The 139,754-nt window shown below is 45.7% G+C and overlaps 1 protein-coding gene across 2 annotated transcripts; it reads left to right on the top strand.

Annotated features, from left to right (window-relative positions):
• Positions 1-33,523: 33,523 nt before the first annotated feature.
• Positions 33,524-107,566, top strand: PFN4 (profilin family member 4). 2 transcript variants are annotated; one of them, XM_086925166.1, is made up of 5 exons: positions 33,524-33,603; positions 71,922-72,069; positions 100,333-100,467; positions 103,102-103,207; positions 107,502-107,566. In XM_086925166.1, the coding sequence occupies exons 2-5, from the start codon at positions 71,953-71,955 to the stop codon at positions 107,528-107,530; spliced, it is 387 nt and encodes a 128-aa protein (XP_086781292.1). In that variant the 5' UTR covers positions 33,524-33,603; positions 71,922-71,952; the 3' UTR covers positions 107,531-107,566. The 2 variants fall into 2 exon arrangements, with proteins under 2 accessions (XP_086781292.1, XP_086781293.1); XM_086925167.1 differs by having other exon boundaries at positions 33,583-33,619.
• Positions 107,567-139,754: the final 32,188 nt, after the last annotated feature.

The raw sequence follows: 139,754 nt of genomic DNA, 5'->3' as shown, positions 1-139,754 counted from the left end.
TTGAGACTGCTGGAATCACGCTATATAGTCGAATTGAGAACCCATACTCTTTTTTTTAATTTTTTTTATTAAACAAGACAGTAGGGAGATATTGGTACATTTGATTTTTCGGCTCTAGATAAAATTTTCATATAGTATACAAGAGACAAACCAGACCTATACATTACTTATATCGAATAAATTAAGTCAATCTTAAAGTGCTAGTGCAAAGTGGTATAAGGAAAGCAGTTAATCCAATACGTCAAATTTCCGGTTACGTTGTACACAGACAAAGCAATTTAACACACCAAGGGTATCTTTACCCTTCTTTAAAGTACAAAAGCAGAATCATAGAAAGTTAACCGATAAACTACCACTGATGAAATATTAATCAAAGTTAACAACATTTTATAATTTATCAAATACAAGAGCAGGAGAAAAGTGCAATGAGCTGCTAATTTGTAACTGCAAAAATGCTATAGCAATATTAAAGTGCTAGTGCAAGAACACGCACAATTAACAATATACAAGGAGGGCTAAGAAAAAGACCTTCGAATTTCTACTCTATTTCCTATAACCCTACTAATTAAAGTACAGAAACATCCTATATAATAAAGATATAATTCTAAAGTGACAGTGCAAAAATATACATCGGTACTGCTGAATGGTTCATCAAATATTGGTATAACAAAACCCATCAAAAAAGCAGCAAAGTTATTATTGCAATTATTAAAGTGCTGCTGCAATAAAGTGCAAAATATCCGAATAAAGTGCAAAAAGTGCGATAGCAGCTAGTGAAAAACAATGGTAAAATATCAATTTCCTTTTATAGATTCCAACCTCTCAAAATATTTCCAATTCTTTTCAAATCTTTTGATCGCACCCACCCTGCCTGCATAAGCTCTCTCAAATGTACATGTTCTTTTCATTTTATTGACCCATTTTAATTGACATGGGATTACCTCAGATTTCCAATTTTGTAAAATCATGGACCGTGCTACAATAGTAGAAATAAAAAAAAATGCTTCTTCTGAGTTATTAAACCTATTCCTATCTTTACAAATGCCAAAAAGGGCCACTTCTGCTTCAGGTAGCAGTGTTTTCCCAGTTGCCAGTTCCATGTCAGTAAAAATCCCCTTCCAAAAAGATTCTAGCTTTGGACAAGAGAAAAAAACATGGTGCCAGCCGCCCTGACCATTGGTTTTGCATCTAAAGCATTTATTCTCATAATCAGGGAATATTCTCTGCAAGGCCTCCGGGGTGTAATACGCCATCCAGCGGGAGAGAAAGGACATTCGTTTAAAATTAGCTGCCTGGAGAGTTTTATATCCTTGCTGACAAATTACTTCCCAGTCTTTTTCTGACAAAACGCACTGTGTCGTGAGGCTTATTTTGTCTAGATGTTTAAGAATTACCTGAGGAGGTCCTGGAGGGAGTAGCCTTTTGTACCAGTATCCTATACCCTTATGTTTTTCCCCATATAAGGCTGTTAACAAAGCATTGGGTAAAGTGTCAGAACCCCCTATCTCTTTTCTTATCAGATAAACCAGTTGTAAATAATCAAAAAACATAAGCCGCCTAGGATATGCTCTATCTACAACTGTTTGCCAGCTAATTACCTTATGTTGGGAAAATAAGTGTCTTATTTCACGAAAACCAGCTAATTCCCATTGTAGAAGATGATTCTGAGATATCTTGAGTCCCATTTTACCACATTCTAGTAATTTCAAAAAACTAGAACCATCTGAGCCACATTTTTTATATAAAAGTCGTAATCTTGAGGAGTACACTAGTAGTGTCTTATATCTTGTTTTCTTGGGCAGCTTTGCAGTTTTTAAAAAGAAAAAAATTTGAGAGCCTGCTTCCTCAAGCATTTTATCTAGAAAGAAATTGTCTCTTGACTGTCTGGTCCTTAATAGTCCTGCCACTATATCGAAAAGGGCTGCTTCATAGTATGTTTTAAAATGGGGGAGAGCCAGCCCACCTTGATTTACAGAAAGTTGTACCACCGAGAGCTTAACTCTTGAGGCTTTTTTATTCCAGATAAATCTACTCATCATAGAATCGAGTTCCTTGAAAAAGGCCATGTTGACTTTTATTGGAATATTAATAAAAAGAAATAAAACCAAGGGGAGTATGTTTATCTTTATCAATGCAACTCTATCAATCAAAGTCAGGGGCAAGGAATCCCATTGTTCCAGCATGTTCTTAATTTTGTTCTTCATCTTAATATAATTCAACCCAAAAAGATCTTGATAGTCTCTAGTCACATAAATTCCTAGATATCTTATTGGATCCCGTTTTTCTGCTTGAGACTGGAGATGTGGTGGAAGAAAATCTAAATTGGAATTTAAAATAAGGACTTCCGTTTTCTTCTCATTGATCTTATATCCCCCAATCTTTTCGTAATCCTTAAGCTCTTTCATAAGATGTAGAATATTTTCATTTTCCGAAGCTAAATACAGAACAATATCATCGGCAAATAATTTTAACTTTGACATTCCGCCAATAGGGGGTATTATTGCTTCATTGTTCCTTATTTTTATCACCAGTGGTTCAATGAAAAAGGTAAAAAGCAGGGGAGATAGAGGGCAACCTTGCCTAGTCCCGCGATTTATTTTAATCTTCCCTGCTTGCCTGGTGTTAACTATAACCTGAGCTGATGCCCCTTCATAAATGTTCTGTAACATACTAATAATCGGGGCCGGGCATCCAAAACAACCCAAGGAAAAAAATAACGCTGAAAAGTTAACTAAATCAAATGCTTTTTCTGCATCGATCATTAAGATACATGCAGAAGTTGAATTAATATTAAAAAAATCTAAGGCCTGTATCAAATATTCTGTGTTCGCTGCCATTGATCTACCGGCTATAAACCCTGTCTGATCTTGATGGATTACTTCCTGTGCTGCAGACACAAATCTTTGGGCCCAGATTTTCATAAAAACCTTATAGTCCGAATTCAGTAGACTGATTGGTCTATAAGAATTTACCTCCTCTGGATTCTTATCTTTTTTAACAAAGCTGATAATTGTAGATTCTTTAAACTCAGAGGGAACCTTGGCACCTCTTCTGATATAGTTAAATACATTTTTCAAGGGACCCTCCAGTTCCTTTAAAAATACCTTATAAAATTCAATCGGGAACCCGTCCACGCCTGATACTTTTGCTCCTGCTGTTGTTTTTATACTATTTTGAATTTCCAGTATGCTTATTTCGCTGCTTAATTGATTGAATCGGAGATTTTGGGAATATCTAAACTTTCGAAATATTCCTTGATCAATGTTCCCTCCACCTGAATATCTGTGGAGTATATTCTCTTGTAATGATCAAGGAATACTTCGCAATTCCCTCGCTCCGAGTCTCTATTCCACCCAGAGGATCTTGAATTTTTAGAATGATGGAAGATTCTTGTTTTTTTCTAATTGAATTAGCCAAAAGCTTTCCCATCAATTGACTATCCTCATAGAGCTTTTGCTGAAAGGCCTTCGAGCTATTTATCTCTTCCAGGGTGAAGAAATCCCTAAGCAATGATTTCGCTTCTTCCCATTTATTGGGCATTCGATTAAGTTTTAGCGCATATTCCTTCTCAGCGGCACTTTGAAGGACGGCAATTTGTTCCTTACGAACTTTTGCCTTGTTGCAGGAAAATGCTATCATTTGCCCCCGGGCTGCTGCTTTAAATGCTCCCCATATAGAGAAAGGCACCGCTGAATCTTTATTAACTAAAAAAAATTCTTTCATCCATTCTTTGAAGCCCTCCACCCACTCCGTGTTCTGTAAAAGGGTACGATCCATCTGCCACCTGGGGCGTTCCCTTTTTGTACCTTCTAACATCAGTTCCACTTCAATCCTCCCATGGTCTGAAAAGGGGTTGCAACCTATCCATGCATTACCAATTTGAAGAGACCTGGAAGTTAAAAAAACATCTATTCTAGAGGCAGTGTGAAATCTATTAGAGTGGCAAGTGTAGGACTCTGTATTGGGATTTAGGGAGCGCCATGAGTCCCGCAGTTAGTATTCTGTCATAAAAGCTTCCAATACCCCTTTTGTTTTTGGTTTTAGTTGCTTCTTGTTAGAAGTATCCCTTTTTAAATCTTGGATATAATTAAAATCGCCTCCTATCACAATTTGTCCTGGAGTGCCCCTCAAGATTTCACTAATTTCCGTCAGGGCTGAAATGTCATCGAATATTGGGCCATAGTAATTTACAAAGTTTAATACTTTCCCCAACAGTTTTACTGCTACCCAGAGCCATCTGCCTTTAGAGTCTCTTTGCACCTGCATGACTTCCCAAGGAAGATTCCTTGCGAGATAGATAGCAACTCCCCTCTGGGCAACCCCAGCTGAGGAGAAAAACCCATACGAGAAGTATCTTGGCAAAAACAACTTTGGAGAATTGGTCTTCAGGTGTGTTTCCTGTAAGAAGACCACCTGGGGATTCAGGGCCATTGCCCATTTCAAAAGCAAGCCGTACTTCTGTTTATTCAGTAGCCCGTTTGCATTAATGCACAGGATTTTACATGAATCAAATCTCATCTCTTCTTTTGTAGAAATGTATATCTAATCTGCACCAACCAGAATTAAAAGTCAAAGTAGCAACCCTACTGTACATGTCTTTTTTTACTGCTTTCCACTCCCCCCACCCTAACCACCCCCAGGGATGCGGGAGCCCCCTTCCTGTCCACGCAGCCCCCATCCCTCCCTCCACTTCTTCTTCGGGTGTCCTCTTCTTACACCCTGGAGTGACTCAGTAACCCAGAGCACCCACCTCTGATATTCTTTTTTTTAACTAATGAGGAGAAAGAATAAGATAAATGAATCATAACTATTATATCAACTTCAAGTTCTAAATCCAGATTCCTTCCATTTTATCTCCCCTGCCTTCCGAGCTAAGCCCTTGCAGATATCTCATTGAGAAGAGTTTGAGCCTCATCTAAATCGGTAAACAAAAAAAATTTCCTTTAACAAGAACCTTAAACTTTGATTGTTGCGCAATCGAAGCCTGGGCGCCGTTAGCTTTGAATAGCTGCAGGAGTTTTGCAAATTATTTTCTTCTTCTGGCCGCTGCCGCTGTCATGTCCATAAATATTCTACATTTTGCCGTCTCAGAAACATTGAACTGGCGTTGTTGATATGCCCTAGAGAGGATTCGTTCTTTTATCCTGAAGTCAGCAAAGTTCAGTAAGATAGTTCTTGGAAATGGAGAGTTCGCAAAACGCTGTGCTGGTACTCTATGGGCCCTTGTGATCGTCAAGTCTCCTTCGAACTCTGGAAGAACTACCTTTTGGATAAAGCAGTTAGCCCATTGTACTGTGTCAGAGCCTTCTGTACCTTCCGGGACCCCCACAAGTCTCAGATTCGACCTGCGAGAGTGGTTTTCCAACTCCTCGAGTTTGTTTTCCATGGAGATCCGCTTCTTAGTGGCCTCTCTAGTTGCTCCTGATACCAGTCCCATTTGATCTTCCAGAGCCGAGATCCTGGACTCCGCCTCCACTACTCTATTAGGGAGTGATACGGTTAACTCCTCGAGCTTGTCCATTCTAGCATGAAGGGCAGCTAGCTCCACTTGCTGATTGTTTTTAATTTCACGGATCTCATCGAGAATTAAATTAAGCATTTCGCGAATATCTAGCTGATATCTCTCTTCAGATCTCTTTTCAGAACCGGATAGGCTAGCGTAGAATCCTGCCGTTCCTCCAGTTCCGGGAGTTATATCTTGCGAGAATTCTCCCTCATTTACTGTGGGAAGCGTAGTTTGAGGTAACGTTTCAATCATGCCGGGATCTGTGACAGATATAGTCAGTGACGATGCCATAGAGGAAGTGGAGATTTGAGGTGGTTGTTCCGAAGGGGGGGGGGGGGTAGCGTTTTTGGAGTTGTTTTTTTTGCAAAAAGTGGAAAATCTCTCATTTCCTTCCCCCCAGCACCACCCCCCCCAACACCGCTCTTTCTCTTCTCCTCATCTGCCTGGGGCACTGCCAGGACAGGAACCAATGAGGTTTTAGGGGTTTTAGGGGCTTGAAGTTGAAGATCCGCCTCAGAATGAGGTAGAGCATCTGCGATATTGATATCATCTATATTACCCCCCTCTACTACTGTCTTTCGCTGATCATCTTGCAGAGGAACAGAGGGGGGAGTGATTCATCCTCCGATGACTCAGGTGTGAAATCTTCCAAAGCAGAGTTCTCAACCCTATTTTCATCTCTATTTCTGTCTTTGGCAGCCTTGCGCTCAGCCTTCCTAGCTAGGGCAAGGCGAGTTTTGGCTTTCTGTCGTGCAGCTGCTTCCACTCTACTGAGCTTTACTGTATCATCACCCTCCTTCTGTGGTTTACCCATTTTTCCCCCCCATTCAGAAGAGTTGTATATTTTTTTCTTTATTTATTTATCTTCTCTTTTTTTTCTTTTTTTTCTTGCCAAATTTGTGAGTCTCTGTTCTAAAAAAAAAAAAAAACAGTCCCGCTGGGTCTTATTATCTGTAAAAGGTTACTGGTGGTAAGAACAACTTGAATAGGCAGCCGTAGGCTGAGTTTCCCCGCTACCTTCTTTTCAGAGCCTCCCGGCTTTTACTATAAGCTTTCACAACAGCACTAGCGTCTTTCCCCCTTTCGACCAGCCTGCCGCCGCCAGCTTCAGAAAGACTCTTCAAATCCTCCTGTCAGCAACACACCATAACGAGCCTACCTCACAGAGACCATCCGAATTAGCAGTTCTTTCCTCGGGCACTCAAACGAAGGCAGGGCTCGGAGCGTTATTTCCGTAAGACTGCTTTCTGCCCCTAGTGCGGTTGCGGTTTGCAGAGCCTGAAACTATCATGCAGTAACCCGTCAGCGCTCCACCACCGTGCTCCTCCTCCCCACTGAGCACACGGAGCCTCACGGACCCTCACGGAGTACACGGGCAGCTGCCTGTTATCGTGCTCTTCTTCCTCACGGAGCACACGGAGCTTCACTGAGCCTCTGAAGTTATCGTGCAGCAGCCTGTTAGCGTTTCACAGACAATCACGGGCACTCAAACGAAGACTTTGCAGATCCTTCTGTCAGCAACACCCCAGAAAAGAGAAGCCATCAGCATAACGAGCCCACCCCACAGCGACCACCCGAATCAGCAGTTCTCCTCGGGCACTCAAACGAAGGCAGGGCTCGGGGGCAGGGCTTGGAGCGTTACACGGCAGCAGCCTGTTAGCATTTCCCCATCATGTTTTTCTTCCTCACGGAGTATACGGGCAGCAGCCTGCTAGCGTTTCACCATCGCCATCACATCACAGAGGCGGGGCCATAGGTCACGAGTCACAGGAGACTACGCAGAGGCGTGGAACTCTGCAGCCTCCATCCGCTAAGTTCTTCCCTTGAGAACCCATACTCCATAGGGCCTCAATAGCGAAGAGGAGCTATGGTCTCACATAGGCTAAAGGATAAATGGATAGGGCTCTGGAAGTACATCAATGGACGAAAGAATAATTGGTGGAATTGACAGTTCAGTGTAAGGTATAGAACATAAGGATGACAAATGTTATTTGCTGTAACATGTAGAACTCTTCCCATATTTGTTTATTATATATTTTTTTCAGTTTTTTTTTGTTTTCCTGAAATTGAATCCATGGGTGCGTTAATCATGTGACATTTGTTCGTAGGCAATAGCAATATATTGGATTGATAATAAGATACTTGATTGTATGAAAATATGTCCTACAAGAGAAAAATAAGAAAGTTGTCATACATGTATAGCTGCTTTGATATACTTATCCATTCAGTGCAACATGAATTTAATAAAGAGTGATTTGCAGGGTTTGGCAAATTCGATATTACAAAATTAAGGATAAGTGAATCATGTAATCCCTTCCAGGGCGCAATTTAGATATTGGATAGTTTCAGGTTAACGCTAAATAAAGAGATTATTTATGATTTTAATTGCGAACACCAAATATTAGTTCTTACTCCATGTTGATGAATGTTCATTAGAGGCAGGATAAAATGGCTGCCACGCAAATCATGGTTTGAGATCTAGCTGGATGTATAGCCCATCGTCACTTTCTAGAGACAGCTGCCCAATCAATTTTGTTTGTGTACATGTGAAAATTGCAACTGACCAAATGGGTGAATCGACATTGAAAAAGGCCAGGGGGCTGAAACGCAGTTGTAGTTTATATTTACGAGTTAAAATTAAATCAAAATATAGCTTTCAAGTGCGCAACATTTTTTGTGGAATTGCGAGTATCTAACCAGACCCTCCTCGTCAAGTTGCGGCACCCACTGCGAGGAGAGGGGTGGCTCCAGGCCGAAAAGTGAAACAAATATAATTAAATATATATACATGAAGCTGAATGGTGTCCGTCAACATTTAGTTCTATTTCTATGTCTGTACCAGTTTCTGGTTCTGAAAATCTAGTCAAACTACAAAAGTGCAGGTTGTGCTATAAATGCACCAAAATAGTATCCAGCTGAAATAAGCAGCATCCAAACAGATGAAACAAGCAGATAGCCAGTCCTTAAGTCAAGTTTGTTTCTCCATGGTTGTGAAGACAAGTCAGAGGAATGATTCTAATTGATCAACCCTGATATTTTAATTTTCTACTCGCCTGACGGGATTGCATTTAATGCTTCAAGTCCTTTATCCCAAAGCTTATTTGCTAAATCAAGGTAGAGGCACACTGAAGGGGATATTCACTTCATTCAATGGGAGCTTGGTGGTGGTACTCAGAGCTTCCAGTGCCCCAAGCCTGTTCACATGGAACTAGAGATGGGCGAGCCAAGCATCACTTGGCCACTGGATTCAAGATAGCCTGGCTGATAAGGATTATGAATCCGAAACCGGTCCCAGGATGCTTGTTTACGGTCCAAGGAAGACATGGCTTGGCAGTTCGGGCTGGACTGTTCTCATGAGGCACAGGGTCAGACTGATTTGCATATGGCCATGTCTGAACTGGGGGGGCTGAGTGAGCTAAAGAATGGTGATGGATTAAACCCAGATCAGTTGACTGGGGGTGAGTGTTTGATTTGCTCAAATGCTCTGTCCATCATCCCCTTTTGTATCGCTTTGTTCGCCCTAAATTGGCAGGGTATGCTCAGACGTGAGTCCCTTACTCACTTGGCCACTGGATTCAAGCTAGCCTGGCTGATGAGGATTATGAATCCAAAACCGGTCCCAGGATGCTTGTTTACGGTCCAAGGAAGACATGGCTTGGCAGTTCGGGCTGGACTGTTCTCATGAGGCACAGGGTCAGACTGATTTGCATATGGCCATGTCTGAACTGGGGGGGCTGAGTGAGCTAAAGAATGGTGATGGATTAAACCCAGATCAGTTGACTGGGGGTAAGTGTTTGATTTTCTCAAACGCTCCGTCCATCATCCCCTTTTGTATCGCTTTGTTCGCCCTAAGTTGGCAGGGTATGCTCAGACGTGAGTCCCTTGCTCACTTGGCCACTGGATTCAAGATAGCCTGGCTGATGAGGATTATGAATCCGAAATCGGTTCCCGGATGCTTGTTTCCGGTCCAGGGAAGACATGGCTTGGCAGTTCGGGCTGGACTGTTCCCATGAGGCACAGGGTCAGACTGATTTGCATATGGCCATGTCTGAACTGGGGTGGCTGAGTGAGCTAAGGAATGGTGATGGATTAAACCCAGATCAATTGACTGGGGGTGAGTGTTTGATTTGCTCAAACGCTCCGTCCATCATCCCCTTTTGTATCGCTTTGTTCACTCATGATTAACACATCTCATGCCTGGTGGTCTGTTCCAGATCAACCTAAACACATAATCACTACTCACTTACTAGTAGTGCATTCAATTTTGGGTACTGAAAGAAAGCAATGTCCCAAGCACCTAGTTTAGTTGAGTATAAAATATCACTAGAACGATTACCTTTTTTTAAAAACAGTCCTTTGCATTTGGAGTAGTTAATGTTCTTGTTGAAAGGGGCACTGATGCTGCGAGTCATGGAGGGCTTAGATGGGTCTCGAGCAGACAAACTCTTCCTGGGGACGGATACAATGGTGGCTTAACGAGACACTGCAGCAGCATGGACACAATCTGACCCCTCAGATTTAGCTAAATGGCATAGGGGAGTGGACTGGTGTGCCGCCCAAGAGAACCCCTTATTTGAGGCCAGGGGGTGCCTAGCCAAACATACAATGATATTGGGCAAATGGTTAAATCAGTTAGGAGACTGGGTCTTGTGTCTTTTTAAACATATTAATTGTATTGTCTATGTACTGTGGAAAAGGACCGATAGGCATGCTTGCACATAACCAATGCAGGTATTTACTAAAATGCCAATTACCAATTAATAATTGTGCTGTAATGTTTTTGTTTACTCAAAAAAACAAAAAAGTTGATTATCAAAAAGGAAAGGTGCACTGATGGAAAAAGATTGCTTTCTCAGACAATAGTCTGTGGTTTCCAGCTGTAGGAAGCTCGCCACAGCTCCAGTTCAAGTCCATACAAAAATGTTTAGTTCTAACTAGTTTTCTGAATTTCTTCAAGTCAACCATGCTGCCATCCTCAGTTCAGGTGTATTTACACTGCCATTGTCAGGGTCATCGTGCAGAAGGTAAAAACCTCAGCATATCCCATTCAGACATGAGCGAGCTTACTCAACTTTATCCAGCCCTTCAGACAGTTATCTATGAAAGCAAGCACTCTAGTTCTGCAACATGCGAACTGCTGCTGAGAGCAGCCTCCAGGTCTTCACAGGGTGAGGGGAACTTGCCCCTCCTGGTGTTCACACACAGCCAGAAGGTAGCCGTAAAGGTCAATGTTCTCTTGCTAAACACTGTAGTGGGCAGTACACTAAACCATTTAACATGTGGGTAAGCAAAACAGATAAATAAAATCTAATAATTTCCTTGCATTCCTACATTACCTATACAATGTGGCTTTGGCTTGTTTTTCCAAAAATATTTACTGAAATAGTATTGTTAGATCTGGATTGGAACAATATAATTGTCAAACAGACCTACTGCTTACAGTATACATAGGAGTAGCCTGTTTCAACTATTGGCTTTCATAGATCAGTTTATTTCAGTCATTGGCTAGAGGCTTAGTCAATCCTATCTTGACTCAGTCCAGTGGAGTATTCATCTCTCAATTAATGCTACTGGCTGTTTGGTGTATCCTTCTTCCTTCTCTCTAGAACTTGCACTGAACTAAATGCTGGACTACTTTACAACTATAGCCCTCTTTGTCGGTTGTATGTTGGAACAACAAGTTCCTCAACCCTGCATACCTAAACAACGCGGTCTGTATAATGACCATGTCTTCACCAAGCCATGCCTTTACCACGAATTTTCGAGGTGAAGGTATGCATGTTAAAGGGGTATGCGTGGCTTAGGTTACCCCCCACCCCTGAAGTGCAAATTCCCATACCCCCTCGTAGCCCCCATGCTGTGTCCTCCCCCTGCCCTAATACCTAAATCCCTGTCCTAAATACTACCACGCCCTCCCATAATCCCTAAACATTTACCCGACCTTCCCCATAGCCCTAAAAATGAACCCCACCCTGCCCCAATCTCTAAAAACTACACCCTACCCCCTTCCCACTCCCTAAGCCCTAAAAAAAACTAATATCCTGAATCCCTGTGAAATCTGCCACAAACCCTCTCCACCCCTGAAAACTACCCCAAACACCCCTCCACCACCTGAAAACTACCCCGTACCCCTCTGCACCCCTGAAAACTACCCTGAATCTCCTGCTACCCCTAAAAACTACCCTGAACCCCAAAACCCCTGAAAACTTCCCTAAACCCACCCCACCCCTGAAAACTACCCTGAACACCCACCCTGAAAAATACCCCAAACCCCCTCACCCCTGAACACTACCCCAAACCCCCACCACCCCTGAACACTACTCAATTCAATTCAATTTTGCTTTATTCGATTTTGGTTTAAAATCATAAAAGCGTACAGTTAAAAACAATCATAAAACAAAAATGCAGTAGCACAAAGTATGTACAAGTTAAAAAAAAAAAAAGACATAGGCCCAGCCTGTGGGAGTAATTTCATTATAGTTAACGTGCTTTTCACAGGATTAGCATTCACAGTTCTACCATAACATCAGATTGTCACTTACTAGAAGCAAATTAATAGAACTTTCTATGCTTATAGGTATTGTACATTGATTCGAATCGATTAGAAGCGGAAAAGCTACTACCGTTCAATAAACAGACGCTTCTACCCATCGAATAATTATACCCTGTCTTTGGTCTTGTTAGAGGGGGGTATGACACGCTGGGGTAAAAGTCATGTAAATCCCAGGTGGATATAGGGCTGTCTCCTTCTTGGGGCTGCCAGGTTTGCAGGTACGGGACAATATGTCTGTTCCTAAATTTGACTAGCACTAAATCACCTGGAATGTCTTTTGGGAGAGAACCTAACCAGCCCACCCTTCTGACACTCACTATTCTTCCATTAAGGTCGGTTGGCAGGGGTCTATTTTTTGTTAACCAATACATAACCTTGTTTAGTAGGTCTTCTTGTCTTTCGACTGTTCCATAAGTGAGTGCTGGTACTCCCGAAAGGACATACACAAACGGGGCAGCCTCCAGTGGTAAGTGAATATAAGGTGCTTTGTTAAGCTCTGCTCTAGGAGCAGTATACTGCGCTAATACAGGTTTAGAAGGGATCTTAGCAGCTTTTGGGGCTGAAGTATTTAGGGTTAGTGGCTGAATTTGGACGTTAATGCTTTGTGTAGTTTGCATAGGCACTTCGGAGGCAGCAGGGGGCTGGGAACGGTTAGGTGTTACAAAGTTTTTAGTGAGTGGCAGGTTGGCCTTAATCATTTCTTCTAGACCCGTCAGCCTGTCCCCTAGAGTATTTAATTTATCCACCAACGGCGATGTAAAAGATTTAACCAGTAGTTCAATCTGGGACAGTTAGGCCAATTGGGAGGGAAGTACTAGGTGATCTAATTCTTCTGCAGCCTCTGAGGTTAAGGGGGAATTAGTGGTGGACAATGAGGGGCTTACGCACAATTTTTGTAGCTTTGGGTGAATCCCGTTGTGTTTATCCCCGTCGTGCTTCCTTTTAACTGATGAGACCTGGGGGAGTGCTATGCTTTGGGTGTTAACTTTTTGAGGTAATAGGGGGGGTTCCAGCGGGCAGTAGTTAGGGGATAATGTTCCGATACTATTTGCAGGACAGAGTAGAGCACTATTTTGTTCAAATCTTGGTTCCACTGGAACATACCTAGTTTTACACAGAATATTAAATTCCTCTTCCAGTGAGAGGCTTTGCGCGATACCGGCTGTTAGTGAAAGAGAATCTGGGCTGAATATGCTATCTACAGACTTGCAAGAATTATTTTTATCTGTTTCACTAGAAATGGGCAGTATTATCCCATTTGGGTGGTGGGCTTGTGTCCCATGGCACGAACCCCTCTGAGGAATGGCTTTACTATTAACCCCGTTACGAGTCATAATGCGGCTTGGTTATGGGTGAGATGTATATGGGTAACACCGAGCAGCGACAAGGTCAGGAAATTTAATGTACAAAATTTAAAGTCCATTAATAGAGTCAAATATTAGGTAAACCACAAAATATGGAGTCCAAGGTTCTTTACCTTATCTTGTGGAAAAGCCAAGGGGGGTGGCCCGTCCCGTCCTCCTCGGGCCTCTGAGGGCCACAGAGGGCCAGCCCTTTGTCCGGGCTTAGCCCGGCGCAGATCCGCGCGCGGTCCAGCGGTGCGGGAGACGAGAGACGTTAAATAGTGCCGGTGTGTGTGGGGGCGGACCTCCGCTCCGGTCTTCATGCACGGACTCCTGGACAATGGAGTCCCGTGCAATGGCCAGCAAGCAAGTTCCCACGGGCTATGAACCCCTCCAGGGGCGGCAGGCAGCTCCGGTGACAAAGAGCTCTCACGAGCGATGCGGGACCCCCTCGTAGCCCCCATGCTGTGTGCTCCCCCTGCCCGAATACCTAAATCCCTGTCCTAAATACTACCACGCCCTCCCATAATCCCTAAACATTTACCCGCCCTTCCCCTGAGCCCTAAAAATGAACCCCACCCGCCCCAATCTCTAAAAACTACACCCTACCCCCTTCCCTCTCCCTAAGCCCTAAAAAAAAAACAAATATCCTGAATACCTGTGAAATCTGCCACAAAACCCTCTCCACCCCTGAAAACTACCCCAAACACCCCTCCACCCCTGAAAACTACCCCGTACCCCTCTGCACCCCTGAAAACTACCCCGAATCTCCTGCCACCCCTAAAAACTACCCTGAACCCCAAAACCCCTGAAAACTTCCCTGAACCCACCCCACCCCTGAAAACTACCCTGAACACCCACCCTGAAAAATACCCCAAACCCCCTCACCCCTGAACACTACCCCAAACCCCCACCACCCCTGAACACTACTCCAAACCCCCACCATCCCTTAAAACTACCCCGAACCCCCACCATCCCTTAAAACTACCCTTAGCCCCACCAGTCCATAAAGCTATCCCGAACCCCCACCACCCCTGAAAACTACCACAAACCACTCCCAGACCCGGCCCCAGCCCAACTTACCTGTCCGTGTCCACTTCCCAATGCTCCTCTTTCCCCGCCCATTCCGAACACAAGAGCTTGTTTTAATCACGTATGTGCGTGATTAAGGCAAAGTCGTTGTTCGGGCAAGCGTGTTTGCGCATGCGGGCTACCAGAACACGTGGCTCTGGCCTCTTAGTTCCAGATGTTTCCCCTCTCGGTCTGCTCTTGCTCGCTCCTTCCTGCAAGTTGTGCTCTAATTTGCTAGTGCTGATTGCATACGTCCATTAAACCTTGCCTAATGGCTTTGCCAATTCTTGTGTTTAAATCCAGGTTGTTGATTTTAAAAGCAGCTCTGCAGCCTCTTCCATAAAACATAGGCTGTTTAAATCACGTTATCACTTCAGATGCAAATAGTAAAAGATTTTCCTTTATTACAGCACCTCTAATTAAATTTGATGCAACTGCACACACATTTGCACACAAATATAGTTGACTTACCAAAGGGTCATCTGTGACAACATTTTCCTTTACTAAGGGAAGCACATATACCTGGCCAGCAGGATTATTGTCAGGGGGGGGGGGGGGGGAAGGTCTGACTCCATGCAAAGTGTAGACGTTAAGCTATCACTACAGAAGGAATCAGTCATGTATGTGGTGATAAGAAACAAACTGGCACCACACCTTAGGACGTGGCTTGTTGATCCACCAAATAATAAACCCCAATCAATTAATGTGCATGAGAAACACTTGCAAAGAATGAATTTCAGTCAAGATCATATACTTATTCTATGGTCCTTCTGATAACCTGACTAAATTTTACTTTTCAGCGCATCAACAGCTCAGCCATAACCAGGACTAGCAGTAGTGATGTAGCTGTCAATACAGTGCAACAGGTCAACCTAGAAGTTCAGATATAGGCAATGGTCTGTACACAGAGCGGTAGTGATCAGTCCGTAAGAGGTGGTAGGAAAAAAGCTGTCAGTCAAGTGTTGGGAGTGAGATTGCCGCGTATATGGTACAAAAAGCACTGTCAGTGGCATAAGGACAGGGAGGTTTGTAATATGTTAGGAACCCAGCCCCCAATATTCATAAAAATGCACACCTGCCAAAAGGAGACAAACGTAAATTAATTATTCAAGGCATGCGGATCTCTCCCAGAACCACAATGCTGTGTTTTCCCATAATGCCAGTGTCATCTCAGCTTACCTAGTCTTCCTGTGACTTTCTTCTCTCGCCTCCATTTTTCTAGAGAACTCTCACTTTATCTTCACACTTTTCTGTTCCTGGACCTTGGTGTTAAGGAGCACGGCCCTGTGACCAGGAAATAGTTGACAAATTTGTAATTTATTTAAGGGGTCCCTGTAGAGAGACATAAACCAGGGGATAAAACATGAAACAGCAAGCAAGGTATTTCAAAGGCAATTCAGAAAATGTTTGGGCAGCACATTACATGCATCAATTAAATGATCAGATACATCGCTGCTGCAAGAGCTTCCTTTTATGTAGTTATTCATTATAAACATAATGGGTCACATTTTCAAATATTTTACACATGTTCATCTTCGACTTTGTTCGGATGCCTCCAACCAACGAGTCATCCATGTCTTATTATATATACTTTGATTAGGGGTGGGACCCACTTCCTGGCCCATGGCATGGCTGAAAATAAAGAAAGGTCCACCACCAGTCACAGCATCCAAAGGTCTCTGGGCATCATCTGCACACTCCAAAGGGGAGAGTGAGAACACTGATGTGGTCTCGAGAGGACATCTAAGAAGGAAACCACACTTCTGTTCAACAGCTCCTGACCTTACGACTCTCCTTTCAAACCCTGCAGTGTTCACACTTGTGGGAAACCTTTTAGGAGTTCCAGGGAATTCATGGGTTACTGGGCTCAAACTGTAACAAAAGAAAAGAGTTTTGCCATGATGTCCTTGGGCTTACTCTACTGTTGGACCTAAACAGTGAGGTCGCGAGGTACAAGCCTTACTCCAATATGACAGTGTGGGATCAACACTCAGAACATATAATAAATACAACGTAATCAGTCAGTGCTATTACTTAACAAGAAAAAGTGCTTCAATACATTTTAAAAAGTAACTGAATGAAGACGTAATAAATACAACACATGGAAACGAAGAGAACAATAGGCACATCATTATTTCTGAGGAATAATCCAGCAAGCTCGGAATTTAGGCTGCTCCCAACTGCTTACAGATAGTGGCACAAGATCAATGTGAAATAACATTAAACTGCTGCAGGGCTTACAAGGTACCGCCTCGGTCGCGCTCCCAAACCTGAAGTTAGCCTGTCTTATGTTATGTAGTTGCTCCGGAACCTGTTACAGTTAGCCTTGAACCACGTTTCTCTCGTTTGCTGATGCCCGCACGTTCCAGAACCACTATTGCTTGTGTGTGCACTTTTCATCCGCTTCCAAATGGAAACACCACTGATGCTGCCCCAACCTTGCTGACTCAAATGTGTCCCACCCCTCACAGGATACCCTATTTTCACAGGTAAGTGCCGATGGGAAGTGGATAAATCAGAAGTCTTGTGACAGGTCCTAATGGACGAATGGAAAAGGATAAAACGTTTGCCTATACTGAAATCCAAGTAGAAGTCTTGCGGCAGAAACAAAAGGAGAAAAGTGTATCTTCACAAACATGTCATTTGTATCATTTTGTAGATAGGATATGGAAAAAAAGAAAATGAAAAAACCGAGGACCAGGTGTCCACAAATACTCTGGCACTTAAAATGCAGCATTCACAAGTGCAAAAACAGGCAATGGACTAAAGGACGCTGAAACCTGCAAAAGGTTCTGCCAATTACAATGTCCACGATAAGACTCCTTGCGAATCGCAAGGCAGAGGTAATGTAAATGTAAATGTATAGGCATTTATATAGCGCACTACTTACCCGGAGGGTCCCAAGGCGCTTCGACCGCTGCGAAACCCTTCTGGCTTCCCTGAGAGATGGTCCCTTAATGGGTATCTCCAGGGTGAGACCAGGCATCCCCGGCGGTCTGGTGGGGCCGTTAGTGAAGATGAGGCAAGCTAATGCCCAGAGTTGCCGAGTGTGATCGCTGATCAGAGTGGGCACCGAGGCGAGAGAATTATCGAGTCCGCTGACCCTGGTCCAGAAACCTGCCGCGCCGGGAATCGAACCCTGGTCCCGGGCCGTCCTCTGCTCTCGGGTCTGCCGCCTCTAAGGTGACGTGAAAGGATTACCCATCCTTCCTTTCGAATTGCAAAAATATGCATTGATGGTCGCGACTCAATATTTAGTTTAAAGCTGCATGTGAGGGGTAGCTTCACATTCAGAACATGGGCTGCTGGCAAAGCAGCGGAGCCAACAGCGAACCATGACCACCACATCATGACAATATTTTGGTTGGAGTCACAGGGGCTGCAATCAAGGCATACTATGTTTGCAGTGACAGAGGTCTGCTATCCCTTGCGGGCCGACATTATTGCAGTGGCAACCATTCCATAGGATTATTTGTGGGAATCCTGCCTTAATATTGTGCATGAGGCAAGATTTTTGTGAATCCTACTGTTAGACCCGACGGACTTGGTGTGGTGTTCCCCCAAATTTTTTGCCTTCTCCCACCTCCTGTTTGCTAGAATTCATTTTTGTTCATTTTAGGACTGTGCACTTTATCGCTGCCAACCAGTGCTAAATGAAAATTCAATTAAAAGGGGGGTTTTAAATCACTTGAATGCCCGGGGGCGAATTGGTGCTGCAAGTGACTGAAAGGCAAATAGGCATAAATATTTTAGTAAAAGACCAGGCATTTAATGATTTCCTGTAAGAAGGATGGTTAGGGTGTAGATTCAACTCAAGGGGAAGGGAGTTCCACAGGTTGGTCATGCCAACTATGAAACTTCTACCGCTCCAAAAGGCTCTTCTGAACTTAGGAACAGTGATGTATCTGGCTGAAGAAGAACGAAGCACCCTAGAAAGAGGATACAAAACAAATTTTTTCCTGAAATATTCAGGACCTGAATGATGAAGAGCCTTAAAGGTGTTACAGAGGGCCTTAAATTCTATCCACCTTCTTATGGGCAGCCAGTGAAGCTTAACCAGCACCTGAGAGACAGACTGATACTTGAGAATCCCCAATAAAAGACATGCTGCAGCGTTCTGCATAATCTGCAGTTTGTGGAGGAATCTGTGCTGACCGTTATAAAAAAATAGCATTACAGCAATTCAATTTTGATAGGCGAGGACAATCACTATCATTTTCGGAGAGCCAATGGGCCAAAAGGACAGATTTTCCTAATCATCTTCAAAGTGAAGACTCAGGAGATTACTGCATTGACCTGATCTCCAAATAACAATTTATTGTCAAATAGGGTCCCAAGATTCCTAACCTTCATCCCTGGGGTGGGGAGCAAGCCTAGGTCTTGCGGTCATCAAATAGGCATCCAGAAAGTAACATTGTTGCATAGGAGAAGAACCTCAGTTTTCCCGCAGTTTAATTTAAGGCAATTGGTTTTCATCCAATATTTATTTTGCCTCATACAGTTGTTAAATCTGATAGCATTATCTTCCGGATTACTAGATACTGAGACCACAATTTGTGTATCGTCTGCTGAAATTACTGAGAATCAGGAAAATATGATGAGATAAGCCAGAGAGGTGCAGCTGAGAGATCCAATAATATAAGAACGGTCTTGCTGTGGTGCTGTGTCCATCTCTGAATCCGTATTGTGTGGAGTCTAGTAAGTTAGTGGTTTCAATAAAGGTGGCCAATTCAGAATTAGCTGTTTGTAAGTCTCTCTCTCAGAGAGGTCGTAGTTTTTTCTCCACTTACATTCCTGCCTCCTGCACAGCTATTTATGGGCTCTAAGTTCATTCGAGAACCAGGATTCCCTCTGTGTACTTCTCCGCTTAATATTTGTTTTTTTTAGGGACGAGTGAGTCTACTGCTGAATCTACCCAGGTAGAATAGGTAGCTATCCAAGTCTTTGACAGCAGTGGGCTTGGAGTTAGATAGCATCTCATTAAATGACAGCGAGTCAATTTTGTGTCAAGCTCTGCCATAGGGGCAGTAGTACCGCTTAGCTGTGGGTGGGTTATGTTAATGTCAAAAATAACTGCGCTGTGGTCCCACCAGAATAGCAGTAAAGAGACTGTGACATTAAGAAGGGGATTGTACGTAAAAATTCTGTCCAGAGTATTGCCTGCGACATAAGTGGGTGAAACCACTTGCTGGAGCAGCCCAAAACTGTACATGTCATTGTACTGACTAGAAACACTGTTTCTTTATCTGCATTGTTCTCTAGGTCCCCCACAGCTGTAAAATTTGCCAAATTCATACTTGACCGAAGTAAGGGATTTAGGGCCAGATGTACGTAATCCCAGATTACCGATTCTTAAATACCGACTCATACGGATTCGGTATTTAAGAATAGGCAAATGGGATGTAGGTAATTTTTCCTAAAAAATTACCGAATTGGTAAGTTTCAGTAATTACCTAATCGGTATTTACCGATTCGGTAATTGCCATTCATTCCTATGGGCCTGGAGGAATGAATGTCAATTACCGAATCGGAAACATTGAAGGGTGGCAGGTTGTCACTTTGGCACCCTGTTGCACCCCTCAATTGTGCATGGGTGCACATGTTGCAGACATACATGCCCTAAGGGCATGTATGTCTGCAACATGGCACTGTTGGAAAAGCAAAAAAAAAATGCTTTTTCAAAGGTTTTCATTATTTACCACCAACTTCTAGTTGGTGGTAAATAACGACTCCTTAACTGAGGAATGCATGAACTTGAGTGCTTCCTACATCCTGGATTCGGTAATTTACCGAATTGGTATGTTAAGAATTCGGTATTTTACCGAATCCTTAAATTACCAATTCGGTAAAATACTGAATCCTTATGAAATGCCACCTACATCTCAAAACCCCAATACCGGTCAGTAACGGCCGAAATTCGGTAATTTCGGCCGTTACCGACCGGTATTGGGCGACCTTCATCTGGCCCTAAAAGTCTGTGGCAGAGACTTACAAATTACAACTCAATTACCTTGGTGTCTGGTTCACGGAAGGGAAGGGGACAAACTGGCGGCCCACTGAGGCACCTCAAACACCAGCGTCACCCACAGCTTGAAAGGCCCAAGCAACCTCTTACAAAGCCGAACTGCTGATTCACTGCTGAAAGTCTTGAGAGTAAAACTGATCCCGGATCTTAACTATGGCCACTTAGCCTTTCCCAGTGCCTTCAAAATACTGCTTAAGAACTTTCAGATTCCCATGTATAAGAAAAGGTTAAGACTGGAGCTGGGTCTCGGGAGCCTAGACCTTGAGTGTCACAGGGGCTTAATAAAATACTGCATAAGGTTCGTGGGGGCTCCAGAGCTCTCCCTCAAATGTCATCTTAAATAGATGTTTGAAGGAGAGGGCACCCCATAGCAAAACCAGTTAGAAAAGGCAATTGCAATCTGAACATTGTGGCTGCTAACTTGCACACCCAAGAAATACCATATTCAGCCTTGAAAAAAGCTGTGAACAGGCAGGTAACGCAAACCTCTTTCGGATCATTGAAAGGCTACAGTCCAGCTCCACTGCCGAGTCATTAGATGCATCCTACACAAAAGCCAAGCCCTACTTTCAACAACCACTCTCAGCCCAGGCACGCAGGAAAATAAGTTTCCATGAGGCTCATCGCCTTGAGAAGCCCTGGGGGGAGATTGTGGAAAGGGCCTGTAAAAGTTCTAAGCATGCACGTTTTCAACTGATCCACTTCTTTGTCCTTCACAGAGTGTACCATACCCCACAAAAGATCACTGAATATTTTGGGGCCCAGTCCACTTGCCCAAGATGTAACCTGGAAGGTGCATGGTTTTTACACGTTTTGGGACTGCCCGCTCCAGAGAGCGTTCTGGAGAGAGGTGACGACCAGGTTGGCGGACACAACGGAGCGTGATATAGCGCTGACACCAGGGTGTTCTCTCCTACACTGGTTCTCCCACACTGCCCGGAATTTGGTCACTAGCAAGTTTATAGACCTGGAGTTGGTGTTGGCCAAAAGGGGACTCACAAGCCAATGGAAAGTGAAACATGCCCCCAACGTACTGAGATGGGAGAGGGAACTTGTAAAATGGGCAGACTGTGAAGGGATCTTTAGACTACAAATGGCCCGAGAAACAGGGAGCGAAACGGCATTGGAGACAGAGAGGGCATGGGTGGCATTAGTGGACATACTGCGACAGCCAAGCGATGACACTGATGTACGAACCCCCTGACGGTAAGGGCCCTGGGATAGATGATTGAGGGCGTAAGTTGCTGGGCGACCCAGACTGTCACTCGGGTGCGCTGACTGCCAAAATGAGCTCCCGAGCAGCGAGACCCCACTGTGGAACTACAGCACTGAGAATGATCTGCCCGGTGCACTGTTGCACTACCCAGCATTACCATGCAGGAAATCCGTTGAATGAGCGACATGCCTAGGGGGTGGGGGGGGGGGGGTATTTTGAGGGAGGGGGGCTTCCTCCTTTTGCTTTGTTAGCGAATATACGAAGAGCGGAATTTTGTGCTGAAGAATACCTATGAAGAGCAGTAACGAGCCATAGACTTGAAGATTTCAGGCCACAACAGGGGCGCCATCTTTTCACCACATTGGTATGAGAATAATACCCCCTGCGAACTAGTATCCTGAGAATAATATGTATAATATGCTAAATTGTAATTGGGCTCAGATTATAACTGCAATCCTATCTTTACGATGCTATTGCTTGTAATATCATAGATCAATAAAAATTTGTTTAAAAAAAAATGAGGCTCATCGCCTTGCCAATTTCTGTCTTTAACCCTGCCTGGCGCAGAGGCAACCACATGCAGGTTATGCAACTGCCACATAGAATCTTGGCTTAATGGCTCCATTTGCTGTGCTGCTGCATTAAACTGCTGATGATCATCGCCGACTGCTTCTTCCTCTGTTCCGGGCCCACGACATCAGACGGTGCAGAGGCCTCGGATCTGTGCTTTACTGACAACACGTAGCTAGACTAGGAAAATTCACAGACTCTATCTGACTCACACTCAACGCCCCCACTGGATGACACTGGCTTTGCTGTAGTGCGTTATAAGCGGACTACTGCAAGGGCCACATGTAAAGTCCCTAGTACCCGTGGTCTTGCGCACGCCGCACCACAAGATGACCATTTCGTACCATCAATCTCCCTGCAGTATCTTTGTGGGCTTTACCCAGTGGGGCCGGGACATTAAACCAGCCCAGAGTAACACCCTGATGCTACCCCCATTTGTTAAGCACCTTCAGTTTCAAAACCGCACTTGGGCCAATTAGCCTGCACTTTTTTTCCCTTTTCCCTGTACCTTGGAAGCTACCTCCACAGCACAAAAGTGTCAAAACACTTTGAACTAATTTTTACCATTTTATTTCTAAACAATTTTAAACACTGCTTACATTGCATTGTGCTTTTCTTAGAAATATTATTGATTGTATTTTATATCCTTTTATAAGCTTTCATCAATAATTGCTGGTTACTGTATTTATGTGTAATTGTACTGCATGGTTCCATACATTTAAAAAAATATTTTTTATTTGGAATTTATGGTTACATATTTATATATACTTACAAGAGTAGTGATTGCATAATTAGATAGTGGCACAGTGACTTGCCAGTGTTACAGTTATTAACTTCAGAACCATACATGGCATGTGGTTTAGAGAGGTACATTACAATACACTCTGTGACCAACTGTTATCATCCATTTGATTTACTCCTTATCTATGTGTGTTCTAGGGAATCACGACTATCTTCCCATCATACTAACATATTAAACAAAAACATATTGCAACCATTTGTCCCAAACTCTGGGAAATTGTTTAACAGTGCGTCGTCCAGGGGTTTCGCTACTCTATGTCATTTTTAGGAGGTAATCACTTAGTAGGAAGTAGGTCTGTGTATGTCTTCGAATGAGAACCTCTGAGGGGGAGCAGAGGCGGGGGAACACCACTCAGTTGATCACATCTTTCCTACCTCGGCAGAGCCACAACGCACACTCCCCTCATTCTCCACTTCATCATCACTCCCTACGAAATATGTGTCGTTCCTGGAATCCCATGCTCTCAGGACCTCTGTCACACATAATGAGCGGCGGCGGAACCCCTGCGCGTCCTGCCTCTGTAATGCCCTATCTTCCGCTCTAGCCCACATTCCTTTCCCAGACCATAACCGAAGGACCTGTCGCCGCCATCCACGTCAATGCTATCGGTCTTCACGCTAGGACCAGGGCCAGGTCTGCAAATCTAGAGCCCACCTTTTTCACATTTGTTCGGGGCAACAGTACTAGGAGGCAGACCTCTGCCGAACAAGGAAGTGCGTGTGCCAATGTCTTGTCGATGTAATACAGCACAGACCCCCAGAACCCCCACAGTTGTACACACTCCCACGTCATCTGAGCAAACCTAGAGTCCCGCATTTTGCATCTAGGGCAGCAGTGAACCTCCCCCTCATACATAATGTTCAGTCTGTGAGGTGTCAGATAAACCATGTGGATATAGTTAAACTAGACAAGCTTAAACTTGGTATTCCTAGACACTCGTTTCGAGCTCCTCAGGGCTCAATCCCATTCCTTGTCCAGTAAGTCTCTCCCGATTATTACTCCCCACCTATCGCACATTCGGTTCAAGGGCATCTTAACTATCTCCAACAGTGCTCCATAAAGCCATTTCACTAGGTGCCTAGCTGCCCCTAATGTTACCAATACCCGAAGAACCCCATGAGTTTGGGGTTCTTGCCAGCCATTCCGCCATAAGTCCCCAAATGATTGCACCACTGAGTGATAAGTCAGGAACTGTTCGAAAGGTAGGTCATACTGGGATAAAAAGTTGTCCAAAGGGATCAGAACCCTCTGCTGGAAGAAGTCTCCTACTGTGAGGATCCCTGCTGACGTCCACTCTGACAGTTGATCTCCTGAAGAAGGGTTGAGCGGAAGCCTATCAGGTGTGTAGAGAGGTGTCCTGACGGTGCGTTGGAGGCCCCTCCTCCAACATCTCAAAGCTGTCAGTAGTAACACCCTAAGATCTAGAATAGGCACCGATGGGTAAATCAGCTTGGCTAACAACTGTCCCTGATTGTCTAGCAGGCCTATTGGGCTTAGCAACTCAAGGTTCCTGCCGTCCAGCCATTGGGCTAGCCATTGGAGCTGGGATGCCAGATAGTACAGTTCAAAGCCTGGGCGCCCAATCCTCCCTCCTTTGGTGCCCTCCGCAGCACTGCCAACGAGACCCTGTTCCGTCCTCTATCCCAAATCAGTTCCCAGAATAAACCATCTAAGTCTGAGTACCATGCGGGCCAGATCACCACAGGCATATTCACAAAGTAATTTAAAAGCCTAGGAAGCATGATCATTTGATATGCGGGCATTTAGGAGCCGTTTCAGCAAGCGCCAAAATTGGACACATGTGTTAAGGGATGTCATGACCGGGTTCAGGATGCCATCACTCAGGTCTTCCACAGTGTGGAATACTTGTATGCCTAGGAATTTGAAGGAGCGGGGTGACCAGGTCAGGTCCCTAGGCAGGCCCTCAGGGCACGGATAGTCTCTCACTAGGGGGAAGACGTGGGTGGAGGTTTTGTTTAGCTTAAGCCCCACCAAGACAGAATACCCCTCAAGGAGGGCCAATGCCCGCTCCACTTCCTGATTTCCATCTCCCAAATACAGCAGCAAGTAGTCAGAATAAAGGGATATGATATGGTTTTTTGCTCCAATGTGCATGCAGTGCTGTCTCTCCCATCGTCGAAAGAGCTCTGCTAGTTGCTCAATGGCCAGAGAAAACAAGAGGGGGGATAGCAGGCACCCCTGTCTGGTACCTCTGCGGATGTCACACTAGTGTGATATCACTCCACCTGTTCTGACTCGAGCGACTGGGTGGGAGTATAACAGCCTCACCCACTTGACACATCCACTCCCCAAACCCATCCGTTCCATTGTGGCGTTCAAAAAGTCCCACCTCACAGAATCAAATACTTTTTCCAGATCGACCGACATAAATGGGCCTCCAGGTAGAGGTCACGGTCAGGGTGATGCATGACATTAAAGAGCCTGCGAAGGTTGCCCGAAGTGGACCTAGTTGGTCTGAAATCATTTTGGTCCTCATATATCAGATGCGACATATGAGGTAAAAGTCACATGGCCAAGATTTTGCTCAGAACCCTAAAGTCTACATTCAACAGGGAGAGGGGCGGAACTCTGATGTGTGCACTTCAGTGGCTTTTTTTCCATGAGGGGGACTACCAATGCGTCCCTGGTGGAAGCCAGCAGCACGCCCTTGACCAGCGCCTTCGTGCCTCTAGTTTAGGGGCCAAGTTCTGTGTGTAGGCAGAATAGAACTCCACGGCAAGCTGTCCAGTCCAGGGGTCTTCTGATTGCCCATCTCTTTAAAAGCCTCACGTACTTCCTGAGCTGTAACTGGTCCCACTAGTCCCTCCCTCAATGTGGTGTCTAGCGATCTCAATTCCAGGGGTGCTAGCAATTCAGTCATAGTTTCCCATGGCTGTGGTTGCGGTGGCCTGTACAATGTCGCATAGTAAACATGAAGTGCAGCACTGTCCCTTCTGCAGACATGATCTGAGAAATAGGTGAGCCCCTAGTTTCAGGACGCGCCAACCATTCCAGCAATCTACCCGCCGTGCCCACCCCCTTACGCATTCGTGCCTAGTATTCACGCAAATCCAAGAATGTCAGCCATTCCAGGCCTTGTTGTATGCCCCACTCGTATCTTCCAGTGACTTCTGGGTTTCAGTGTCGTTAGGAAGTCTGTTGCCCCGGCAATGCAGGTCAGTTTCTAGCTTGGTAAGCTCCCCCATCAGTTCTTTTCTGAACCCCGTCTGTCCCAAACAGCGCCCCCTCACCACCACTTTAAAGGCTTCCCACTCTACCATCCTAGAGGTGGTTTTACTCTAATTAAGCTGGAAGTACTTGGAAACCACTGTAGAAATCCTCAAAAGCACTCATCTTCAAAAAAATGCAGGGTTAAGGCGCCACATGGAGTCACTGTGGGTTCTGCCAGAGGGCGAGAGCACAGTTGTAATGGGTTGTGGTTAGATAGTGTGCGCCCCAAATATTCAATATGCGGCATGGTGGGACCTACGTGGGCCAAACATAGAAACATATCTAATCTGGTGTTTAGGCTCTATAGATGAGAGTAGTAAGAGTATTCTTGCAGTAGCCCATGAGTTCCCATTGTTCCAGTCATTCCCTGAACCCCCTTGTTATCCTGGAGACCAGCGTGCCATAAGGGGGTCATTCATACCTATAGATGAGAGGGGGATAGACAGATTTCTAAGATACTTCAGCTGATCCTGGTTCAGGAGAGCACTCTACCCAGTAACCTGCCCCACACCAGTGCATATTGACCTTCAGGATCTATCAGGGAATGCTCCACCTCGAAATGCTTGCCAGACCTGATCCACAATAGGGCACCCCTCGAAAATGCAGAATAGGAGGTAGCGCACAGTTGACCTTACCTCCAATGTCTCAACCCGGCCCCCTCTTTTGACGTGAGATGGGTCTCCTGCAACATCACTATGTGTGCCCCCTACGAGTAATTTAGCTATTGAATTTATGGTGCTTTGCCGCCAACCCATCCCTCTCACATTCCAGGATAACATTTTCACCTCAGAATGCAATTGTCTTACACTCGACATGGTTGTGGGCTTGTACCCCTTCAACCCTCCAAACCTACCCCAACCCAACCCCCTCCGCCTTCTAAGAGAACAGTAAAGGTCCCCTGGATGATTGCCAAACACCCCAAACAAGTAACTCCCCATCCCCAGGGCAGCCTCGCAACACTGACCACCCAAACCTGTGAAACAAAAGCATTAATCCATGCACCCCAAACACCCCAAAGAGCCCTCCACTCAGCCGAGCTCTCCCTTGTGACGGTGCCTCGCATCAAGAAGACCAGAACAGGAGGCCGTTCCTACTCCCTCCTCATGGCCAGGGCTTGGAACACCCTCCCTTTCCACCTCCGGCAGACACCAACACTCTCCAAGTTCCCGAAGGACCTCAAGACCAGGCTCTTCAACACATCACTGTGATCGTCCTGGAGCTGTGCGACTGCCCTCAGCCCCCCCCCCCCACCCCCCACGTCAGACAGCACCTTGTGACCCTTGTGGGTGAGTAGTTGCACTTAACAAACCTGTGATTGATTACTTGATTAATAGTAGATGGCCTTCCCTAGTATCCCAGGTGGGGCAATCTGATCGGTGGTAGGCTATGTAACAATGTACCTGTGCCTTCCCTTCCAGCCCACTACCCAAATTCAATAGTGGCCAGAGTCCAGCCTGAGGCTCCATACCAGGAGGATGTCAACTCCCTATAGCATAAGTCCAGTGATCTCCGTACCAACAACCACGAAGCTGCCCCCACCCAAGCATCTCTCCCACACCCACAGGGGCAGGAAAAAAGGGATCTCCTGTTTCCAATCTTACCACCCGGTGGATCCAAGTAACTTGAGAAGGAGTTAACCGTTCTTCCACCAACCTCGTGGTCACCACAGGGAGCACTGCCTTACTTTGGACTGAGTCCCCTGTGTCCGACTGTCCTCTTTTATGGTCAGAAGACCCGTCATTGCCTCCGTCAGCAGGCTGGGTTGACATAACCTCTGCAACTGCCCGTAGTGCTGCTTGTCTTTCCTCTGCCATCTGAGACGGGTTGGGATTTCTGCAATGTCGCCCTCCTGGAAGATCGCTGTAATCTCCTCTGATTCAGTCAAGTCGCCGCTGCAGGGCTACTCCATGGCTTTGGTGGTGGAGTGCCTGTCTTCTACGCCTCCAACCAAGACCATACTGCTTCCGGGGAGTTACAGAAGCGTGGTGTACCATGCAGGTTTATGAGAAGCTTGGCTGGGAACATTAGGTAGTACTACATGCCTCCCTCTCATTGGCTTTCTTCGTTTCCAGGAACGTGGTCCCCTGAGCCTGTACCCTTGCTGTAAAATAGGGAATATCGATACCTTGCTATTATCGATCACCTATGGACCATTGGTGCGAGCAATGTGGATTATAATATCCCGGTCTCTATAGGGCAGGAGCCTTACCACCAAACGGTGGGGGGGGACCACGCCGGTGCCAGCGGGAATGACGCCACGCCACATGGTGTGCTCTCCCCCGGGCAAAGAGCTGTGTGAGTAATCCCGGGGCCACCATGGTCCGAAGCTAGCTCTCAAGAAAGATCATCATGTCTGTGCCCTCCACTCCCTCCAGAACAACCACTACTCTTAGGTTATTCTGACGATTCCTGCCTTCTGTGTCTCCAGCTCAGCTTTCAAGTATCGACACCCTGGTGGTGAAATCGTCAAGCCTGCGGGACGTGGCTGATTGTTCTGGCTGCAGCACCTCTACCGTCAGTTCTACTTCCTTCATTCTATCCACCAGCTTGTGGTGTTCCTCCTGCAGGAGGCCCAGCCCAACAGATACTGTTCAAATGTCCTGTGGCAGAGTGGCTTTTGTGTCCGCAATGGTAGTCGGCACCTTATCCAGGTGCATATGGAATGATTGGTCTGCAACACTAGGCCCTTCTGTCTCAGGTCTCATGGCGGCCTGGGAGGGCTCTTGCCCCTCCAGGGGCATGGCCCCTGTTCAGTTCGCATTTGTCCTTTATGACCTTCTTCACCACTCACGTTCCCAGTGTGGGGGACGCCGAGCCAGGTCCACTGTTTCACAGCCAACTGAGTTCACGGGACTGCTTCTGTCTTGCAGTCTTGCAGTAGTAGGCACAGCGTGGGTTGCCCCACTCGGACCAGCACAGTGTACCTCTGTTGTCACATTCAGTGCCCTCTGTGGTGGTTGCATCTCAACAGTTCTCTAACACTGGTCTTGGGGTCTCACTGTTGTGGTACTCTCACCCGTAGGTGACCTGGCACCACCGCTCCACCCACGAGGGCACACTCTCAACAGTCGCTCAGCTCTTGAGAATGTGAACCACCTGGGCTTGATGCGGGCCCCAGGCTAAAGTCCAGTCACAGCCCTAGTCACCCAGCGGCTGGTCCAGCTTCTCCCTGGTTGCAAACCGGGGTCTAGATACGTTTCCAACGTTCCCAGAGCGTCAGTGCTATTGTCTCTCCTTTGACTTGGGCTCCCGCCATGTGACCAAGGGGGTCATGACCTCCACATGTTCTCCCCCGCAGGCTCCCAAGGTGATTCTGCCTACCTTAACCTCTGCGGTCTTCCACCGGGATGCATGGAGCTCTCTCTGTACAACGTTCGCTAGAGGACTATGGCAGCCTTGTAGTCTTCTCCCTCTGCTGTCGTCTTCTCACAATCTACGCAGCAGAGTTACACTGGGGCCTCCTAAGCTGCATAATCGCTGTTGCAATTTAACAGCACCTCACCAGGACTCATCATACCTGGGCCAGGGGGTCAGTTTCACCCGTCCCCTCTATTGAGTCTCAAAGGGGGCCCCACTCGGGTTCACTCCCGCAGCAGCCGCTGCCTAGGGGCCCCATCCAGAACTCACCAGAACTGCCCTCTCCTGGCTCCTGCAGCAGCAGCCCTCGCGTTTTGGAGCAGGGGCCTCCAGATCACTGTTGTTTCCCCGTAGGGATGTTGTCTCATCTCCTTCTTCGGGTGGGGTGGTGGGAGTGCAGAGGGAGCACTCCCCAAAGCTCAACCTCCGAGTTGGGTCTCGCCACTAGGAGGCCCAGGCTCATCTGCGGCCTGTCTCAGCCTTTTCATTTGTCATCCATGCAGGTGTCCCTGGGGGTTCTGATTAGCTCCACGGTGCAGCACCGAGGTGCCCGGCTAGCAGATGTATGGTCCGGGACCACTGCCACCCCTCCAGCGGACCAAGGCCTCAGGATTATTGATGGGCTGGAGCCGAGCCGAGCGCTTCCACATTCACCATCTTCCATGTCTTGGCCAGGCCCCTGCATGAATCCATAAATGTAATGATTTTAATTAATCGAACATGAATAAAATAAACTGAAACTGGACAGAGCTTAACTTTCAAGGTGACCATTTCTGTCATATTGTGTGCAATCTAGGCATCAAGTGTAGCCTTCCTTAGCGTAATATATAACTCATAACCAATGTATTATGCTGCCCCGAACACTTATTGTCTACCCATAGTTTCTGATGTACACGTGCAGAAGGCTGACATCCCTCAAATTTACCACTAGCATAAACCAAGTAACCATAGCCTAAGATCGTGATTCATGAACTTTGAGGCAGATTTTGTCCATGTGAAGCAGTAGGGCAAAGGAGTAGTTTTTCGGAGTTGTAGTCTAGGTTTGCTTCCCTTAAACCTATGGGACTAACAATGGATAATGATGTTTAAGGTAAAAGCCTACGACTGGAAATCTGGTGTCTCGACAACATGTATCTAGATGACAACACCAATGTGGATAATGACACAAAGGGCACAGGTTGGTGTTACTGATCACCTAGGGTGGTACATGTAGATGTGAATAATCCACAGTGGCGAGAATCAAGAGGGAGAGAGAGGACCAGAAAGCTAGTCCAGATCCCCGGTTTATATGTATTGGTATCAATAGGAGACTAGCTCTAGAATGGATTAATCTGACACGGTTATGGTAGATTAATATTAGTTATGTAGCGACTCAGTATTTTGCCGGGTGGCAATGGCACCTCGTGGGTGTCTTTTGAAAGCCCTCACCCACCAACCTAGTTGGTGGCATGCTTCATCATCGGGCCCACCCAGTGACACCTAGCGTGTCCCGGGTGTGCTTCGACGCCTGATTACAGCGGAGCAGGTATGTCACTGTGTGTGCGGTGTGAGGTGCTAAGGTAAGTGAAGTTAAAACGGCTTGGCAGATGGTCCCTGGGGTAAGGATACTTTATTAAAAGGGCCTCTGCCAGCGGTTAAAAATAAGGCTGTGGGACGTTAGAGGCGGGTTACGACCTCCTACGTCCTTGAGTAGTCAACATGTTTCAGCCAGTGCCTTATATTAATCTGGCTTTCATCAGGACAATAAATATGTGTGGGTTAAAATTAGGGGTTGTGTAGTGTGGTCTATGTGTCTACACGCCCTAAAGTGTATCTTCGCACCGGTTCTGCGAAGGAGGCACAACAGGTCCCACGCTGTGCTGGCCACGCTGTGCTGGCCAGAAATCCTGGCTTCACCCTGCCACTTCAATAACCTTGGAGCTATCAACAAGCATTGAAAGCGTGATCTTGAGAAGGGAATCCCCCCTCTCACAGCTAGATACACTTTAGGGCGTGTAGACACATAGACCACACTACACAACCCCTAATTTTAACCCACACATATTTATTGTCCTGATGAAAGCCAGATTAATATAAGGCACTGGCTGAAACATGTTGACTACTCAAGGACGTAGGAGGTCGTAACCCGCCTCTAACGTCCCACAGCCTTATTTTTAACCGCTGGCAGAGGCCCTTTTAATAAAGTATCCTTACCCCAGGGACCATCTGCCAAGCCGTTTTAACTTCACTTACCTTAGCACCTCACACCGCACACACAGTGACATACCTGCTCCGCTGTAATCAGGCGTCGAAGCACACCCGGGACACGCTAGGTGTCACTGGGTGGGCCCGATGATGAAGCATGCCACCAACTAGGTTGGTGGGTGAGGGCTTTCAAAAGACACCCACGAGGTGCCATTGCCACCCGGCAAAATACTGAGTCGCTACATAACTAATATTAATCTACCATAACCGTGTCAGATTAATCCATTCTAGAGCTAGTCTCCTAATAATCCACAGTGGACATGGGTTATTATCAATAATAACATGAAGAGCAAAGGTAGGAGAAAATGACACGAGGTTGCAGGGAAGTGTAATTAATGAAAGAGCCAGAGTAAATAATGCATAACTGCCGCGTAGTCCTATACCATTTGTGACATCTATCCGTCTCAGCCGACTGAGTCTTAATTGGGGTGAAATCAAGTGCTTGTGGTAGCTGAAATCTGAACTGAAGTTAATGGAAGCTAACATTTTTGGCAGAGAGGAAGATGTCAAACGGGTAACTTATTTTTAATCTATGGGAAACGTGTAGTATTTTTTTAGCAGGTGATGATATTGACAGGTAGGTGGCAGCCTCCAAAGGAAGACGAGTTAAAAGGAAAGATGCATTTGATATATACATAGAATTAATAAATATCAAACCTGGCTTCTGACTCTTCCACGAATAATAATGGAAAATTCCAATTTTATCAACCAAAAAAATTGCGTTATTATTCTCCTACTTAAACCCTCCTCCACTTCAATGCAAGTTATGGATTAATTTTAGTAACCTATTTTTTGCCCCAAAACTTCCCTTTCTTTTCCCAAATGTTGGTATGTACGCCGACACCTTAGTATTTTTTTTTCTTTTTCAGATAATATCATTTTTCAGGCAGGGCCTTTTAATCACCCTGCTTACGTTTATAAACCAGAAACGTCAGGTCCAAATCCGCGTTGGATGTTATTAAAATGACACAAATGACCCATGGCAGTTGAATTGAGGATGAAAGGGGCAACAGCTGAGTGTGAATATAAGGGCAAACCAAGTTGTTTTAAACAACATATGTACTCGTAAGTAGACATAGGGCACGGGCTGTGGTGAATAACTAAAGTGGGGGGGGGGGGAGAGATGGAGGCACAGCTGAAGGAGGGTAGACAGGTCGGGGAGGAGTGATAATGTTGACGCCAAGCCTGGGTCTGCTCGAGCTCGGTATATACACCACGTCCCGGATTGCGGTGAATTGAATGTGGTAGGTATTTTTCAGAAACTTCTCGCCTCCACAGATGCACAAAACAGGTTTATCAAACATGTCAGACACAACGCCACAAAGCCACAGATATGACACCTTTCTGTACTCACCCGCTGACCCGTGCCAGGCCTGGTACTGCTCTCGCGGGCCGGGAAGGGCCTCCCCCTGAATCCTGTCAGCGGGACTCACCAGGCGTCATTTGGTTGTTTGGTGACCATAGCAATGGTTCTTGCTCCCTACCCCTTTCCGGACTAAGCTATTGAGAAGCAGGGCTGCCACCCAATTGGCTGATTCAGATGCCAGCGCAGGGCGGGATTTTTATTACGTTTACAGCCTATCATAGAGTGAGGAATGATCTGAAGGCGTCCATTGGCTGGGCGTGTGTCGACGGGGCTAGTTGTAGGTCGAGGTCACAGGGGATTCAGAAGTTAACCTGGGCAGGTGAGAGACTTTTGGGGTAGGTGCACACAGTGATCGAAGTGCATTTTAAAAAGTATGAGAACTGTGAGGCCCGGCGCTAGGGAGAGTGGGAGGGGTGAGTGGGCGTAGGGGCGTGGGTAGAGGCGTGCTTTAAAGAAACCAAAATATTCTGTCACTTTTTACGATCTTTCACCTTAACTAGATATAATAACACCCAGCTTAAATGAAAATTAAATCGAAGTTATGTTCGTCACTGGGAAAACGCACTATTGGACATCTGTTAATGCACTTCACCAGAGAGCCACATAGCGTAATCCTAGCTGGTGAAGAGGAGAATAGTAATTTGTGTATGTTCAGTGCTACAAGGTACCAGTCAGCGACTGAAAGCACTGTGAACATGTAAGTCTTATTTTACACTTGATTTTCACACAATATAAGATAGGCTGCTACAAAATGTGCAAAAAGGGTTAAGCGATAAAGTGTTTCCAAAATATAGATTTTAGCATTACCTAGACTATACATTTTGCATTAAAAAATTGTCTTTTAAAAGCAGACACTTCACATCTTAGCTGGTAGCTCTCTTACAATACCTCTCCAAAAGGTAAACGTGCTTCATCAGAAAGCTTCCAGTGATTCCTTCAAATAAAGCAAATATCAGCTCCAAGGACCTTTACATTTGCAGATTAACCAGTTGCGCACATTCACATTTCCATCAGGCAGCGGGCACCAGGCGCGCAAAACCCATTGGGCTCACCGGGCTTCATCCCCCCCCCCCCGTCGTCTTCTTCAGCCCGGGCTAATTTGACACGCACTGAAATGACTGCCATCGGAGCTGAGAATGTCATTTTATGATGCTTTCTGAGAGGCCCAGCAGCCCGAGCCAGCCAGCCTCTGAACAGTTTCAGTGAACCCCCTGCCCCCACCTCTTGTTTTCCTTTACTGGTGCCAAGGTGATATCCTTGCCTGAAGGCAGGGATTTCACCTAAGCACTTGATGTGTTCAGCATGGGGTGGGAGTGGGAAGATACACAGCAGGGGGAAAGCACGGCCAGTGCAGGTGACGCTTTTCCTTTGTAAAGGAATTTCTGCTGGCGTCATAGCCCAGGGTGTGCTTTCTGTGCACTTGAATGGATGTGTATTCCATACAAGTGCACAGACAGCAAACCCTGGGCTATGACACCAGCAGGAATTAATTTACAACCCTTTCCCCCTGCTGTCTGTGCACTTGCAGGGAATTCACATCCAGGGCGCTGCTCACCAGATAAATGGTGAACAGGGCCATTTCTCTTTTTGCATCCAAGGGCACCAACGACGCAGAAGCTGAGGAGGCCCAGGCAAGGAGAAACTAGGAAACATTTGACCCACACTGTAAGATTTTCGGGAGGGGCTAGATGGCAGGACACAGTGCTGCTGATCAGCCCAACTCAATTGAATAGTATCAGAAGAGCAGACAGCCGTTTTTTATGTAAGTTTTAGTAACTTTAATGCATTCTTCAGCACAGCATTACCTACTGCCTGCATATCTAGGTTACTCTAAGTCAGAGGTCTTCAAACTTTTGGATGCCGAGACCCCCCTGTCAACATTTTCAGGCATAAGGACCCCCTCCTGACAAAAATTTCTAAACCCTGTGTGGGTGACAAGAGTACCCAAATGACTGCACGGTGAGCGATGCAACAGTGCGAGAGTAGGGTAAAAGGAGTGACTGCAGGGTGAGTGAGGTGGCCATATGAATTTGGGTTCGGTTGTAAGTGCAGAGTGGGACGAATTAGTGCATGGTTAGTGATGGCCTTGTATGAGTGAGCTACAGATTCAGCAGTGGGGGGGGGGCAGGTGAGTGAAGTGTCACATGAGTGCAGGGTGAGTAGTGTGCTCATATGACTGCAGGGTGAGGTACAGGGTGAACAACGCAAGCGCATTGTTAGTGCAGAGTGATCACTGTGAGTGTAGGGTGAGCGGGTGAATGTTGAGAGTGCATGGTGATCAGTGTGAGTGCATTGTGATCACTGTGAGTGCAGGGTGAGCTGGTGAATGGTGTGAGTGCTTTGTGATCAGTGTGAGTACATTGTGATCAGTGTGAGTGCATTGTGATCAGTGTGAGTACATTGTGATCACTGTTAGTGCAGGGTGAGCGGGTGAATGGTGTGAGTGCATGGTGATCAGTGTGAGTGCATTGTGATCACTGTTAGTGCAGGGTGAGCGGGTGAATGGTGTGAGTGCATGGTGATCAGTGTGAGTGCTTCGCTGTGAGTGCATTGTGATCACTGTGAGTGCATTGTGATCACTGTGAGTGCATTGTGATCACTATTAGTGCATGGTGATCAGTGTGAGTGCAGGGCGAGCGTGAAAGTGAAGGCGAGAATGAGGAGTGAATTGTCTGAATGCAGGGTGCATTCCCAGAAACTTGAAGCCTAGGGTTTCAGATATAAGTTAAACTATTGCTATAATGGCATTAATCAGGGATCGAGGGTGGAGGAAATAAATAATGTGCCGATACAGCTCATTATTTTGATGGCCCGGAAATAAGCAGTCACCTAAAGCTGTATGTTTAGCACTTATCTGTGAATACTTAGAACAACAAATATAAATAGAAAGCACTTTTAATTGTGTTCTAGGGCTGCATAAATGATTCATGACTGATAATTAAAGAGAACAAAGACAGAAAAGTCACATAGCTAATTAATACACACGTTTTTTTATTTATAACTCTATTTAGTGTGAAGAGCAGGTCTCTGCTGGCTCTTTAAACACACGGCAGGCATTTTTCTTTTGGCTACCCAACTTTATATTTATTTTCATTAAATGCATTCTAACACTACAGCAGTAAGTGTAAAAATACAAAGGTAAGGAATAGGCAGAGTAGGACCCAGGGGGTACTGGAACCATTAAAAAAATTAAGCCTAGGTAACCAGTTAACAAAGGTATGTAAATATGCAAATGGTCTTTAAAGACCTGTGAAAAGCTCAGGTGTCCGGAGACAAGGCTCCAGACACGTCCCAGCCGAGCCCCCAGCAGCGCGAGCTGCACTGAAGCAGCCAGGGCTGAGAGACACTACGGGGAAGGAGGGGGGCTGAAGCTGTGGGCCTGGGCAGAAGTGTGAAGGGAATGCGCGACCCCCTTCTTATCACTCCACGGCCCCCCTGGGGGTCGCGCCCCACAGTTTGAAGACCCCTGCTCTAAGTGAATGTTGTTTTTGACTTACATGGAAACGTCAAAGAGGAGAGTTCCCTCCGAATATGCAAATGTAGTGTAAGTTTGTAGTGTTCATTTTTTGGGGTGCTAGTGGGTAACTTTAGGGTTCAGGGTGGGTGTTGGTTTTAGGGTGCCTGGGAGTAATTTTAGGGTTCAGGGTGGGTTACGGATTGTGGTGCCAGGGGGTAATTTTAGGGTTCTGAGTGGGTATGGGTTTTAGGGTGCCAGGGGTAATTTTAGGGTTCAGGGTAGTAATGGGTTTTGGTGTGCCAGGGGGTAATTTTAGGGTTCAGGACGGTATGGGTTTTGGGGGCCAGGAGGCTAATTTAGGGGTTCAGGGTGGGTGTGGGTTTTGGGGTGCCAGGGGTAATTTTACGCTTCAGGGTGGGTATGGGTTTTGGGGAACCAGGGGTAATTTTAGGGTTCAGGGTAGGTATGGGTTTTGGGGTGCCAGGGCGTAATTTTAGGGTTCAGCGTGGGTATGGGTGTTGGTGTGCCAGGGGTAATTTTAGGGTTTAGGGTGGGTATGGGTTTTGGGGTGCCAGGGGGTAATTTTAGGGTTCAACGTGGGTATGGGTGTTGGTGTGCCAGGGGTAATTTTAGGGTTTAGGGCGGTTAAGGGTTTTGGGGTGCTATGGAGTTAATTGTAGGGTTCAGGGTGGGTATGGGTTTTAGGATGTGAGTGGGGAATTTTAGGGTTCAGGGTGGGTGTGGGTTTTCGGATGTCAGGGGGGCAATTTTAGGGTACAAGGTGGGTGTGGGGTTTCGGATGTCAGGGGGCAATTTTAGGGTTCAGGGTGGGTGTGGGTTTTCGGATGTCAGGGGGCAATTTTAGGGTTCAGGGTGGGTAGGGGTTTCGGGGTGCCACGGGGTAATTTTAGGCTTTAGGGTGGTAATGGGTTTTGGGGTGCCATGGGGTTCATTTTAGGGTTCAGTGCGGGTATGGGTTTTAGGGTGGGAGGGGGGACATATTAGGTTTCAGGGTGGGTGTGGGTTTTCGGGTGTCAGGGGGGCAATTTTAGGGTTCAGGGTGGGTATGGGTTTTGGGGTGCCAGGGGAGATTTTAATGTTCAGCATGGGTATGGGTTTTGGGGTGCCAGGGGTAATTTTAAGGTTCAGGGTGGGTATGGGTTTTGGGGGGGCAAGGGTGTAATTTTAAGGATCAGCATAGGTATGAGGTTTGGGGCTCCAGGGTTTGATTTTAGGGTTCAGAGTGGTAATGGGTTTTGGGGTGCCAGGGGGTAATTTTAGGGTTCAGGGTGGGTATGGGTTGTGGGGTGCTAGGAGGGTAATTTTGGGGTTCAGGGTGGTAATGGATTTGAGGGGGCAAGGGTGTAATTTTAGGGATCAGTGCGGGTATGGGTTTTGGGGTGCCAGAGGTAATTTTAGGGTTCAGGGTGGGTAATGGTTTTGGGGGGTAAGGGTGTAATTTTAGGGATCAGCGCGGGTATGGGGTTTGGGGTTCTAGGGGGATGATTTCAGGGTTCAGGGTGGTAATGGGTTTTGGGGTGCGAGGGGGTAATTTTAGGGTTGCATGTTTTCTCCGCTTGACCTGAGCATTAATCAATCCTGATTATCTGCCATTTTAGCCCCGCCCCATTGATTAACATTAGCCACACCCCTTCATTTGCTATGTTAGCTCCCCCTCCCCCCCCCACCCCCCCCCCCCCGGAAATTTAAGACCTAGCTGCTCCCCTGGCGGGCATCTTGGAAAGAAGGCTTTTGTCTGCCCATTTCTTGGTTTCACAGCACAGGAGACTCCCTGCCTTACACTTAAGTTGAAGCATTTCAGTTACCAGAGTTAACCATACCGGGATGGCTGCCTTTTCATAAAAAAAAGTAGGAGAACTGTTTTTCTTAAATTAGAAAAGTATGGACAATTTGTGCCCCTCAGATCCTGCCACATCGACCACTGGGTGTATATCTTGCCAAGTTAACCCAACGACGAATAGGGGTTGTAGAGCTTCTTCCCTATTCGTTCCGTGCTCTGTATGGGGTTTGTCTGCCTTCTTTCTATGCATAACTCCACTTTACAACTCCCTATTATTTAAATTGGCTCTCATTTCCCTGCCAATGAAATTGAGAAGTAACAATTGCTAAAATATTCTGCCGTCTCCTTTACCACCATATGCCCAGTTTTTGATGCACGTTCTCTTTGTATCTATACGGTCAGAATTTCATTTTGTTGAGGTTCTTCCTGGTTTGACATTTCACTCACAACTTAGCATATGTATGATGTAAGTTCACAGTAAGATGTCTTCCTCTTGGTTAAGCTTTGTACCCCATTCTGTTTGTTTTAGTGAAAAATTGCCATGTGAAGTACGGGTTAAAAACGTATGTAGCATACTTTGGCAGGAGGCCTTAGGTGCACCACACTTGTAACAAGCATCAGCAATGCTAATAGGTCTTGCTTTAATGTGCTGCACCCTGCATGCACTCACAAAGGCATTTACCCTGCACTCACAGAGACACATTTCTCATTCTGCACTCACAGAGTCTCTCGTCTCACCCTGCACTGTGCAGAGACACACTGCTCACACTTTATGTATTCATATATTAGGTTTGTGATGTTCTGTAGCACGTTCTTGGCCCAGGGGCAGTAGAGCACTTTGTAAGAGAGCACAATGTGCCCTCTAGAAAACAAACATCATAAAACCAGTGGCGGCTGGTGACATTTGAAAGTGGTGTGGCATAAAACTTTTTGATAAGTGCCCTGTGGCAAGCGAGCATACTTAACCAACATTTTGAGGGTCTGGGGGGATTCTCCCTTTGGGAAAATTTTGAAAAAAGAGTGGGTAAATGGTGCATTTTCAGGCAAATTTGAGTAAGCAAGAAGGTTAATAAAGCAGTTGTGAAAGTGTAGTTATGAAATCAATAAAACTATTTCATCTGGTCTCAGGAGCAGACTAGTGTGCATTAAAGACAAGGCTGGCTCCGTCTGCCATTTCCCCCCCAAATCCTATTTATACTGCAGCACACTGAAGCTTGAGGCCCTATGGCCATGCCACCTGAACTGCTACCAGACCCTGTGTTACTGTTTATGCCCTGACAAATGGTCTATATCTATTGCTTGCATTTGGAAGGGGCTGAAGAGCCTTTTTTGATAAGGCTGCAGTCCATTTGTCAGGCAATAAGCATTAGGCTAAGGAGGAGGCTTAGGTTGTAAACTACTTTGGTGACAGAAATCCTAGGCGCCTGGCCTTTGAGGCTCAGCAGTGGAGTCCATTGTGAAAGTTATATTTATTTATTCACATGTGCAAGCAGCAAACCACAAAAATCAAATCAACCGCAGTATATAAATAATACAATGTATATATTGTATGAAGATCTTTCCAGAAAGAAAGTTGGAAAACATTTAGAATTTAAAGTAGGTAAATATGGGAAAAGGACACAGATGCAGTCAGTACTTTCAGGAGAAGTTCACTTTATTGCAGATCAGAATGTTTAAAACAAGCATTGGAAATGCAATAGGTCTCGCAGCATTAGAGTTAGTGCTTTTAGAATTGTTTATGGGTTTTTTGTAAATCTTTAGCATTTTTGTTTCCTGTAGCCAATGCTAAAGAATTAAAAAAAAAAGCCATAAACATTTCTAAAAGCTCTAACTCAAATGCTCCGAGACCTATTGCACTGTGTGAGGGTGAGGGGTTGAGGGTGAGTGAGGGTGAGTGAAGGTGAGGGTGGGTGAGGGTGAGTGAGGGTGAGTGAGGGGTTGAGGGTGAGTGAGGGTGAGGGGTTGAGGGTGAGTGAGAGTGAGGGTGAGTGAGGGTGAGTGAGGGTGAGAGTGAGGGTGAGTGAGGGTGAGGGTGAGGGAGGGTGAGGGTGAGTGAGGGTGAGGGAGGGTGAGGGTGAGTGAGGGTGAGGGTGGGTGAGGGTGAGTGAGGGTGAGGGTGAGTGAGGGTGAGGTATTGAGGGTGAGTGAGGGTAGAGGGTGAGAGAGGGTGAGGGTGAGTGAGTGTGAGGTGTTGAGGGTGAGTGAGGGTGAGGCGTTGAGGGTGAGTGTGGGTGAGGGTGAGTGAGGGTGAGGTGTTGAGGGTGAGTGTGGGTGAGGGTGAGGGAGGGTGAGGGGTTTAAAATGTTACTCAACAAGTGATTAAATTGCATCCTAAAGTACGTAACAGCTTTTTACTAACAGAGCCCCTTCTATCACTCAGAGTAAAATATTTATTGAAAAGTTGCTTACCATACTAGAAAGGCTAGTAGCCCATCACAATATTGTTGATTGCTCTCGCCACAATAGGACAATAAAAGGGCACTGCCCACTCCCCGCCCCCACAGGCCGTCCACATGAACCCCATCTGCATGCAACGAATGTGGGATGCCAAGAGATGGGCGAAGGGCCTCGAAACGCAACCCCTTACTGCGAACCAGTACAAGGCAGAGAGAGCCCACTACACTCACCATTCACACGGCTAACGACTGATGGAGGCCGATGCCCCATCCAAGAACACAGTAACATAAAGATATAGGTAGCTTGAGCGTATGCGTGTTCCTGTCATCAGCATGGCCTCGCATAAGTGCTAAGAGCCTGTGTCATGTAGCGTCTGTTGCCACGCTCTTGCACCTTCATTGAGCTATAAATAACTTACTCTATTGTTCCCTTTTCGTTCAGGGCAGAACGGGTTGTCCGCAGCCTCCAAACAGATTTCCGCAGCCAAACAAACTCAGCAGAGCTATCTCACCGGATGTTTGAAGTGGAACTTTGGTTCCACCTCTTGGCTGGGACTGTCTTAAAACCACCAACTTAGCGCAGCAAGCGTGAACGGAAGTCGTGCAAACCTACAGTGTCGCGAAATCACAAAACACGACAATAAAAACGGCGCTTTAAAAAAAAAAGTTAAAAGAAACAGCAGCTTAGCTTTGGGTAACAAAACCGCAAATACAGTACGCAAGAATGCGGTAGGTTCGCTCCAAGATTATAAAAATAAAAACTTTGGCAAGCATCGTAAAAAAGAATCGGGGGCAAAACTAAGCCGGAAACATTAAACTCAGTGAAGTGAAGCACAGTTCAGAAAGCCCCGCTCTGTAGTGCCTGCCTCTGCGGGGTAATTAAGCGTGCATTACATTACCCTGCAGTTTGACCAACCAGGGTGATTCCAAATAGAGCATTAACATGGCACCTGGAAAAATTGAGGGAAGAGAATATGGAGGCTCGTACTGAGCGGTTCAATGGCCAAATAGCGCAAGAATGGAACCCCGGCCGTGGCTTCTATTTACTGGCGGCAGCAGCGCCTGCCTTTCCTGCACGGGGAGGAGGAGGGTGGTTATCGCCTGCCAGGCCTGAAAAGAGAGACGCCAGCCGCCTGGCAGGAGAAAGCGATCGGGGGTTCTGGGAGGGAGTCTGAAACGAGACGGAGGGAAGAGAGGGGAGGGGGGAGGAGAAATGCGACACGGCGGGAAGGGGAGGGGGCGGAGCGGGTTAAATTAAACAAACGAGACGGAGGGAAGAGAGGGGAGGGGGGAGGAGAAATGCGACACGGCGGGAAGGGGAGGGGGCGGAGCGGGTTAAATTAAACAAACAAGACGGACGGAGGAGAGGGGAGGGGGGAGGAGAAATGCGACACAGCGGGAAGGGGAGGGGCGGAGCGGGTAAAACAAGACGGACGTGCAGGCGCTTTTAAGCTCAATGCGCATGCGCATTGAGCTTAAAAGTCACGGGCACTGCAAGGAATCGCCACGATTCCTTGCAGTGGATAAAGAGTGGATAAGCCCCCATAGTCTCGCTTGCTCGATGCGCATGCGCATCGACAGGCGAGACCTAAAAATACACTGTGCAGAAGTACAAAGAATACATTTGTCACCTACACGTGAGACAGGAGATTGTAATCACTGCTCTAAGTAGAGGTCTCTTATTCAAAGGTTTTCCACCAATGTCTATACAAATTGTGACAGCTCTGGTCCCGCATGAAGCCATAAACCTGATGCAACCATACTTCTGGGACTGCAAACCTCTAAGGCCAGTGGCATCTGACTTCCAGCTGACCCTAAAACTCCATTTATTCTCTTCCGGGCATTAGTGTTGATGAAATAAACGAACTGCACACGATAAAAAGCATGAAATTAACATTCTAGATAACAAACTCTAAATATTCTTATCACAAATGTCCACAAATTCCCTAAAACTGTGGATTCCAGCCCTAGAAGACCTTGCAGGTACACACACACATATGGACACGTGTGTGCACATAAATGTCCACATGCACACGCACATGTAGGCACACACAAGCGTGCACACAATGCACACAATGCATCTGACATACAATGCACACAGATGAGCGCATACACACGTTCGCACATACATGCCAGCACATCACACATACCACAACAGTCACACACTTGCGTAATTAAGCAAGCACGTAACTTTATAGGGAAGTATATCTATAACTGCGTTGAAAGCAGTAGTAAATATTTTTGATCTTTAAGGATGTCTATAGCACCTACTTTATGGCGGCTTCGTGGTATATTTTTAAGACATACGTCATTTGGTAGTGATTGTATCAAACTCAGGAAAAGTGAAACGAATAATGTAATGCTCTTTTATTTAAGTCTCCGTTGTTTATGGTGATGAAGTTATGCGAGCCATACTCTGGTGTAAGGCGGAGCCGAGCCCCCACCCTCTCTGTAAGAACAAGCATTTGCAATGCAATAGGTCTCGCATTATTTAAGTTTGAGCTATTAGCATTGTAAATGGCAATTGTTTTTTGCTTTGTGCTATAGTTATTTTTTTACATAAAAAGCTACATATAAAATATGTTTTGTTAAAGTTATTTATGCAGTATCTAAATTTTGTTTGCATAAAAGAGTACAATAATATCTTAGTAAAAAAGTCAAATATTTTAATGGTAATTCACCAAATGTTCATTTATGTGTTGGTTTTGAAAATAGCTAAATTAATAGCTTTGTCATTTACAATGCCAATAGTTATAACTTTCGCAAATGTGACACCTATAGCATTTGTAATGCAACATTTGTATTTACGTGACTTAGATGTATTGATATTACAAATAACAATGGCTTTTAATTTTTTTTAATACTTAATAAAAGTGATTGTAATTTATAATGGCAATAGCTTAAACGTTTGTAAATAACTTTTGTGAAGATTATGTTCAGTGTATTTTATTGTAACGAAATCCAAGAACAGAAGTGAAATATTAACATCTTTTTGTGACATTTGTAATAAAGCTTGAAACATTGAGAGAACATATTTGTGCTGTGGTGGTGCTGAGTGATGCTGTGTTGGTGCTGAATGGGGCTGTGGTGATGCTGAGTGATGCTGTGGTGGTGCTGAGTGGTGCTATGGTGGTGCTGTGGTGGTGCTGAGTGGTGCTGTGGTGGTTCTGAGTGATGCTGTGGTGGTGCTGAGTGACTGTACTCACTGTCACTCTGCACTCACTGTCACTCTGCACTCACTGTCACTCTGCACTCACTGTTACTCTGCACGCACTCTGCACTCACTGTCACTCTGCACGCACTCTGCACTCACTGTCACTTTGCACGCACTCTGCACTCACTGTCACTCTGCACTCACTGTCACTCTGCACTCACTGTCACTCTGCACTCACTGTCACTCTGCACTGTCACTCTGCACTCACTGTCACTCTGCACTCACTGTCACTCTGCACTCACTGTCACTATGCACTCACTGTCACTCTGCACGCACTCTGCACTCACTGTCACTCTGCACTCACTGTCACTCTGCATGCACTCTACACTCACTGTCACTCTGCACTCACTGTCACTCTGCACTCACTGTCACTCTGCACTCACTGTCACTGCACTCACTCTGCACTCACTGTCACTCTGCACTCACTGTCACTCTGCACTCACCCTGCACTCACTGTCACTCTGCACGCACTCTGCACTCACTGTTTCTGCACGCACTCTGCACTCACTGTCACTCTGCACTCACTGTCACTCAATCAATCAATCAATCAGTGACACTTATAAAGCGCGCTACATACCCGTGGGGTCTCAAGGCGCTGGGGGGGGGGGGAGCCGCTACTGCTCGAACAGCCAGGTCTTCAGCTTCTTCCTGAAGGAGAGGTGGTCTTGGGTCAGGCGCAGGTCGGTCGGGAGGGAGTTCCAGGTCTTGGCGGCCAGGTGGGAGAAGGACCTTCCTCCTGTAGTCGCTCTTCGGATGCGGGGGACGGCGGCGAGGGCGTGGTTGGCTGATCGGAGGTGGCGTTTGGGAGCGTAGAAGTTGACTCGGCTGTTGAGGTAGCTCGGGCCTTGGTCGTGTAGGGCTTTGTGTGCGTGGGTGAGGAGGCGGAAGGTGATTCTTTTGTTGACGGGGAGCCAGTGAAGGTCTCGCAGATGTCCGGAGATGTGGCTGGTTCGTGGGATGTCGAGGATGAGTCTGGCTGAGGCGTTCTGGATCCGCTGGAGTCTCTTCTGGAGCTTGGCGGTGGTCCCGGCGTAGAGGGCGTTGCCGTAGTCCAGTCGGCTGGTGACGAGGGCCTGGGTGACGGTCTTCCTGGTCTCGGTGGGGATCCACCAGAAGATCTTCCGTAGCATGCGTAGGATGTTGAAGCATGCCGAGGAGACGTTGTTGACTTGCCTGGTCATGGAGAGGGAGGAGTCCAGGATGAAGCCCAGGTTGCGTGCATGGTCTGTCGGTTTGGGTGCGGTGCCCAGGGCGGGAGGCCACCAGGAGTCGTCCCAGGCGGAGGGAGAGGAGCCCAGGATGAGGACCTCCGTCTTGTCCGAGTTCAGTTTCAGGCGGCTGGTCGTCATCCACTCGGCTACCTCTTTCATCCCTTCGTGCAGGTTGGCTCTGGCGGCGGCGGGGTCGTTGGTCAGGGCGAGGATCAGCTGGGTGTCGTCGGCGTAGGAGATTATGCTGAGGTTGTGTTTGCGTACGATGGCCGCGAGGGGGCTCATGTAGACGTTGAAGAGGGTGGGGCTCAGAGATGATCCTTGGGGGACGCCGCAGATGACTTCGGTGGCCTCTGACTTGTACGGTGGTAGGCGGACTCTCTGTGTTCTCCCGTCGAGGAAGGAGGTGATCCACTCCAGCGCCTTGTCCTGGATTCCGACGTTGCTGAGGCGCCGTACTAGGGTGCGGTGGCAGACCGTGTCGAATGCCGCGGAGAGGTCTAGGAGGATGAGGGCCGCTGTTTCTCCATTGTCCATCAGGGCTCGGATGTCGTCGGTGGCGGCGATGAGGGCGGTCTCGGTGCTGTGGTTGGCTCGGAAGCCGGACTGTGAGGGGTCGAGGGATCCGTTCGTCTCGAGGAAAGCGGCCATCTGCTTGTTGACGGTCTTCTCGATGACTTTGGCTGGAAACGGGAGGAGCGAGATGGGGCGGTAATTCTTGAGGTCGGTGGGGTCCGCTGTTGGTTTCTTGAGTAGGGCGCTGAGTTCGGCGTGTTTCCAGCTCTCGGGGAAGATGGTGGTGTCGAGGGATGTGTTGATGATGTCTCGCAGGTGGGGTGCGATGACAGCGTCGGCTTTGTTGAAGACGTGGTGAGGGCAGGGGTCGGTCGGTGATCCGGAGTGGATGGAGTTCATCGTGCGGATGGTGTCTTCGGTGCTGATCGGGGTCCAGGCGCGGAGGGTGGTGGTGGGGGGTGGTTGTTCGGTCATGGTGTGCGTTGGTTGGTTGTTGAAGCTGTTGGGTATGTCCGCGATCTTGTTGTGGAAGTATGAAGCCAGGGAGTTGCAGAGGTCTTGCGATGGGGTGATGTCGTTGTTTCCTGCGCTGGGGTTGGAAAGCTCTTTGACGATGTTGAAGAGTTCCTTGCAGTTGTGTGCGTTGTTGTCCAACCGGTCCTTGAATGCTGTTTTCTTGGCGGCGCGGATCAGCTGGTGGTGTTTCCGGGTGGCAAGTTTGAAGGAGGTCCTGTTGTCCGGTGTCGGTTCCCTTCTCCAGACTTTCTCGAGGGCTCGGCAGTTCTTCTTGGAGCTCTTGAGTTCGTCGGTGAACCATGGGGCTTTCTTGCTGCCGGGTCTGCTGGGCGGGGTCCTCAGTGGGGCGAGTTCGTCCGCGCAGTTGCTGATCCACTTCGTGAGGTTGTCGGCGGCCTGGCTGGGGTTCGCTGAGCTGGCAGGAGGGTGCTGGCTCAGGGAGGTGGCGAGCTGGTCTGCTGTGATCTTGTTCCAGCTTCTGCGGGCGGTCTGTTGCTGGTGGTGGTGGGTCGTTGTTTTCTTGAAGGTGAAGTGGACGCAGCTGTGGTCCGTCCATTGAAGCTCTGTGGTGTGGCTGAAGTTGATGTCCTTGCTGGATGAGAAGACAGCGTCGAGTGTGTGTCCGGCGAGGTGGGTGGGGGTGGACACCAGTTGCTTGAGTCCCAGGTTGGTGAGGTTGTCGAGCAGGGTGCTGGTGTTGCGGTCGTTGTTGTTCTCCAGATGGAAGTTGAGGTCTCCCAGGAGGATGTAGTCAGCGGAGGGGAGGGCATGTGGGCTGACGAAGTCGGCGATGTCCTCGCTGAATTGTGTGCGTGGTCCAGGGGGTCGGTAGATCAGGGTGCCTCTGAGGGTGGTGTTCGGGTTGGTGTGGATCTGGAAATGCAGGTGTTCGGCGGTGGTCAGGGAGTTGTCGGTGCTGGTCGTGAGACGGATGGTGCTCCTGTGGATGATGGCGATGCCTCCTCCCATCTGGTTGGCGTTTCGGTCCCTCCGGACGATCTTGTAGCCCTCTGGGATGGCGATGGCGATGTCGGGAGCTGAAGAGGCGTTCATCCAGGTCTCCGTGAGGAAGGCAACGTCTGGAGCTGTGGTGTCGAGGAGGTTCCAGAGTTCGATGGCATGTCTGTGGATGGAGCGGGTGTTGAGCAGGATGCACTTGAGGTGGGTACTGCTGGTGTTCGGCTTGGTGGGTGCTGGTGCGAGGCAGGTCCGGATGCAGGTGAACTTGCAGGCGTGGCAGCTGAAGGGTCCGTGGGTACGTCGTGGAGAGGCTTGATGGCATTCTGGGAGTCGGCCGGTGTTGAGAGCGGTGAGGGTGGCGGCGGAGTACGTCAGGCGGGTCGGTCGGGGTCTTCGTGGGCCAGGGGTCCTGGCGCTGGTCGCGATCCGGTCGCGGACGGGCGTAGACGGGCTTACCTTTGGCGCGCCTTCGGCGCACAATCGGCGCGCCCGCTGCGCGTGACCGCTGCGCGTCCGCACGGTCGCCATTTAAGGCGAAGTGCGCGGGTGGGCGGAGCAGCTGGGAGGCGGGAGCGGGGAGGGAACAGAAGAGAAAAAGGGGCGGGGCCAATGTCGGTGGCGGGAAGCGAGAGCGGAGGGCGGCGAGGTAGGCGGCCAATCAGGAAGGAAACTGGACACGGCACAGGGGATACAAAGAAATTAACAGGCACAAATTTAGGGCAAAACAAATAAAAACGGCAAAATACGCGAGCAGACGGCAGAAACAGACAAGCACAAATTACGGGCAAAACGAGGAAAAACAGCAAAATACGCGAGCAGACGGCAGAAACAGACAAGCACAAATTACGGGCAAAACGAGGAAAAACAGCAAAATACGCGAGCAGACGGCAGAAACAGACAAGCACAAATTACGGGCAAAACGAGGAAAAACAGCAAAATACGCGAGCAGACGGCAGAAACAGACAAGCACAAATTTAGGGCAAAACGAGGAAAAACGGCAAAATACGCGAGCAGACGGCAGAAACAGACAAGCACAAATTACGGGCAAAACAACTGGGAAACCAGAGGGGAGCGACCACGGCGTCAGCGAGGCAGAAGGCAGGCAGAGGGGAACACACGCAGCAGCTGGTGGCCGTGCGGCGCGGGGGTGTCCCACAAGTGACTCTGCACTCACTGTCACTCTGCACTCACTCTGCACTCACTGTCACTCTGCACTCTGCACTCACTGTCACTCCGCACTCACTGTCACTCTGCACTCACTGTCACTCTGCACTCACTGTCACTCCGCACTCACTGTCACTCCGCACTCACTGTCACTCTGCACTCACTCTGCACTCACTCTGCACTCACTGTCACTCTGCACGCACTCTGCACTCACTGTCACTCTGCACTCACTGTCACTCTGCACACACTCTCACTTTGCACTCACTGTCACTCTGCACTCACTGTCACTCTGCACTTACTCTGCACTCACTGTCACTCTGCACTCACTGTCACTCTGCACGCACTGTCACTCTGCACGCACTCTGCACTCACTGTCACTCTGCACGCACTCTGCACTCACTGTTTCTGCACGCACTCTGCACTCACTGTCACTCTGCACTCACTGTCACTCTGCACTCACATTTCTATTATGATATAATGCGATTTTAAGTGATATAGTGCCGGCTCATACTATCGATTCAGTATATTATAAAGCGATGAATACAACACTTTAGAATATTTCCGTTCCCCACGTGGCATGTCAAAAGCCTGGCATTTCTTGTCCACATCGATGCCGTGGCTGTCACAGCCTTCTGGGAAGCCGAACCTTTTGTTTCCCCGCCACAGAATGAGATCTGCATATTCAGTGGAATGCAGTCACATCACAGTTGCTGTTTTGGGGTGAGACGTGTTGCCAAACAGCTGCTGCTTTGTCTTGCTGTCCCAGAGGTCCCACGGGAGCGGGCCATTTTTCGGGTTGAGTTTTTTGGACATGCATGGGATACGCTGTGTAAAGGACGGATCTGAGGAGCGGCACGTACACACGCAAAAATAAACAACATGGAGTGTAGGGGGTTTGGGAGTAGAGTGGGGGGTCGGTGTAAGTGGTGCTGGGTAATTAACATTGAGGGGGGTGCTAATAATGCAGGCTTTTAAGGGGACAAACGCAAACCAACAATCGCAAAAGTAGAAACTCTTCAGCAACACAAACCTCCCCAATACCCTCCTCAGGAAATAGAACGCTACTTAACATTTTGATGACCTGATCATTCTTACAGAGTGCAAGTATACTTTTCTCTCACAATTACACTGTGATTACTATTCAACTGAATGATACTACTTTTATCAACCTCACAAGGGGGAATGGTTGAATCGGCTATGCTGAGATTCATACCAGTGGCCTACGTGCAACCCTATTATTTCGGAATCCAGTGTTTAATCCGGAAAATTATTTTACTGTGAAATTCTGCTACAAATATGATATCAATTCGTGGCACTACCGATATGAACTGCAATTCAACAGATGTTCTCTATTTTAAATGCACTCTGCCTTCTGAGGCATGCTTTAGGGACTAAATAAATGGAAGAAGATTCATACATGCGATTTTGGCCTCATTACTGAAAATATTGGGGGATGCAAAAAGACTAGCAGCACACACGGCTATATAGCATAGGTGGTTACCATTTCCGGATGTTTACATTTTAGAGAGCGGTGTTGGCAACAATTAGAATTAACAATTGAAACCAATAATTAACAAGCAGAACATGTGCCAGTTTACAAATAATACAATGTTCACAACTTCACTTAAAAAGTGATTCTGTATACCTTCAGTTCTCATTCCCAAAAGAGCATCTAAAACTAAAGGTAGCAAATTTACTATCAGCTGTCCAGTCACCAGTGTACACAACGACTTCATACGCTGGCCAATACACTTGGATGTCCGCTATCCCGAAGTCCCGTACCTGAAACTGCTCGATGGTCTTGAGCGGCTCTGTGCAATTGGTTAGGGTGTCTTTAAGATCGTCTCCGTTAGCTACACCCAGGTCCTGCAGCCCGGAAGCCCGGAAAACATTCTACGCGTCCGAAGGGCTCCAGCACCCGTCCCGGTCAATCCGCTTCCGAGACGTGAACGAATCACGTAAATCTAAAGAACAACTTAATCTAATTACATTTTTTCCCCACTTCAGTGCCTGAATAAAGTAATTGAGAACTGAAAAGTGTTGCATTACCTTTGCGTTATAACACCCAGTTCAGCAGTAGAATTCTCCTGCGACCAGGAAGTCAGGCAGGCCGGGGGCGGTACTGCGGGACACCTCTGTGACGTCATTCCCGGGCCGCGCTCTGATTGGCTGCTGGCCCTGGACCTGACGTGCAACCAGGAAGAGGAGCCGGCAGCAGGAAGTGGCGTGAGCATTGCGGCCCCGGGGCTCCCGTGACCAGGAAGGAGCCCTGGATACTGTTTCCCTTAAAGTCCCGGTCCCGAGATGGGGGACCGGGTGAAGACCCGCGGGGCGAAGCGGGCGCACTGAGGAGGCGGGGCTCCCATGTGGAGAGAGAGCCCCGCCGAGCGCTACCACCGCCCGGCCACAGAGAAGCCTTCTGTCCAGAAGCGGGCCCCCGTGATGTGGGGAGAGCCTGCAGCTGCGGAGGAAGGGAAGGAGCCTGGAGACCCGGGGAGCGCCCGCCAGACACCGGTGAGTGGAGCCGGGAGGAGAGGGGCTGGTGTGTGTGGAGGGGTCTCTGTGTATGCATGTAGGTGCGGCGGCGGCGACGGGGGGTGTGCCTGTGTATGCGTGTGTATGTGCGCATGCGTGAGTGCTGTGTATGCGTGTGGCTGTGATGTGCGCATGCGTGAATGTGGGTGCGCGTGCAAGCAGCTGAATCCAGCCGGGGAGAAGCGCGTGACAGTTTCTTGTCCGTCATTCCCCCGTGTCAGCTCGCTATAGTTCTCCACCTGGACCGCATCCTTCGGATGCGTGTTCCCAGGCTCGACCTAAAAAGGACGAATTACAATTAGCCAGACTCGTTAACTTTCCCCTTACATTACTAAGAATTATTTCTGTGATTATGGATGGGCAGTATCAGTTATTGTCATGTCCACATGAATATGAAATATATGCACTGATTATCGGTCACAAAATGATTTCAGCCTGGTACAGTGCATTCATTTATTGCGTTTATAATTTGTAAAGAAAGGTCTTTCTTTCAGAAGAGTGGTACAAATCCACTTGTTTTGACCTCACACTCTGGTCTTTTGCTTTCGAGCATTGTGACACAGGTGGACCTGACGTCTAGGGTGACCAACTGGCATAGGTGCAAATTCAGGACGGAGAGTGTAAAAATTCAGGACAATGGGACAAAATTCAGGACAAAAATTCAGGACAAAGGGTCAAAATTCAGGACAAATCTTCGGGACAAAAGTTAAGTTTTACAGACACGTCAGAGGTGGTCGCGCAATAGTGTATAAGTAAGTAAATAGACAACCACCTAAGTAAAAGTCAAAATAAGTTTATATTAGGTTGAGACAACCGTGCACGTCCCGGTTTTTCAGTATGGCCGCAGCTTGCTACCGTAGACGATTAAAAATACATTTGCATCTCGCTCCAGCAAGTACATTAGTCACCAGACAATGGTGAACCACACCTGAATATAAGTGAGGCCGCTTTTATTGTTGATTGAAAACTACTGGTTATACAAGGAGGTTTGCAGTGCCAGCCCCCAGTAACAAAACCGCTCTCTCCCCCTTTCCAGCCTCCCAGGGAAACACCCAATGCCCGGTCCGTCCAGTCCGGCCTTGCTACCACCCTTCAATGGTGCCCCTCATCTTCACTTAGACCGTCTCTCGTGCATTTAATTTCTTTTTTTTAGTGTTACTCATCCCAAGTATGTAGGGCAGGGTGTCGGAGTACGTTACATCACACACACATTATGTAGAGACAATGACTCATATTAACGTGAAAGTCATTGTATAGGAAATGTTACTTGAGATAATGGGTGCTACAAGGTGTATATCATAACAACTCGTAAGAGAGGGTCCGAGGGAGGTGTTTAACGACCAAACAGGCAAATACCCCCTGTGTAACTACTTCAATAACAACAAAGCCTGTAGGTCAAGTGGTGCTGAGATACAAAAATTAACACTGGTGTGGTTGCACAAAAAGTACTATAGTGAATAGGCTATCAACTATTGCTGATTAAGCCCTATCGTTCTTATACAGGAAAGACCTATTGCATCAACAGAGCAATACTAAGAAGATGTGGTAGGATGGTCTTGAATAATCACTCTTATTTTTATTTTCTAGTTTTCATTATTCTAGCACATACGATAGTGCCTTTGCAGTAGCAGATAAGAGCTTGGCCCTGACGAATGCCAGTGACTTTTCACAGTAAGGTAGAAACATGTTGGCCCTATATAGATCTTTTTGGATTTCTACCAAGCAAGTTAGACAGTGATTTTTTCACACTGTCATTTCACTATTTTTAATCTGACGTCCAGGCAAACACTATTAAAGGTCTTTGTTTGCTTTGATAGCCATTTTAAGACACTTCACCTTATTTAATTTCCGCACTGCACATATCAGCCTCACCTTCTGTACGAACGATTGCGGTTACCGTACCTTGGTCCAGTGATGCGTCGCTAAAATACAACTGGGCGATCGCACACAGACCTAAGTTCGGAAGTCCTACATGATGAGGCTCCGCCATCAGGTGGGCTGATAGGACTTAATCAGCAATAGTTGATAGCCTATTCACTATAGTACTTTTTGTGCAACCACACCAGTGTTAATTTTTGTATCTCAGCACCACTTGACCTACAGGCTTTGTTGTTATGCTACAAGGTGTAATCATTCTTTCATCAATCATTCAGTCTTTCACCATTCATTCTGTCCTTCCATCTGTGTGCCCATCTATATCCAAACATATTCAACCATTTGCAAACCTATCCACCATATATCATTCCATCCATCATTTCACTCATCCATCCCTTCATCCACCCTTTCACTCATCCATCCATTATTCATCTACCCACCCTTTCACCCCATCCATCCGTACACTCATCCATCCACTCTTCCACCCATCCATCTATTCACTCACCAATCCAGCCATTTACCCTTTCACCCATCCAGCCATCCATTCACTTTCTCATCCATACATCCATTCACTTGCCCATCATCTACCCTTCCACCCATACATCGATCTTTTTACCTTTTCTCTCCATACTTCCACTCATTCACTCATCCATCCTTTCTTTCATTATCTATCCATTCACCCTTTCATTCATCCATTCATCCTTTCAGTAAACCATCCAGCCATTTACACATTCCTTTACTTATTTACTTTCCTTTTCACATTATGAGGTGAGCCTTTGTCTGCACAGTCACAGACAGAAGAGGCCCATCAAGAACTTCACCTCGCTCTAGTTCCTAATACAAGGGGTGGGGGAGAGTTCACTATACCCCTGCACATAAGCAGTCTGAAAACGTAGAAGTCATGAGTCATGCATGATGCACAGTGCCAGGATGTGAGGTGACTGTGACATGGTGTTGTTTCCACGCCTTTAAGTGGAGTAAAAAAACGTGGGGGTCTCTTCAAAGTGTGTGTTTGATGTAATTAAGGGCGTGGTTTAAAACACCTAGGTAAAAAATCTGCGCTTAGCATGGTCTTCCGCCCGACGGGTATTATGTTGTTTCTGTCATTGCATCCAGATGTATAATACAGCAAGTATCATTACACCTTCAAGAAGCCAGGACTATTGGCTTTGTCAATGGGTGTTAGTGGCTTAAAATAAAAAAAAGCAGTAACAAGGGCTTTTTTTTAATATAATATTGAAAATACCTCACTCTAAAATGATGGGACAGTAAAAGAACGATAACCCCTTCTTTTTAACTTGTTCTTCAGACTTCTTTAAATAAACAGTTTTTTCACGTTGCAGCATGGGCGTTTTAGCTTATTTCTAATAGATTGCCCTGCTGTGTACTAAGGCAGGAGGAGGCCTCCACATGCTTTAACAACCCCAAACTGCCACATTGTCATTCTGTATGTGGCAATCAGCCGGCATACAGAATGACAATGGGCGGGTGGGGCTGCTCTTGTGCTCCAGGAGGAGCGCAAGGCGCCCCATCAAGGGGGAGGGGTGGTGAGGCCTCTCACAGGGAGCAGTGCTACTCCCTGCAAGGCCAAAATTACAGACAAAAGGCGTCCGTAAAAGGGATCCTCACGGACAACGGACGTGAGGTCCTAATTATGGACGGTCCGTGAAATTTACGGACGGTTGGTCACCCTACTGACGTCAACAGCATTAAGTGATGACAAACACGCATTTAAATAGTTTAAAAGGTCGCGTGAACCAACTTAAAACTACACCAACAAAAACAATTCTCAACCGAAAAAAGCATCAATAATTGATGTGTAGTCATGTAGTTAGCTGTAGAAACAATGCAGTTGTACCATTATGGCTTAACACTAAGGCAGTTGACCTAAAATGGTTTTGTTAAAAGGAAAGTGCAATGTGCTCACAGTTTAATAGCCATGTCGAACCTACTCAAAGCTGTGTAGCAATATGTCTAGGGTAGATCGTTTTAAATTAAAGTGCCAGCCCTGAAATAATAAAAATAAATAAAATTTGCGATGGAGCATGAGTCAGATACAGAGACCAGGTTAGTCCTGCTGAAAAGTTACTTTCTCAAGTCCAGTGCACAGTTAAGTTCTTGCGTAAGGATGCCATGAGGAGGAGGAGGCTTTTGGTGCAAAGAGCAGGTCGAGCATCCTGGATCGTCATTGCTGTAGCATGAAGATACAGTCATCTCGGGAGCTTCATGTTGGTGGTTGTCATAAGCAAAAGAGTTTCAGTGCAGGTTTTCTTTTTCTTACCTAGTGGTTCAAGGTAGAAATTAGAAAGAATTAGGGGAAGGATCAAGCCCTGTGGAGCCCCTTGCTTTAGGATGTTTTTTCTTGAGACCTAACTCCATATTTTCACTGTTTGTGAATGGTTAGATTAAAAGAGTTCAAACCACTTAAGCACTGTTCCTTTGATTCTCATCCATTCCTTCAGGATGTTAATCAAAGCAGGTTGGTTTACTGTATCAAAGGCAGCTGATAGGCCTAGAAGCACCATTAGGCAGGATTCACCAGTGTCAAATAAACAGTGGGATCATCCACAGTTGTTGAAGGGTCGTTCTGTGCTGCAACCTAAATCTGGATTGGGAAACATCAAGGAGAATGTTTGCCTGGATATGGAGAGATAGTTGAGAGGCTACACAGCTTTTTAACACCTTTCCTAGGAAGGGAAGTGTTGACATCAGAAGAAAGTTGGCCAGCTCATTAGCCTGCCTCGGGCTTTTTCTGTATGAGAGGCCTGGCAGATTTTAAACTGTCTGGGAAAGCACCTTGTATCAGTGAGGAGTTACCAGGGAGGTCCAGTATGGTCGCAGCAGTTGGACCATTTTGTTTCTGAAGGAACCAGGCATTGCATGAGAAAAGTGATTGGAAAGGGCTTATGACCTCCTATTGCTCGGTGGCTTGGAGACTGCAGTTTAATTCCTTAGTCTACGAGCTTTACAGGATATCTGCAGAGTAATTGTCTGATTTGTAATGTGCCTACATTAGTTTAGTTTGTGTATTTATAAAGCAGAACATTCATCGTAAGGTCTATTGGCATTAAAATATAAGGTGAGACACGATACAGCTTTAAAAAGCACTATTCAGAGAAGAGCAGGGGACGTAAGTTTCTTTCTAAAAAGATGTTGAGAGAAGATGAGTTATCATTCCAATGGCAATGAATATGCTACTTACCAGTATGCATCTGTTCTTGGCATGTAGGGCTGCTGACATTCATATCTGTGCATAGATCGCCGCCTAGTATTGGGTCCGGATGATCGCACATTGTTGTCCTGGAAGAGTCTTCGAAGTATCACGAGATAGGTGGCTCCTCCCCTGGACTACAGTGCGCATGGGCCTCGACTCCATCCTCAGATTGTTTTTAGCCATTGTGGCCAAGATGGAGTGAAACTAAGTGAATGATGACCATGCTAGAAGTATGTGTGAATGCTGCAGCCGCTACAGGCGCCGGGGAGGAGGGCGGGCGATATGAATGTCAGCAGCCCTACATGCCAAGACCCGATGCATACTGGTAAGTAGCATATTCGGTTCCAGGCATGTGGGCTGCTGAATTCATATCTGTGCATAGAATACATAGCAGTCCCTCCATTAACGGCGGCCGCCCGCGCCAGCTGCAGCGGTTTGGAAAAGCGTTTTTAGAACAGCCTGCCCTACAGCTGCCTGCTGTTTGGAGTGCACATCAACACAGTAATGTTTTGTAAATGTGTGTGTGGTAGACCATGTGGCTGCTCTACATATGTCTTCCAAAGGAATATTTCCAAGGAAAGCCATGGAGGCCCCCAACTTTCGGGTGGAGTGGGCCCGTGGTGAAATGGTGAGAGTGCGCTTGGCTTTCTGATAGCAGATCTGAATACATTTAACGATCCACCTGGCTATACCAGCCTTGGAAATGGGGTTACCTTTGTGTTGTGGCGCAAAGGCAACAAAGAGTTGTTTAGTCTTCCTAAAATCTTTGGTCCTATCAATGTAATACATTAGGGCCATTTTGACGTCAATTTTGTGGAGCATTCTCTCCGCCAGTGACTCTGGATTTTGGAAGAACACAGGTAGTTCTATAGTCTGGTTGATATGGAACTGAGACACTACCTTAGGAAGGAATTTAGGGTTAGTGTGAAGCACCACCCTGTTAAAATGAATTTGAATAAATGGCTCTTGGATAGTTAGTGCCTGGAGTTCACTAACTCGTCGTAGCGATGTAATCGCTATAAGGAAAGCCACTTTCCATGTCAAGAATTGAATCTCGCAGGGATGCAGTGTGAAAGTGGAAGAAATTGATGTACATAGACAGCATTCATTCCCCTTCTTCTCCCACTCCTCTCCCTGTGAGCACCATGAATACCGTAAACTATTGACCGTATCACTCTGCCAGTAAGAGCCCATACCCCTATGCATATGTACAGCCAGTTTAGGCACCATGGCCTTTTACCCATTGGAATCCCCGGCTTCCCACCTGCGCGTACCTTACACCCTCTCCCTCTGCGCGACCCTGCTGTGAAAGGCAACTCTCCTGCTTGACCCGCACAAAACCCCCTCCATTCCCTCTTGAAGAGGCATCCTTCGCCTTAGCTGACATAGCCCTCCCCAGCTGCACCTGGCTGCCCCCGCTCTCTCATGTACGGGTCATAAGATCTCTCTCTCTCTCTCTGTGTGACTCTGTCCCTGTGTCCACCCTGGTTACCCCTCCCTTCTCCTCACATGGGCAAGTCATAAACCCTCTTCTTCTGCAAGACCCTGTCCTTGAGAGTCACGGCCGCGCCTGACTAACACCTCCTTCCCTTCCATGAATGCCCCTCTGTTGACAAGCCTTCCCTCCGCGCTCGATTGTCCACGCGGCATGAATACCACTCCTTGATGACCCCTTCCCCCGAGTCCGGCTGACCACACATGTCCGAGGCCATCGCCTAAGCCAGGAGATACCATTTACTGCCCTTATTGTATGAAGTCACTCCTCCTCAAGAGACCCACTATTGATCCTAGCCACCCCACCCCCTGGGCTATGATCAGGCGTACACATCCTACGAAACACTCAGCTGCGTGATTGCCCTCCCCTCTTATCAGCAGGTCAAGGGTCCCCATTGTGAACACATGTGGGGTAGGATTGACACGAGGATTATAGGGATGTCTTTCTTTTGCGTCATACTGTCCTGATTGTGTTATCAAGTGTTCTGTAAGGTATAAAAGCAAGAGTCTCAGCTCACTTGTTAGAGCACCTCCCGAAAGACACTGTGTTTCGTGTCCGAAATGACTGGCTCTCCTCATGAGAATTAAACTCTGTTCTTGATTCCTGCTTCCAGCGCCCGTCTCTTTATTTGGTAATTATTCAACATGGGAACTAAGAGGCGGTTTGCGCCAGCGGCCTGGGCATCGATAGGATTATGGGCTCATTTTCCACAATTGGCGTCCCAACGCGGGGTCCATCAGTGACATAGGGTCCGATAAGAGAGATCCAGACGAAGAAGTGAACATCTAAATGATCGGGGTATGCCTGCCTTGAGAGGGCCCTCGCCCGGCTGCCGATCGACAGAACTTCACCAATTCTGAACTGACCTCTCTTGAGTGACCTATTGTCCTGACTGGAATCCCACAGGAATGCTACATGGAGTAAGAGAACGATCGGGCGCTGGAGGAGGAAGTCAAAGAACTGTCCGTATGGTCCGGTCCGGGTAAGATTAAGTAGGGCGTTCTTACGCCTGATTGGTAGGGTGGTTCTATCCACCTGATTGATTGATTGATTGTATTGAAAATCGGTATTTGTATACTGATATTGTTGGTATTGGTTCATTTAGCTTTGAAGGCTACTTGACATATTGGTTCTCTTCTGAGAACGAGACATTCTCTGTTTGCAAACAGCGGCGAATAGGAACGTCGTCCCTCTTTGCAGATAGAGAAGGGTAGGTAATGCAGACTTTTTGTCCCCGTTGTAATTCGTCATGCCTACTTTTCTCCCCACTGGATTGTTTGAAGTCGATTAATAATCGATTGTTGTTCTTTGAGATCTTCCCTGTCTACAAACTGAGACGAGTAGAAATATTCTGTCTTCCTTTTTGGATAGCGAAGGGCAGGTAATGCAGACATTTGTCCCCGTTGTAATCCGTCATGCCTGTTTTTCTCCCCACTGATTGGTTGGTTGCCTGGACATGTTGTTCCAGGAATTGTTTCGTTTGAGGTATTTTCTGCCTGCAAACAACGTGGAATAGAAATATTCTATCTAGTCTTTGCAAGTAGTAAAGGGTAGGTTATGCCCCTTTGTGAATTCGTCAGTCCTACCCACTCCCCACTGTTTGGTTATTTGGGGGGTAGCTCGCATGGTCCGCCCAGGAGACTACCCTTATGGAGGACATATGCTCCCCGCTCATGGGCCATTTAGTGGAAGTAGACCATCTGGTCCGTCCAGGAGGCTACCCTAGTAAATGGAAGTACATCGCTCGGTCTGTCCAGGATGATACCCTAATGAAGGAATATATGTTCCCCTTTTTGATCGATAATCTCGTTCCACCCCGGACCATTTATTGGAGGGAACTCGTCTGGTCCGTCCAGAAGTACCCCCTAGTGAAAAGGACACATAAAAAATATGAAGTGATCACCGTTCCCTACTAACAGAAAGCTTTAGCTCGAAACACGCTAAGGAAGAGAAAGAAAAATAGAAAAGGAAATCAGGCTAAGTCAGTAACCCCCTGATGAGCTTTTGACTTCACTAAAAATAAGAAACATTAGAAATAGTTCATAATAAGAAATATAAAATGGCGAAAAGTTTGGCAGCAAAAATAGCCACGAGGTAGCTAGACTTCACTGCCTGTTCCTGCTCCCAACATGTCTGCCTCATTGCCCGCCACGCCCAAATAACGGTCACATGAAATAGAAACAATTCAATAGGTACCTACCCCCATTCCGGAAGCTCCCGAAGTGCAACAGGTCCGCGGTTACGCCCATCCGGAAGGCGAGGCCTCGAGGCACGAGGGGCTCGCCTGGCCACGGTCAGGAGGAGATGATGTTGGGCAGGCGGTCCAAAGAATGACAGAGACCTCTCCTTCTCTCCTCTTCTGCTGCCCTGCAGGCCACGGGGGGGGGGGCTGTCTTGCCTCAGCCACCGACCACCCCCCCCCTTCTGTCTCTCGCCTGGTCCGACCCACGAAGAAGGCCGAAGCCAAAAGCGAGAATGGTGGCGCTTGCAAGTAGTCCCGCCACATGTCAAATTCCTGGACAGTTCCAGGTAGTGCCGCCACATGTCGACGCCTGGACAGTTCCAGGTAGTCCCGCCACATGTCAAGAGAAAAGGGGGGGCTGTCTTGCCTCAGCCGCCGACCACCCCCCCCCATCTTCAATAGCCAGCACGGCCAATATCGAAGCGACGGAGCCGAGGAACGGCGCGGGGTCGCTGGAAGGGGGAGGTGACGCGAACGAGCCTCCCCCACCTCCCTCCAGGTGGAGGCTTCCAGCGACACCCCAATGCTCTTACTTAAAGAGGGTCAACATCAAAAAGCGGTCTTCTGCCCAGGACGGGCACACGCTCCATGCCTTCTCTCCTCGACCTTGAAGATTCTATGAGAGCCCGGGGGGCACCCCGATCCCTCCTCATGGGCGCCCCCGCCCCCTCACTGGGAACCACGACATCGGTGCAACTCCTGCCGGCACCAGCCTCGGATTGGAAATGGCTAAAATGCAGCCACGGCACAGACTTGTTCAGTTCCGGTGGAACACCAGGATGACCCGGTAGGAAAATTGTTGCCGCCCTTCCCACTCTTTGACTCATGGTCCATATTGTTAGACTGTTAACCACATAGCACAAAACTTTTTGAACTGCCAACGGAAGGTTCTGGGCCAACCATGCGAGACTAGAGACATTCTGACTATGCTGGAACTCGCCTGACCCCCTCCCAAAATGGCGCCGACACAAAATGAGACGTTTTTGAATAAACTTTGTTGCACCCTGATTGCGCAGCTTGTTGTCCCGAGATCTATATGCAGTTTTTGGATAATGAAAGTAGATATGAAGGATGTTGAGTATGTGCTTGGATAATGAACTGACTTAGGGTGGGTACTGATTATGATTTGGAAAATGAATTGGTGTAATTTAGATAAAGAATGAGTATTGGATAATGAATTATGAATTAATAAAAACTGAATTCTTGACATGCATCATGCTTGCTCTGTAAGAAAATTTTAATACGATTTTATTGCACTGCTGCACTTTATGCAATGAACTGCCACCAATTTCGTTTATTAAAAGTATTTTGAAAAAGAAAGCATGGTTGTAGCAGTTGCATTAATGAGTTTTGGATGCCCTACTACTGTGAGCGAAGAATAAGTATGATGAAGGATGTAGATCAAAAGGGATCAGATATTTAGCAGCTACATTATGTATCGCAGGCAGCCAGGAAAAGTGTTTTAGACACCCTTAAAACGACACCACAGAAATGCCACCTGGCCGTCACCCTTGCACCCGACAGAGAGGGTTACGACCGAGTAACTCATGTAGATATGTAGATCGTCAATGATCATCTATCTGACATTACTGGTCCCTCTAGGTTTAAACGCCGAGATGGTAAAGAAATGCAGTACGCGGAGATAGGTCGAGTAGGTGGTAGGTAAAAACATTTTTGGACTACTACATGCTGATGTACTTTGAATGCTGCCCCCCCCCCACCCCTTCTTTTCCCTCCCTTCTGCAGGTCACGTCAGAACGTCGGCTGAAGCGTGGAAGAGCGACGGTCGGACCACCGACGAAAAAGGGAAAGAGGGAATATGTGTGTAGTCGTTATAACGATAAGTTTTTAAAAGACGTAGGCTTAACATGACTGTTCCTCCTTAGGACATAGCGACTGAGAGGATGGACTGACATAGAAAATGGACAGGTACTGAATGACGAAAAATTGACTAGAAATGACGTGTTAAATAATGTAACTGGACGTTTGACTAGGTAGGGAAAGGACAAAGAAAAATTATACGGGTAAGGGTTGCCACGGCACCACCCGTCTAGGAAGTTAGAAATGTTGCTGATGTTCAAAATGCACTACCCCCTTTCTCACACTCTTATAGATATAGCCAAGCTGTCCGACTGTTCTCCCGATCAATACTTGCCGTTGCCTCAGCCTGGAGAACTTCCCACCAAAGGAGGGAACAGAAAAATGGTTTAAGATCCAACCATGGGTAACTAGCACGACCAGGTTAATTACTGATCGACCAACCGAGGTGTGAGTATTGGTAATTGGGAACGCTCGCAGGCGTGACAAGCGAGAATGGAAAGGGGGGAAGGGTAGAAAGAGCTAAGCACGTAGATAAATAGGATAGTAAAGATATGTAGGATATATATATAGAAACAGATCTTGTAGGCTAACAATTGTTTCCTGTCTTGTCGTGAATGTCTTGTATATGTGTAATACATGTGCCGTCTTCCCTGTCTGAGTTTGTGTGTATGTAATGTACGAATTTATGTCTTCCCTCTGTCTGTATCTGCGTGTTACCTGACCTTTGCTGTTCCGTGTTGTGAGCGCACTAAATGACCTATTTTCGTACACGTCTCTCTCTCTGTCTCTCTCTCTATCTCTCTCTCCACCCCCTTATCTCTCTCTCTACATGTCATACGTGTACCGAATGGCTCGTTTAGATTGCGGACGACTCTCACTCTCTATGAGAGTCTCCCTATTTTCTCTCCCTCTTTTTGGTAAAACCGTACCCCACCGGTACCAGTCTGATTTGATACATATTGAACGCGAAGGTGTTCAGCGAAATTGACCAAAAACTAAAATGACTGTATCTCGCCATATTACTGCCTCTCCTTTCTGCAAAATGAATGAACTTGAATTGGCTGAGAAGGAAAGGACAGGTAAGACGACTAAAGTCCCCCAAATCTGGCCATTTACAGGGGAACTGTATGTCAATGGCACCTTATGTCTGTTCTTCAGAGACGAACGCCAACGTCTAGATTGACCCCCAATGCCCAGATTGCCCCACCCCCCTTTTTGCACCGAAGCGTAAGCGCCCGAAGCATCCCCGCCCCATTTTGATAGAACCCAGTTGCTGTCCCGGATATAAACATGATGACCATGAGTAGCTGTTGGCCCTCGAGAAAATCTTGTTTTACCTGACTGTCGATGATGGCACCCCCGCCCTGTCTGAAAATGTTAGCCAGTCCTGAAGGGAAATGCTCCGTAATGTTGAATATGATGTAACGCACAGTTGATGGGAATCTCATTTATCCTCACTTGAGTTATAAACAGGATAATGAATAAACCTGCCATAAACTCAGTAGGAACGCTGACACATGCACTGCTTGGTAATAGGACCTCTGACTGTGACCAATGAGCGTATCTTCCAAATGCGTAGAATTGAGGGAGGAATTCACATGCGTAGATATCTTCTTCTGCCATTTCTCTAAAACCTTGTCTTGTACCTATTCAAAGATTCACGATCACCGAAGGAGATGGGTCAGATGTGACGTACAGCCTGACTGCGGATCTTGGGACTCGTGTGACCTCGACCAAAGGTGGAGCCGCAGAGCAACAGGATACGGGACGAGACCGCAATTTCAACGTGGAAAATGAAAAACGATGGGCCGCCTCGAAGCCCCCCGCCTGCTAACCCACGTGTGCCTGGAGTCTCCGTCCCCCTTCTTTGGGCCCGATGGATGGGCCTGCCTGCTTGTTATCCTTTGCTCCTTTGGTCCCTTTTGTGTGTCCCAGGAACTCTGACCCAACTCCGCCCTCTCACCTATCGACTATTTGAACCACACTCACCCTCTTTTCCACGTGACTTTTTGCCAAGGGAAAGAACCGCATTCCACTGGGAATAGGGTGCTGCCATAGAACTATGGGTGCCGAGCATAAGGCGCCACCAACCGGATTGTTTAGGGAACAGGACTGTGGTCTAACAGCAGAGGACTGACCGCACCCTGCAACGCGTAAGGATAGAACCGAGCTGGACCTATAGCTCCACCGCCGGTGCTCAACAGCGCCAACGAAAGTACACGGACTAGAGCCTACCAGTGATGGCTCACTGACAAAAAGACACTGTGACGAAGAAATATTGTGTATTGAACTGAATTCCGCTCTCAACTACCTGGTCAAAACTGTTCATTGGTCACATTTTTTAAGTCAGAAAGATTTTTTTTGCTATGTAGTGCGTTTAATTGTTAGGAACTCAACGAAAAGCAATTTTCTATGTACTGCATTCTGCCCATCACCTTAACTGTCTATGATTGTACGCCAAATGTTAGTATCGACGAAATGCTAATTCATCAACGATGCCTGTCTACCTGTAAACCTATCAATTGCAAAAATGACTGCTGTTATGTAAAAAGGGGCGACTGTGAAAGTGGAAGAAATTGATGTACATAGACAGCATTCATTCCCCTTCTTCTCCCACTCCTCTCCCTGTGAGCACCATGAATACCGTAAACTATTGACCGTATCACTCTGCCAGTAAGAGCCCATACCCCTATGCATATGTACAGCCAGTTTAGGCACCATGGCCTTTTACCCATTGGAATCCCCGGCTTCCCACCTGCGCGTACCTTACACCCTCTCCCTCTGCGCGACCCTGCTGTGAAAGGCAACTCTCCTGCTTGACCCGCACAAAACCCCCTCCATTCCCTCTTGAAGAGGCATCCTTCGCCTTAGCTGACATAGCCCTCCCCAGCTGCACCTGGCTGCCCCCGCTCTCTCATGTACGGGTCATAAGATCTCTCTCTCTCTCTCTGTGTGACTCTGTCCCTGTGTCCACCCTGGTTACCCCTCCCTTCTCCTCACATGGGCAAGTCATAAACCCTCTTCTTCTGCAAGACCCTGTCCTTGAGAGTCACGGCCGCGCCTGACTAACACCTCCTTCCCTTCCATGAATGCCCCTCTGTTGACAAGCCTTCCCTCCGCGCTCGATTGTCCACGCGGCATGAATACCACTCCTTGATGACCCCTTCCCCCGAGTCCGGCTGACCACACATGTCCGAGGCCATCGCCTAAGCCAGGAGATACCATTTACTGCCCTTATTGTATGAAGTCACTCCTCCTCAAGAGACCCACTATTGATCCTAGCCACCCCACCCCCTGGGCTATGATCAGGCGTACACATCCTACGAAACACTCAGCTGCGTGATTGCCCTCCCCTCTTATCAGCAGGTCAAGGGTCCCCATTGTGAACACATGTGGGGTAGGATTGACACGAGGATTATAGGGATGTCTTTCTTTTGCGTCATACTGTCCTGATTGTGTTATCAAGTGTTCTGTAAGGTATAAAAGCAAGAGTCTCAGCTCACTTGTTAGAGCACCTCCCGAAAGACACTGTGTTTCGTGTCCGAAATGACTGGCTCTCCTCATGAGAATTAAACTCTGTTCTTGATTCCTGCTTCCAGCGCCCGTCTCTTTATTTGGTAATTATTCAACATGGGAACTAAGAGGCGGTTTGCGCCAGCGGCCTGGGCATCGATAGGATTATGGGCTCATTTTCCACAGCAGTGGTTCAAAAGGGGGACCCATCAGCCTGGTGAGGACCACATTGAGGTTCTACTCCGGAGCTGGTGGCGTCCGCGGAGGAATGCCTCGTTTGAGTCCTTCCAGAAAGGCTTTAATGGCAGGCACCCTGAAAAGTGAGAGGTGCTGTCTGTTTTGGAGATAAGCAGCCATTGCGGATAAATGTATATGAATGGAAGCATAGGACAGATTACATTTATACAGATGTAAGAGATAACAAATGATGTTTTGAACAGATGCATCCAGCGGGTTAATGTTGTGGTTTGCACAATAAATGACAAACCGCTTCCACTTCGCCGCATAGCATGCTCTGGTGGTGGGCTTCCTTGCCTCCCGGATGATGTCCATACAGTCAGGAGGTAAGTTGAGGTAGCCAAACTCTAAGACCTCAGGAGCCAGATCGCCAGGTTGAGCTGTTGTGGATCTGGATGCTGAATGTCGCCATGGCTCTGCGTCAAAAGCCTGGGTGTGAGGCGCAGCCTTTGATGCGGTACCACGGACAGTTCCAGAACCGTGGTGTACCATGGTTGGCGAGCCCACGTTGGAGCAACCAGGATGAGAGTCATCGAGTGCTGCTTCAGCTTGCATGCCACCAGCGGTATTAGAGGTGCTGGGGGAAAGCGTACGCAAATTTGCCTGACCAGTTCATCCATATCACATTGCCTTGCGACTGTGGGTGTGGAAACCTGGCGGCAAAGCTTCGGCATTTTGCGTTCTCCTTTGTGGCGAACAGGTCTATCTCTGGATGACCCCACCTTTGGAAGTACGGGTGAAGTACTGATGGATGTATCTCCCACTCGTGCATTTGGTGGCTGTACCTGCTGAGCAGGTCCGCCATCTGATTGTCTTTGCCTGGGAGGTGTTCTGCCATGAGGAAGATGTTTCTCTGAATGGCCCACTTCCACATGCTCTGAGCCAGATGAGACAACTGTGGAGAGTGTGTTCCTCCCTGCTTCTGAATGTAGTACATGGCCGTCATGTTGTCCGTCCGGATCAACACGACCTTGTTGCACAGATGTACTTTGAAGGCTTTTAGTGCCATGAAGATCGCCATCAGTTCCAAAACATTGATGTGCATCTTCCTTTGCTGTGGTGTCTATAGTCCCTGCACAGTGTAATGGAGTACATGAGCTCCCCATCCCTGGAGAGAAGCGTCCGTCGTCAGGATGATCTGTGGCACAGGCTCTTGGAACGGTCGTCCCTTGCAAAGGTTTTGTGGGTTCCACCAATGCAGAGAGTTGTATGCCTGACCACTCACCAACACTAGGTCTTTCAACTGTCCGTGAGCCTGAGTCCACTGACGTGCTAAGCACTCCTGAAGCGGACGCATATGTAGTCTCGCGTGCTGGACTATGGAGATGCAGGAGGCCATCATGCCTATCAACTGCATGAACACTCGCGCTGGAAGCGAGTGTTGAGGTCTGAATTTTTGTATCAGCGATTGAATGCTGTTGACCCTCACTGAATTCGGCTGTGCTGTGGCTGCCAGAGTGTTTATCGTCGCACCCAGATACTGCTGTATGTGGGCGGGTCGCAGGTGGGACTTTGGGTAATTCAGTGAGAATCCCAGATTGTGAAGAAGGTGAATGGTGTGGGACATGTGGGCGGCACACTGCTGGGTTGACTCTGCCTGGAAGAGCCAGTCGTCTAGATAAGGGTAGACATGAATGTTTTGTCTCCTTAGGTGCGCCGCCACCGTCGCCAGGCACTTTGTAAACACCCTGGGTGCCGTGGTGACCCCGAAAGGCAAAACCTTGAACTGGCAATGTTGGTTTTGGATGGTGAACCGGACATATTTTTTGTGTGACGGGTGCAGCGGAATGTGAAAATACGCATCCTTTAGATCTAAAGTTGCGAGAAAACTGAGTAACGGTAAGACTTGCTGCAGGGTCAGCATGTGAAAGTGCTCCGATAGAATGTACTGATTGAGGGGTCTGAGGTCCAGTATGGGTCTGAGGGACCCGTCCTTTTTTGGTATCAAGAAGTACAGTGAGTAAACTCCTGTGCCTCTTTCTTCCACAGGCACGAGCTCGATAGCCCCTTTTTGCAGCATGACGAGGACCTCCTGCTGCAATAAAGTGCAAATGCTCGGCTGACATAGGACGGTGTCTTGGGGGTATGTTGGGTGGAGTGGATGTTAACTCCAGACAATAACCGTACTATATAAGCTGTGTGACCCACCTGTCTGTGGTGATGGATTTCCAGACTGGCAGGAACTGATGAAGTCTCCCCCCGACCGGTGTTGCGTGGTCGGGGGGCAGTGACAAGGCGTCACTGTTTGTTAGTGGCAGAGGATCTGGAGTTGTTATTTCCACGACCCCTGCCTTTGGCGCTGTTTCCACGATATCCACCTCGACTTTGTTTGGTGTATGTGGTCTGCGTGTTGCCTTTATAGTACTGTGTGGTTTGGGAGAGCTGGCCTCTGGAAACACCTCTAGTGCTTGAGCGACGAAAAGAACCACCCCTGAATTGCTGGGACTGCAGGGCCCCCATGGACTTAGCAGTTTCAGTGTCCTTTTTGATCTCCTCCAAGGTGGTGCCCACCTCTGGGACAAACAGATGATCAGGGTTTACTGTCTGATTAAGAATGGTGGTCTGTATCTCTGGCTTAAGTCCCGAGATTCTGCGCCAGGCATGTCGTCTCAGCATGACACTAGAGTTGATAGCTCTGGCCACGGTGTCAGCCGCGTCCAGTGCACATTTAATAGAAGCATTGGATATTAGCTTCCCCTCTTGGATGAGCATCTCAGCTGCCTCTTTGTATTCGTCTGGCAGGTGCTGCAACAGGATCTCCAGTGTGTCATAGTGTGCCCTGTCATACCTTGCTAGAAGTGCTTGTGTATTTGAAATGCGCCAGATATTGGCCGCTTGAGCTGCCACCCTTTTCCCTGATGCCTCAAACACCTTAGATTCCTTATCTGGGGGAGGAGCATCACCCGTTGTTTGTGAATTAGCCCTCTTCCGGGCATTTGAAACAACAAGAGAGTCCAAAGGCAACTGTCCCTTGATGTAAGTAGGGTCAGTAGGTGCTGGTTTATACTTCTTCTCAATTCTAGGGTTTATCACCCTGGCTCTGGTAGGCTCCTTAAAGATCTCCCCAGCATGTTTCAAGACACCCTTCAACATAGGCAGAGTCTTGACAGTTCTCTCCGAGATGGAAAAGGTGTCAAAAAGAAAGTCCACTTCAATGGGGTCAGCATGGAGCTGGACGTCATGATTTGTAGCCGCCCTTTCAATGAGGGCATTAAACGCCGCTGAATCCTCTGTAGGCGACGTTTTTACAGCATAGAGTTGAGTGTCTGGGGTAGAGTGAGGATCACCTGGGTCAGCACCAGCTGCCCAGGGTTCATTGGTATCATCTGGGTCAGTGTAGACAGGATAGCTATACTCATCATCATCATCACCTTCCCTAGCGTCCACGTCAGAGTAAGTAGGTGAGACATCATGGCCATGTGGAGAAAGTGGTTCCACAAGAACAGGAGTTGAAGGGAATCCTTCTTTTTCTTCAAAGGAATTTTATAGGACTCCATTGGCTGTTCTGGGGCAATTTTCCGTTTAGGAAGGGAAAGTCTGCCCATTTCGGCATCAATAAAATGTTCTTGTGCTGTTCTTCCAACGAAGATTGTCGATGCTTTAAGGCCGGGACCACTGTCGTCGACTTCAGCACCGAGGGCACCTTCTCGGGCACGCTGGCGACCATCCTAGGGGTGAAAGCCTTCGGCGCCACTTTCGGCGGCAACGTGAAGAGAATGGGCGTCGACGCTTTTTGAGGTTTATCGACAGGCTTCGAAGATGGAGTATCTTTTGGTCCGACAGTCGAGGCCTTCTCCTTGATGCGCTTTAGGGAGTCCGCCACCTGCTTGGAGAAAGCGGCGGACGGCCGCGCCGAGTCGACGGAATCCTTCGAGGCACCACTAGACGTGGACTCGTGGGTTGTGCCGCTCTTGGCCTTGTCTTGTTGACGCAGAGTCTCGAGAACCTTCGGATCACCGAGTCCTTTGTTGGTGCCGACCATCTTCGGCGCCGATTTACTCGGCTCGACTGCCTTGACCTTTGTCTTCGGCGTGGCAGACTTCGTCTTAACGCCCTTGACCTGTGTCTTCGGATCGACAACACCCTTTTGCTTCGTCGGTGCCGACAGGTCCGAGGCCTTCGATCCGACCACAGTAATGCACACTTTCGGTTTCGAGGGGTGCACCAGTGCTTTCACTTGCGTCGAGACTGTTGTTTTTACTTTCGGGTTTTGATTTTGCAGGGTGCGGCTCAATAGCAATGTCCGTAGCCGAGCCCGAAGGCGGGGCCGTAGAACCCATTGGAAGATCTTGGGTAAGGCCTAGTGGCGATCTCTCGACCTGAGCCTTTTGAAGCGTTTCGGCCCCAATGTCAGTTTGAGTTAGCTATTCGCTCTTCGCTATCTTCCATGGCCCCAAAAGCCCCATCGTCGTCTCCTACCTCGTCGACGACTTCTTCCGCTTCGAGCATTTCAGCGTCCGCTTTGTAGTTGTAGTCGACCTCCGACGCGGGATTCAACAGGTTCTCACTAACTTCCCGGTCAGCTCCCTCATCATCCCCTGCATCAAAAATGTCCACAGGCGCCGGGGCAGTCTGCTGGGCCTCCTGGCGCGCAGCGCGTCGATGCTTAAGCGTCTTCTTGGATCGAAAACGGGAACAAGCCATGCAACTGGCTTCATCATGATCCGGCGACAGACACTTGTTGCACACCGGGTGGACGTCGATGTGGGGATACTTGGAGTTGCACACGGGACATCTCTTGAACGGGCTACGTTCCATGATGATCAGTCGATAGGGTCTGTGGCGTCGACTGGGCCCTCCGCGTCGAAAGCATGCGGTTCTCTGGAATCCGGCTTGGAACCGAGCTGGAAGAATCAGGCTCCGAACGCAAGACTATACCGACGAAAAAACTAAAGGCCTTTTGGCCTTAAGAAAGTTTATATCGATTCCGACTAGAGTGAACCAATATACATCCGATCCCAATGGCGGAAAAAAACAATCTGAGGATGGAGTCGATGCCCATGCGCACTGTAGTCCAGGGGAGGAGCCAGCTATCTCGTGATACTTCGAAGACTCTTCCAGGACAACAATGTGCGATCATCCGGACCCAACACTAGGCGACAATCTATGCACAGATATGAATTCAGCAGCCCACATGCCTCGAACACATAGTTGTGGGGCTAGTACCCAGAAGGATTTTCCTCCAAAACACATTTTGTGAAAGCGTGGTCAGAACAGCGCATTGAGTGAGGGTGAAGGAAGCACACAACAAGGCGGCTATCTGGTTATTTTATCAACATGAAAGGAGGGGTCTTTACCAGCCAGACTAAACGGAGTGTATTGAAACGAACCCTACTATGAATGGGAAGCCAAAATAGCTATGATTGAAGTCTCATTAGCAGTGATGTGTTTACACCAAGTTATGACGCATTACAATAATCTAATCTAGTGCCTATGGTGGCAGCTGTAGCTGATCTTCTGCCTTCGATGGAGGAAATAGGGGAAAGCGATCTAAGCATGCACATATAGAAGTGCAGGAGGAGTGAACTGCAGAGACCAGGTTGTCCATCTTTAGTTTAGTCTACTCTAATTCCCAGCCTCTTGACATTGGGTTTAGGTTGAGGAGGGATTAGAAAGGACAAAACCAACACTTATTACTTAGAAGTTTGAAGACCCAGCTCACACGTAGGAGTGGCGAGAAGTAAGGGGGTCGGGATGAAGGAAGGAGCATCCATTGAGGCATAAAATCCCAGTTTTCTAGGACTGGACAGTAATCATCACACCATATTAGAGGGATGGGGGAGCTGACCAGTTGTCAGCTGCCGGGTCTTCCAGCAATAAGAATAATTGAAACACTATTATGGCTGATGCGGGTGTCCCTCGTTTGGCATATTGGTTTTTCTTTCACACATTTACCACATAGATTCACATATCTGCCCCCAACTCCCTGATATGAATCATCTGATCTCCAACCTCAGGCTAAGGCAGTGGTTATTTTACATAAGATCAAATTTGCACTGATATGAAGCATTGCTCTGAATGCATAGCAGGCATTAAGGAACACTCAGGCCACTGTTTGACCTTCTGAACACATGTACTAGATACATAGTTATGTTAAGAGTGCACTGTTGCCTCACACACAACCAGATTGTGTTTGCGCTAGGTCCAAATACTTCCTGAGCAAGAAGAATTTATGCCCTTCTGTGTGATGGAAAAGACTTCTGTTTTTGTGAGCAAGTTGGAAGATGACCATGTATTGTTCTGTAACATCTAGATTCTTCATGCTTCAATATATATTGGGTATTCTCACATGTATAGTGCAGATAAGGTTGATTCACAAGTACATTTTAGTCCACAGTTCTTCCTCGGTTTGTGTGTACTTCCATTATGGAGCAATCTAATAATGGCTGGTGATATTATGCAATCTCCTATAGTGTCAGCAGCATGTTTTACATCTTGGCTTATGTCTTTTGTGCTGTTATTTCTTTCAGGAGCAGGGTGAAAACACCCATTGTGAATAAAATGACCCAGTTGCAAACTCTGCTGAACGAGACTCTCATTCAAACCAAGCATGTGGAAAATGCAGCCATTCTTAACATAAAAGACGCGAAAGTGGCTGCATCTACGGCAGGATTTAATGTAAGGAAACTCATGCATTATTCAAAAACATTGATAGAACAAACATATACTCCCACACTTATGCAGCCTCATTAAGGAGTAAATTGTGATGTGTGTCAGCAAATTCTCCTCAAACCATTTTTATGCCATTTCAGTCAATGTCTAGCAAACGTACAGTAGTTGTGATTGTAAGTACCACACCTCAGCTGCAGTGTGTGGTAGAACATTTTTTAAGGATTGGATGAGCAGCATTGTTTTTTTAGCATAGATAAAGTACGATATTGAAGAGAAATCATCTGCATATGTGCAGTTGGCCACTATAAACCGTTAAAGATGGGTCCTGCGTTCATTGTTAGCACTAACCTTCCACCGACAGGAAAAAGGGACGGTTGTTGCTCCAGTCGCATTACTTTATCCTCTTGAATCAGTATTTTGTAGAACATTTTGATTGTGTCTGAAAACAGAACATTGCATTTCAAAGAATGCCTACAAGGTATGGACCTCTAGCAGTAACAAATCTCAAGCTTACGCAAAGAGGCAATGGCACTTTAAAGCCATTTACCTTTACATTTGATGTTTCACAATGTTTCATAACACAGTATGGTGTCCCTCTCTAACATCTGAAGTATAGAAAAAATGATGATTTAAATCCTTGAATTAATCTCAGCCACTGGTAATTACCCTGGGGCTGCATCCCATCGTTATTTTGCCCACCATGCCACCTCAGTTTGGACCCAGCCATATGCAAATCAGTCTTGACCCTGCTCCAGTAGGAACAGTCCAACCCAAACTGCCAGGCCAGGACAGGTCCTCGACTGAATTGGAACACAAGCAACCCAGGCTGGTTTTCACCCTTATTGCGGCTCGTCAGCCAGGATTAGCTTTTTTCCAGTGGCCCAGTGTGGATGGGACTAATTTCTAGGCATACCTGTGCCACTTATGGCGCCACACTGAAGTATACAAAAAAGGGATGAACGGAATGCTTGAATTAATATCAGGCATTGAAAATTACTCGGTCCGCATCCCACCCCATCGTTATTATGCCACCAAGCCACGTCAGTTTGGACCCAGCCGTATGCAAATCAGTCTTGACACTATGCAATAGGAACAGTATGGCGCAAATTGCCAGGCCAGGTCCTCCATGAACCAGAACCCAAGGAACACAAGATCCTTCTTCTGATTAGGGCTCGTCAGTCCGTTGCGGCTTGGTTCCAGTTGCACACTAACAACAGTGTGGGTATCACCTGTAGATGTTCCACATTATCTTCATGTTCAATTAATTTAATTAAACTGTTCGGGTGAGCGTCACCATGCTAGGCATAGTTTGACGCTGCAGGAGAGCGTTGGCAGGCAGAAGCAATCGGCGTAGCTGCCGAAGGCAGCATGCGCGCCTCACTCCCTGATCCTCGTTCAGCCTCGCCCAGCCCCATTGTTCGTTTGTCTGCAGCCCCTGTTCACAGTGATCCCCCAACTGCGACATGGCTAGCTAGGCAGCCAGTTAGGCACTGTCTTCACTGGTCTTCATGCAGCACTGGCTGTACTGCATTGTAGTGTGTTGTGGTTCCAAGACCTGTATCGCTGTAAAGCAGACCCGCATTAAGCAAGAACAATGAGGAAACGTGCCCTCCTACAGTTATATTCTATGCCTTCAGTGTCTGTCTATATGCTCTCTTGCTGCTCATCAGCAGTAAGCTTTTTGTGTGGGTCTAATTTTGTAGTGGTTTTGGACCAATTGATCAGTGACCAGTTTGCGGGGGGGGGGGCAGTTTTTTATGTGGAGACCGTTGTATGTGTCAGTGCCAGCACAGCATACATTTCTGGGGGGTGTATTAAGGTTGAGATCAAGACTTACCTACCTGATGCCAGACTGCTGTTAAGGGTCCCTTTCACAGTGTAGTGGTTGTAAAGGAGGTCGCTCAGGTTAGAAGGCGAGCAGAGCTTGACTAGTATACTGAGCCTCTCCCCACTGCCCCTGTGTTTTTCCTGCATTGTAATAGGGAGGGGACTGGCCCTGGATGACATTGGGCCGCCGGAGATTCCAGGGGCCCACATATCTCTGGCCGGGGAAGGGCAAACTTGCATGATAGGAGGGAGAAAAGCCTAACACTCAATTCGCAAGAAAGCGCTGCCGCACTTACCACTATGCATGGGCAACATTGGGGCTGCCAGAGACTCCAAAGCCCACATTTCTTCGTGCAAGTGAGCCTTAACGTGCCTGAGAGGAGGGGTAGGAGTCCCGGCCAAGGGAAGGCCCAACTTGTGCCAGTCCACGCCAGGAAGGAGGCAGGGCAGAGCTTTACACGTGGGAAAAGATTGTTGCTACCAGGAAGGCATAACATCATGAAGGCTGTGAGTACCTGAGGTGGTGCAGCGATTGGTCTCTAATATAGGAAAAAAGAAAGCAGTAAATGTTATTTTGGGCCTTGGGACTGAGCCAAAATCAGCAAAACAACATGCAACCAAAAACTGTATTCTAGTTGATATCAATAACTTAACTGAGGAGGTAGAAGAAATATTAAGCAAAGGGATAAACAGGTGAAGTCCCTAGGTTCTAAACCAAAAATCAACCATTTTTTCAAAGGGAAGGATAATAAAGATACCCTTAGCTGTAAAACCCATCAATCAGCCGCCGTTCTGCTACCTATAGTTCTTGTCAGCAAAAAGACACATTTTTCTACTAATTCTCCTATCAATCTAATCTAATTCTCCTATCAATCAGTCAATAACTGCTCATAATCAACCCTCCATGACAGAGGAATCGAACGTCTGTTCACCCATTACGACTAGTATAAAATGTTCCAATCGATATGCTCCCTTTGTCAGTCTGATGAATGCAAACCCTCCACCAATTATTTCTGTTGCTGTAGTTTCTTCACACCCGCAGGTCATCAGTTTACTAACTGCTAACATGAGGAGGATCGGTAAGAAAAAAGAAAAAAAGCAAAAGCATTTAAAAAAAAATCTGTTTATTCACATTTGGTGGTATCATCATGACGTCAGTTTACATTATGAAACATCCTACTATCATTCATTACAGAGCTCATCGTGCTATTACATAAGTATCTTATCCATTATATTTGGTACCTACATCTATACAATGACATATTAAATATCTAGTTGGCATCAGCTTGTTTCTGTTTCGCTGTTCAGTGTTGGCAGCGCACATATTCACCCCCCCGGTAGGTATTTCCACCGCCCCATAATCTCATCCATTTTTTAGGACAACCTCTGCGCACATATACCGCTTTTTCCGCCATCATGGCCATGGCCATATCTTTACACCATTCCAGCTTCGTGGGGGTGGTGACTGCTACCCAGTGTTTAGCACTGTTCATTTTGGCTAACATCATTCCTAATATTGCCCAAGTCTGCGCTGTTGAATTAAGGTCTATCGCCTCCCAAATATTCAAGAGGCAGCATTTGGGCGCTGGCGGAACTGGGCTCTCGTGATAATGGACATGACTGATTTCCAGTATGACCCTATTGCAGGGCACTCCCAGAGTGTATGATAAAAGGTACCGGGCACTCCACACTGTCGCAGGCAGAGTTGGTTGTCAGTTTTCCCTATCTTGTATAAAGTGGTTCTAGTGTACTAGATTCTGTGAAGGATCTTAAGTTGTACAAGGCGTAGTTTAGATGGAATCGCTACTTCTCTGAGTGATGCTAGTGGTTCCTGCCACTCTGTATCATCTAGGTCCCCACCTCCTGCCACTTTTCTCGTTGCATTTGCCTGGGGTCGGGCCTGGTATTAATGATCATTCGGTATGTCATAGATATTGCTTTTGTGGCCATTTGGGGCCATATGTAGGTGGCCAAATACCGATCGGTAACACCGAAAATGGCTCATTTTCGGTGTTACCGACAAATAATTTGTAATTCCAGATGTAGGGGGCCTGAAAATTACCGATTCTGTATATTTACCGAATCGGTAATTTTACCGAATCGGTAAATTACCGAATCGGTAAATGTACAGAATCGGTAATTTGGGATGTAGGTGGCACTGGAAACAGTGCCACAGGCCCTTAGAAATTCGTTATTTACCATGAAATACAATGGCATGGTAAATAACGAATTTCTGTGTACATGCACATCTGTGCATGTACACCTGTGCCATGTGGCACACATACATGCCCTAAGGGCATGTATGTGTGTCACATTGCACACAAGCCAGAATCAGGGGTGCAACAGGGTGTCAAAGTGACACCCTGTCCCCCTTAACAAATCGGTAAAATTACCGAGGGCCATATGTAGGTGGCCAAATACCGATCGGTAACACCGAAAATGGCTCATTTTCGGTGTTACCGACAAATAATTTGTAATTCCAGATGTAGGGGGCCTGAAAATTACCGATTCTGTATATTTACCGAATCGGTAATTTTACCGAATCGGTAAATTACCGAATCGGTAAATGTACAGAATCGGTAATTTGGGATGTAGGTGGCACTGGAAACAGTGCCACAGGCCCTTAGAAATTCGTTATTTACCATGAAATACAATGGCATGGTAAATAACGAATTTCTGTGTACATGCACATCTGTGCATGTACACCTGTGCCATGTGGCACACATACATGCCCTAAGGGCATGTATGTGTGTCACATTGCACACAAGCCAGAATCAGGGGTGCAACAGGGTGTCAAAGTGACACCCTGTCCCCCTTAACAAATCGGTAAAATTACCGAATCGGTATTTACCGATTCGGTAATTGCCATTGATTCCTATGGGCCTCAAGGCCCATAGGAATCAATGGCAATTACCGAATCGGTAAATACCGATTCGGTAATTACCGAATATTACCGATTCGGTAATATTTAAATAATAATTACCTACATGGCATTTACCGAATTGTAAATACCGAATCGGTAAAATTCGGTATTTACGATTCGGTAAATGCCATTTACCTACATATGGCCCGAATCGGTATTTACCGATTCGGTAATTGCCATTGATTCCTATGGGCCTCAAGGCCCATAGGAATCAATGGCAATTACCGAATCGGTAAATACCGATTCGGTAATTACCGAATATTACCGATTCGGTAATATTTAAATAATAATTACCTACATGGCATTTACCGAATTGTAAATACCGAATCGGTAAAAATCGGTATTTACGATTCGGTAAATGCCATTTACCTACATATGGCCCTTGATCTGTTAATAACCTATCCTCTAATGATGAGGCCTCATGAGACTAGTGTCTGGGGCGGTTGCTGCCTCTAGAGCGTGTTTGATTTGAAGGTAACGGAATTGCTCCGTGGGTGCCATTTCATATTTGTCTTAGAGTTGCTCAAACAGAATCATCTTCTCCTGTGCCCAATGATCTCCCACTTTTGATATCCCTATATTGTCCTGATGACTGAAGCCTTTACTTTTGCCCAGTCTGCCCAGTCTGTCCGTGTTCCAGAGAGGTGTTGCTTGTATGATTTTGTTGTTCCACCCTAATCTTTTCTTTACTAAGTTCCATACCTGAAGTGTGTGATTCGTTGGGCCCATCAGGGCCCGGGATTTATTGTAGAGTGCCCGATATATCCCTTCCTCCCCCAACCCTAATCTATCAAGGCTGAAGACCGGATCTGTGTGGGGAACATGCAGCCAGTGGTTAATTACTATCAATTGGGATGCCCAGTGGTATATTGGTATATTTGGTAGTGCGATTCCACCATCGTACCAGGTTCGAAGCAGTTTTGTTATTGCTACACGAGTTGGTTTGGTGACTTCGGTAAAAGTGTTGTTTTTGAAAGTGAACGGAGAAAAAGGAAGGAAAGGGGTGGCCAAGATTACATTTCTTCAATTTAGTTTGCCAAAAAGGAACTCACTGTATCGTACTGTAATATCAGAAAGAGCCCGCCCCTTTGCGCTCAGGCTCCATGCTCCTGTGTCACTTCATAACTTTATCACACAAATTATATTGCGTGACAACAAAAAAGCAAACTGATGTGGGAGCTTTTTTTTCTTCTTAGTTACCAATCTGAGTCGGATCACTAAGTAAAAAGAAAACAGGTGAGTGGGGGGCATGAGGGGACGGTGGCAGAAACACAGAAAAGTGAGGGGTGGATGTTGAAAGAAGCAACATAGTTAATACATTAAAAACAAGGAGGACAGCCCCGGGGAAAGCAGGCTTTGCCGCCGGTAGCTCGCTTCAAGCATGGAAAAAAAGAAATTACGAAAGTCGCAGCCAAACACACTGACGCCTATGCCCAGCAGGAGAGAGGCTATTGCCTAACCTCCAGAGCTGCCGAGTTTGGAACTGGGGAACCAGGTTCAAGTCTCTGCGTGAGTAAAACTGTGCTATAAAAAAATAGAATGTAAATACATGACGATCATCAGTAAAACAATGGCGAAAGGAAACAAAATTAGGAATGCGGATAAGTAAGTTAAACACAGCATTTACACGTTAGGAAAGCCGTTGGTTCAGCATGTAAACTGTGTGTTTAAAAATAAAAAATGCCACTGCAAATAACAAGCGGATTAAGCGAACTCTACAATCCTTAACTGAGCACGAGCCCATGCAAGCAAAAATAAAAAAAAGAGTGCTCACAAAGTGTAATAAATAACATGAAGAGTAAGTGCACATGTAACAGTGGTAGCCCTCATGGAAGGTTACAAAAGGAGGGACTACTAAACATATTAACAAAAGCAGGCATGAATGAAGGACAATAAAAGGAACCAATTAAAAAGATGGGCGGTGCATGAAGCCCATATTGTACATACAGCATGTCTCAAAGACACAGCGTGCATGCGCTGCCTAGAAGAGACCTAAAAAGATGGTGGTCTTAGATTCAGGTAGAGCAAGGTGGTGCTAGTGCACTGTGCCCTCTCAATAGAGAATATGTTTGACAAACCTTGTAGATGCAGCGTCTCAAAGATCCACTTTTTCACAAACAGTTCTTTTGTAGGGCCCTCTCATCACCCTGAAAAGTCCAAAATCAAAGATTAATAGGCAGGATCTTCCTTCCCCATTTTCCACCCTTACCATTAACATTCAGGTAGTGGTTTGGAGACTGATTATAGTGTTGCACATTTCATTAACATTTAATGTAACTGCTGCTATTGCTACTTTGTACATGTACATCCTGACAGATTGTTTTGAAGGTCAGATTAGACTAATCTTGATTGGAACAGCATCTATTTTATGTCCAGTGCAAATCAATCATCTCTGATGGCATTTATCAAATCTGAGGGAGTTAGATCAACTGGTGTAGCTTGTTGCTGCATATGGATCGCCTAAAAGTCTGTTTTTCCCCAAGATTTGCTCTATGTTGTACAATCTTATTAGTTTAGGAAGGCGTGTGTGATGTATTTTTCACTAAGATGTCACTAAAAAGGATCACTACAAAGGAAACAAGAATTGACTAAGCCAATAGGTATTTATTCTAAAAGGCTGAGCTATTGGATTTGCCAATGCTTTTTGTCAACTCATGTGTTTGCAGGCATAAAGACGCATGTGCATGCGGGCCAGCAATCTTGAAATGGGTTTTCTGTTAAAGGAACCCATTAAAAAATTACCACTGAGACATGCAACCGTCATAAAGCATGCACCCGTGTGCTGCTATGTGATGCATGGTGCCCAATTTTAATTTACCGTTCTGGAAGCATGATGAAAGAAAGCAAATGACCTGTCAGCACATTTAATCACCTACATAAAAAAAATATATAAAACACTGGGAGCATTTGGAGGCGGGGATAGGAAGCCAAAAAAGAAGTGCACAGCAAACAACCTGCCAGCTTTCTGCAGTCGGGTTAAAAATAATGTAAGGTAAAAGAATATAACACTGGAAGTTAGTTGGTAAGCATCAGGAAATGGAAAGCGAAAACCAAGCACAAGGTGGAGGATAAAGTAAAAGCAAAAGTAAAATCGGACAGCAGGCAAACACATGCACTTTCATGGGGTGCTCGAGAGTAAATAAACCGAGGGCCAGATGTACGACGGATTTTTGCATGTGCAAATGGGTTTTAGACCCGTTTACGCATGCAAAAAGCCCATGTACAAAACCTATTTTGTGAGTCGCAAAAATAAGTTTTGTGACTCGCTATTAGGAAGGGGTGTTCCAAGGGCGTCCCTTCCTAATAGCGACTCGCGAACTGGGTCGCAAAACAGTCGCAGTTTACCACCCTTCTAAGAAGGGTGGTAAACCACTTGCAAGCGACCCCTTCCTCTTTGTGAATGCATGCGAAAATATTTTTTAGGGCAGGCCCAGGGACCACTGCCTGCCCTTAAAAAATGAAACTAAAATGTTGCATTTTTAATTTTTTTTATATGCATCCCGTTTTCTTTTAAGGAAAACGGGCTTCATTTTAAAAAAAAGTGCTTTATTTAAAAGCAGTCCCAGACATGGAGGTCTACTGAGCCCAGCAGGCCAACATCCCTGGGAAGTCCAGCCATTCCCAATGGGGTCGCAAGTTGCGACCGCCTTATTAATATGCATGAGGCATGCAATTTGCGACCACATTGGGAATTGCAAACAGTGTCCCAGACACTGTTGTGCATCCCAATTAGCGAGTCGCAAATTACATGAGGCATGCAATTTGCGACCCCTTTGGGAATCGCAAACAGTGTCTCAGACTCTGTTGTGCATCCCAATTAGCGAGTTGCAAATTGTGAGTTGCAAATGCAATGCAATTTGCGACTCGCTAATTGGCGGGTTGTATATCTGGCCCTGAGTGTTTAAACCTAGTGACATTTTAACTCTTTTTTTTATTCCTTATTGTAACCGCACCCGATAAACATAACTTTGAAATGCCGGAAAGAGCCCAGCCATTACATAAGGGTTTGCTGTTTTGGTATCACACCTTAGGGATTTACCATTTAGCTTTGGACTAATTCTACAAAATAGTTGAGGAGTTGCTACCAGAGACTTCTTTAATCCCTCCTTAAACGGAAAAATAAATAACCTTATGCAACTTGTATACATAAATAGATTTGGACTTCTATGTTGTATTATTATGGTCAACATTTATCTTACCTGTACTAAGAACAGTAAACTAAAAAAATAGTTTAGATTAAGACTCACCAGTCCTGTTGACGATTTAGAAACATCACACCTATAAACAGGACAGAATGCCCTTTATTTCATAGACACATACCTTTAAAAAGTGGATACATCCAAAAATGTTTATAAATATTTTATAATTTGAATAACTGAAATGTATGTGTAATTCTGTTTATTGGACAACACAGTATATTTTTTCAATGTTTGAAAATATAAATCATTTTTAAATATAACTTATGGATTACAATATCTAAGTCATAATAACAGGACTGTCGAGTACTATACATACAATATCGACTCTGACTGATATAGGAAAGAAATTGTCACGTAAACTTCTTTTTTTAAATTGCAAAGATATAACTTGTGTTTCAGACATTGTATGGTTTGGTCAAATCAACGATATAGTTCTTTTTAAACGTATTTTAATTGGCTTTTGACAATAATACTTAAATGTGTGTTGGAGCAGTCCTGTTCATAATACAGTTAGATGCATTAATTCTCCATTCATTAGACAGCTGTTGATGCAAGAAAAAAACACTATGATTAGTAAAGTATTATATAACATCTTTGACAGCACAAATCATAATATAGAATCAACATGTAGTAAGTAGTACATTGTTGGTGGTATCCAGACTCAGGTAGCCCATATTTAACCTATGTTCATGTACATCAGCTTGATTAGTTAGCATCTTTGTCTGCTCTCCTGTCCTGCAATACCCCACAGTGGGCTCCCACCTCTGGGGGATTGAGGTCATATGGTCTAGTATACCGGGGGGGAGGGGGAACAAAATAACTCATTCACTAGCACGTTTGATTCCACCTTGAGGTTCTTCATCAGGGAAGGGCCTACCAGTAAGGGGAACAATTAGTGCTTTCCACTCTGGGTCTCTGTGCCCCAAGCGGAAGGGGTGTTCACCAATGTCGTCGCCCTCTAATCAAAAGTATCTACAATTCCCCAAAACATTCTTGAGGGCTGCCGTCAGCTCCACCACTCTGTGCAGTCTGGCACCTATCGTCTTTCCCAGGTTCATCTCCTTTGTTGCCCCAGGCTTCAAAACTCCTATCCAAAGACCCGCCAGTGGGCATCATCTGATCCCTCATTCATCGTCTCTGATCAGGGCCCATTCCTACGCCCTGGCCCACATGGTGAAATCCATCTTCCACGCCGCATTCGTTGGGCCCTCCCCAGAGAACTATCACATTGTTATCTGGCTTCTGGCCGACACCAGAGCCAGATCCACAAATCTGGTGCCGACTCTATGTGCCTTTGGTCTGGGGAACATCCCTGAGAGGCACACCTCTGCTGTGCAGAAAATTGTACAGTATAATACCCAATTAAGTGTTTATTTATTTGTTTATTAAATTTATAGAGCGCGACAGCTACCCGAAAGGGTTTCCCGGCGCTAAAAAAGACTATGAACAGACTGCAAAGGGATACCGACAGGCTGAGGGATTATTGGTTGAAGAGCCAGGTCTTAATGGCTCTACGGAAACAGACATAGCTTGTCTCTGAGCGGATGTTAAGAGGGTGGGAATTCCAAAGTCTAGGGCCTAAGAAGGAGAAAGACCTACCACCCATTCTTGCAAGTCTGTATTTGGGCACACAGAAAAAGCCTTGCGATGAGGAACGGAGACAGCGCGCCGGTATGTAGGTCTTGACAAGAGATTGTAAATAACTAGGTGCACTACCTGTCTTTATTTTATACATGTAACTCAAGGCTTTAAATTTGACTCGATTTTCCACTCTCAGCCAATGAAGGTCGCAGAGACGTCCCGTGATGTGATCAGTTCTATGACTGCTGCATAGCAAGCGCGCAGCAGCATTTTGAACTAGTTGGAGACGTCTTAATCCTGCCTTGGTTGCCCCTAGATAAAGTACATTTCCATAATCCAACCGAGAAGTTATCAAGGCATTAATTACGGATTTCTGGCTGTCAGGTGGCAGCATCCAGAGGATTTTCTTCAACCAGCGCAAAATGGTGAAGCAGATGGCTGCCACTTTGTTTACTTGGCATTGCATTGTTAGGCCGTTATCCACGATCACTCCCAGGTTGCGCACAAGTTCAGATGGTAACGGAAAGGCACCCAACTCTGATGGCCAATGTTTGGGGCTCCAGAGGTCTTGTTTTTGACCTAGGACCAGGACTTCAGTCTTCCCTCCATTCAATTTAAGTAGGTTATGGTTCATCCAATTGGATATTTCCCTAAGACCTGACTGGAGGAGAGAAGTAGAAGCTTGGTCAGAATGTGAGAGAGAGAAAACAATCTGGGAGTCGTCGGCGTAAGTAAACTGGGTAAGACCTGCCTTTTCTGCAATAAGGGCCAGAGGTAAGACATATAGATTAAAAAGAAGAGGGCTGAGGATCGAGCCCTGGGGAACTCCGTAATGGGATACATGGATTTTAGAGGTAGCCGTATTCGAAAAAATTTGAAAGGTCCGATCAGTCAGAAAGGATGTTAACCAGTTTAAAGCCTGGCCACCTATGCCCATAGAGGCGAGGGATCTGAGGAGTATGTTGTGAGAAATGGTGTCAAAAGCAGCGCTGAGATCGAGAAGGATCAGCACAGCTGTGTCTCCGCGATCTAAAAGATGTCGAAGATTTTCTGTGACACCGAGGAGAGTGGTTTCTGTGGAAAACCCAGGGCGAAAGCCAAATTGAGATGAATGAAGTATATCATTGGATGCAATGAAGTGGGCTAGATGGAGATGGATATGTCTTTTCAAGATTTTGGAAAAGGCCGGCAGCAAAGAAATGGGACGAAAATTTGAAAGAACTTTGGGGTCCGCAGTGGACTTTTTTAACAGAGGAGTCACCATGGCATGTTTCCAGCAGGCCGGGACTATGGCATTTTTTAGTGAGAGATTAAGAGTTTTGCAAATAATGGAGAGCATGAGGGGTGTCCAATAATCTAAGTATGGAGATTAGAAGAGGGTCTGTAGGTGAGCCAGATTTTACTTTACTTAAAATCTCAAGGAGTGTTTCCGAATTGAGGTCGGGCCATGAAAGTAAAGGATCATAAATAGGGATTGGAAGATGACTAATATTACTCAGGTCGATGATAAACGATGGTGGAGCGCTATTACGGCTCTGATCCGATATATCTAAATAGATATTTTCAATTTTCTTCGTGAAATACTGAGCAATTTCTTCGTATTGATCATTGTTCAGGGGAGGGGGTTTGGCTAAGGTCTGAGAGCTCGCAAGATCTTTCACTAGACCAAACAGTACTTTAGATTTGTTTGAAGCTTCTGCAATGGTCCTGGCGACGTAGCTGGCCCTAGTCTGGGCACAAGCCTTATGATAGAGCTTCAGTTCTTTTTTTATAGACAGTGCCTGCTGTGGGAGAATAATCCTTTCTCCAAATACGTTCAAGTTTTTTGCATCTGGACTTATCAACTTTTAAAGATTCATTAAACCAAAGTGCAGGTAATTTATGGGATTTCAGTTTTTTATGGGATAGTAGAAGGCAGGTGTTAATAGCCTCTTTGAGCCAGATATTAGTTTTAGTAGATGCAACTTCCACATCGTTTAACATATTCAGGTCTGTAGGATAATGTGTATCTAGAGCATTTTTAAGAGAGACAATATCTAACTTTTTCCAGTCTCTTTTACTGGTAGTTAATGGTATGCTGGGATGGGATAAGGCAATAGTAACAGTGAGATTAAATTTGATAAGAAAATGGTCAGACCAGTGAAGGGGAAGTGCAGGGAAGCAGTGTAAGTGAGGAAAGTTAGAAAATATAGGGTCAAGAAGGTGACCACCCTTGTGCGTGGGGCAATCATTATGTAGTGAAATGTTCATGGCCGCAAAATCGGCGATGAGATTTTTACCTGCAGTGTTTGTAGAATATTCCAAATGTATATTAAGATCCCCAACAATCAAAAAATTGCTGGAGTTCGCAAATGTTGAGGCCATATAGTCCAAGTATTAGCAGGGCCGGGAGGGCGATAGACCAGTAAGCCTGTGAGGGTGAATTTTGGGTGAAGGGCAAGTTTGAAGAGCGCTCCCTCGCAGTTGCTCAAAGTGATGGGTTCAAGTGTACATTGAAAGTTATTTTTGAAAATTATAGCAATGCCCCCCCCCCAGTTTTCTTGGGTCTATCGAGCCTAACAATTGCGAAGTTGGAGGGCAGAGCTTCAACGACATCTGGGCCGGAGCTGTCGTGAAGCCATGTCTCCGTAATGAACAAAGCGTCCGGAAGTTCATTATCAAGAAGATCAAAGATCTCTCTTTTATGTTTTGGTAGTGAACGGCAGTAGAGGCTGAGAAACGTGAAGATGGAATAAGGGGGGAGATATAGTACGAGGTGCAAAGAGTTGACACAATTGGGGGGCATCCAGGGTGAAAGTACATTGGGTGCAAGACCTAGGGATTTGTGCATTCATATCGAGAATTCTGCAGACCTGCTTCTCCCTAGGTCTAAGAGCATAAAGTTGCAAGGAGGAATAAGTATAGCACATTATAGATTTATGAACAGGGGGTATGGCCCCTAGGCCCGGTCGGGCGTGGACGGGCGCAGACTGGCGCGCCATTGGCGTGCCCGCTGCCCGGCCGGGTAATGATGGTCATATATACTAATAAAGGCGGTAGGGGCCAAGCGACTGTACCGCAACCCGGAGACTACCCTCAAGATGGCGGCTTACCCCCGAAGTATCTCGCGTCAGCCCAAAATCGGCTGCGAGGGATCAAGGGTGGTAATGCGGTAGGTAAGAGCAGAGAATAGTGCAAGTTTCAATTTAAAAACAGATAAAATATTGCCTGGCTTTCCCGGCTTCCGCCTCAGGAAAGTGCTCAAGATCTAATCTGCGCGCGAGGATCTGGCGCAACTTAAATGCAAATGAGGGCGGGAGGGGCCAAGCGACTGTACCGCAACCCGGAGAATACTCTCAAGATGGCGGCTTACGCCCGAAGTATCTTGCGTCAGCCCAAAATCGGCTGCGAGGGATCAAGGGTGGTAATGCAGTAGGTAAGAGCAGAGAATAGTGCAAGTTTCAGTTTAAAAACAGAGATAAAATATTGCCTAGCTTTCCCGGCTTCCGCCTCAGGAAAGTGCTCTCGATCTAATCTGCGCACGAGGATCTGGCCCGACTTGAATGCAAATGAGGGTGGGAGGGGCCAAGCGACTGTACCGCAACCCGGAGACCACCCGAAGTATCTCGCGTCAGCTCAAAATTGGCTGCGAGGATCAAGTTTGGTGCGTATAGCGTCCCAGAATGGGCATAAACCTGGGCAACTCCATGTCATATGTCCAAAATCCGCATGCAGTGTCCTGCATGTGGGGCTAGCTTTTGGCTCTCCCACATACATAAAATGTAATCTATGAGGGGTTAGGTATGTCATGTGTATATAATTAAAATGGACGTATTTTAGCCTTGTTTTTCTGGAAATACCAAAACCGCACTCCACTCAGAGTACCAGAGCTCTCTCCTCAGCAGTGCCTCCCATCTCCCTCTTACTCTTGTCAAAGGCGCGATGGCGATTTTCAACTACGCCCGGTAGAACCACTTCACCAGGTGGCATGCCGTGCCTAGTGTCATCAGGACCTGAAGAACAACATTGGTCTCTGGCTCCAGTCAGCTATCAGACCACAGGTCCCCAAAAGTCAATACTAAAGCATGGTATACCAGGAATTGGCCTGAGGGGTAACTCACACTGTGTCATCAATAAGCATGGGCGAATTTTGCGAATCTCGCGTTCGCGAATTTTGCGGATTTGCGAACTCGCAATCCGCAAAATCCGCGAATTCTCGCGAATTTGCGGATTTTTTTTTGTGTGTTTGCGCGGGTTTCTGCCAGTTCGCGAGGGTTTTGTACAATTTCGCAAATTGCGAACTTACCTGTCGGGTCGCAAGTTTCGCGAACTTGTTGTTTCTACGTGTCCAGCCTGTTTGGGACACTCTTCTTCATCACTGCCACTCTCTGTCACCACTGCCACTCTCTGACTACTCATGCCACCCTCTGGCCCACCCATGCCACCCTCTGTTTCATCACAGCACCCTCTGGTTGTCCAGTCAGTGTACATTATTGTGGCAACGCAAGCACACCTTCCCTGCCTCAAGTGACCTGAATTAATTTGGGGCTGATTAATGTGTCACAGAATATTTTTTTAGCTGGCACCTGCTTCCTTAGTGCTTCCTGATTAGTGATCTTTTGCACTTGCTAAGTGCTTTCATTGTTGCAAAATTAGTTACAACACCTGCCCTGCCCCAACTGACAATAATGAATTAGGGGCTGATTAATGGATTTGAACTTCCAGCCTGGCTCCTGCTTGTCTCCCTTAGCTGTAATTCAGGACCTTTGTGGCATATGTGTAACTATTCTGAGGTTCAGAGCAGGGTCACATAATAGTTGCAACTGGCAACTGAACTCTGGAGGGGCCCCTCAGGAAGCACTACAGGAAATGGCTACTAATGATGAGCCTGAACTTTTGAACCTGGTAAGTAGTTTCAGTTTTGCTAAGATCGTATTTCTGCAATTTTGCACTTATTCGCGGGGCGCGAAGTTGTACTGGGAAGCCGCGAACTCACGCGAACAGTGCGAGCAGTGCGAGCAAAATCCGCTGCTCGCGGATTTGCGGATTTTGCGGGAGATTCGCGAATCTCGCGGATTGCAAATTTACCGAAAATCCGCAAAATCCGCGAGCGAAACGGATTTTCCGCCCATGCTTAGTCATCAAGTCCTCTAATGGGATTAGTGCTCCCAATTAGTACCATTCACCCACCGTGATCAGGCCCTCTGTCGACAAGTCAGATAACTGGTGTCTCGTAAAGCAGGAACGGGGTTTCCCATGTGGCAGCCCCACCAACGGTAGGGCTGGAGCTTATAAAGGAAGATACAGACGATAGCCAGCGTGTGGGACCCGGGTGTGAAAGAGAGACTGAAACATCCCAAGAAAGCGCTAGAATAATTACGCATAAGAACAAGGCGTCTCCTTAATCCACCCGACCCAAGGATCAACATACCTCATTACTAGATTACAAAATAAAGAGGAGTATCGATATGAAGGATCTCGTGCTCTAGTGCCGTGGAGAAGATTATTAACCACGGAGCAACCGCCCTTTAGAACAAGAGGATAAACATCTTCTCAATGTTAAATTGCCAACATCTGAATAAAGGCCATCAAATACCAAGATACAAAAGGACCATCAGACCTAATTAAATACGAGGATGCGACTATGCAAAAACCGAAATAAACCCAAAGCTCTATAAATTGAAAATGCAATAAGGATTTCTCTGTATGAGGCAACCATCCAGTGCCAGAATAGGAGAGACACATATGTTTAAGTCTTGATAAAGATGGCATATCTCTGAAAGAGTCCATCGAAACGCGTCGACGCCCACTATTGCACAATCGAACAATTTAACTCACCCTAAGAACAACAAAATAAGACGGGTCTAGGATTGAGTCTAAATGAGGGTTCTGATGTGCAAATCTCTATGACAAATCGTTGATGTCTTTGTTTGTCTCTCTCTCCCCCCCTTTCTTTTCAACCTCATACCCTGTTTTACTTTAGGCGACTTTTTATAATTTGAATGATTATAGTATGAGAATTTGTTGGTGTCTATATGAACTGTAACTGGATTCTTCTTAACTGAAAAATCTTTTCATGAAATAAGAATGTCTTTTAATATGTTTTAAAGGTTTGTTTTAATAAAATCTATATATATTATATATAAAATTGGTTTTGTTTATGTTTATGCTTAATTGAGCTTTTTGTCCAAGACCAGTATTTGGGCTTATTTTCTCAGTTGCTCGACCAAGGGAAACTGCTTAACTTCACTGTTTATAAGTACCCTATTCCCGTGGTGCGTTAAGGGGTCTCTCTCAATCCTTGTACACACTTATAAAGGAGACCCAGCTGTCTTCCCAAGACCTCTCCACCAGCAGTAGAGTGTAACTTGCAATAACACTCCAGATCGTGGGATCACCATTTTCGAGTCAAGGAGCTTTTGCTAATAGAGTCCCCTGGTTCCCAGCAATCCGTATGGGTCTCAGTTCTTCGAGATGTTCTCCATCTAACCACTGGGTTATCCACTGAAGCGGGGCCTCCAAGTAGTATAATTCAAAATCAGGGGCACCTTGGCTCCCTACACCTGGGGGTCTGCGGAGCACTGCCATGGAAACCCTATTGCACCCACTCAATATCAACTACATAGTTATTGCTAATTAGTGCATGTTTAGAGTACGGTCTTCATTAGTGAACCATTACATAGGTACTTTCGAAAACCTGGAATATATTAGATTACCCATCTGGAAGATGAACACATTGCTCATACATCTTTGTAGAGTAAAATACCTTGCTAAGTACAGTCCATTGACTAATCATTTTAATTTAATGTTTGCTATTGGCTCATCCTGTGTTCTTGTTCCGGGTGGAATGGGTGACCTTATCATTTAGCTATGCTATGGTCATATCAACATGAAATTTGGCTTTCTAAGTGACAGACCTTTACCACGTTGGGCGGTAATGTTTCAATGTATTGACTGGATATAAACAAATCAAAACAATATTATCTTTGTGCACACCTATTGTAACCAAATGCTTAAAACAGTTTGTGTTGGCGCAATCCTTGTCGCACAGTGTCTGCAGTGCCTTGAAACAATTTAGTGCCAAATGTGGTTAACAAACCACGAAGAATGCGCTCCTTTTTAAATGAAACTGCTGAGTTTCTTCACTCACTTATTCATATATTTTATCAATTTTCATTACGTTCCATTGAGTTATGACATTACAAATGAAAAGTTCATCAATTTCACGATTTGGCTAGAACCTCATCATCAAATCTCTCAATTAAGATTCACGATACTTGAGATACTCCCACAACGCTGCGACATGGATCCAGTAAAACAACGACTACAGGCTGAATTCTTTTGGATCAAAAAACTACAGTCTCTTCAGCCGATCGGAATGAACGACAGAATTCATTTAAAAAGGAGCGCATTCTTCGTGATTTGTTAACCACATTTGGCACTCAATGTATTGACTGCTCAGACAGAAAACCGCGGGTAGGAAACACCCCACATCTCAAACACTCTGCTGTAGATACCGCACTCAGCTCTGCTTAAAAGTGGTAGTTTGGAAAGTATAAATGTACTGAGTAGGTGAAACTCGGCAAATCTCTCAAATGCTTCGCTCTTCTCAGCACTTCAGGAAACACATTCTGCTGGGATCGGTGCCTCCTGCACTTTTTGCGGCACAGCCCAGGCATTATACATCTTTCTCTTTACTTGTTGTAGAACTGGTAACTTTATCAGTAGGTGTATCGATTCTGAACACCTACATACTCACACTACTTTTAACGATGATCACATCACCGGCTTCATCTGTCATTTGTATTGCAGATAACATTCACACGATCACGCCTTTCCATCAATATTGCATTCTGAAGGCCAGACTTAGATTATTTGTGTTGACAGGGTTTGCAAGTAAAAGTCGACACCTCAACAAACTGCAGGCAAGGCACTAAGAATATTGTTTTCAACTGGTGAAGCTCATATTGTAAGTCCCGTATGACTCCTTGAAACTATTGACTTAGCTCGATAAAGGTAAGGGTTAAGACTTAGTGAGGACCATGATCAGGTTTGTCTTAAAACCATAGAGCCTTTAAAGGTGCAGTCTTTTTTTCACATCAGTATACATAGCAGTTCACTACACAAAAACCACTGTCCATACCATTGCTTGGGTGTACAGCCTTCTTTGTAGTTCAGAATCTCACAACTAAGTATAGAACTTCAATATGGTGGCAAAGATTCATCAATGCTCCCTCTCTCCATGACAACATTTAACAGGGGAAGCCTTGGAACACTACCAATGCATCTGAGACTCACCTACAGAGGGTGGATGAGTGATGGCAGGAGGGTAAGCGCGCTGAGGTGAAAATGACTCCCCCTCCCTCATTGCTGAGTGAGGAGTAATTAGGATGACTCCTCAGGCTTAAAAAGTCAGAGACCTATGACGATTGGTGAATGTGGCACAACTCTTTGAAACTGGAGACAAACCAGGGGTACCGCCTCGAGGGCATGGGTGAGGGTTGTACAGTAGGGAATGCGCACACATGTCATGACATTCCATGTTGTAAGTGTAATGTGAGTTCTTTTCTAACTGGAGGTTGCGTTGTATCACTTTCCACCAGAGGGCCTTTTGTATACTAGAAATACATTTCTGGACATTACTTCATATTCCGTTAATTACAGACTCCTTTCCACTTCCCGTGGTGTCCCCCCCCACTGGTGTTACTTTCCGCCTACATGCCAGGTTTTGCATACACTGTTATGACACTGAAATAATCTGTGGCAGTCTCTCCAATTTAACAAATCCTTAAGACACAAAAGGCTATCTAAATTTGAAGCTATATTCTTGTGCTAGTTACATAAAGAAGATGACCCTTTCTTCACAGAACTGTGACTCCCTCTTCCTATTAAAGCATTTGTAAAAATGAGTTCTCACCACCACACTGTTTCTACATGCCAATGGACACTCACACTGGGTGTTCTCCTTGTACAAGCTCTTCTAACCCCTATATGACATATTCAATGAGGTGAGGAATAAACAAAAGTCACCTTAATGAATATGCCCCATTTGAAGGCTGGGTTGAACCATTAAGGATATATGAATAAACTCAGATCTGTAGAGCTAAAGAAAAGTACTTGTATAAAGATAATAGAATACAAGAAAAACAGCATAACAGTGTATGAAAGAAAGCTGAGCTACTAATGACTGAAATATAGACCTATCCAATGAATTTGTCTGATTAGAAATATATAGAATTACAGATGAGTAATAACTAAGGTGTTTTTCACTGAGGGATTTCAACTGACATCAAAGGGGACGAGAGCGAAGCTCGAATTGTTAATGATGACACTCAGAACTCCGAGGCGTAAAACATCCTTCTTATTCACATTGACTGAACTACAGATATATACTCTACAATAGAACCCACCTCAACCTCCTCAACTGACTACAGACTATACAGAATGCTGCAGCCAGACTCTTCTTCGACCTCCCCAAGCTAACCAGCATTACCCCCAAACTCAGAAGCCTCGCCTGGTTCCCCATTCAGAAGAGATGCCAGTTGAAGCCACTGACTCACACCTACAAGACCCTCCACACCGCCTGACCTTCCACCAGCTGATCAGACAACATCAACCCGCCTCTATCGCCCTCACACACATCCCCCGCATCCAGCCGATCAGTTGTGGAGGTCGCTCTTTCTCCTACCCCATCGCCAAATCCTTGAGCGCCCTCCCACTCCACCTCGGAACCTTCCCTTCATTTGCCGACTTCAGAAGGGAACTCAAGACATGGCTCTTCAACTAATGCCCTTCGTGCCTCAATACCTCCTGGGGTGTTAAGCTGTCTAAATAGTGATTGATGGGCATTTTACATATCTGTAATTTTATGTTCTATATTTCCCCCTGCCCCAAAATAATTTGCCTCTGATCCAGCATTTTAAAAAGCATTGGCTTCTGCCACCCATCCATGCCACCCTTGAGATACCCTTACCCTCCCCCTCATCAACATTAAAATATTTACCTGGCCCCCTGCCACCTACCCCCCACCACCCTCTGAAAAGCCCTTTACTTCCCAAATCCATTTCTAGAATGCTCATTCCGCTCTGTTGGTGGTCTCTCAGCATGATTGAGAAGGAGCAGATGTTGATCATAGCCCCAATGAATAGTAATCAATTTATCAACCACAGAACAACCAATATGCAATTTGACTTGCCTGTATTTAAACGTGTGACCACGTGGTCAAACATGAATCCATATGGCAAATGCGTTAGTCCGCTGAACCACCTGACCTTATCCTTCACCTATACCCCCTACAGAAATTGTGAGGGTGATAAATGTTTTCACATACTTACTGCAACACTTAAACATAGTTAGGTTTGAGTTTGAAAATGCAAATAAGTTAAGGTAATGAATTGCAAAAGTGCGTGAATACTCAAATATTGACTGGCTTCTCTCAAAGCGGTTATATGTGCAGCTACCGAAATGGTAGACAATGCAAAAAAGGCCTGAACACATTACACGGCCTTCACATCCTTTAGATCGCTCCCAGTGATCTCTGCTGTATTTGCAATGTCCTGCAACATTTACAGATAGATTAATCTATCTGAACAATCCTTATTTCCTCTCCCAGAAACTCCAGCTCTCGCATCATGGGAGCAAATCTCAACAAAGGCACCTCTGTAGATGCCGTCACATTCTCTGATATTCTCATCGTGGGAGCCTTTTTTTGCCAGGACTTGGATCACTGAAAAATTTCAACATCTACTTGTATGTTTCTGATATAGTATGGTGATACTATGGTTTTGACATCTGTATTGAGATGTGTAGCCAACTTATGTTATCTAAATATGTTTGTGAAAAGATTGTGGATCCCAAGCTTAGCGGTCGGTATCTTGCCTTAGGACATATATATCCAAAGGAATCTCTGTGTTCAGTGTTGGGGGAGAAAGGTGAGCCACACAGGAGAATAAATGCAGTTAGAAAATGTTATTTTTGGCAGAAAACACAATGACGTGTTTCCACCCGCCCAGGTCTTGATCACACCTTATGTAGTCTGTGGCTGCTCCTACCAGTCTGACGTGCTATGTTGTTTCGCCCTGCTCTACGAGCCCTTGCTCCGTCCTACTCCTATGTGGGGCACAGCTCTGAACTGATGAACCCAGGCCTTGAGCGGCAGCCTTTGCTTCTGCGGTTCCAGCGCCCTGTCAGGGTGAGGTACCAATACGAGGGCGTGGGGCAGGGAATGGATCCTTTGATGATTACAGGTGGTGGTGGCACGCAGTGATGGTAATAGGCTATGGGCACTTTGTGCGGCATGGAGGTAGCTGGTTTTAGGCCAGTGCAGTTTGTGCTCGCTCTGGTGCCCACACGCCAGCCACCTCCCAAGTACAACTCCCTAAGCTCAGGAATATGAACACCTTCTCCTGACCCCCCCTTCGCCCCCTGCCGCCCTTTGCCTTTCTCACTACTTTCGGCCCCCTGCGCCTTGAAAGCGCTCTGCTGCGCCCACACTGCCTTTCTCCAGCTGGCTATCCCAGCCCAGATAATTAAACACAGCTTTACCCTCAGACAAGTGTGCTCAGCAGGAGTGTAATAAACACCCCGGTAAGAGGTAAGCCAGGAGGGTGAAAGCAAGCACACATATCCATACAAGCATTTATATGAGCCCCACCGACAGCACTTTACTGGAAATCACACTTTAGCCTAGATCGCCCAACTGACTGCCCCTTCAGTAGTTTGTAGTAATTACAGGGCATAGCACAAAGAACCAAGCATTGTAGATAGAAGCAAGTGCCGTGGCAACAAATGATGGACAGAATGCTGAATGAATCAAACAACCCCAGTCTGGGTTAAATCCATTGTTCTTTTGCTCACTACGCCACCCCAGTTTGGACCCAGCCATATGCAAATCAGTCTTGACCCTGTTCCTTGTAGGAACAGTCCTGCCCGAACTGCCAAGCCGGGTCCTTCCTAGACCGGAAACAAGCATCCTGGGACCAGTTTCGGGGGTAACAACCCTCATCAGCCAGGCTGGCTTGAATTCAGTGACACTGCGAGCAAGAGACCCATGTCTGGGCATACCCATCCCAGTTAGGGCCAAAAGTGCTGCAGCAACAAATGATGGATGGAATGCTGAATGAATCAAACATTCACCCCTAGTTCAATGGGTTAAATCCATCATTCTTTTGCTCACTACACCACCCCAGTTTGGACCCAACCATATGCAAATCAGTCTTGACCCTGCTCAGCCCTCAGTCCATCATTTATTCCTTTTGCTTTTATTGCCCTAAGTGGGAAGGGTATGCCCAGAAGAGGGTCCCGTGCTCACTGCGCCACTGGATGCAAGCTAGCCTGGCGGATGAGGGCGATGCCTAATTCCTCTAGGGAATTACAGATTTGATTAGAATTTGGCTCCATAGACCAAATATTGTGACAGCAGGCTAATCTTTTGAAACTGTGGTTCAAACTAAAACAAGCAGATGCCGGCACTTTGAAATTCCATCTAGGTTAGGAAATATTCAAATTAGCTTCATCACCTAGGTATGAGGCGCTTCGGATGACTCTGACCAAACTACAAATGACCTTCCCTTGGGCTTTGAACCTCTCATATGACTCATTCAAAAGCCTTCTACATAAAACCATAAAAAAACAATCAGTAAAAAATGACTTTTCCTCATTAAAATCCAAGTCTCACGACTGATTTGTAGTAGTCACCTATGGTGAGTGGAGTGCACAACTTTATTTTCAGATCCTTTTGTCAAAATCCTATAAATCTAGGTTTTAAGATTGAGAATGGGTCTATTTGATGTGGTGGAAATGGCCCAAAGAGGGAAATTTACATGGGTTGGAGAATCCTGGCGCTTCTGCCCTTACTCAAGGAATCACTGGCCCTCGTACTGTGCTCCAGCTCCGGATTTGCGTTGTTATGTGAAATTTATGGACACGGTGACACGCTGAAGCGCTTTACTGGTGAACTCAGTGATCTGTGGCTTCTGATAAAACATACCTGTTCATATTCTTTGGCTAATTTGTTTAGAACAAGTTTCAAACACCCGACATATGCTTGGCGTATATGAATTGTCCGTTTTAGATGCATTACCTCTGTGTTTTAAAGATTTGAATGGTTTTAATTAACTATCAAATAAAAGTATTTATTACTATATTAGTCTCCCAAACACTTCTTTCTCAATTGCTCAGCAGCAATATGTCATTGTAACTACTGTATGCCCTGCTTTTACTTGCTTTTATCTGGTGAATACACTGACTTGAAAGCCGACAACTCTACCTCCTTTGGAAACATGCTGTAGAGCTCAATTACATGGGTTAAATGCCCTACAGTAAGAAAAAAAATAAGTAAACTAATAACAATGCAGTTATGACTTGGAGTGGTGGGTTCACTCATCTGCGCTGCACTAAGTGGGTGTGCCTTCGATACATGTGCCTGGCAACACTGATACAATGTAAATGATCAACCTGAGGTACAAGACAACGGTTGAACAGGAGAGGGGGAAGGGTTGAGCCGTGCGGCACTATCCATGGGACTGACCTAGCAACAGATGTAATAACCCCTCTGAGAAGAGCGTGGGTTATTTCAGAAAATAAGGAAGATAGTCGTGACTGTTATCAAATTACGGCCATGAAGGAATAGTAGTGGGCTTTATTGTGCCTAACTGCACTTGTAATTCAAAAGAAGGGCTAACGCGGCAAAGTCTGTGTCTAAATGGTGACTGAGGTGATAATGCAGCCCTTCAGCAGTATCCAAGCCACCCAGTACAATGAGAGTTCATATCCCAGTGTGAATAGGATGATTAGATCCTGATTTACAATCTCATAAAAGAACAAATACCTGCTGAAATTTGTTAAAGGGGGGAAAACACAGAGGGCCCGATGCGCAAAGAGCCTCCGCACTTGTGGCGGAACCTCCGCATTGCAGTTTCTCGTAGTGGAGATCCCGCCACGAGTGCGCCCCTCGCTACGACTGCAGGCCTCCGATATAAGTGTGGGCCCCAACTATGACTGCAGGCCTCCGTTATGAGTGGTGGCCCCAGCTACGATTGCAGGCCTCCGCTATGAGTGCGGGCCCCAGCTCCGACTGCAGGCCTCCGTTATGAGTGGTGGCCCCAGCTACGATTGCAGGCCTCCGCTATGTGTGCGGGCCCCAGCTACGACTGCAGGCCTCCGCTATGAGTGCGGGCCCCAGCTATGACTGCAGGCCTCCGCTATGAGTGCGGGCCCCAGCTACGACTGCAGGCCTCCGTTATGAGTGGTGGCCCCAGCTACGATTGCAGGCCTCCGCTATGTGTGCGGGCCCCAGCTACGACTGCAGGCCTCCGCTATGAGTGCGGGCCCCAGCTATGACTGCAGGCCTCCGCTATGAGTGCGGGCCCCAGCTACGACTGCAGGCCTCCGCTATGAGTGCGGGCCCCAGCTACGACTGTAGGCCTCCGCTATGAGTGTGGGCCCCAGCTACAACTGCAGGCGTCCGCTATGAGTGCGGGCCCCAGCTACAACTGCAGGCGTCCGCCATGAGTGCGGGCCCCAGCCACAACTGCGGGCCTCCACCACGAGTTCGCCCCTGCCCCCTCCACGACTGCAGGCCGCCACCACCACAGGTGCGGAGGCCCTTGGTAAATCAGGCCTTTTGTGTGAATTTGCATAAATTCTGTAATCCGGATTCTGGCGCAAGCTCTGAAATGTAGACAATCGGAGCACTCAGAATGAGGCCTAAAGCCTTCCAACAAATACCACCCGGATGCTTAAAAACTGTCATTGTTTTTTGTTTAAATTGTCTCTGAATGTACCTCATACTCAAGAAGTGTGTTGGCGCACATGGTCTTGTGTTTCTTCTGTCTCCACATTGCTATCCAGGCACTTCACCATAACAACTGTTTTAAATAATATGTGGCTTCCGCCCCTCATTAGGTTCACCATAGTAAGCAGTTTAAATACAATGTTCCGTTTAGGCTTAGGACACCTAGTGCCCTGAACTCAAATGCCTCCCATACTTTACTACCTTAGTAGTGAAGATGAGTGCCTCTGAAATAAAGTTAACTCATAGTTGAGCTCCAAATCGAACCTCAGAATGTGAAGAGTGTGTGCAGACTTAGTGGCTGTGGGCAAGTAACCTTTATTTTGTAAGGCAAGGCTTTGTGGGATTTCAAAGAGCTCCAGGAGGATTAAGGACAGGTTTGCCCTGCAGTTCTTTAGGATCTATATCATCACATTACTTTGGCCTTTACTGAGATTCATCATATGGGTATTCTACAATATAATATGGCTATCAGCCCAAATTGACATTGCACAGGCTGGTATGGTTTATCATTCTAACTACATTCCCATGAATTTGGCAACTAGAGCCATGTTGACATCAATGTGTAAGTAATGGTCAGCCGAAGAATTGGGTGCACAACATTCTTTACACATTGCATATATAGGTCTGTTGCTATTTGTAGAGGGCGAACGTTGTTCGAGGGCAGTGGAGCACTGAACAGGGGGCATGGGTCCTGGGAAAATGCAATTATTGGGGGAAGGTCAAAGGGTAGTGCTCCATGAAGAGGTGGGAACTTCTGGGAGGTGACCTGGAAGCACTCTGCTCCGGTCTTTTGGGAGACAGTAATGTCTCTGTGCAGACACTGTGAAGGTTGGAGTAAGGGATCTTCCCAGGCAGATTGGCACCTGAAGCTCACACACACAATCACTTCCCGTGCCAAAGAGAGTCTCCTAAGACTGACTATAAAGGATGCGCCCGTTTAAAAAAGTTTTGAAGGGTTATTGAAAACTGTGTAGTCCTGAATCCAGAGTAGACTCAAAATACTTTCTATTTATTCATGTTTAGCATACATTTCTATAACTGATTACAACCACATTTGTATGCGACACCTATTACAGATGTCATTTCCCTAATATATATGTTTATCTTCTGAGAGGGTCTTTTCTTCAGGAGCCCCTCAGCACAGATGATATAAGGAAAGACATTTTTGTAACCAAACACTTCAACCGGTCTCCGTTTAAGAACAGTATCACATTGACACTGGGTATGTGTGAAGTTGCAAAGCTTTTTTTCCTTCAACCTTAACACATTTCTCGCAAACACTACGAAATAATAAGTAAAGGCTGTGAAGTTCTACGCAAGTTGTGTTTTGAGTGTAGAAAGTGAAACTTTTTGCTGAGATTTAACATTGTACAGTCTGCATTGAGTGATTTGATGTATCTATCCCTAATGAACACGGACTTTGTCATGAAAAAGGGTAAGCATGGTATGTACCTGGAAACAGAAAGCCCGCAATTTAACAGTGTGACTCTAGTTCACAGGCTCTAGTGAAAAATGTGCCTCTATCGTCATCCCCAAATGGCTCTTACAACGCTATTTGTATCAGTGTTATGGCACAAATTACTGATCCCTAAATTACCAAGATTCTGGCACAGATAGGGGTAAGTCCAAGAGGAGATGTAAGACCTACCTTATTGGAAGAGAAAGCCTCACTCGTATAATGTGACATGCTCCATCATAGGCAATCTCTCCCCCATTGGAGGACAATGCCACCAGGGCAGACTGGACCTCTTAGTAAACCAGATGGAGGAAGTTCTCAAATAAGAATTTCCTGGGCAAAACAGGGGGATCTATATAAAGTTAAAAGTACTTAGAAGTAACCAGGTTTTCACCTTTATTAGTGGTGACCTCTGGTGCATCTAAAACCAACTACTTGATGGAATGAGAGCACAATGCTGCAGACCGTCGTCTTATCGACAACATGTTTCTGACCTATTCTACGTCGCCTATATTGGTCGGGGACCATTCGTCAAGGCTAAGGATCCCTAAAGACCTAGAAAAATGAATAGTCCATAGTAAAAAGTTACAACCATGTAGTAGAAGGACCAGCGCAAATCCTACCTATTCTTTGTGCTAGTAAACTCTCACTAAGTGGTTAACCGCCCTCCAATCTGAGGAGGGGCGATGTCCTCTGTAGTCATCAAGAGGTACACCGTGCAGGAGCACCTATCATCCGTCCTCACCCATCCTTAGGTACTCCATCTTGAACACCACAAACACTTGCAGGATAAAAAAATCTGTTTGGGTGTAGCTAAAGAAAAACCAAGAAACTTTGAAGTGCATGTAGGCAAATATTCTAGAACTGCACAAAACTTCACTATTGTAATAAAACCTTTGTGCAACCATAATTAATGCCAGTTACACACTTCTCTACTTACTTCACCTTGTCCTCAAATGAGAAAATGTGACAAACATTGGAATAGCTGTTTCTATACACAGTTACACCTATTGAGGCTTTCAGAAGAGATCGCCACCTCTGTCTGTGATATCTCTGTCACAGAGCCCTGGCTAAGATAAGCAGAGAGGGATCCATGTTTATCCTAATATCCTATAGAGTAAAGCAAGCTTTTGGCACCTCTAATGACCTCAATGCCTGAGACCACACCCGTTATGCTTTAAGACCTCTGGACAGCACCTCTGGCCCTCTCCTTTCGAGGCTGGGCAGCACTGTGCCTCTCCCAAACAAGCACCGTGGCAGTGAAGTGGTGCACTTAGCACCACGATACACGTATACAGCAAGAAATGACCCCGCTGCACATCAATCACATATTTTAGCAGATGATTAAATATATACAACCCATAATCATTGTCACTAAAGTATAGAACATTATTACTTAGTATGTGCAACATTTATCCATCGCACAATTGTAAGTATGTGTTTAGTGATGCGTCATTTGCAGCCAGTTATCTTCATTTTTGATATGTACTTGCCTCCTATATTCCTGCAGGTGTCACCACAGCTAAGCCATATCTTGATTGATGCTTTCAAGAACCCGTCATTGACAAGAAAAGAAGGCCTGTACTTCCAGGATGTAGGATATAAATGCGTTCGGGCGGATGAATATTCGATCTATGCCAAAAACGTAAGTTGCACCTGTTTCTACAAGGTCCTTGAATGTCCAACATGATTATATACATTGCCTTGACATTCTCTTTCATATGGCTGATGTCGAAGATGTGATCTTGAATAATGGCACTAGATTGGAACAAAGGGTTGTGAGTTCACGTCCTTGGCTACAACAAAAGACTTCATATAATCGCAAGTTATATATTTTCAGAGAAATTCACATAGAGGATTTAGAAATAATTAATAGGCAAGATAGTTATCTATCCATGAATAAATACTGCCTGAAAAAGTGAGTGATGATCCTCTTGAACGCTTGGAATTAAATGATTTTGTTAGCTTAGCCAACGTATTAATTTATTGATTTATTCACATGAATCATATACTGAGGCCACCTTTCCTGTCCCTCAGAGAAGCCTTTCGGGTTTAGGGGTTTAAGATGCAGGAGGACCCCCTCAGTCCTCAATCCTTAACCAGGCACTTAGTAATTCTTTCAAGCAGTTCATTGTCTTTCATCTCAGTCTCAAGTAGCTGTCGGCCTAAATGCCAATGAAGCTAGCCGGGTTTTTGTGACAGTAAGCTGACAATGCATTCCACTTTTACAAAAAAGTAGAACTGCGCTTGTAATTCCCTCTGTCTCTCCTTGACTCCACTAGTAGCAAAGCAGAATTCCACTTCTTCTAGACATCTGCTGTCATCCCCTTGGGAAAGGTGGCTCCTGCAGTTCTGCAAGACGTGAAGGAGCCATTTTAAGGAAGTTAAGTGTCATTGGCTCACCTTGAGATAGAGCTATCAAACCAGAAGGAAAGTGAAAGGCAAACCGCTTTTGTTTAGGCAAGGTCCTGATCAGTGGAAATGGTGCACCTCTTTTGGGAGAAGGTAAGGTAGGAATGAAACCAGTTATCTTTTGTGTGACAGGGGACTGGATGTAGGACATTGATTAAAGTGTCCTGCACAAACTGGTTACTTACAAAATAAAAAATGTGAGACCTTATGAAATCCATCTTTACGGTATCTGACCTAACAATCAATGCCGACTAATGTTTTGTATTTTCCTGAATTAGGGTTATGTCACAAGAACAACCTCCCTGTTTGTATCCTAACTAGAGCTACCAAGAAATAGGCTTAACTAACTGTGCAAGTCTAAACGCTCACCTGTTCCTGCTTTTCCTGAATTACGAAGGTCTTTCTTTTTTGGTCCGCCTGTTCGGTTCCTAGTTTGGCAGTGATAATGTATGATTCTGTTGTTCATATCCCCTTATACTCTTACTGCTAGGGTTATATTTACCACTTTTGAATACATAAACAAAAGTGTACAGCCTGATCATATGATTTATTTTATCATAGCTCTTAAACTAATGTCTCCTTTTTAAATTTAAGTTTGTGCACCAATTGCATATTAGATTTAAGCATTATGCAGCTGCTAACTGCCGGAGAGGTAAGTGATAGGTTAAATAGGCTACAGTGAATGCTGTCAAGCAGCAGACATAGGTATTCCATTCACAAACGTTAACGCCAGCACAATCGTCCAGAAGTAACCCTAGAAAGGGAATATGTCACCTACCCAGGATACAAAAAGCGGAAGAATCTCACTAAACACGGAAACTGAATTTCAAAATGAATCTGAAGAATTTGTATTTTTATATCGCACAATTCTTGTTTTCATTTGATTAAAGTTTATTGATCAAGATACAAAATATTTTATATATATAAATACATAACATATATATATTTTGATTAGATCAAAACAAAGATATGTATATACATACATTAAAAAGCAACAATACATGTGTTTAAGTCTCTCTTCACCACCCCTCACATCATTCACAAATCCAATCACACCAATTCAACTCTTTCCCACTACACAATCATTCACATCCCACTTGTGTACTCCAATATCATATTAATCAAACTAAAGAACGTAGACAGGAAAACCAAACCTAGCAGTGAGACGTTTCTAGTGCTAGATAGGTCTGTCCATGGGACACTTCTTATAACTTATTCTAATAGAACTCGGCAATGGATAATAGCTTTGATCAAAAATTGCAAATAGCCCATTAATTGCGGAAAGACTTTGTTATTCCGGTTCTTTAAAGAATAAATATAATATTCATGTCACGTGATGTACCGACGCGCGTTTCGGTTGAAGGCCAAGATGGGCTGAACCTCCATAGCAGGTGCAGCTTCCGGACTGGCATCCATGGCAGGTGTAGCGTCTAGACTGATTGTCCATGGCAGGTTGCGATTGGTCCTTTGTGGTTGTGCTGCACAGTGGCTGCGGCACCAACAGTCCTCTGGCTGCAGAAGGGACGGTTGGTACAGGGCTATGCATGCATCTTCTTCACAGACTTGTGCTAGGGGAGACCTGGTGACTTCTTGAGGCACAGATTGACCCAGCGATGCTCCCGCAGATAGTCAGCTTTTTTTGGGGTCTCACACACTCCGAGGGGCACAGCCAAGTTTTTCCTTCTAGAGCAATTCTCCTCCTGCAGGGCCAGGCACCCTCCTTCTCTCTCTGATCAGTCATGAAGACTTCTAGGCTGTGTATTACCCTCCACATTATCCACTGCCTGCACTGGCAGAACATAGTAGTACCAGACATTTATTTTAACCTGTTGTTGATTTTTCTTTTGATATTTATTTCACTTCCAAGGGGGACCAAGGACTGATTGTAGTGAAAACAAATACCTATATCCTGGTGGCGACGTATCGTGAAGGAATGTTTCCAAGTTTGTGCGTTGAAACTGTAGAGAAATTGGGTAAGATAGTAAAACAGTAGCAACCAATGTAGAATATATTGAATGTGCTTCTTTTTACCAGTCTCAAAATGCTTGTGATTTATTTCTATTTTGTTTATTAATACCATAGGGATAAAGCCTATTGCAAGCTAGCAAAACAGTAATTTGATGTTATCATTAATTACAAACACTGAGCCCTTTTTTAAGACATTCAATTACAGGTCTTGGCTTCAAACAACAGCATTTCCAATATAAACCTATAAAATTAACCATGCACTTTAGATTTGTAGTACAATTCTTTAATTTGTGGTAGCCTACATTGTAATGAACAGCAGTCTTTAAAACATATGACTGCACACGGTCATCCTTAGATGGCTCTTTATTTTTCTTTTTTATTGGCTTTGTTATTGATTTTACCATAAGGACATTTAAAGGTATATTGCAATGATCCAAACCATGATTACAGTACAAAATATATATAGGTCAATATTCCTCATTGTTTGGAAGATAGTTGAATGATTACATTTGTCAATGATGACACTTTTAGGTAGTTGCATTGAATTAAGAGGAATTTGAGAATGGTCCCACTGCTTCTTGGTGTACTCTTATGGACTCCCATGAATTTACAAATCGACTCCTCTGTTGTAGCACAAAAGTAGATCCCTTTCAACCATTTCTTCATTGGGGGAGGACGAGAAGGAGAGGGGCAGATTACAATCACCAGCTTCTCACAATTCTTCTCTTAACTACAACCCTCCCCAGAGCTACAAGTATTCTGTCACTGCATGGGCCGCCCTTATTCATCTATAATCTCCAATATCACCAATTTAGGATCCATAGTGCTATCCCTACCCACAATGTCACCCAAAACCTGTGTGATCACTTTCCAGTATTGGAAGATAATCAGGTATTCCAATCTGACTTTATAGTAGGTATCACATCTAATACAGCTAGGCAATGGACTTCTGCCCATCTTCCGTATATGCTCTGGGTTGTAATGAAATCTATGGAGGTATTTGAACTGTATCAGGCGAAAGCAGGGTGAAATTGCCACAGTTCGGACTGCCATTTTTTTTCTGGCTGGTCTTTCAACTTACTACAGTAATGTTTCTGTAGATTCGGAAAGAACTGAGATTTATACAGTTAGAGTTTGTCAGCTGACTCTGAATATGGTTTCATGTGGTTATGGGACCTGACATTCCCTATTTGAGATATACCAATCATATCCCAGGCACAGAACCTCACCAGTCAAGTGGTATGGACTAGCCATGATCCCTTCCATATTGGAGTGGTTTATGTTAAAATGCAGTGCCACCTAATTTATTTTAATGCTTCATGCCAGCAAGTAATGGGTGGTATAGAGGTACTATATAGTAAGGTCAACGGGTCAAGTTCAGTCTAAAAGCTGAGCAATGTCTGTCCCCATGTAACCAATTGTTAATTGGGATGAGCTGTGCAGCCTGATGACATAATTTAATATTGGCCCTGCCGAGGACCCAATCATTCATACCCAGCGTGCATTTGGCACAGGATATCCTGGCGTTTTGTTATCCCACAAAAAGGCTGTCAACAGAGATTGGATAATCCCAAAGAAGGGGAGTGGCAGTGTAAAAGGGTAGTTCTGCAAAATATACAAAAAGCGAGGAGGGGGAAATCATTTTGAATAACACACCTTCTACCCTATCATTGATAACAGCATCAATGCCCACGTTTTATATTTCTTATCTTAGTCTCTTAAGTAGGGAGACTATGTTGAGGTCCCAAATCCTCCAAGTATTGGAAATGATCCTGGACATTCTTCCTGCTCACATCTGCAAGACATCTAGGGTGATTCCCCAAAAGATGCACATTAGTGTACTTTTCTTAATTTACCTTGAGTCCAGAAGCATTGTTATAGACATTTAGAATCTCCATAATACGCAGAATTGAAGTATACTAGTGCTGCACAAAAAGGAGCATGTCACCGGCGTATAGCGATACTCCATCCTCTTCATTGTTGGACCAGTAAAAAAACTGTATCTGCGCATCCACTCGTATCCATTCGGCCAGGGGCTACTCACCAAAACAAACAAGGGGGATGACAGTGATCTGCCTTAGCTGGTGCCTCTATGAATCTGAAATGAGTCAGACAATACTCAATTTACCTGGGCCCAAGGAGGCGTGTACAAAATCTCAACATAATGCAGGAACGTAGTGGCCAACATTCATGATTCATTCATTTTCATCCCTTTCAGGACTGTACAATCCTCCTTCACATTTATTTTTGTTAACCCCACATACGCAGTACACCGTAGCAAAAGGCTTTATTCTCTAGGGAAATGTAAGAGGATTTATGTAGCAAACTTTGTTTGGTATTTAATACAGTTAGGCTTTAACTAACATCTCAAGTCTACTTCAGAGGGACAATAAATATTGTGTTCAGTTGCATAATTTTCTTCGCTGATAAAGAGACCAGCACCCAGCCTGATTGGTTGCAATTAATATAAGCTGGCGACAGGCCTAAGCACCGGTTCTGACATCTCCATCATGAATTTGATAACCACTCTGCCTGACTTTCTAACCAGCACAGTATTGATTGGGTAAACATATGGTATTTAGCGAGCCCACCATCAGTAGGGTGAGCACCTCACTCCAAGTCGTTGCAGACACCATCTTCAGTCCTGGACTTTTCACCTACCTATGTTTGATTTCAGGTGCATTAGTCTAATTAGTTTAATGGAAGTGAAACAAGACTACAATACCCAGAATGTATTAGACTATCACACAAAAGTCTAGGACTGGAAACAGTGTACGTAATGACTTAAAGGGAGCTGGCCACCTTAAACTTCAGCGGTGTAGGGAGCAGTAGGGAAATCTGTTTTTCATTTTTAACCAATGGCAGGAACAGGAACTTGAGGGAGTGTGAAGGAGGACGGAGAGTGTATATTTAAGATTATTTGCAAATTCCCATGATATTTTTTTTGCATGTGTGCTGTTACAGGAGTTGATTTGGGATGACATATATGAGACAAGGTGGTAGACAGGGCTGTAGGTACCCCGGGCAGACGAGCCTGCTTCACAGAAGCCTGTTGCTTACAGCAAGTATAATGTAGAGCTGGAAGTGTGAGAGATACATGCGTACCCCTTCATTTTGTTTTCCGATGCAAAGCTGGACAAGCATACATTGAATGAAATAAAATATTTAGCTTTTGTTTTAGTTTATTGTAACATAAAAGCTGGTTGTTCACATACTTATTTATTTGAATGGGCTTGTAAGTCTTTCTCCTTCATCACCACATATTTGGGGGGTCTTTACCTAGGACTTTCCGGATGTTTTGCCCTAGTTTCCTGACACTGACTGCTTTCAACAGAGCTTCTGTTTCATGTCCCCAGAAGTAAATTGGAACTTGTAGGCTTTTAGGGACATCATGACTAAAGTAAAGTTCCTCTTTGACCTTCCTGAGATCCATTAAACTTCAAAGAAAAGCTTCATTTTCCCACTAGATAACTCATCAACAGATTCACATCACATTCCAGACCTGTGCATCAATCTACACCACAGCATACTCAGGCCACATGATCAGGCTGAATAAATCTTGCATCTTGAGAGGTCACTGCAGTACATGAAGCCCAGTATTCCCCATGCTGGAATCTGAGTTATAGAAAGCATGGATGGTTTGCAGGCCCCCAGCGGTGGTATCTTCTATCCCTGACTTTCCCTTTGGTACCCCTTGCACTGTGCCATTGCCCTTACACTTCAACAGCAGATAGAAGCCACTGTTTGAAGGGTTCAACCCTGTGGTATTATCAATGGTCAAAGGGTGGTATATGGTCCATCCGCTAACTGTTGTATTGTTACGAATCTGTGTCCATTGTAGAAAGGACAATGCCTTTTCTTTTTTGAAACACATCTTTGATATGGAATGCATCCATTCGTAGATCTGATTCTCCACTTCGCTCACTCACTTCAGAAAAGAGCGTCTTTACAAATTACACTGCGTGTGACTACATCTCGAGTGACACCCACGGCTAACATATGAAGAAAGCCTTTCCCCTCCTCATAGATAGACACACTTGTGGAAGATGGCACTGCACAATATCCATTTGCTCTTGGATTCCTCTTTGGGTTCTTTGTCAAAACTACTTGTGCCACTACAGCTTGTTTCTCTGAAGATTAACTTCACTGTATTAAATGCCCGTCCCAAAAGCTGTGACAACTGTTCCTTGATTGTTAGTATTCAATTAAACATGGCGGGGGAAGTGAGGGCTCAACTCTTTATAGCTGCCAATGGTAGAAAGAAATTTCTAATTTAACATTTTTTATTTTCTGTTACAGGTGACTATTTCAAAACAAAGGGGAAGTAAGATGAGAAAGTAGTAAAACATTTTGAATATTTTAAATATATATATATATATATATTCAAAATATAAAATTAAGAACAACTTGGAGGAGAAAACTGGTACATTCAGGTGCTGACAATTACTCCCTTCAAAGCGGTGAACTGAAATTTAACACAAGGCAGCATTGCCTGAGCACCTGAAGATCGCTTCTGAAGATCCAAAGCAGAAAATGAGTACCTGCATGCCCAGAGCATGCACACTGTCATGCTTGGCATGATGCAACTGGCGACAACAGCTTCAACTCGTTAAACAGTACATATTTTGCACAGGACATTAATCTGGATTCCCTGGACTACTGTGATTTCTAAAGTGATGGGGAATGTTCTGCCTTTCATAAAAGAGGGACTCTCAAGCCGTGGCTTTTTTTCAGTTGCATAAAGAGACCCATTTCCTTGATTTCAAGTGCCAAGATGTTTTCTTGCAAATATACAGATTACAAATCCATACGTTGTCTGCTAATCCTTAAAATATTTTAAATGTTCTTATTAATGTGCAAATGAACATCCAGTAACATAGATGAATTGTTCGATAAGCAAATGGAAGGCAGGGTATCAAAATTCTAATTAGAAGTTTAACATCAGTTGGACCCTCCACCCCCTCTTCCGGCTCTCACCATAATATAATAATAAGGGTAGCTTATAAAGCGCTCGGTTACGCCAAAGCGTGTCCCCGCGCTGCAACTGAAGAACTCTGTGCGAGGTGGAGACCAGTGATCCGTTATCTGGAGAACAGGTGTGTTTTTAGGTTCTTGCGGAAGCTGGATTCGGATGGATCCAGACGGAGATGGAGAGGGAGGGAATTCCAGCTTTTCGCTGCCAGATAACGGAAGGAGCGTCCGCCCATACGGGCTCTTTTGACCCTAGGAACCTGAAGTAGGCCCTCATATGAGGAGCGCAGCTCGCGTGCAGGTGTATACCTTGTCACTAAGTTCTGGAGTGGAATAGGAGATTTCTTAGCCAGGATGCGGTGGCATGTACACAGGGCTTTGAATTCCACTCTGCTTTTTACTGGCAACCAGTGGAGGGTTTTGAGAGCGGCTTTGGTGTCTGATCGTTTAGGGATTTTTAGGATGAGACGGGCTGCCGCGTTCTGTATTACCTGAAGGCGATTCATGGCTTTGCAGGTGGTACCCAGGTAAAGTAGGTTGCCGTAGTCTAGGCGTGATGTCACAAGGGCGTGTACCAGTGTTTTCCGTGCTGACATAGGAAGGAGGTCAAGGACCTTCCTTATGGTTTTTAGGACACCAAAACAGACGCCTGCAACTCGTCTATTTGGGGCCCAAAAGATAGGTCAGCGTCGAGCCATACGCCAAGGTTTTTTACCCCCCGGCGGGGTATAGGAGCTTCATCCAGACATGGAGGCCACCACGCCGATGACCAAACAGATGGGTTCCCCCCCACAATGAGCACCTCGGTCTTGTTGCCGTTTAACTTAAGGCAGTTGGTGGACATCCAGGCTGCAAGTTCTTGCATGCAGTTCCTGAAACTGTCCATCGCAAGACCGGGTGCACGCGATAGGGAGATAGCACATACCACATTGCACATAGGCTGAGCATGGCGGAGGGTTGACCTTCGTAAGGCACCTGCACCACTGGGACTGTATTTCAGGCCAACCCTGATTCAAGGCAGAATACCTGTTCGCTCCATCATAATAAATGTATGTTTACTGGAATCTGTTAGTTTCAATGGCTTGTCTGGCCGTGTTTGGAAAAACAGCTAAAATCTATAGGTAAGATCCGATACACAGCATATGGTAAAAATAAATATATTTAAACATGTAATTAATAATCCGTTTTGTTTTGTAAATTAGCTTGTTTGAAAATGTTCAGTCTGGGACTTTTTTCATGATAACATTCATTAAGAACCTTTGTACCACATTGTCATGTTTAGTTTCAGTCAATCAGTGCATCTTTATTTTTCAGCAAGTTGCCATAAAAAGCATATAACACATAACAAGAATAAAAAACAATATAAAAGACAGTAAGGGTAATTAAAACAAATAAAATATTACATTTAATGATATCTCTAAAATTCAGAAAAGAGTATAATTCTCTCTTAAAACAAGGCCTCAGGTAAAATTTACAAGCTCATAGCGGTTTCTAATCTGGATCGTACTCCTAATAAAATTTAGCCCCGCGTGGCACATGTATATCATGATTAGTTTTTGCAAAAAATCTATTGCTGACCGGTTTTGCCTAATCTCGAACTGGTGCAATGAAGGAATCGGATAGGTACTTCTTAAGACGCGAATACAGTGTCCAAAATAAGATAAAGTGACATGTGCGTTGTTTGGTGGCATTATCGTAATGACATGGGGGGAATTCCCGCTGCCAAGTGCATTGTAACGAAAAAGCAACTTCAAGGTGAACTAAATTAAGTCTGGAGCATGTTAAAAGAAGCCAATGAATTACGTTCTCAGTCAATCCCAGATATGGTTCAATTAATTAACCTATAGAAATTTGCAAGTAATAGTCAACTGTTTGAATTTCTAAAGTGCCTTGTGACCATTCCTCCAAACAGTCATTGACATACTTGGATTTCACGATCATCTTAGCGTTCCGAGCAAGATGATTAGGGAATTGGACCATATCTATTAGGTCCATTTTGTGAAGATCTGATTTTACATACATCAACCAAGGTATTTTATTCACATTATATAAGGCTAGACAGTCTACCATGCAAGCTCTAACAAAATCTGCCTCTGGGTTTTACCAACACTTAATCCACATGAGGAGGGGTTCAATTTTTAAGCTGGTCATTTATATAGGGATGGCTCAACTCCTCATGACGTATACAATTTGCAGTATTTTTTGGAACTACAAGCAGGTTGTATGTAGTAACCCATTTTCAATATATTGAAGTTTGTCCGTTTTGTGATACCCCCATACCCCTGATCCATATATGGTGGCGGCGATGCATTTGGATTTATACAGGGCTATCATCGCTACCGAAGGTTTATGTTTTAATGACCTTGCAAAGCGGAAAATAGCCTCCACATTCCTTCCCATTTGTTGTGCTTTCATAAGAAGGTGTGATTTCAAACCCAAGAATTAGCTAAAAACAATACCGAAGTAGCTAAAATCATTTGTTCATTTTAGGAAAGTGCCTCTTATTTTAGAGTGCTTGAATTTCATGCGTAGATGCCCGCATGTCATGGTATACGATTTTAGATAATTTACTGTCAGGTCCAGGCCTTCCATATAATCAGTCAAAAGATCTAACAACTTCTACAGTGCATTCAAGGCGCGAGCAGTGAGAACCGAATCATCTGCATATAAAAGTATGGCCACAGATTGATTCTCCTCTTTTTGAAACGTCCACACCCGCTCATGAGAAATGTTCTGTAATGCCATTGATATAGACCAAAAACTAAAATAATGTAATGCCTCTGAGAAACTTTATTTGAGTCGATAATTTCCCTTGTGGGCCATATCGAAGCAAATCTTTAAGGTCATGGTGAGGAGATACGCTTCCACCCCCATTTTCTGCATATCCTCCCTTAATGTGTCCCTGTTGACTAAATCAAAAGCGCTTGACAAGTCGATGACTCCCATGTGAATGGCACCCTCTTTTGCCCTCACGTATTTGATGATAGTCAGAATTTAATGTAATGTTTGTTCAACAGTCACTCTATTGGGCCTGCACGCATACTGGACAGGTGTTAAAACCTTGTTCTCTTCTGCCCATGTCTCAAGCCGGGCTAAGATCACCCGTTCCAGGAGTTTTGCTGTGGCGTCAGTTAAGGAAATTGGCCTATAACAGGCTGGGCATAGTTTGTCTCCCTTTTTGAAAATGGGGAAAAGGGTGGCCGATCTCCATGACTGCGATTTCCCCCACCACGGCGATTCTTAAGACATTTGTTAGAACTAGCCCCCATAAATCAGTATTTGATTTAAATATGTCAACTGGAACCCCATCCGGGCCTGGTGCTTTTCCAGGGGCAGATTTGTCTAACACGGAAAGTACCACTGTAATCTCAAAAGGGATTTCAAAGGGTGCTGATGCTGGGTCTGACTGAAGGAAGCAATTTAAAACCCAATTTTGAAGCAGTTCACTTTTAGTTCCAAATCCCTTCTACGGCTCTTGGCTTGGATGACTCGACTCCAAAACTGACAGAGATCATGGTTTATCATGTGCTCTTTAGGCACAACATGCAAATCTGTTGGGTGAAGTTACAATAACTGTGCTGAAAGATGATTTGTTCTTTACAAATCTGAAAATGTGGACAATTAATAGTACCCATCTTGGCAGCCTTGACTCAAATGCCAGCCTACTTACCAGTTCCAAATTGTGACATTTGTGAGCAGGGTGCGTGCACTAAAACTACTATACAGCTTATCAGTTCTGAGAACCATGCAGTCTGTACACTCATCATTCTTCCAATTCTCTGCCCCTTAACACTGACTATCAGTCCTTCTTGTGTGTTCTAAGTCTGCCCACAATGTATACCTAACAGAATATGGTAAACCAGGCCTAAAGTGGAATTCTTGCTTGTTTGCACCAGGTGATTGTTTTGGGGGGGTTTGGGCCACAAATGTTTTTCCCCCCAACTTGTGTGCAGTGATCAGTCCATTATGAAGGTGTTAGGCTAGCTTTAAGGGTATCATTTTTGAGAGGCTGTATCCTGTTAACCGGCTGTATAAGATACTGCATGCTGTGTGCAGGTAAAAATAGATGTCCCCTTCACAAGGCTGCTTCCATAGCACTGGGCGCAGACTCTTCAAAGGAGGAAATTCTGTCGGTCCTGTTTCCTGAATCAGTGAGAGCCCATCAGGCAGAGCTGGTCAGAGAGTCGCATGCAGCAATGTGAAAACGATAAACACTCACAGGGCTTGTTTAGGAAATGATATCATCTGATTTTACATTTATTTCTGGAGGTCCCAGGTCCAACTCTCACGTGCTGCTGGACAGCTCTGCTTCCTCCCTGTTTTCTTGAGTGCTTTTTTTAGGTTTTGACTGGCGATGCGCACGTAGTGCGCATGCGCCAAAAAACCTTATGAGTTGTGTGTGGGGTCGGGTATACGCCCCCTCCATTCCCCTCCTCCCATTGGCTAGCTCCATAAATGGAGGCTAGCCATTGGGAGAGGGCTCTGTCCGTCAATCTCGGACCAGATTCGGGGGCGTTCCCGAGAATTTTTGGCTTTTGGCTACGTCAGCCGAAAGCCTGTTCTCGGGAACGCCCCCGAATCTGGTCCGGCATTGCCGGCACCCGCCTTCCTGCTCAGGGTTGTGGGCAGATGTGTACATTTGGCCTCCGTGCATGGTGTGAGGTCGGGCACGGCCCCCGCCTCCTGTAACGCGATCCACCTGGAATGAAACGCTGAGATCTGGCCGAGAACACGCTGCGAACATGCTGGAAAGCGTGAGCAAACCCGACCAGTCTGAGTGAGCAAGGCTCGTTTAAAGTGAGCGAGGGTCCCGATGGGCAGCTTCGGCTCTGCCCCTCTCTGCCGGCACTTAACTACCAGTCTTATGCTTTTTATTATAATGTATGCGGTTGTGGGCAGATGTGTACATTTGGCCTCCGTGCATGGTGTGAGGTCGGGCACGGCCCCCGCCTCCTGTAACGCGATCCACCTGGAATGAAACGCTGAGATCTGGCCGAGAACACGCTGCGTACATGCTGGAAAGCGTGAGCAAACCCGACCAGTCTGAGTGAGCACGGCTCGTTTAAAGTGAGCGAGGGTCCCGATGGGCAGCTTCGGCTCTGCCCCTCTCTGCCGGCACTTAACTAACAGTCTTATGCTTTTTATTATAATGTATGCCATTGGCAATTTTGGCACTGTTCTGGAAAACAAAAAAAGAAACTCTATCAGTGTAACACCAATGCCTCTACAAGTAAAGGCTAAAAAAAGGCGAAGTTGAAACTTTGAGGGTGGGGTTAAAAAGTTGTTTCTCTGTAGATAAGGCTCGGGAATATTCTACAGAGGTCACTGGTTATTACTGGCCGGATCATTCATAAATCTATAGAACTATTGATGCTTAATCCTTAGCTAACCTGTATGTGGTCTGAATTTAAATGATGTCAGTATTATCTGGTCGGTATGTGGGAAATATACTCAACCCAGCCTACCTGATGGTGCTGGAGCGCACTTCAGCCTGTTCCTTTTCTCAGCTGTATTCGTTTTGGTAGGCCTAATTGAGCCATGGCCCTCACAGATTTGGGCTGGGTCTTATGTTGCAAGTCAAGTGGTGTGGATCTAGTGTCCTTGCGCTGAGCGCAAAGCTATCCATTCTTTTTGCTTAGTCTATAGAAACCAGATTCTGCCATCATCAGAGCTCCATCTGGTATACATTCTGATGGGCGTTTTTGCTCCCATGAAGTGAGCCCAAGGAGCGCGGGATATTGGGAGAATCAGTAGTGTGAAATATAAAAAAATTTAAATCTATATTTGTAAAGGGCGAACTACTCACCCTTATGAGTCTCAAGGCGCTGGGGGCCGTTGTGGAAATTAAGTGAGCTATTGCCCAGAGTCACATGGTGCTGAGCAGCCGCCGGAGCCGGGGATCGATCTGTGAGCCCTGTGCTCCGAAGCCAGCTGCCCTGGCCGCTGCACCACACCTATCGTTTTTTTACCCACGATGCCAGTAACCCACATTTGTCACTTAAACTCTCCACCACCAGTGTCATGGACCCTCTCATTGGACTCAGTGTGGGTGTCTGGCTCAGGAAGTAGTTTATCTCCCCTCACTGCTGGCAGGTTGGGTGTCAGCCTAGCAGATGTTTTATGAGGACTTTCTCAATGCCCCTCTTAACACGAGGCTGGTCAAAAGAGCGACATGGGTGATAGGAGCTGCCATTTTGGAAAATGATATCATAGTAACAAGTACACTCCTTGAATCTTTTTCTCTTCTTTCCAGTAGACACTGGTACAAATATAACAATGTGCATGCCACTTTAAGCTCATAAAGAACTTCTATGCAACAGTTTGCAAGGTGCAGAGTATCACAGGACTAATGCCTCTAACAGGCATGTATTGCTAATTCAGTACACGCTTTACCACAGACACAAGGGGAATTGATTGCCCGAAGATACCTTTCTGCATCCTTTTGCCTGCTGAACTGTACCTGTGTCAAGCGCTAGAGGACTGACATAGCGCTCTGTGTTCCTGACGAAGCGCACTTGAAAGCGCTACTTTTCGCCGGACCCGCTCCGCGGGTTCCGCTTCACTGGAGCAGCTCCTTGCTGAAATAGTTATCTCTGCATCAAGGGCTTGAGGCACTCAGGGCTGCGAGCGAGCAGACTGCTGGACTCCAACTCCCAAGAGTCCCAGCAGCTGCCTCACCGATCCCACCTGGTGACGCTCTCCCTCAAGGCCACGCCCCCTTCTTTCCTGCAAAAGGCGCCGGATTTCCAACAACAGTGGATACCTTTCTGCATCCTTTTGCCTGCTGAACTGTACCTGTGTCAAGCGCTAGAGGACTGACATAGCGCTCTGTGTTCCTGACGAAGCGCACTTGAAAGCGCTACTTTTCGCCGGACCCGCTCCGCGGGTCCCGCTTCACTGGAGCAGCTCCTTGCTGAAATAGTTATCTCTGCATCAAGGGCTTGAGGCACTCAGGGCTGCGAGCGAGCAGACTGCTGGACTCCAACTCCCAAGAGTCCCAGCAGCTGCCTCACCGATCCCACCTGGTGACGCTCTCCCTCAAGGCCACGCCCCCTTCTTTCCTGCAAAAGGCGCCGGATTTCCAACAACAGTGGATACCTTTCTGCATCCTTTTGCCTGCTGAACTGTACCTGTGTCAAGCGCTAGAGGACTGACATAGCGCTCTGTGTTCCTGACGAAGCGCACTTGAAAGCGCTACTTTTCGCCGGACCCGCTCCGCGGGTCCCGCTTCACTGGAGCAGCTCCTTGCTGAAATAGTTATCTCTGCATCAAGGGCTTGAGGCACTCAGGGCTGCGAGCGAGCAGACTGCTGGACTCCAACTCCCAAGAGTCCCAGCAGCTGCCTCACCGATCCCACCTGGTGACGCTCTCCCTCAAGGCCACGCCCCCTTCTTTCCTGCAAAAGGCGCCGGATTTCCAACAACAGTGGATACCTTTCTGCATCCTTTTGCCTGCTGAACTGTACCTGTGTCAAGCGCTAGAGGACTGACATAGCGCTCTGTGTTCCTGACGAAGCGCACTTGAAAGCGCTACTTTTCGCCGGACCCGCTCCGCGGGTCCCGCTTCACTGGAGCAGCTCCTTGCTGAAATAGTTATCTCTGCATCAAGGGCTTGAGGCACTCAGGGCTGCGAGCGAGCAGACTGCTGTACTCCAATCTCCCAAGAGTCCCAGCAGCTGCCTCACCGATCCCACCTGGTGACGCTCTCCCTCAAGGCCACGCCCCCTTCTTTCCTGCAAAAGGCGCCGGATTTCCAACAACAGTGGATACCTTTCTGCATCCTTTTGCCTGCTGAACTGTACCTGTGTCAAGCGCTAGAGGACTGACATAGCGCTCTGTGTTCCTGACGAAGCGCACTTGAAAGCGCTACTTTTCGCCGGACCCGCTCCGCGGGTCCCGCTTCACTGGAGCAGCTCCTTGCTGAAATAGTTATCTCTGCATCAAGGGCTTGAGGCACTCAGGGCTGCGAGCGAGCAGACTGCTGTACTCCAATCTCCCAAGAGTCCCAGCAGCAGCCTCACCGATCCCACCTGGTGACGCTCTCCCTCAAGGCCACGCCCCCTCCTAAGGTCAGTCAATAAATAGAGTCTTTGTACCCCGCAGCGCGGGAGCGCGCGGGTAGCGCCCGGGAGAAGCCCGGGACAAGGGCGGGCCCTCTGAGGCCCTCAGAGGCACGAGAAGGCCAGGCAAGGCCCACCCCCTTATGCCCGGTAAACCATACTCCACTCTTGCCTTAAACTACCTGTGAGACTGTAGCTTCAGCTAGTGTGTAGCCGGGTAGGTATTTAAGCTCCCGTCCCCAGAAATATTCTCTTGTAGTGAAATCACAGAGTCCATTATCCACTTTGGCCACGTTACTTTACTGTGCAACCACGACAGTGTCCCCCTGTCACGATGACAAAGAAATTAAGATCTGGTAAAATAATAGTAGGAAGATCCAGCACCAAAACAAAATCAAATCCCCTTAGAAACAAACATAGCCAATCTACCAACATGAAAAGCACGTGTCAGCTTTTCAACTTCTGGGAAAAGGGTAAAAACAAAGCCTCAGGGGTAGACAATAAAGCAACGGACCCAAAAGACCCCAGAGTTCTCCACTTAGATTCAGCCCCAAATGACGTTCGAGAGAGCCCTGAAATTAAAAAAGTAATGGCAGTCTCAAGTCCAGGTAGGACGCTACAATCTCCCCCCAAGAGCGAGTTCTCACCCCCCTTGTTTTCCACTTTGAAAAATAATATTGACCTAGCACCAGAGGTAATCATAAAAACAAAAAAAGACATAGAGCAAGATAATTTAAATATCATGGCAATTCCCCTCGATGAAGCTACTCAGCCAGCAAACAGTTCACTAATCAAAACGTCATTTTACAACGGCTTGTCCCCAATGATTCTGGATGAAGTCTTATGTCAACGGTATTTAGAATCTGATCCCACAAAAGCTGAGTTACCCCAGAACACCCCGCTATTGTCAAACCCTGCCGGCCTACAACTTTACAGCAGTACCCCCTCCAAAACCTCACACTCTCACTTTTCCTCTAGCCCTAATTTAAATTTGACCGGAATAAATTCCTTCCAATGTAAGGGGCTCGACAAACCGCTTTCTGACTCCCTCCACATCTTAGAACATTTATTGGCTTCTATCTTACATCTATTGGAAAAATTTGTGGGGGGATCTGATTGCGTGCTTGATACAGTGACCCAAATTCTAAAAGTCCTACTGAGGACCCAAAAAGAGAAGGAAGTGGACGGGAAGGGGCCCCCCTCCCCTCCCACGGCCTTAGATCAGATAGGTATAAATGGTCATCCCCCAGTAGCTATAATTACTTCAAAAATAGCACAAGAGAAAACAGGTGCTCCCCAGCCATTATCCAATTTAAATGGCTCAACAAATCACGATTTTGTAATAAAACCTGATGGGGAAACCCCGCTAAAAACTGGAAATGATTTATTCCCAATTTTTAAGAAACAGAAGGGGGACGGGGACACAGAGGAGGAAGCTATTCAGGGGGAAACTGAAAATAGAGGGAAAATTGTGTCAATAAAAAAGAACGGAAAGCACAAGAGGAAACTGTTAAGACGGATAGATAAAAATAGGCGGAGGAAAATTTTATTCAAGAAAACTTAAACTCTCCCCTACTGGAAGCGACACCCCAAGTAAAGATGGCAGTGGGAAATAACAAAAACCCTGTCAATATGTCAGCCAAAGAAAACATTCCCTTAACATCCAAGACAATATCATCCTTTTTACCTACCCATACATCCCCCTTGTCTGCAATTACTAACATATTCACCTTTGGCCAACAAAACAATAATACTAGGGATATAAAAATGGAACACAAATCGACCTCCCCAGGCCAGGTTCAAAAGCCACTTACCCAAGTAACAACGGTACTTAATCCCTTCGCATCGGTCTTCCAGGGAGTAACAGCTCAGGGTGCTCCTCCCCAAGGCTCTATGAACCAAGAAGCAGATAAACCAACTTCATTAGGGCAAGAGCATAATCATCCCGCCCAAAAAATCTCTTCATTTAATCCCTTTGTAATTGCACCCATGGAAGCTCCCGCAAAGGCTACCACGGGTAAAGAATACATGGAAAATAATATTGATACTGTATGGGTAGATTTCTTTCCCCTTTTTGAAGCTGACTGTATTTTGAACAGATCCCTCTTGTTGAAATACTTTCAGGAATCTGCCAATCTGAAACTAATCCAATCAGCCGACCTAGACATAGTTCTGCAACAAAAGTCTGAAGTGGGGACGGTTACGAGGGTGAAGTTTCACTCTAAACTAGTAGCTAACCTCATCCTACAACGGGCTGAAGACCTCCAGAGTAGGGGAATAGATGTAATTCCTGTATTAATGCCCTCCAGTCGGAATAATGCTGTTAAAACGCTAAACCAACAGAATCCACCCTCTTCCCTGCTGCTAGCCGCAACAGGCAATATAAATAATTTGGGTGAAATCAAAGAATTAAAAATAAGCAAGTCTAATAACTCTTGTGTGGTATCCTATGCTCAATCTCCTATTTTAACTTACCAAACTTCCCCCAGAGAGGAAAAGGATCATTGGAATTGGCTTCCCAAAGTATTAGCCGACAAATCTTCGGGAAAACCGTTTTCTAATCAGTTCCTTTAGCACGGATTTATCCATATTATCGTGGAATTCAGCAGGCCTAAAAAACAATACGGAGAAAATACAACTTCTCTTGTCCCTAGAGGCAAATATCATATGCCTCCAGGAGACATGGTGCAATGGAAATATCCAAATAGGGAAGGACTATATTGTACTAGAAGGCAGCGCCACTGCGAATAAAAAAGGCCACGCCAGTGGGGGTATAGCCTGCCTACTATCTAACCGTATAAACTGGGACTACGACCACTTCCTGGACCCGAGTAAACTCTTCCAGGTAGTAACCTTGTTTGGGTCAGGCAGCCTATTAGCTGGAACCCGTCTGGCCTTGATAAATGCTTACATCCCTCCTGAAACGGGTTTTAATATAATTTTAAATAAAATCTTCCTCCATATACAGAGCATTAAGGAGAAAGAACCCGGAACGGCTATCATCCTAACCGGGGACTTGAACTGTAAAATCTCCAACTTTAGCTTAAATCTATTTTCTGACAAAATAAGAGAAGAAACACTCCATATTCCTCGGGCAGTGTTCCCTGAAAGTATATTAACAAATAAACGGGGTAAACTATTATTAAATGAGTTGGCAGAAATCGATGGGATAATTGCAAACGGGCGTCTCCCCTCGGACTCTCCAGCAAACTTTACCCACAGATCGTATCAAGGGGAATCGATTCTTGACTATGTTATAATAGGGTCTCATTCATTTGAGTTACTAAAGGATATCGCTGTAAATGATACCATATTCAGCGATCATAAAATCATTTCCATCTCAATGAACGTACATCCCCCTAAATGTGACCAATGGTCCTTGAACAGTAACCAAATAAATTTTGGTAACAGTTCTGGAAGATGTTATTGGAATGCAAGGGCTCATCGTTACCTGGAAGATATGCTAGATATAGCAATCTCTGAGCTCCCCTCTTGGTATGGCCGCGAAAACGAGCTTTTTTCCCTATTTTTGAATTCGATAATATCAGGGGCTCAAAAACAGAACAAGAAAAAACCCACCAAAATAATCCATTGTCCCCTGAAATCGCTTAACGTAGACCTGAATAAACTTATAAGGGCCCAATATATAAATAGAACTGAGGATAAATCCCGACAAATAACAACACTAAAAAGGAGAAGGAGGCGACTCTTATACGCTCTTCGAAAAGAAAAAGAGGATACCATCTGGGTAAAAATAAGGGAAGCAGCAACTAACGGAGAATTGAGACAATCTTGGTCCCTTATAGGTGAAGGGTGCGGAACGAGAACCAGTCCGCTCCCCATCCCTATCGAGGAACATATATGGAGGGATTTTGTCTCAAACCTCTATGCCAATAACCACTCAGTTTTACCCCAGGTACGGTTTACAGACACAAGCCCGCCGATTGAGTCTTTTTCAGAAAAAGACATAGAACTCGCCATTGGGGAAATGAGACGCTCAGGGGCTATGGGCCCCGATGAAGTCCCAATTAATGTGTTAAAGCAGAACAGGGTCAAATGGAGCAAGCTCTTATGCCCTATCTTTAATTCCTGCATATTAAGCGGAAAGGTCCTACCTTCCTGGAAGGGTAGCATCCTGGCCCCATTGTACAAAAAGGGTGATCGTCTCCTCCCCCAGAACTATCGCCAGATTGCATTGTTGGATGCAATCGGCAAAGTTTTTACTAGATGCCTGCTCAAACGGATAAATGCATGGGTTGATTCTGCAAATATCCTCCCACTTGAACAGACAGGCTTTAGAAAAAACCACGGGACCTTGGATAATCTAACCGCCCTCCAGGTAATAGTTGATAAGTACATAAGAGCAAGGAAGGGGAGAGTCTATGTGGCTTTCATAGATTTCTCCACGGCCTTTGATAAGGTTGACCGTCAGGTATTGTGGAGAAGACTACACATCTTAGGAATGCCACATAGCCTCTTACGCCTGGTCCAGGATCTGCATGATGATACATGGTGTAACGTTCTGTTGGGAGGAGAAAGAGGTCTCTCCCGGCTCATTCCATCTGCAAATGGCCTCAAACAGGGCTGCCTACTAGCTCCCCTCCTATTTTCCCTTTATGTTAGTGATCTTCCCCTCACCTTATCAACATGTGTAGGAATTGCCCCACGCTTAGGCGAAAGACATATCCCCTGCCTAATGTATGCGGACGACATTTTAATATTAGACCTCTCCCCTAAGGGTCTTAATAACCGTCTACATGCACTACACACTTTCTCTGAAGAGCACTTTTTGAAAATAAACATTTCTAAAAGTAAGATAATGTGCTTGGAGGGACGAAACAAACTAAAACTGGACCACATTAGTTGGGAATTGGGAGGTCAGAAATTAGAAAGAGTAAAATCGTATGTCTTTCTAGGTATGGTAGTCTCTAGTAATTTAGGTAACAAATTACACATTGAAAGCAGTTCTCGAAAAGCAAAGTCACAGGGTAAAGGCCTAAGAACACTGTATAAATCAACAGGCCAGAGACACTTTGTTCATTTGTTGGAGGCCTTTCGGGCAAAAGTTCCCCCGACTTTGCTTTACGGGGTAGAATTAATTGACCTAGCGGAATGGGGCTTTTTAGATACAGTGGAGGGCTCCCTACTGAGAAATTTAACCTCGGTTAATAATAGTTGTAGTGCTGCAACCCTGCGTTTAGAACTCGGTCTTAGGAGTAGCTGGGCTCAGGGACTTGCAGGAGTGATTCGCTGGGTCATCAATCTGATTAAAGGAAAGCCATCTACCCTCAGATCCCTTATTACAAAAGAGTTGATGGGCCCCCTAAATGTATACTCTATCCTAATAAAGAACTATAGGAGAGCTATCACTCTCTTGGAGTTAGAGGAAGCATCCATCTTAGAGCTTTCCATGTACCAATTGAAATTACAACTAAAACAAGCTACATGGAAGCTAAGTTACGAGAGGGATCGGAATTTAATATTACAAAAAAAAGGGGCCATACAAGTTGTTGATTCCTATTCAATCAGACAAATACAACCCTACCTGTCATGGAACATCCCGCACGGCTTACGCCGTTTTTGGCTACTTCTCAGGCAGGACTTGCTCCCCCTGAACAAGTTGTTAGCCAAATGGTACGGAATATCCAATGTATGTAATTACTGTAATCTTGCAATTCAAGACTCCAAACATGCCCTGCTAGTTTGCCCTGCATTATTGACTTACCGGCGCCTTTGGATAACCGGCTTGTATTCAGTTCGGTATCTCTTCTGCAACAGCTTTGTTGGATGCTATTCTTAGTCCCCCAAATGGAATTTTTTGCAACAAAATTTTTAATTTTTTTAAATGTTTCTTAGAACTCTATTAGTAGAATGGTAAATTGCTTTTGTATAATTTACTGTCAGTATGAGTTGTTTTATATGGTCAAAATTTTATACTGTGTTTTTGTAATTGTATAATATGTGGATCTCCACGGAGTTCCAAAACATATTTAATAAAATTGAAATTGAATTGATTGCCCGAAGAAAGACAAGCTAACGGAACTGACTGTCAATAGACTAGTTGATTTGCAAGAGGCTAGGACATTCTCAAAAGTTTACTAGAAGTGCCTGTGCTTAATTTTTTAACTAACATCTACTCTATTATCAAATAATTCAATTCAGAAACCCACCAGTAACAATTGATCAGGCTGTAGGAAGTTAAATCTTGGTAAAGATGGCAACCAGGTGGGATAGCCAACACAATGTAGGTTTGACGTAGTCATTCTGCCATTGACCTATTTGTTCATAGTATCAACCTGCACACATAAGTATTATAGAAGTACAGACCTTTTGGTGCTTTCAACTGGTTTGTTTGCTTTACGCCTTTCCACATATGATTAACATTCCACTTTTTGCGTGGAAGCATTGTCAGATGTTTATACAGAGGCAGACCCTTAACTCAGTCATTCACAGAAAAGTAAAGAAATGACACGAGCCACTAATGCTGCTATCTTTGAGCACTAAGAGCTCATGTGTGTTTCACAAAAAATATTGAATTAATATGCTAAATCCTGGATTCTTCTACCCACTTCCTTCTCACCTCCTGGACACCTGTCGACAAATCTCATTGCCATCATCTGCTGTGTGGGAGTGGGTCCTGTTCTTTAGACTGAGGCACCTAAAAGACGTAGTGGCCTTGGGAGAGGTCTGTGCAGTTATGCTAATTATGTTGCTGTTAGCAGTGCAGCAGTATGCTGGCACTGGCACATAGTTCCTATTGTAGGTTTGCCAGTGGGAATAGTGCTGACAGGTGAGGCATGATAGAGTTAGCAACTCATTTTTAGGTCTGATATTAGCTAAGACCTTTTGTTTTACTAAAATTATATGTGTAATACACTATAGGGGCTGTCAGCCATTGGTCTATTGCTGTCATTGACCATTTGCTTCTGGCCACTCCAGCGTACAGAATGGGGCAATGGGTCTGCTGACTTCAGCCCCTGGTTAACTTCACCTTGAGTGACTGCATGTTGCTCCTTCAGAATTAGCACATCTGTACACAAGGTAGTTTCCTTCAGTGCCACTGTTGTTGTTGGTTATACTTTATAATTATATTACTGTTGAATTTATATTTAGGGCCTGAGGTGAAAGCAGGACCTTACTACCAGAAGGGAACATTGGTAGGTCACATTCCAAATTTTATCAGTTCCTGTTTCGTGCTAGTGCTCTTGTAAATTCCTTCTGAAGTGTCAATTTTTTATCTGACTACTGGAGTCAAGCTAGCCGGGCTGATGAGAGGTGTTACCTCGAAACCGGTCCGGTCCTCGGATGCTTGATTCCGGTCTGGGAAAGATATGGCTGTTGTAGTTCGGACTGGACTGTTCCCATGGGGCACAGGGTCAGAGCTGATTTGCATAAAGCCATTATCTGACCCAGGGTGGTGTGGAGTGCAAAAAACGATGGATTTAGGCCCAGATCCTTGTACTGGGGTGAATGTAAGACATTGATCTACATTCTGTCCATCAAATTGTTTTTTGTAATTTTCTCCCTGAGTGTACTGGGGTAGCTCAGACGTGGGTCCCAGAGCCACCACACCACTGGAGTCAAGCTAGCCGGGCTGTTGAGAGGTGTTACCTCGAAACCGGTCCGCTCCTCGGATGCTTGATTCCGGTCTGGGAAAGATATGGCTGTTGTAGTTCGGACTGGACTGTTCCCATGGGGCACAGGGTCAGAGCTGATTTGCATAAAGCCATTATCTGACCCAGGGTGGTGTGGAGTGCAAAAAACGATGGATTTAGGCCCAGATCCTTGTACTGGGGTGAATGTAAGACATTGATCTACATTCTGTCCATCAAATTGTTTTTTGTAATTTTTTCCCTACTGGTATTTCACAGCATAACAAATTGCATCAATTTTAAACTGTTCAATATTAAGCTATTCTTTCATTACTACGCATGTGATATGCAAACCAAAAGCTTCAATTTGATACATGTAAATTCAAAAGCAGGCAATTTCTTATTCAGGAGTCAATTTCACCAATGCTTCTTTAGTGAATTGGAAGAAAATCAGTCTTTATCATGTTTAAATTGCAGGCCTTGTAAAACGGTGTTTATTTATTTACTTCTTCATTCTTTCTTTTTCTCTCTTTTTTCTTTCTTGCTTTCTTTCTCTCTTGCCTCTTTTTGTTTCCTTCTCTCCTTTCCCTCTTTCTTTCCTTCTTTTTTCTCTTTCTCTTCCTTTCCATTTTTCTTCTTTCTTATCTACTTTCGTCCTTTCTTTTTATCTTTATTTCTTTCCTTCCTTTGTTCTCTCCTACCTTCCTTCTTTCTTTCCATCTTTCTGCCTTCTTTCTTTCCGTCTTGCTTTTCTTTCTTTCTTTTTCTTTCCTTCTTGCTTCCTTTCAAATTTTTCTTTCTTTCCTTTCTTTCTTCTTACTTTCCATCTTCGTGCCTTGTTGTCATTGACCATTTGCTTCTGGCCACTCCAACGTACAGAATGGGGCAATGGGTCTGCTGACTTCAGCCCCTGGTTAACTTCACCTTGAGTGACTGCATGTTGCTCCTTCAGAATTAGCACATCTGTACACAAGGTAGTTTCCTTCAGTGCCACTGTTGTTGTTGTTTATACTTTATAATTATATTACTGTTGAATTTATATTTAGGGCCTGAGGTGAAAGCAGGGCGTTACTACCAGAAGGGAACATTGGTAGGTCACATTCCAAATTTTATCAGTTCCTGTTTCGTGCTAGTGCTCTTGTAAATTCCTTCTGAAGTGTCAATTTTTTATCTGACTACTGGTATTTCACAGCATAACAAATTGCATCAATTTTAAACTGTTCAATATTAAGCTATTCTTTCATTACTATGCATGTGATATGCAAACCAAAAGCTTCAATTTGATACATGTAAATTCAAAAGCAGGCAATTTCTTATTCAGGAGTCAATTTCACCAATGCTTCTTTAGTGAATTGGAAGAAAATCAGTCTTTATCATGTTTAAATTGCAGGCCTTGTAAAACGGTGTTTATTTATTTACTTCTTCATTCTTTCTTTTACTTTCTTTTTCTCTCTTTTTTCTTTCTTGCTTTCTTTCTCTCTTGCCTCTTTTTGTTTCCTTCTCTCCTTTCCCTCTTTCTTTCCTTCTTTTTTCTCTTTCTCTTCCTTTCCATTTTTCTTCTTTCTTATCTACTTTTGTCCTTTCTTTTTAACTTTATTTATTTCCTTCCTTTGTTCTCTCCTACCTCCCTTCTTTCTTTCCATCTTTCTGCCTTCTTTCTTTCCGTCTTGCTTTTCTTTCTTTCTTTTTCTTTCCTTCTTGCTTCCTTTCAAATTTTTCTTTCTTTCCTTTCTTTCTTCTTACTTTCCATCTTCGTGCCTTCTTTCTTGTACTTCTTGTCTTTCTTTCCTTTCTTCTCTTTTTTCTATCTTTCCTTTTTCTTTTTTTCTTCTTGCTTCCCTTTGTTTTTTTCCTTTCTTCCATCTTTCTTGCCTTTCTTTCTTTTTTCCTTCCTTTCTTTTCTTTTTTCTTTGCATCTTTCCTTTCCTTTTTATTTGTTTCCTTCTTATTTGCATCTTTCTTTTTTCTTCCTTCTTTTCTTTCTTTCCTTTGTTTTCTTTCACTTTCCATCTTTATTACCTTCTTTCTTGCCTTCCTTTCTTCTCCCCTTGCAGCTTTCTTCCCTTTCTTTCTTTCCTTCTTTCTGTGCATCTTTCCTTTCCTTTTTTCTTTCTTTGCATCTTTCCTTACTTTTCTTTCTTTTAATTTATTTATTTCTTTCCTTCTTTCTTTGCACCTATTTTTCCTTTTTCCTTTCCTTTCTCTTTTGCATCTGTCTTTCCTTCTTTCTTTTTTTCTTAAAGGCAGTGGCTGGCAGCTAACGGCAGAGCGATTGGCTTTTTTAGGTCTGTGGTAAACAATACCTTTTGTTTTTACTACAATTATGTTTATGATATAGTTACTGATAGGGGTTTTCAGCCACCCTTCATCCATTTGTTGTTCGTTGTCATTCACATTTTTCCCCAATCCACTCAAGCATGCATCAAGGGTCAATGCGTAAACCCACTTCAGCCATTGGCTTTCTTCACTATGATTTACGGCATGCTACCTTGCTCTGATTGCAGAGTGATTTGCATATTGCTAGGTCCAAACTGAGGTCGCATGGTTGCAAAGTATCAATGGACTGGAGTGTGACCCAGAGTAATTACCAGGGGCTGGGAATAATTTAAGTGTTCCAGCCTTCACTTTTTTGTATACTTTAGTATGTCACCCTCATTGGGATGGGCATGCCTCTGTCACTTGGAACATGCCAAACCTGGCTGATGAGCCCTACCTAGGGCGAAACCCTGTCCTTGGTTGCTTGTGCGCCGGTTCAGGGAGGATCTAGCCTGGCAGTTCGGGCTGGACTGTTCATATTGGTACAGGGTCAAAACTGATTTGCATGTGGCTGGGTCCAATCTGAGGTGGCATAATGTGCAAAATACCGATGCACTGTGATGCGGCCCGACTGATCACCAATGGCCAAAATTAATTTAAGCATTCCATCCAGCACTTTTTGGTTCATTTTTTTTTATCCATTAGTGTGATGTCCTTTTCACACACAAATTAGTCCACTTCAGTTGCAGGGAATACTATGGTAATGTGTGCTTTTTTTAACCCAAAAACATTTTTGCCTTTAGTTTTTTTAGACTAATGAAAACTTAACAGCTTCCTGAACAATAAAGTTTTGCAAAAAGCAGGACAAAACAAATCAAAAATCGCCAAAAAGCTGGCGTACAATGCCAGACTTATTAGCCTTGCCAATGCTTGTTTGAACATTTGTCTTGATATTTAGCAGGCAAATCTATTGGAATTTACCTTTTATTCCATAATACTTGAGCGTGACTTGCATTGCAGCAAGTTTATGAAGTCTTTAAAACCCAATATCCAGGCCTTGCATCAGTCCTGAGTGGCAAGGAACCCGCAAAATTTGTCTGGATTGGAAGATGATTGCCAAAGAATATCTGACTTTCCATTGTTGATCTATTTTCAGTTCCTCTCATGGGCACCTTCCTGTGTTTGTGGCTGTCTAGAGGGAAAGCGCAAAGTGTAGCTGTCACCCACCACAGACGTGTATTGGAGACAGGCTTCAGGCACACAGAGCAGTAAGAGCACAGAAATGGCCACTTTCTAAACGTGATATTTCTAAAAAAGTTATGTTAAATCCAACTTTAGCAGTAAAGAGGGTTTATCATTACCATTCCAGAGATATAAAACATGATGCAGCTACTCCTTTCTAATCAGAAATTACAGCTTGAAGGTGTTTTAAGAAATTCCCAATGTTAACCTGTGAAAGGCGTAGGCCTCCCAGTAGTGAAAAACGAATTAGGGTGTTTGTCACTACCAGGACATGTAAAACAGAAAAGTACATGTCCTACCTTTTACTTACACAGTACCCTGCCCTATTGGTGACTTAGGGCCTACATTAGGAGTGACTTGTGTGTAATAAAAGGGAAGTTTAAGGCTTTACAAGTAGTTTTTAAATGCCAAGTTGAAGTGGCAGTAAATTGCACACACAGGACCTGCAATGGTTGGCCTGAGACAGGTTTGAGAGGCTACTTGTGTTGGTGACACAATCAGTGCTGCAAGTCTACTAGTAGCATTTAAGTTACAGACCTTGGGTACATGGTATACCACTTTACAAGGGACTTACAAGTAAACTACATATGCCAATTGTATCTACACCAATGTTACCATGTTTAGGTTAGAAGCACAAGCACTTTAGCACTGGTCAGCAGTGGTAAAGTGCTCAGAGTCCTAAGACCATCAGAAGAAATCAGAAAACAGAGGAGTTAAGCAGGCAAACAATTTGGGGAAAAGACCATCCTAAGGATGACAGGTCTAACAGAGACATAAATATGAGACCACTGTCTACTCATGACTTTAGTTTAAAGCACTTGAAAATAGACTATGACAAGTTAGATGCCAAAGAATATTTGGATACAAAGGTGTTCAGTTCACTCTCTCTGAGTTGGGCAATGGCAGGTATTGCCCTGTGGGCTTAGTGCTGATGTCTGTAACCTCTGACCCTCTCCTGTTTGGCTATTTGTTGATCCACCAAGAAATAAACAATGCTAATGCTATTTAATTTGAAGATTTTTGGTTAACGCTTTGTGTGAGGTGGGAAACAAAGATGAAAAAATGTTCAGCTCAGTTCACAATAGGGCGGTGTCCACTAAGGCTTGTCCATTGAGTGAAGGTTAATTCAACAGATATACATTTCACATTAGAGCAGGTCTTTGCTAAGAGAGCTGCTCTTGCTTGAACAGGCAGTTTTGTAGTGTGAACATTAAGGCTTCTGTTATGTTCTTATTTGTACATACTGTTAGAAGATAAAAGGAGTAATGTGAATGCATATGGTATGTTAGGAAACCGCTAGATATGTCCAGCTGCCATCCATATGTCTTTGTTGACAAAAGATTGGGTTTTGATGAATGTCAGCTTTTTGGTTCCTTCCAATCGGGCAGGAGTCTGGGAAGGTAGGAACTCATTCATTGTCCACGCAGATCAATAAGGCAAGGAGGGATATTGCAGCGGGTCCTCGGTGATCATGTTAAGGCATGATCAAGTCTTGGCCAAGTCATAGGTAATCCTTAGTCACCATGGGGTTATATTGGAAGGTCTGTGAGGTTATTCCTGAGGTAACAGAGTGATCAAGATAGGGGCCTGAGAATAACAAGAAACCACTATTTGATCCTTCAGATTAGAATTGGTCTGAACTAATGTTGGTCTGGCTTGGGATCGTTTGGTATTAAACGGGGCAAGATTTTCAGATAGAAATTGAAGACTGCTAACAAATCTTTTTAAATGAGCATCATACGTACTAATAACCGCTAAGGGTGCGTGCCAGCTACTTATGGTACAACTTGCTGTTGACTACTCAGATTGTCCATCAGGAAGACACCCTGTGATCTCATTAAAACTGGGACAAATATGTGTAGAAACTGAGCATGACAGTGGAACCCTGTAGGAGAGTAGGGTCTGCTATCCTATGGTCACCCCAATTTTTGCTTTTTTGCTTCACTGGTTTTCGACTTACTGAGGCTGTGGGCCTGCTAATCATACCCCCAGCCTGCTGTTCTCTCTCTAAATTTGTAAGACATGTGCTATAGGTACATACCACAATTGGAAATGGACTCCTTGTCAGCCCCTGTACCATGCACTATAGGTGCTCAGGGCATAGGTGCCACCAAGGCCTACCAGGGGCTGCAGCATATCTTTTGCCACCCCTGGCTGGTTCTTAAATTGACACAACTGGCTGATCACTCAGCTGGGGCAAGTGGGTGTAATCACCCCTTGCTTAGATATAGTATACCTATATCTAAACCTATATCTGGACACATATTTATTTATTTATTTATGTGCTTCTATAGCGCCTGAATAAACCCCCGGAGGGGTATCTCCGCGCTCATGCTGGATGGAGGGATTTGACCTGTGCCTGATCATTTGCAGAGGAGATAAATCCTAAACTGAATTAGTTAGTGGTGAAAAGGTGGGTCTTGAGTGATTTGCGAAAGGATAAGTGATTGGTGATGAGTTTGAGTTTGGGGGGAAGGGAGTTCCAGAGAGCGGGACCTGTATGTTCCAAAGCACGACCTCCTTGGCGAGATTGTTTTATTTTGGGGACCTGAAGTAAATGAAGGTTACTCGATCGAAGTGATCGGCCTGGTACATAGGGTTGAAAAGTTTTGGTCAAGTATTTTGGGCCCTTTCCTGTCAGGCATCTGTGAATGGTACAGAGAATTTTAAACTTCGTGCGTTGCCGTACTGGCAACCAATGGAGTTTGGCTAGTAGAGGACGGGAGGGAGTTCTAGATGGAACATTGAGAACTAACCTTGCCGCCGTATTTTGGACTACTTGTAGTTTGTTTAGTTGGCCTTCATTTGTTGACAATAGAAGGCCATTACAGTAGTCCAGTCTACTGATTACTAGTGCCTGGACTAGGGTTTTCCTGTGACTATCAGGTATATAGGGGAACACCCTTTTTAATAGTCCAATGGCCCTAAAGCAAGTGCCAGCGACTTGGTTGACATGATGTTTAAAAGTCAGGGCCTGATCGAATAACACCCCCAAGTTTTTGACAGTCTGCTTTGGGACGGGGACTGGTCCTAGTTCTGTGGGCCACCACTCCCCAGGCCATAATGTTGCCGCCTCCCCAAACAATAAAACTTCCGTTTTGCCCACATTGCATTGAAGGCAATTTTCGGCCATCCAATTTGCGACGGCTCTCATGCCTTCAGCAAAAGATTTTTGTAGGGTAGGGGTGAAAGTTTTAAAGGGGAACATCAGCTGGGTGTCATCAGCGTAGGATATCGGGGTAAACCCATATGGCCTCACAAGGTCGGCCAGGGGGGCCACATACACATTAAATAATGTGGGGCTAAGACATGAGCCCTGTGGCACACCCCTGGTGAGCTCCCTAGAGGTGGATTTATGGGAGCCCAGCCTGACTTCTTGAGAGCGGCAGGAAAGAAAACTTTCCACCCAGGACAGGGCTGCACCTCCCACCCCTACATCCTTCAGACGGTCGAGAAGCACTTTGTGAGACACTGTATCGAAAGCAGCAGACAAATCCAACAGCACCAGAATCATAGACCCCCCACTATCCAGTGTCAGCCTGATGTTATTAGTCACTTCTAGTAGGGCTGATTCGGTGCTGTGGTTTGGCCTGAACCCAGATTGTGAAGGGTCCAGGCCTTCTGCTGCTTCCAGGTGATTCGATAGGTGGGTGTTTACGTGCTTCTCTGTCATTTTACCGATGTAGGGTAGGAGGGAGATGGGCCGAAGGTTGGAAAGATCTGTCCAGGGGGAGGTCGCTTTCTTCCTTATAGGGTTTACCACCGCTATCTTCCATTCCCTCGGGACTTGTCCTTTCGCCAGAGAAGTGTTCATAACTGACTGAATGGAAGGTCCAAGAATGGAGATCAGAGGGGCCACCATTTTAGCAGGAAGGTGATCATTTGGGGAGCCAGTTTTCATGTGGTTAATGAGAAGAGGAAGGTCTAAATCACTGACAGGTGGAATGGTAAGAAAGGTGCTTTTAATAGGTGCAGGAGATACACATGAAGGGGGGGATCTGGTCCCTGTGCCTTGAGAAGCAATGATTTTATTATAAATTAGATTTATTTTGTCCTCAAAGAAGATGGAGATCTCATCACACAGTGTCTGTGAGGCATCGTCAGGGCTCTCAGTAGCTGATGGTTTTACAAAGCTTAGCAGGATTTTAAATAATTCTCTCGGACAATTTCCCGCCTCTTCTAATTGTAGGGAAAGATTATTTTTCCTTGCAAGTTTTATATTCTTGTAATAATTTGACTGAGCTTCTAAAAACATTTCCTTTTCCTGCTCATTTTTTGATTTCCTCCACGCTTTTTCAAGCCTCCTACATTTCTGTTTTTCTTTCCTGAGGTCAGGGGTATACCACTTTTCTTGTTTAGTAGGGGGATACTGCTTATGAAGTTTAAGCGGGGCAAGAGTATCAATGGCTTGTTTAAGAAATTTATTGTACTTTTCCAATGCCACTTCTGCTGAGTCTGCTTCGGAGAACTGAGGTTGTTGCCAGTGTTCACGCAGATTTTCAACTGATATTTTATGCCATTGGCGGCGATAAATAGGAGGAGGAGGTGTTCTCGGTTGTTGTTTGGTAGGTCCTGCCAGATAGAACTCAACCAAAAAATGGTCAGTCCAGTGGATTTCAGTGGCAGGAAGGCACCTAATTTTAGTACAATTGGAAAATATAGAGTCAAGAGTGTGACCCGCTATATGAGTGGCCCCACTATTTTTTATCTCAAGTCCAAGATTGGACAAATCCGCTGTTAGTTGTAGTGAATCAGGGTCTTCAGAGTTATCCATATGTACATTAAAGTCACCGAGGAGAAAGAAATCCTCCTTGGCTCTAACATGGGGGGCCAGTTATTCCAGTAGAGAAAGAGAAAAATCGGAATTATGTCCCGGTGGGCGATATATTAATGCGCCTTTCCATGAGATGTTGCTTGCTAGGTTGATTTTGAATACCATGATTTCCAGATAAGGGGTAAAACTTTGTTCTAGCATTGCTATCTTAAAGGAATCTTTAAATATGATAGCTAAACCTGTGAGCCACTCCTATGGAAGACCTTATCAATCCTGGAGGCTGAGTGCGCGGTTTAATGTGAGATGGAGCTCTGGCATGAGCTGAGCCTGTCTGCAGCTGTCGGGAACAACTCCCTAAGCTGATCCGGGATAATGCCATACCATATACTATTAAGTGCCTTATAATCCTCGTGGTTATATAGCAACTTTGGTTTGGCTTTATCAAAACATGTCGTGTAAGGTGTCATACGAATTGGAATACTACCCCCTCGCCAGTTCTGGTGACAGGGGTAGCATTCCACCCTTCTAGAGGGAGAAGACATGTTACTTTACTGAAACGCGGTTGATTTTAAAAGAGCCTCAGATCCACAAAATGGATGCCTCTGCCACAGACACGGGTCTGGCCTCCTGCTGCTGACTGAAACTCAGCAGGTGGTGGCCTGGACAAAGGGTTTCCTGTCGCAGGGCGGTGTTACACCACCCCAGACAGGAGATAGTGGATTGTAGCAGGGAGGTTTCAAAGAAACCAGACACTGCCTGGGGAGCACAAGGCTGCCCCTTGCATAATCCGGCCAAACCGGTTCTGGGGCACACCAGCCCCAGTCCCAGCGCGGCCTGGATCAAAGGAAAGGGGTGTATCCACCCCTTTCCTGGGTCCCACCCATAGGAGGGGACCTAGCAGGTAATCCAGCCCACCAGATTCGAATAAGAGTGGGAGCAGTGGGAATGCAACTCATATTATCCTGAAGAAACATAAGAAACTAAACTCTGGACCCTTTGACATCCTACTCAACGTAGAAGACTGAAGAATCTCCCTTGTGGTCAAGGAGTGACCACCCTATGCAAACAGGCACCATCCAGCACCTCGACCCTTGCTTTGTTACAGTTCCCGCCGGAACTCGAGCAACAGAGATCGACGAGATCAAGCTTGCCTGCCTTCCTCCAGCCCGATCCACAGTCCCTGCAGAGCTGAGACCCGTGAAGGCGACCGGAAGCGTGGGGCACGCCATCTTGAGAAGGCCACGAGACGCTGACCGTGCAGCCCACGAGTGACCCTCGAAGCTGTACACCGAGGTTTGAGAAGCCCCAACCCTGAGCTGCTCTTGCACCGAAGCTACCCCCTCCACACTTGACGAGTGCTGCGTGGGGCTCTTCTGCTTGTGTTAGCTCGACACGTTGGCCCGGTCACTTGCCCGCTGGCTTGTGGCCCCTGTGCCGACGAAAACCTTAAACCGACTTGCTTTTCTGGTTGCTCCAGATTTGCACCAGCTCCTGTGAAAAGGAGCCCCCGCTCTGACCCTCCTGGTTTGAGTGAGAAGCAATCTCCCGGTTCCGCGTGGATTGCTTTTGCCAAGTGCTGTTTGCTCCAATCTTGAAGCCGACGGCGCTGACGGCGAGAGCCTGCGTGGGACAGATCGTGACCTGCTCCTGGATGTCGCAGATGCCCCAGAGCCCACGTGACAGTGGAGAGAAGCTCCTCAACAACCATCTGATTGCGCCCGACATTGCCTGGTTCCGTCCTGGTTCCACCCTGGTCACTGCTGAGTGACCCAGACTCTGTCCCGTCTGCTTTCAGATACTTCTCGACTTCGATCCACCCTTGGATCACACCGGACACTTCTGCTTCCCATCGCCTGCAGCATCTTCAGCTCCAAGCACCAAGAGCCTGCGTGTCAAAACCTGACGCCACTTCGACCCTGTGCACCCGCTTCCTGTGGGTGAGGTAACATTGCAACGTGGGTGTTCCCACACTGGTACACACCTCTAGGGTCTGTGTCTTAAGTTTTGTTCCTCTAGGTTCAGCGGAAGTATCCTTAAACTCTCTTTGTGTAACTTTTACGCACCATTGACATTGCATTGGTGCAAGCCGCACTTTACGTGCTGCACCCGAATCCCGCGGGCTTTTCCCGACCTTAGCATTACTAGTCCTGACTGCTCCCAGCGATTCCCTAGGCCCTAGGCCTAACCACTGTTCGATTGGTATCTCTTATACCACTTTTTTAATATATGGTTTGAGTGGCCACCTGCCCTCCTCCATAATTGTGCAACTTTGTATGTTATACTGTGCTTTTGATTTAACGCTTGTGCCCCTTTGCTCATAAAGAGTACTGGGGATTATTTTAGAAATAAACACATATATTTTTATAATATATACTTGTGTGGTGTCCTTTCATTTGATATTACAGGATTGTATGTGGTAAAACAGCTCGCTTAACACGACCTCTTAAGTTAAGCCTTTAAGGCTGCTTAGTCCATGCTACCCCTAGGATAGCTTGTCTAACAAGGTTGACTTACAACCTGACACCATAAGGGATTGTTTGGACTGATACAAGGTGGTTCCAGAATTGGAAACATCATATATCAGGCCAACTTCTCACATTGGTGCGCAGCAGTGCGGATTTGAGCTTGCTGTTGTTTTACCATTGCAATCTTTTATCAAATTGAAAGATCACATCAAGTACCTTAGGTACATATAAAATCAAAAGCTTAGCATATTAAGTTCTACTGAACTTAGTAGTTGTAGATAAAAGGGATTAGCACACCCTGACTACAACTCACTAGCAAGGTACAGTAGGAAAACACTTAGTGTAGGTAAGTGCACCACTTACACCTCACTAGCAGCCATGTCTGACACAGGAGGAGCTTCAGGCTCTGCCCCTGTGATAGTTGACCCCATCAAGGCAACTTCCAGATATGACAACCTTAGCCACAAAGACTTGGGTGCCTTGTGCACTGCAAGGGGGCTAAAGAAGGGCAGAGGCCCTACCATTCCTTCCCTGATAGTCATCCTGGAAAAGGATGACTTAGATAAGGTGAGTCAGGCTCCCTTAGAGACAGGAGAGGGGGTGAACTCCCCTGAGAATGAGATTCTCCCAGAAGAAGAAGAGGAAGAGGAAGAGGAGGAAGAAGGCTCAGAGATAGAGGAGCTTGACAATCAGGATCAGAGGGTGACCCAGGTACAGGTTGGAAGGCTTAACCAGACCAACTTGGACATATATGGGAGTGGAGAGGGCCAGCACCTCCCCAGATCCCATAACTTAATTCTCCCAGGCAATAGAAGGAGGAGATCTTCATCAGGAGACTCTCATGTTTCTAGTGTCTCAAGAGAATCTCAAAGGGGAATGACTTCCCCCGAGAGGAAAGAGCATAGGGCCAGGATGAGGGCTGTCCAACTCCAGATAGAGAGGGAAGAGATAGCCTTGGCTCAAGCTAAACTTGCTTTAGCAAGAGAAAGAAAGTTGTGTGGATGAGATTACACTGGTGGCAGCAATATTCATAAAGAGAAAGACAGGAGCTATGATAATAGAAACCTGACAAAAATTGTGCCCCCCTACAAGGAAGGGGATGACATCCACAAATGGATGACTGCTCTTGAGAGAGCCTGCATGGTACAGCAGGTTCCTCAGGATCAGTGGGCTGCAATTTTATGGTACTCCTTTTCTGAGAAAGGGAGGGATAGGCTCCTCACAGTTAGACCTGAGGATGACAAAAACTACTCTGTCCTGAAGAGTGCTCTTATTGAAGGGTTTGGCCTCACCACTGAGCAATACAGGTTGTTGTTCAGAGACACCCAAAAAGCACAGACTCAGGACTGGACTGATTTTGTTGATTGTGCCACTAAGGCTCTGGAGGGTTGGCTGCAGGGAAGTAAAGTCTCAGACTATACAGGATTGTACAATCTTATAATGAGAGAGCAGATCCTTAATAACTGTCAGAACCAGCAGTTGCATCAATACCTTATTGACTCTGATCTGACATCTCCCCAAGAATTGGGAAAGAAGGCAGACAAATGGGTCAGAACAAGGATTAAGCAGCAACCCCAGAAACATGGTGACCAGAAGAAAACAGACCAGAAGGGTGGGAATCAGAAAGATAAAGAAAAGGACCAGAAGTCTTCAGGCCCCCAATCTAGTAATAAGGAGGGTGGTTCCCAAAATGACAAAAAGAAAAAGAAGAATGATGGCCCAAAGAAACCTTGGTGTAATACCTGCAAATCAGTTTCACACTGGGGCAGTGAATGCACTAAGAAAAATCCAGTTCCTGCCACTGCAGCTCCTAAAGCAACTGCACCCCCTAGTACAGTCAGCAGTGGTAGTGTACAACCTAAGGGGTTAGTAGGGTTAACCTTGGGTACTGAGGTGGAATCTGGCCTAGTCAGAATCCCCACACAGGCAGTTCTCCTATATGATGTGGACGTATATTTGACCACTGCAGTGAGTCCCAGTAACCTGGGCAAATATAGGCAGACTCCCTTAATCAATGAGAAACTGGCTCAGGCCTACAGGGACACTTGTGCCAGTGTCACTATGGTGACACCTGACTTTGTGGACCCTGGTCAGATTGTACTAGGTGAAAGTTACCTAGTGACCAATGCAAGCAACTCCACTACTTCACATAGTGTGGCTGTTGTGAACTTCTCCTGGGGAGGGGTAAATGGCCTAAAGAAAGCTGTTGTGAGTGCAGACCTCCCAGTAGACTGTCTGTTAGGCAATGATCTTGAAAGCTCAGTTTGGTCAGAAGTGGAGTACAGGACTCATGCAGAAATGCTAGGGATTTCAGCTCATGTCCTTGTCTCAGGCTAAGAAGTGCCTTCCTGAACCAGTGGTGGATCTTGAAACATTAGACCAACCACAACCCAAGAGAAGGAGCAAGAGGGTTAAGGCTGTGCCTTCCCACTTGCCCCAGGTTGAGGATCAGGTTTCACAGGAAACTGATTCTGCAGTCCAAGAGGAGACTGTCTCTGAGGAGCTTGAACCTGATCAGGTTGAGTTTCTGGGGACAGAGAGACCCTCAAGGGCAGACCTGGGGCAGGCCCAATTAGATTGCCCTTCACTTGAACCCCTCAGACAGCAAGCTTCTGCTGAGGCTGCAGGGAATGCTCAAGGTGCCCATAAAGTTTATTGGGATGATGGACTCCTTTACTCAGAGGCTAGAGACCCCAAGCCTGGTGCCACCAGGAGGTTGGTTATACCTTTGAAGTTTAGGGGTTTCCTTCTCACCTTGGCCCATGATATTCCCCTTGCAGGACACTTAGGCCAGAACAAGACTTGGGACAAGCTTGTTCCTCTATTTCACTGGCCTCATATGTCAGAAAATGTCAAGGAGTTTTGTCGCTCCTGTGCCACTTGCCAAGCCAGTGGTAAGTCAGGTGGCACCACAAAGGCCCCCCTGATACCACTACTTGTGGTGGGGGTACCCTTTGAAAGAGTTGGCATAGATATTGTGGGTCCCATGGATCCTCAAACAGCATCTGGGCACAGATTTATACTGGTGGTAGTGGATCATGCCACCAGGTACCCAGAGGCAATTCCCCTGAGGACCACCACAGCACCTGTGGTGGCAAAAGCCCTCATTGCAGTTTTCTCAAGAGTGGGCTTTCCAAAGGAGGTTCTTTCAGACAGAGGTACCAACTTCATGTCTGGGTACTTAAAGGCAATGTGGAAAGAGTGTGGAGTAAACTACAAGTTTACCACACCCTATCATCCTCAGTGCAATGGGCTTGTGGAAAGGTTCAACAAGACCCTACAGGGAATGATAAAAGGACTACCAGAGAAGCTTAGGCGGAAATGGGGCACCCTTTTACCCTGCTTGCTCTTTGCTTACAGAGAGGTCCCACAGAAGGGGGTTGGCTACAGCCCTTTTGAACTTTTGTTTGGCCACCCTGTAAGGGATCCCCTATGTCTGGTGAAGGAAGGATGGGAGTTACCTCTCAAAAAGCCTAAGCTAGATGTAGTGGACTATGTACTTGGTCTCCGCTCCAGGATGGCTGAATACATGGAGCGAGCATCCAAAAACCTGGAGGCCAGCCAAGAATTACAGAAAGCTTGGCATGACCAAAAGGCTGTTCTGGTTGAGTTTCAGCCAGGGCAGAAGGTGTGGGTGTTGGACCCAGTGGGCCCAGCAGCACTCCAGGACAAATGGACTGGACCCTACCCTATCATTGAGAAAAAGGGAGAAGTCACCTATGTGGTTGACTTTGGAACCCCTAGGAGCCCCCACAAGGTGCTCCATGTAAACCGTTTGAAGGCATTTGTTGACAGGGAGGACATGAGTCTCCTCAAGGCCACAGATGGGGATCAGGAGGAAGAGGGTGACCCTCTCCCAGACCTGCTTTCCCAGAACCCTGATGATGGTTCAGTTGATGGAGTAGCCTTGGCAGGCAGCCTCACTGAGCAGCAACAGGTGGACTGCAGACAAGTGTTGCAGGCCCACAGGCATATGTTTTCACTCACACCCAGTCAAACTAACTGGTGCACCCATGAGGTGGACACTGGTGACAGTCTGCCTGTGAAAAATAAGATCTACAGGCAACCTGACCATGTCAGGGATTGTATAAAGGCTGAGGTGCAAAAGATGCTGGAGCTTGGAGTCATTGAGCCATCTGAGAGCCCATGGGCTAGCCCAGTGGTCCTTGTGCCAAAACCTCATACCCACGATGGAAAGAGAGAAATGAGGTTTTGTGTGGACTACAGAGGTCTCAATGCTGTCACTAGGACAGATGCACATCCCATTCCAAGAGCAGATGAGCTCATTGATAAATTGGCTTCAGCCAAGTTTCTGAGCACATTTGATTTGACAGCTGGCTACTGGCAGATCAGGTTAGCTGAAGAGTCAAAAGCCAAAACAGCATTCTCTACCCCTAGTGGACATTATCAGTTTGTGGTAATGCCCTTTGGTTTGAAGAATGCACCTGCCACCTTCCAAAGGTTGGTGAATCAAGTCCTTGCTGGGTTGGATGACTTTTGCGCAGCATATCTAGATGATATTGCTGTCTTTAGCTCCACCTCGGAGGATCACCTGATCCACCTGAAGAAGGTTCTGGAGGCCCTGCAAAAGGCAGGCCTGACTATCAAGGCTACCAAGTGCCAGATAGGGCAGAGCAAGGTTGTGTACTTGGGCCACCTAGTAGGTGGGGGTCAAGTTCAACCATTGGAGAGCAAGATCCAGACCATACAGGACTGGGCTCCTCCAACTACCCAGACACAAGTCTGAGCCTTCTTGGGCCTGACTGGGTATTACAGAAAATTTGTAAAGAACTATGGGTCCATTGTGACACCATTGAATGACTTGACATCCAAGAAGATGCCCAAAAAGGTTCAGAGGACAGTTAGCTGTCAAAAGGCATTTGATGACCTGAAGAAGGCCATGTGCTCTGCACCTATCCTGAAGAGTCCTGACTACTCCAAACAGTTCATTGTACAGACAGATGCTTCTGAGTTGGGGGTGGGAGCTGTGCTTTCACAACTTAATCAAGATGGTCAAGACCAGCCCATTGCTTTTTATTAGCAGAAGGCTGACCCCCAGGGAGAAACGTTGGTCAGCTATTGAGAGGGAGGCCTTTGCTGTGGTTTGCGCCCTGAAGAAGTTGAGGCCATACTTGTTTGGTACTCACTTCCTAATTCAGACAGACCATAAGCCCCTCTTGTGGCTAAATCAGA

Source organism: Lissotriton vulgaris, chromosome 6 (genome assembly GCF_964263255.1).
Source record: "Lissotriton vulgaris chromosome 6, aLisVul1.2, whole genome shotgun sequence".
Taxonomy (NCBI): domain Eukaryota; kingdom Metazoa; phylum Chordata; class Amphibia; order Caudata; family Salamandridae; genus Lissotriton; species Lissotriton vulgaris.
This window is presented reverse-complemented; position numbering and strand designations above follow the sequence as displayed.

Bases quoted from the DNA above. Each gene is read 5' to 3' on its own strand.
- PFN4 (XM_086925166.1), top strand. From the start codon at position 71,953: ATGACCCAGTTGCAAACTCTGCTGAACGAGACTCTCATTCAAACCAAG. The intron at 72,070-100,332 runs GTAAGGAAACTC...ATATTCCTGCAG, and splicing joins CATCTACGGCAGGATTTAAT to GTGTCACCACAGCTAAGCCA. The intron at 100,468-103,101 runs GTAAGTTGCACC...TTCACTTCCAAG, and splicing joins ATTCGATCTATGCCAAAAAC to GGGGACCAAGGACTGATTGT.